The 144,179-nt window shown below is 42.6% G+C and overlaps 2 protein-coding genes across 3 annotated transcripts; both read right to left on the bottom strand.

The window, feature by feature from the left end:
- Positions 1-27,558: 27,558 nt before the first annotated feature.
- Positions 27,559-28,600, bottom strand: LOC147440761 (protein TERMINAL FLOWER 1-like). The gene is made up of 3 exons (XM_086483336.1): positions 28,228-28,600; positions 27,798-27,907; positions 27,559-27,693 (listed from the first exon to the last, which is right to left on the bottom strand). The coding sequence occupies exons 1-3, from the start codon at positions 28,598-28,600 to the stop codon at positions 27,559-27,561; spliced, it is 618 nt and encodes a 205-aa protein (XP_086339462.1).
- Positions 28,601-45,489: 16,889 nt separating this feature from the next.
- LOC147440760 (uncharacterized) lies at positions 45,490-100,444 on the bottom strand. 2 transcript variants are annotated; one of them, XM_086482597.1, is made up of 6 exons: positions 100,063-100,444; positions 99,207-99,302; positions 46,751-46,919; positions 46,584-46,672; positions 46,267-46,418; positions 45,490-46,124 (listed from the first exon to the last, which is right to left on the bottom strand). In XM_086482597.1, the coding sequence occupies exons 1-6, from the start codon at positions 100,388-100,390 to the stop codon at positions 46,014-46,016; spliced, it is 945 nt and encodes a 314-aa protein (XP_086338723.1). In that variant the 5' UTR covers positions 100,391-100,444; the 3' UTR covers positions 45,490-46,013. The 2 variants fall into 2 exon arrangements, with proteins under 2 accessions (XP_086338723.1, XP_086338724.1); XM_086482598.1 differs by having other exon boundaries at positions 46,751-46,853; positions 100,063-100,443.
- Positions 100,445-144,179: the final 43,735 nt, after the last annotated feature.

The raw sequence follows: 144,179 nt of genomic DNA, 5'->3' as shown, positions 1-144,179 counted from the left end.
CCCTTGATATCCTCCTCCACTTTCTCCTTTCCCTTACCTTCAAGATTGATGACACTTACTACCTGGTTGCTGACTAATGGTGGAGGTAAGGGTGTAATGAGAGTTTATGGTGGTTGTGGTGGATGTGGTTGAATGGGTGGTTATAGGATTTGCACGGGTGGTGCTTGTTGTGGTGCCCTCGGTGGTGGTGGTCTCACTCTCAGTGGTGAAATGGTTTTGTCTGGCTCCTCTGTTGAAATTCAGCCTCCTTGGGTGTGGGCCATAATACATGCCATGGCCATCTTCCCCACAATAGTAGTAGTGGTATTCTTGGTTCTACCTTCGTTGTCCTCTCACTTGATTTTGATTGCAGTTGTGTGCATACCCTTGTTTGCACGTATAGATTCTCTAGCTGAGTAGTGATGCGGCTTAATAGGTCTTGCTGTTGTCTTGTAGTTTGCATGGAAAATTTTGCTATATATAAGGTTTCATAAAGAAAAATAAGCAAGCATAGCGTGTTTTTATTGTTACTCTAGCAACTATCTCCTCTCTCTCTCTCTCTCGATCTCGTTCATCCCCTCTTTGCTCTGCATGCTCAAGGAGCCAATATGGACCCTCACCGTCGCCATCCACCATAGCCACTGCACCCAACACTAGTAGCCAAAGCAAGGAGGCGCTGGCAAAGAAGCGTTCTAAAACGCTGCAAGAAAGCCAATATGGACCCTCACCGTCGTTCATCCCCTCTTTGCTCTGCATGCTCAAGGAGCCAATATGGACCCTCACCGTCGCCATCCACCATAGCCACTGCACCCAGCACTAGTATCAGAGCCCAGGCGGGCCAAAGCAAGGAGGCCCTTGCAAAGAAGCGTTCTAAAATGCTGTAGGAAAGCCAGGAGGCGTTGTTGAGTGAGGCGGTTGTCTCCTTGGCAGCATATCAAAATGCCTACAAAACAAAGGCAAAGAAGACCTCTGCGACTTGCATCTCAAAATGTTGTTGTTCCTAGGTAGTGACACCCCACAGTGGTTCTCCAGCTTGCCTCTCAAAACACCCTCAAAACTCCCATAGGCAGTTGCCAACACCTTGGCAGCATCTCAAAAGGCATTGAATAATTGTGGGCAGTTTTTCGAGCATATCAAGATGCTGTCTGTCCAGTTGTAGTAGAGGTGGTCTCTTATTTAATAGCATATCAAAATGCTGTTGTAAATCAATGGGCCATCGAGGATGCATTTCAAAATGCTACTATAAGTTGGCAGTTTGTATTGCAATCCAACTTAGTTTTGGTCAAACTTTTTGGCAGTTTTGCAAGCATATCAAAAGGCTTCTAGCCACAGGGTCGCTTGTTAGTGACACACACGAAGGTAAAAATAAACGATAGTGTCAAGAGCTTGAGATCGACAAAGAAACCAGGTGAAGCGAGAAGATACATGGGTTGCAAATTGCTGGGAGACGCACAATCCTTGTGCATACCATTTTCTTAGAGTACTCGGTACATTAAAAAAAAGTAAAAATTTTGTTTTTCCCTCTCATATACATAGATTTGTTATGTTTTGTCCTTTGTCAACACAATTATGTTTTTCAATCAAAGCCTCTTTAACCTTATCTGTTGTCAGTCATGACACGATACACATTTGTACGGGTTATAGACACTGCCACACCACATAAGTGGTAAGACCTCCCAAAAACATTTGTTCTCAACCCATTTTTGTTGCACTTCTCGTGAGGTTACTGGGTACGTGCCTTAAACCCAAGGTTTGGCAGTCAACCAAAAACTCCATTTATTGGTAGCTAATTTTTTGACCTACACCCTATCTGTTCAAGGGAGATTTACTATCATAGCACTAAATTATGGATACACGGAAAATCCTTGGTTTTGAGAGAACCTAAAACTCATGGTTGACGAGTACACCAAAAAATCAAGGTATCATGAGTGGCATGTCTAGTTTGGGATTGAGGGGGGGATTGTTGGGTTCAAGCCCTTTTTTGTACCCGTGGAAAACGCCTCTTAAAGGCATGCAGACCACTTGCAGTTTGCATGGAAACTTTTGGTATATATAAGGTTTTACAAAGGAGAATGATCAAGCATGGCGTGTTTTTATTATTATTCTATCAACTATCTTCTCTCTCTCTCTCTCTCCATCTCGTTCATTCACTCTCTGCTCTGCATGCTCAAGGAGCCATGGACCCTCACCATCACCATCAACCATAGCCACTGCACCCAACACAACTCATACGTTGCAAGGAATCTCCCCTTTACCTTCTCTTTCAGCGACGACCACAGGCCAGCAATGAAATGGTCCTTCTTTAGGAAATTAGGCACTCCTTCACCTTCCTCCAGTGAGGCAACCCATCGCTCCCACAAATCCACAAACTTGGATCCATAAGTGGCATACTCTAACAGACCTCCCTACATTAACTCTGTCACCAGCTACCAAAAATTTTCCTGAGGTTGTGCCTCCACCAAACCTCTTCACAAATGTAGCACGTAGTAAGTCCCATGCATTCTTGCTAGCTTGGGACAAAGCATTGTACCAAGACTTGGCCTTTACTTTCATCATTAGAGGAAATATTTGTAGTCGTGAGGCGTTGTCATCCTTGTTGAAAACCACACACGATGTCAACGTTATCAAAACATCGATGGTGATGTCTTCTCCCTTCTTGCCACTGAACGTGGGAAAAGAGACACTTGACATGGTAGTAAAGCAATGAGAAAACAATCACAAAATCTTTTGTGATTCATAAAGGTTTATACAAGGCTGGAAAACTAGAGTTGGATCTAAGAAGAGCACAAGGCTAGAATAGATTAAAGATGCTTACACCAAAAGAGTGGTATCAATCAAGAATGGGCAAGATGATGGAATATAGGGATCTAAGGATTTCATCAAGCATCTCCACTTTGAATAGGAAAATAATCTTTTGCTAGTAGAATATCTTTCTATCAATGTACACATTTAGATGCATGTGTTGCAAAGAAGCAAAAAGGAAAGAATTATGGCCTATTGTTATTATCCATGTTGGGTGTAGGGTAAGGCTTCGAAGACTAGAGTTGCATACCTTAAGTGTTAACGAGGTAGCACCTTCACCACATGCCTATACCTCTTGTTGAAGTTCACATAATCGTCCATATTGGGTTCAAAACAGACTAGGTGAGAAGAGTCTACCTCAATCAGATTTCCATTTTTCATGCAGCAACGAAGCTTGAGTGGTCGTACTTCACTTGAACTCTCTAGGCCTAGAGAGAGCATAGGCCCACTTGCTTCCCCCAAATGCTTTAGGATTTGTGGCTTGGAAATTGTGGTTGATGTAGTTGATGACTCTTCTCTGACCGTTGGAGAGAAAACACTTAGTGCTACACAAAGTCTAACTGATGTGAGAGTGTTGATGTGGTTCTCAAAAGAAAAACTCACCAATCTTTCTTCACCTCCTCTGTCAGCACTCATTGACAGAATTCTTTGGTTGACAAAAATGATGACATTCTATAGCCTCCCTCTTCATGCTCTTGATTTGCGATTAGCACGAGAAATGTGAGATAGGGAGCTTACCTCTTGGATATCGATGACGTTACAACCTGGTAGTAGCACTTCGATAAAGGCCTTGAGTGATTCTACAGTCTCCTCTTCTTCAGTCCTCCAATTTGAAAGCTCTTTTAGCCACTCGTCCATGATTGATGGCATGCATTGCTACTCTTTGTTGATTGAAGGTATTTGCAAAGCCCTCCTCCTTGGGGGCACCAAATGAGAGGTGGAAGCACAAAACAGACCCAGTGGCCTCTACACCAAGACTATACACAATAGCCTCACCATGGGAGGTACACAATAGGGGCACCACCTAGCTTGGAATGCGGGTAGGATGCATGGTAGGGGATTGTCACATAACACAAGGAAGATGTGAGAGAAGGAGAGAGAGGGAGAGGAAGAGATCATTATAGCTTCATTAATATAGACTTCATAAACACTATAACACAAGAAAGATGTGAGAGAAGGAGTGAGAGGGAGAGGAGGAGATCATTAGAGCTCCATCAATATAGGATTCATAAACACAATACAAACATTCACGAGGGGAATTTCACATAATCAACATCTCACAAATTCATGTGTGCATGGTAACTCAAACCTCTTGGCCATTAAGAAACCAAAACGAATGACCATGGGCAATACTATGCCATAGTAGAACTATATGTGCATAAATAAGGATGTACATATGAGAGCATGAGTGCTAGAGGCTCATTGTGTGTGTGTGCCAAAGCTTGATTGTGTGTTTGTCGGCTCACAAAAGAGAAGGCCTCCTTTTCTAGGCCAAGAGAGTGATTGGGAAAGAGATTATGAGCAACAGGAGTTATTACAAAGTAACCTCAATTTGAGGCATTCCCCCAATGAGAGAGCTCCATGTGCCCTGCTTATTGACCAATTTCCTCCTAATCACCTTCATCATGGTGAGCTTTGTCTCCATGTCACCTTCTGTAGCTTGAGTCCAAGAGTTTTCTTATAATATTTGAGAGATTCTTGATAAAATAAGAGAAAATAAATCAATAATGGAGAGAAACCTATAAGAAATTAAGTGTGTGGAGTTGGATAATCATGACTTCTTCCTATGTGAAAAGATAGTCCTTATCATTTCAACCATATCTTCCAAACCGTAGCTTTAGAAACAATTAAAAAAATAGGGGCAAAGGTTTGCTCAACCCCTACAAGTTGTTTGATAAAAACTTTTTTCAATTCGGAATGAAAAAATTAGAGAAAAATTCCACAAAAATATATATTCGTCTTTTCCCTTCCAAAAGTCTTCCCGGTGGTCCCCTCTTGACTCCATGTGCAAGCCTTGTGTCCACAAGTGAATTATCCTTGAATTTGATAATATTTTGTTGACTCCAACTCCATAATGCATAAGATTCTCCTCCCTTTCACTATTGACTCTTATTCTTCACCTGTATTGACCGTCACGTAGTGATCGTCACAGCAGAAGTAGAATCAACATCCATCAAAATTTTTGTTTTCATAGGGTTTGTTCCTACCTCTCCTTATTTTTGAGATCCAAATGTGTCAAAACCATAGCTATGTACAAAATAAGTACATATCTTTTTTGCGATTTTAATGCATCAAGTCCCTCCTCCTCCGCGAAGCCTTGAAGCCTTGCCATCAAGTGCATACCAAGAGAGAGGTGGTCCAAAATTTGAAAAGCAGCCCTCAACTTGTACCACTCCTTGTGTACAATGTATTTTATGATGGTGTACTTATGATTCATAGTTTATGGTCATCACTTGTACTAGACATTATGGTTGATGTATTTTCATCATGATGTTTATAAAGTCAATGACTTGTGGTGTTTACGTGTACCAAATTTTATGTATATTGATGTACATGTCTCTTGTCATTAGAGGTGTTGGATATTGAAGGTTCTACATGATTTATTGTATTCACATTCCACATGTACAATGTATTTTGATGATGATGTTCATTGCTTTTTTATAGAGGGCCATGTTACCTTACAGAGGCAAGTAATGCATCCTATTCTTTACCCCTATAGGTTTAATGGCCCTTGCTTACCGTCTTATTGGTCTAAGACTACACAAAGGCCATTTTTTTGTCATAGGATCCTTAGCGAGCTTTATGGGAAAAAAATGGCGATTGTACATCTCCATATCAATAACACAATAATTGAATGACATGAAACTTTATAGGGATAGGTAATGCACCCTACTCCCCCCTACAAAGTTTCATGGCTATCGCTTATTGTCTTGCCGGTCTGGGACTGTGCAAACACCATTTATTTTTCCACACGGCCCTCAGTGAGCCTTGTGGCAAAAAGTGGCAATTGTGTAGCCCCATACTGACTAGATGGTAACCAAAGGCCATGAAACTCTGTAGGGTAGGTAATGCACCCTAATTCCCATCCCTATAAAGTTTCATGGCCATCACTTACCATCTCTCTAGTTTAGCACTATGCAAACACCAATTTTTTTCCATAGGCTCGCTAAGGATCCTATGCCAAAAAAATTGAAGATTGTGCAATCCCTCTCTACCATTACAAAGATTCATGGCCATCACTCATCGTGTTGCCTATGTGGGATTGCACAAACTGCAATTTTTTGCCATAGGGCAATATACAAGCCCTATGGAAAAAAATTGACGATGGTGTAATCTGATACTGATGAGATTTTAATTGAAGGCCATGAAGCTTTGTAAGGGTTGGTTATGCAGCCTACTCCCCATCCATGCAAAGTCTTATGTCCATTTCTTACCGTCTCACCAGTCTAAAATTGTGCAAATGCCATTTTTTTTCATATAGGCCTCAACAAGCCCTATGGAAAACAATTGGCAATTGTTCAATCCCATATCCACGAGATGATAATCGCATGAAACTTTGCACGTGAACTTTGCAATGGTAGGAAATATAACCCACCATCCACCCTTGCAAGGTTTTATGGCCATCACTTACCATCTTGCTAGTCTACGGCTGCGCAAACGCCAATTTCTTGACATAGGACCCTCAAGGAGCCCTATGATTTTTTTTGTGGCAATTGTGTAGCCCCATACTGACGAGATGATAGCCAAAGACCACGGAAGTTTTTAGGGATAGGTAATGCAACCTACTCCCCATACCTACAATATTTCATGGCCATCACTTATTGTCTCGTTGGTTTGGGTCTGCGGAAATGCCAATTTTTTGCCATAGGACACGTTAAAGGGCCTATGCCAAAAAAAATGGAGATTGTGCAGCCCCATAGAAATGAAATGGTAATCAAAGGCCATGTTAATTTGTAGAGGTGGGTAATGCATCCTATCTCCCACCCCTACAAAGATTCCTGGCCATTTCTTACTGTCTCACTAGTGTGGGACTGTGCAAGTGCAAATTTTTTTCCATAAGATCCTCAACAACCCCTATATAAAAAATTGGTAATTTTGCAGTCCCATAACAATGAAATAATAAATGAAGGTCATGAAACTTTTCATGGTCTGGTAATGCAATCTACTCTCCACCCCTGCAAATTTTCATCAATCACTTACAATCTCAACGGTCCAAAAGTCTGCAAATATCATTTCTTGGCCACAGTGTCCTTGACAAGCTCTATGGTAGAAAATTCGCAATTGTGTAGCTCCATACCGAGATGAGATAGTAATTGAAGGCTATGAGGCTTTGCAAGGATAAGTAATAGAACCCACTACCCACTCCTATAAATTTTCATGGCCATCACTTATCGTCTCACCGGTCTGGGCTGCACAAACGTCAATTTTTTGGCATATGGACCTCAACAAGCCCTATGGAAAAAATTGATGATCGTGTAGTCCCATATCTACCCCTCTAAATTTTCATGTCTACGCTTAACGTCTTGCCAGTTTGAGCTATGCAAATTCCAATCTTTTGGCATAGGACCCTCAATGCATCCCTTTGGAAGAAATTAGCGATTGTGCAGCTCCATAGCGACGAGATAGTAATTGAAGGCCATGGAACTTTGCAGGGGAAAATAATGAAACCTAACCACATTTGCAAAGTTTCATGCCTTTTACTTACCATTTTCTTGGTATGGGACTCCTCGCCCTTACAAAGTCTCATGGCCATCGATTACTATCTCATTGGTATGGGGCTATGCAAATGCCAATTTTTAGGCATAGGATCCTCAATGAGCGCTATGACAAGAATTTGTTGATTGTAGAGTCCCGTACCAATAAGACGGCAATTAAATGGTGCATGAAACTTTGCAAGGATAGGTAATACAACCCACTTCCTACCCATGCAAATTTTTATGGCATTGCTTATTGTCTCACCGATCTAGGGCTACAAAAACATCAATTTTTTGGCATAGGGCCCTCACTGAGCCCTATGGAAAAAAATTGGTGATTGTGTTGTCCCATATATTGATGAGACGGTCATCAAAGGCCATGGAACTTTATAGGGGTAGGTAATGCAACCTACATCCTATCCATGCAAGGTTTTATGGACATAGCTTAATATCTCACCAGTTAGAATTGCGTAAACACCAATTTTTTTCCATAAAAGACCATGAAACTTTTCAAGGTGAGGTAATGCATCCCTCTCCCACCAATTCAAAGTTTCATGGCCATATCTTACCGTCTCATTAGACTACGCAAATGCCAATCTTTTTCCATAAGAGATCGAGTGAGCCTAATGACAAAATAATGGTGATTGTCAGTCCCATACCAATGAGACGGTAATTGAAGGCCATAAAACTTTTCAAGGGTGGGTAATGTAGCCCACTCCCCACCCTTACAAAGTTCATTGCCATCACTTACCATCTCACAGCTTTGGGACTAAGCAAACACAAACTATTTCGCATAGGGATGTCAACGAGCCCTAGGGGAAAAAAATGGTGATTGTGCAGCCCCATATCGAGGAGATGATAACTAAGTGCGATGAAACTTTGTAGAAGATGGCAGTGCATTCCACTTCTTACCCTTATAAAGTTTCATGGCCATCACTTATCGTCTCGCTGGTCTAAGATTGCACAAATGTCATTTTTTTGCCATAGGAGGGCACTCATCAGCTAGTCCTATGGCAAAAAATTGACAATTGAGTAGTCCCATACCAATGAGACCGTAACCAAAGGCCATGAAACTTGGCATGGATAGGGAATGAAACCCACTCTCTGTCTTTGCAAAGTTTCATGACCATTGCTTACCATCTCGCCTGTCTACAAGGCTATGCAAACATAGATTTTTAACCATAGGGTCCTCAACAAGCCTTATGGCAAAAAAATGATGATTGTGCAATCCCATACCAATGAGACAACAACCAAAGGCCATGAAGCTTTGCACAAGTGGGTAATGCATACTACTCTGCACCCCTACAAAGTTTCATGGCCATGGATTACCAATCTGTCGGTTTAGAATTGTGCAAATGCCAATTTTATGCCGTAAGACCATTAGGTCTCCCTAATCTCAAAAAAATAAAAATTCTTTCAAAACATATTAAGTGCATAAGTGAAGGGTGAGTTTAGGAAATGAAAAGATAGATGAAGGTGGAAAGTCAATAAACAAATGAAGGTGGAAAGTCAAAAGATAAAGGAAGATGGAAAGTCAAAGACCTTTTGTGTCCATACAAATAGGTGTTTCTTTGCTCTTTCATTTTTTCTTTAGCGATTTCTTCTAAGTTCTCTTTATCGTTTCTCTCTCTCTCTCTCTCTCTCTCTCTCTCTCTCTCTCTCTCTCTCTCACACACACACACACACACACACACAATGTTGTATTCATCTTTCTTATGTAAAATTGTTGCAAATCTATGTACTTCATCATTGTCTATCGTTACGTGCTATAGATTAACGCATCATTTTCCTTGTTTTTGGGTTGAATCTTTGAAATAGGAGCACCTTTTAATTGTTTTGAAGCCATTATAGACCATTAGCGAGCCCTATGGAAAAAAATTGGAGATTGTATAGCCCAATACCAAAGAGATGGTAATCAAAGGCCATGAAACTTGGTAGGGGCAAATAATGCAACCCACTCCCCACCCTGCAAAGTTTCATAATTATCACTTTTGTCTCACTAGTAGTCTAGGACTATGCAAATGCCAATTGTTTTTGCATAGGGCTCTTAGCAAGCCCTATGGAAAAAAATTGGAGATTGTGTACCTTCATATCAACACGATGATAATCAAAGTCCATGAAACTTGAGAGGGGCAAGTAATGCAACTCAGTCCCCACCCATGCAAAGTTTCATGGCCAATGTTTATCATCTCATTGGTCTAGGACTAGGTAATCACTAATGTTTTGGCATAGGACCCTTAGCGATCTCTATGGAAACAAATTGGAAATTATGTAGTTCCATAATGATGAGATGGTAACATAAGGCCATGGAACTTTGTAGGGGTGGGTAATGCACCCTACTCCCCATCCCTACAAAGTTTCATGGCCATTTCTTATCGTCTCATTGGTTTGAAACTGTGCAAATGCCAATCTTTTTCCATAGGGCTTGCTAAGGGCCCTATGGCAAAAAAATTGGCAATTGTGCAGCCCCATTCCGATGAGATGGATGAAACTTTGCAAGGACAGGTAATGCATCGTACTCCCCGCATATGCAAAGTTTCATGGCCATGGCTTATTGTCTCGTCAATCCTAGACCGACGAAATGATAAGCGATGGCCATGAAACTTTACAGGGGTAGGTAACACGACCCACTTCTTGGTCCTACAAAGTTTCATGGCCATCATTAGCTCTTACTGATCTGGGATTGCACAAACACCATTTTTTTTGGCATAGGACTCTTAGCCCTATGGCAAAGAATCAGAAATTTTGTAGCCCCATACCAACAAGATAGTAATCAGAGGCCATGGAAATTTATAGGGGTGGAAAATGTAATCTACTTCCTACCCTAGTTTCATGGACATTGCTTATCGTCGCGCCACTCTGGGATTGCGTAAACATAAAAAATTGGCAATTGTGTAGCCCCATACTGATGAGATGGTAATTGATGGCCATGAAACTTTACAAGGGCAGGTAACATACCCCACTCTCTACCCCTGCAAATTTTCATAGCCTTTGATTAATGTCTTGATAATTTGGGACTGCAAATGCCAATTTTTTTCCATAGGACCTTTAGCGAGCCATGTGGTAAGAAATCGGCAATTGTGTAGCTTAGATCAAACAAAAATTAATAGAAATTAAATAAAAATATATGAATGATAGACTTAGAAATGAACCACAAATGAACGAGAGAAGGTACAACTATGAAAAAACACTATAATATAGAAGATCCATGAACAAGAGTACACAAGAAGGGAAATAACTGAAGGGGAAAATAAAGTGGAATGATAAATAGAACCAATGAGGTTGTCATCACTAGGACTCATCATCACAAATGTCATTTTTGAAATTAGCACCAATTTCATCAACAAGATCTATAGCTCCTACTCTATTGTGCACAACCTCCATGAAGCTCTCACGATCATTTGGACCTAAACACCAACGAGATGCCCTCCCTATTTTTTTACTGACAATCCTTTGTAGCCGTAGATTCATAGCAAGGACTAGGTGGGAGCAGTGTATGGCCACCTTTGGCCATTGTTAAAGGTGGGAACCCAAAAGATCTAACCAATAGCTACCAGCAATCAAAATCAAGAATCAAGAAAAAAGCGGTAACCACGATAGGTGCCAAACAAGTTTCTTCACCACCAAGGAACAAGAGTCTCATGGCTTGGTTCCTCAATGGGACATCATTGAAAGAGGTGGAAAATTTAAAAATCACCAACCCTATATGCACTTTCAAAGAATTAGTTCAAAGAGACATGAAGATGGAGAAAAAAGGGACAAAGAAGTAGAAAAAGATACCAATTTGAGTGACTCCAACAACCTAGAGGATAGTATCAGTTTAGACGATGAACCAGCTAGCAAACGTTCAAGACAAGGGTCTAGGAGGAGGAACTTAAAATACTCAGAAAGAGGGTAGAGGAGATGTTAAGAGTACAAAGCAATATGCCAAAGAAGGGGGAAGCATGGTGTATTCATTGCCAAGAGAACAAGCATACAACCTGCGAGTGCATAAAATGTGACTAATGTGAGCATAGAGGACATGAATGGGAGGAGTGCCCCATTAGGCTCTCGACCTCAATAGTAAGGTTGGATGCACTGGCAACAAGGTAGCAAGCACCAAGGCAATAGGCAAAAACAAGGCCAATACCATACTCAAGACCACCCCCCAAGAAAATCACCTACAAGAGGTGTGGGAAAGAGGGCCACTTTGCTAGAGAATGCGTGAAACCATTGGATCCTTAGCAACCTAACAATCCCATCATAAATTTACTAGCAACACTTGACAGAGGAGCTGGGATATACATCACGTCAACAAAGGCTACGGAGCATTTGATTGGAAGTTAAACCCCATTCAAGCTGAGGGTGGCAGATCAGACAATCTCAAATCCCTTAGGAATGGTAGAGAATGTACTATTAGGATGAGAGGGCTCAACATTGAATCTTGGTTCCTAATACTAGAGGTAGGGGCTCGGGGGGTTCACTATGTGTAAAATACCATATCACGTACGTTCAAGACATGTTTGTAAAACCCCTTATCTGTGAATTTTGTTAACAATATAATGTACCTTTTTCTTTTAAAATCTGTAAGTTTTTTTCAAATTTGAAAAAATAATGCCCTTTTGTATATATATTTCTATAAGTTTCAAGAACTTTAAATGCCCTTCTGTTGAACTCACGTGATAGGTTACATTTTTATTAGGTGACCTCCAGGGGGTAGGGGATTCATACAACATGTTGCTTGAAGGACTTGGCTAAGAGGGCAAGAGAAATATACATGGTTGGAGTATAGATGAGTTGACAATGCAAATGGATAATAAAAAAATCACTATTTCAACGTCTTCTACAAGTGTTCCAGGGAGCTAGAGACCACGAAACCACTACATGGTCAAAATACTATTTTTTTTGACCAAAATGTGCATTTCTCAGCAGTACCCTCTATTCTACCTCTTCTCTCTTCTCTTTCTCCTTCTGCCTCCAAGATTTCCATAGCTGCAACACATGAGGAAGCTTTCCATAGCTGCACCACTTGTCTCCCCCTTTCATCCACACCATCCCTTTGAACTACTTCTTCTCCCCTTGCTCCCCATTAGCCACTTCTCCCCCTTCCGCCAAGCTTTCCATGGATGCATCACAAATGGAAGGTTTCCATAGTTGCACGACCTCTCTCCCCCTTTCATCCACACCATCCATTTGAACTACTTCTTCTCCCCTTTGTTTCCCATTCAACCATTCCTTCTCATTTCATTCCTGAAGCAATAGGCCTCTCTCTCTAACACCACAACCCTTTCTCTTCTGGTGCTACCATGTCAACCCCCTCCACTTCAAGGAAGCCAAAGGATAAGATAGAGGCGGTTTGCTTTCATAACTCTAGGGATTCTGATGGGGAATGCATGCCGCAGGTGTTTTCTAAAGGATCTTGGATCTTCAGTCAACCTGCAGCTATTGGGCCTCATCGAGTTCAAAACCGTGGAAACCTTGACAAACATTGGAAGGGGAGACTCCTTGGTTTCAAGAACCATAGAGTCAATGGCACAGTGGCCATTGTTCAACACGTGTACTCTTGGCGTTCCATGCGCTTGAGAAATGGAAGCTCAAGATATTTCCCAATACATTGTAAGTCGTAAAACATTGTTGCTTGCTGATTGTAAACGCTTGTTATTTGTTTTTCATTTAATAGTTTTTCGTGTTGTCATAGATATATTCCCATCTGACCTTGTTGAGGAACAACCAATCAAGAGTCTCACAGGAACCTTCAACACTCTTCATGCGGACATTGGTGTTATGATGCCTCCCAACTTGCCACCTTCGATTATGCTCTGCAACGCAGAATCTTCTTCTACTCACACATGTATGTAGAGCTGGCCTCAATGGATGGATATGGTAATATCGTTGCTGTTGACAAACCTTCATTACCGAGTCCCGAATGGGCACAACCCGATGCATGGTCACTTTTCTCAGTGAGGAGAAGATGCTTTTCGATATTTGCTCCTCATTAAAAATTTTGAACGCTTCTAGATCAGTAGGGCTCAGTTGGTGCTGCCCCGTGCATGTTTTTGTACACCTGTTCAAGACATTGCCATTCTGTGTCACATCTACTATGTTTTGTAGCAAGAATGTCATGTATGAAGCACTAAAATTGGTATTTGGAGATAATTGGGGAATGGTTGAAGGAGTGCACCAAGGAGATAAATGCAAGTGTAAAGTGGGTGCTACAAGTATGGGGATACAATATTTGAAAGTGTGCACTACTTTGTACTTATGTTTTCACTATGAGCGTTGGATGTGTTAGAGTGGAAAGTGGATTCCCTTACAATCTAGTGTTGCTAGTTTTGTGACATTTGACATGCCCGTTACTTTGTCAAATGGTGTTTCTGAGATTGTGCAAGTCAGTGAACACTAGACACTCACCAACATACGGGAACACATGATTATCTTGGGCTACGAAGAAATCAAAGATTCTTACTTTCGTCTCAATCGTCAAAAGGTCAGTTTAGTTTATATGTTTTCTACATGTGTCAATTATTAGTCTTATTAAAAGGATTTTTGTTGTTTCACATTAGTAGGCGGATGGAGGCAGTCATGGAAGTGCAAGAGGAGTGGAGGGTTGGCGGCGCACTGTCTTTAAATTGATCTAATAGATCAACGTAACCAGCTCTAATTCCACGTTGTAAAGCCTTCTATTTAATGGAAATTCAAAAAAAATTTGTCATTATAGTATCACCTTTGATGATAAAGTTTTTTAGATTTTTTTTGGGTGTTGATGTGCGTATCCATGTGTGTTTGTATGTATACCAAAGAGCTTGGGGATGGTGTCTTTTTCTACAGCGGACCGCGGGGGGAGGGGGTGGTATATAAAGGGGAGGGGGCTTCTTATTTTTTTGTCAACACTTGAGAGAGACAGAAAGAAGACACACACACACACACACAAAGAGAGAGAGAGAGAGAGAGAGAGAGAGAGAGAGAGAGAGAACAGCATCGGAAGATCCACACACCCCCCTTTTGCGGTTTCTTCTTTTCGTAGAGGACACCAAATATGTCGGATGCAGTGATCTTCACGGATTCTTTACCCCCATAATGGATTTACAAAAAACCATGCAACTCCACAATGACACTTTTCACGACATCATAGAGTATATGCATGTACATATACTCAAGTATGCTGTGAACTTTGAAGACAACGCCATGCTGTGGTTGCCATGTGATTTGCTTCGTTACATCCACAAAGGAGACACTTCATTTTCAAAGAGAGTAGCTCGCTTTGAGGTGATTGCAAAAGAGGCGAACCACTTCCGTCAAGTGACAAAGGAAGTTTTAGACTCCTTCAAGAAGCCAAAATTAGGCAATCTTTCTTGTCCAACATTTCCACTCTCTTATTCCTCGTCAATGAGGAGCCCTCGTTGGAGGAGATGGAGATCCCGCATTTGGCAGTGGGTGGGGTGTTGGTGGATCGTAAAGATCCCAAGGCCATGCCTAAAGATGTCCAAGGTGAGCGAAGACTGCAAGTTTCCGAATATCCCCACGGCTTAGAAGAACCAGTTGCAGTGAGAGAGTAGATTGCTGGCACCTCCGAGGTGCTAGACCCTGAGTGCCATTACCTTGCTGCAATTCCCAAAGTGGAGATTAGCCGTCTCAGTAGCATAATTATAGAAGATGAGGAGAATTTATTCTTACATGATCTTGAAAAGTCTTTTGGTGTCTGACTAGATGAGTGTCTTAGCCTCATATGCACCAAGATGGAGTCCCCCCTTGATCCTACACCAGAAGCTATAGATGACAAGCTGCTTCCATTGGGGGACTCTAGCGGCTGACACAATTGCACAAGTGACAGTGGATATTCTTGTTGCAGAGCAGAGTAAAGTCACGGAGGAGAAGTTCGTTGCCACACAAGCCAGGGTTGCTGCCAACCAAACTCCTATCCGCCTCGATCTGCCTGGTTCGCAGAGCCCCCGCAAGGTTGATGAGAGAAAATTCTCTATCAACCTTGAAGCCACACCAACTATGGATGATGAGGCCCTAAGCAACAAGAGGTAATACTAAGCATCTTCTACATTGATAATTCAACCTTTCTTCTTTGCTTTTGGTTAATTACAATTTTGCAGGATGTTTTGTACTTGGACCTTTGGGCTAGCCGGAAGGGGGGAGAGCGCACGGTGTTTGGGCCTCAAGCAGCCCTAGCACACTACATCGGCAAACTACCAATTCAGGATGTGTGCATCATACACAAGGATTTCTCTCCGAACGACCATTTTGTTTTGTGGGTGCTTAAGGCCGCAGTTAAACTCCTATGCTTAGCCACCATCCCTCAAACAACCCATGTAATTATTCTTGTGAAAAAATCACTTGCGATTGCCACTTTTGGCACTGGCTTCCGTGGCAAGGTCATGACACGCATAGCTCTTCGTCAAGCCCTGCGGGTTGATAGTGCCCAAGCTATAGCTGCTTCTGTACTTACATCCATTCTACCCAACACTATAGAACGTCGTAGAGAGGTTGCAAAACGCCTCCTGTCAAAAGATCGTTAAGCCAGATGTTCAAGCTTTTAAATGAAAATTATCTCTCTTCTTCATGATCTTTTGCAAAGTTCAATTTATTGTTTTTTTCATGGTCTATGACAAGGCAAACACTTTGAAAGTTAATTTTGTACATTAAAAAAAACTTGTCCAAAAAATAGCTTTTTTGGTACTAGTTGTGCCCTGCCATTGACATTTCATGCAATTCTTTATGTGTCCACAAGGCAGTGAGATTTAGCCCTACAAGACTTCTGTTTGGCCAATTCTTGCTGTCTTGTGGACATCACCCATTTGACAAGTTTTGCAAGTTTCTAGCAAATACAAAGCCAACATTTTACCTGATGGGCAATTTCAAGCCAAGCAAAAAATTTATGTAGCTTTGGTTGCCAATTGATCAGCCTTTTGTACAGTTGATTAGCATCTCACCTTCAACCATTTAACAAAATAAATGGACATTAAAATTGGACATTAAGTTAACATAGAGAGACAAAAAGAGATGGATTGTATTTGTCACAAAGTAAAAATACATTGAGTTCTCAAGAAAACTTGAATCCAGTACAAGGGTTCCAAAGTAAATTGATTCCAATACAAAAGTTAGTGACAAAAAAAGGTTTTGACATCAGAGGGTATCAGTCCTGCCTTAGGCAACATGCAAGTTGCATGTCATTGGCCATGATTGTTACACGCATGACATGGACAACACCTAAGAATGTATCTTCAAAGAGACTGACCAAATAAGTCTCTACAACCTCCTGAATTGATTCAAGGGCAATTGCAGACATCCGAAGCTCTGTGTTGTAGCTTTGTAGCACTTTCTTACATGTCCGTGCAAAAGGTTCTTTCCTAATAAGCAGGTCTGTTGTCTTCTGGTAATGCCAAATCTCAGCAAACGCTCGACAAAACCGTCGTGTTCTTTGAGGTCGGCATTGTGGGGGCCTCTGAGCTCCTTGTGGATTTTCTCTTTGGGGCTACCTATAGAATTTTGACTTTTGGTGGTGCTTGGGAGCTGGCTGGGGGGCATCTTCATTCGGATCATAATCGCGGGGAGATCACCTAATAAAAATGTAACCTATCATGTGAGTTCGACAAAAGGGTATTTAAAGTTCTTGAAACTTACAGAAATATATATACAAAAGGGCATTATTTTTTCAAATTTGAAAACAACTTACAGATTTCAAAAGAAAAGGGTACATTATATTCTTAACAAAATTCACAAATAAGGGGTTTTAGAAACATGTCTTGAACGCACGTGATATGGTAGTTTTACACATAGTGAACCCCCCGAGATCATAATCCTCATCTTCCCTGCTACGCTCATCAGTGTTGGGTTGATCAGAAGGCATGGCACCCATTCCTTTGGGTAGTGACTTGCCGGACATAGTGAGGCGACCTGGGCAAATGGCATCAGGCCCATTTGGCATGGCAACCTCTTCCCACCCACCCTATGGTTCATTGGGATGTCCTCCCCTTCCCATGGTAGGCGTTCATCGTACGTGTCCGTCTCTGTTCGATCCAGGTCAGCTAGCTCTTCAGGTTGTCGATTTTCACGCATCGTCTTCTTTTTGCAAGCCTCAATGGTCTTTAAATTCTTCTTTGCAGTCTGTTTTGTCCTTGCCATCGTGAAAGTGCATTTGGGGGCCTTCTTAGAGCTTGTGGTGTTCGATGAGGAAAGGAGTCTTATGTGTTTGGGGGGGGGGGGGGGGGGGGGGGGGGGGGGGGGGGTTACCTCTTTTCACATATGGAAAAGAGCCGCTAAAAGCACGAGAAAATAATCTTTTGAATGTTAAAACCACATGAAATTGGAGAACTATTGAAACACACAGAGCGAAACGTACACTATGAGAGATCGTGGTGTTTACCGCGGGCCATTACCGCAAAACAAGAGAGAGGAATTCAAAATGAGGAGAGAGAATCGTTTTGATGCAGAAGCGGCACTTTACCGCACATATTACCGCGCAAATATCCACGATTATTTCTGCAAACATTACCGCTAAGACAGGCTGGACCCCCTTCCCCCTTCCTCTCCCACGGGTTTCCATTTAAATCCAATACAACTCCTACACTCTCCAGAATGCTTGCTCACTTCACTTAATCTCTCTTTCACTCTAAAAATTCTTTACATAAATCATTGAACTCACAACAAAACCATTACAAATACTATTCATAAGCACATAACGAAACATTTGCAAATTAATCATATACTACACCAAGTGAAAGAATGGAGAGTTTTTTTAATTCTCATCTTGTATAAGATCTCTACAAGCACTAGGATCCATATTTAGACCCATAGTATTCAAATCAATAAACAAATTTAGAGATTCTTCCTCCTCTCCATCACCTCCTGTAGAATCATCATCACTTTCTCCCTCTTCCTCCTCCTCAAGATGACTATTTGCAAGGCTTGGCTGACCTTCTTCAACTTCTACTACATCTTCATCTGCATCTTGTGGTGATGGTATGATGGGATCAATTACTGGCTCAATGTCCGTCTCTGCAAAAATAGATCTACCCCACGGCGTGACTGGAATGACATACCAAATTCTTCTTTGAAATATACATGGCACATAAAAGACCTGTACGTCACACACTAAGAATAAGCTGATATACATAACTTAAATGTTTAATTTAAGTTAATTGCACATAGCCTAAATTACCTGCTCGCAACTACTAGGATACACCAAGTTGTCAGTTTTTCCCCCGATGGAATTGGGTGGAATCCACCATAATGAGCCCATTTTCATGTCTTTTGACCTCACCCACAAACCATCGACACTCAAAGAGGATTTTGTGAAAAGATCTGAAATCCACTTTGATTATTCTCTCTATAGTACCACAATATCTGACCTCATCTGTTGTTGTGTCAAAGTTTCCCATCACACCACAATCATTAGTGGTCCGATGCTCATCTATCTTGCGGGTGCGAAAATGTCGGCCTTCGGACCAAATGGAGTTGAAAATGAGACCCTACAATCACAATGCATAAGAGGTTACATTGCATTTCATTAAGTGATTTGCATACATGCATACATAAAATATACACACTCACCTTGCGCAAGCATCCTCGCGCATACTCCCATTCTTTAGGGCTTATTTGTTCTCCTTGTGCTTTGGCATTGGTCATGGCATTATGGATCCACTCTACTTGAATCAAGTCAGGATATTTTGCAAGCTCTTTAGGAAAAGGAGGTGCACGTCTACCTCCATGGGACCTCTTCCATGCATCTCTATCCCTTTCTCTAGCTGCGCGGGCTTCTAAGTACATATTGACCCATTTGGTCATGATAGTGGCATTGAGTAAAGAGTAGTTGTTGACTATGGCATGAAACTCTCTATCCATGACCAAGAGTGAGCCTTTTCCACTGGGAATGGTTGAGTGCTTCCTAGGATCCTCTTCTTCACTCCACAGACGAGGAAATGATGGATCCACTATGATGAGATACTGTGAGACATACACAAATGCCTCTTGCACCACCCAACCTTCTGCCATGCTCGCCTGAAAACATTAAAACCACATATTTTTATTAGTAACTCCATAGCGTTTAAATGCTATCTATATTGTATTTATTTTGCATACCTCCGGTTGTGACCTCAATCTAACAAAATCCTTTAAAGTCTTCAAGAATCTCTCCAAGAAGAACATCCATCTAGAGTGAACCACCCCACAAATGGCAATCTCCTCAACAAGGTGAAGCAATAGGTGTATTTGGCTAACAAGGATTGTACGTGGGAATGCATCCTCAATAGCACACACTGCCTCTACTGCTAGTTGATGGGCTACTGGTATGGCTTCTACTTCTATCTCCTTGGAGCTCACAAATCTACAGGGCAAACGTTATATAGTAGATGAAAAAAAATTCCAAAGTTCATGCATGCACAACATGATATAGTACTTGAAAAAAACCCATTACCTCACAATCTCACCCACTTTGAATATTGCAACCTTCACCTTAGTGTCCCCATAACCACTAATAGTTATGGGAAGTACAAACTACAAGCAATAAAACATCTTAGTGAATGTCAACCTATATATAAGGACACATAGACACCACAAATTGTTCTACTCTTACCTGAAGGATTTTATGCCAATCATGGGATTTCAATCCATACAATTGAGTGGAGCCACCCTTTTTGGTTTTTGTGAAAGCACCTTTGAGTGACCGCATATATCCCGTTGGAGTTCTGATGGATGCAATAACTTGCTTTGTCCGCTCTTGGTCTGCCTTTGACATTATCCACGGTGCTTTTGGGAGAATCATCTTTCCCCGCTCCCCCATGTGGGGCGTGGCTGAAGGGGGGAGACGTCTAATGGCTCTTAAATCTTCCCTAGTACCCAATGAATCCTTCTTGCCAATTATGTGATCCCATATAGCTTGCCCAACATTTTTGAATACATGCATAGGGTCCAATAAGTGCTGAATTTTCAACGAAGCCCAATAGGGGAGCGACAAGAAGATTGAGTACCTCGACATACCCTTTGGCAACCCATTGGGAGGCGGTGAGGTACCATGATGCTCCTCCCAATGCTTCGCCCAATCAGCCATGTTCCAATGGAACGGCTGCACTCCATTGATAGGGGGAGCATATCTACGATGTGAAGGATTTAGGAAGCGATGGTTGTTGGGATAGATCACCTTCCCAAGAAGAGGAGGTCTCTCTGTCACAAGGGAAGGGCCACAAGTGGGACACGCACTATGTCCAAATGTTGCCAATCCTGCCAAGAGGTAAACAAATGTTACACATGAGACGATAAACCTAAAGCAAAGAGTACAATTAACATGTGCATACTTACCAGATAACTCTCCAAATCCTGGGTAATCATGCATGGTCCACATGAGGATGCACTTGATGACGGCATTGCGGTCTCGTGGTGGCCGTGAAATGTCAATGACATCTATGCCTCTCCATAGTTCTTGAAGCTCATCAATAAGAGGCTGCAGATATACATCCATGTTTTTTACCTTGTGCTTTCCTGCAATGAGAAGTGATAGTAAAATTTTTCCCTTTTTTGTTGCCTCCCAAGGCGGAATATTGTAGTTTACAACAACCACCGGCCAAGTGCTCCATGAAGTAGAGCGGTGCCCAAATGGATTCACTCCATCACTAGCTAACCCAATCCTCAAGTGACGAGGCTCATCCCTGAACTCTGGCCATGTGTCCTCTATGTGCTTCCACGCTGGTGAGTCAACTGACACTCTCATAATACCATCTGTGAAGCGGTTTTTTGCATGCCAACTCAAAAGCTCGCTCGTACCCTTCGATCTAAACATGTGTTGGATGCGAGGGATGAGTGGAAAATGCCTCAAAACTTTACGTGGAATTCTATTGCTATGCATTCCTTCTTTGAACCTAGGCTCCCCGCACGATGGACATGTGTCACAATCGGCATGCTCATTACGAAAGAGCACACAATTGTTCACGCAAGCATGAATGCGATCATAATCCATCCCTAATGCAGTCACCACTTCGCGGGCTTTTCGTCTGTTCTCTGGCATGTGATTGCGAGCTGGCAGCATCTTTCCTAGCAACCTATCACAAGAAGAAAGTACATCTCCACAAGCATCCTTCACAATCTGTAAACATACCTCAAAATTGCGTCGACACTAGCATTGCTCCATCCAAACATCGCCTGAAGGTTAAGGACTTTGAGAGAAGCCCTTAAAATGGAGTAAGAGCATCTATCATATAGTGTGGTGTGTGCCGAATCGAGTAGCTCACTCCTCGTTCGCTCAAAAGCTTCTTCGCATGCACACTCTGGTTCATGCTCCTCCTCTCGTGCAAAGAGATCCTCAACCATTCTATACAAATGGTCGTCTTCTGCATCCACGTAAGGAGATGGGATGTGGTCACTCGGATAAGAGGGAGCAGCAGTACTTGGCTGATTTGATGTGCTTCCTACCTCTCTAATGGATTCCTGGCGCATGCGCTCTTCCACCCTCCTTTCCCCTCCTCCACCAACCACACGCCAATGTGGGGTGACGTCAATAGCCGCAACAATTTGCGGATCGTTTGTTTCCATCCGTGCACGCTTGCGAGGATCGTCCCATAGTCCATAATCTTCTACATGGCTCAAGTATATCCGTCGAAGTCGAGCAATGGCGCATTTGCACCGCACGCATGGGCATGGTAATCGCTCAGCCAACCACCGTGATCTATCCGGTTCAGTGGATGGGCCAAAATCATCCCAAGCAACCTACATTAATAAATTACATACACTAATTAAAATCAAATTACCAAAGAATGTTAATAAAATATCAGTAAAAAGTAAAAATTAACCATTTAGGTAAAAATGTCAATTTCAAAGTACTAGAAATACTTTCATTTTATATATATTTTATAAAAAACATAGTACCAATAGATTGTGAGGATCAATAGTAATAATGTCATAACGTGGCCATCTGTTTATTTGGCCCGAATTTGCGCCGCGATAATATACGCGGTAATGTTTGCGGTAAGAGACGCGGTAATAGGAGCGGAATATCAAATTTCAAATTTTTTTATAAATAGGGGCACCCGCGTGCCCCGCGAAGTTCAAAGCCCTAAAATTCGAATTTCATCGTCTTCTCCACAGAAGCCGAGAGCGCGAACCTCACAACCTTGAGCTCTACCTCCATCTCTACTCTTCTACTCTCCACCATCTCTACTCTTCCACTCTCCTACCCTCTCCCAACAAGCGCTTCAATTCCATGTAAGTTTTGTTGTTATGTTTTTTGATTTTTTCACACGCATACACTCATACACACGCATGCACACACATGCATACACACACACTAATTAGTGCATGTGTACGTTATTTACACACACTAATTAGTGTGTGCATTATTCTAATGCACACACTAATTAGTGTAAGTAAAGACACGCCAAAACTTAAATTTGTTAATTATTAGTTACTTGCAAAATCTAAACTTGTTAGATTTTATTACTTGCATAACCTAATATGTGAAATTTGGGATTAGCCATGCACACACTAATTAGTGTGTGTTAACACACACTAATTAGTGTGTTATTAGTGTGTGCATTGGCCAATGTGATTGGTCAATGCACACACTAATTAGTGTGTTATTAGTGTGTGCATTGGCCAATGTGATTGGTCAATTCACACACTAATTAGTGCTCATTAACACACACTAATTTGTGTGTGATTAGTGTGTGCATTGACCAATGTGATTGGTCAATGTACACACTAATTAGTGTGCTATTAGTGTGTACATTGGCCAATGTGATTGGTCAATGCACACACTAATTAGTGTGTTATTAGTGTGTGCATTGGCCAATGGGGTTGGTCAATTCACACACTAATTAGTGTGTGATTAGTGTGTGCATTGACCAATGTGATTGGTCAATGTACACACTAATTAGTGTGCTATTAGTGTGTGCATTGGCCAATGTGATTGGTCAATGCACACACTAATTAGTGTGTGATTAGTGTGTGCATTGGCCAATGTGATTGATCAATGCACACACTAATTAGTGCTCATTAACACACACTAATTTGTGTGTGATCAGTGTGTGCATTGACCAATGTGATTGGTCAATGTACACACTAATTAGTGTGCTATTAGTGTGTGCATTTACCAATGTCATTGGTCAATGCACACACTAATTAGTGTGTTATTAGTGTGTGCATTGGCCAATGGGGTTGGCCAATTCACACGCTAATTAGTGTGTGATTAGTGTGTGCATTGGCCAATGTGATTGGTCAATGCACACACTAATTAATTCTCATTAACACACACTAATTTGTGTGTGATTAGTGTGTGCATTGACCAATGTGATTGGTCAATGTACACACTAATTAGTGTGCTATTAGTGTGTGCATTGGCCAATGTGATTGGTCAATGCACACATTAATTAGTTTTGGATTAGTGTGTGCATTGGTCAATTGGATTGGCCAATACACACATTATTTAGTGTATGTGATTAGTGTGTGCATTGGCCAATGTGATTGGTCAATACACACACTATTTAGTGTGTGCATTGACCAATAGAATTGGCCAATGCACACACTAATTAGTGTGTGATTAGTCCAATTACACAAGCCAATGCACACACTAATTAGTGTATGTTAACACACACTAATTAGTGTGTGCACAATCTAATGCACACACTAATTAGTGTATGTTAAAATACACTAATTAGTGTGTGCACAAGCCAATTACACAATCCAATGCACACACTAATTAGTGTATGTTAACACACACTAATTAGTGTGTGCACAAGCCAATTACACAAGCCAACACTAAAACACACACTAATTATGTTAAATTAAACAACAATCAACACAAAAACAGAAACATACCTCCATGATTAAGTCGTAGGTGACGTATTAGGCCCCAATGACCGTCCAAGTGATCACGCAATCGATCACACTAATCATAAACACAATAATCTCTTATTAGTCAATACACACACTAATATCTTATTAGCACTCGAGGCTTTGCAAGACTCTTTTATAGGTTGTAGACACACATTGGATTCTTTCCACATTGGATACTCTAGAGAATCCAATGTTAAAAAATCCAATGTTTGAAAAAAATCAATGTGTAAATTTTTAATCATATATTCAAATTTTATAGCTTAGTTTAATTTTTGTCGTAATAAATGCAGACCATGTCTTCTTCTTCCACACCATGCTTTTGCAGCATTGAGGATTTCATGGCAGACGGGATGTCATATCCCGACGCTCTCTCTGCCTATCATTCACAGCCGTCGCCTCAGCAGTCATCATCAGGGTTTAGCTGGTTTCGGGACGCTCTAGGTGGGTCCACTGCCGTACCTGTGACCGATCCAGATGTGGAGAGGGCATTGCGTCTTCAGGCTGAGTGGTTAGGTTCACAGCAGACCCTTACACAGCGTTATTCACCGGCGCAGCTAGCAGCTTTTGAATTATCAGAGGTCTCTACTCCGACTGGTGGCACTCCATACCTGCAGAGTTTTCCAGCTACAGCTCCAGGTTCAACTTTTCCTTCACAAGGTCCGACGTCGTTGGGTGCGACGCCACAGGGTCCAACGCCACGGGCGTCCACCTATTCATCACCTATCCCACCTTCTGTCCCAGATTCACGTCGGCGCTCTTCTGGCAGTCAGCGTCAGGGTAGCTCGCGCGCTAGCGCCGGTCGATCTCGACGAGGGAGCGGAGCTAGTTTTTGTTTTTGGGGGGGGGGGGGGGGGAAGTACTACAGATTCTCCTCCACAGTCACCGTTCCCTGCTCCAGCAGAAGATGAGGACCATGACATGCCTTCACCAGATGCTCGCGGGTTATACTACCAGGTTCATAGAGGAGGTATGGTGGATCTCGGGACAGCACAGGGCAGGAGATTCCGCACACACGTCAACCAATTAATCCACTCCACCTATATCAATTGTTTTCTCAAATTTGATCAGCAAGATCCCTACAACCTCACATATATAGAGACAACCATGCACATGCGTTTCCCCAACCCTGAGGGGCAACAATTCTCAAGGCAATGGTTGCAAGAGCATGTCAAAACATTTCTGAAGAACAAAAAATCTAGTGTGAGGAGAGCGGCAAAGAAGACAATGGAGTCTCCAGAGCGTAGCTATCGGCCAGGAAATGTCCATGATGTGGAGTGGGAGACCGCTATGGGCGAGAAAGAGGACGAAAGGGAAACCGGTGCGAGGATGTATACGCGTCAAGTTGAGGCAAGATCCCATCAGACTCCTACGCATTATGGTTCGGAAGGAAAAACGGCTTGGAAAGACAAATATGTAAGTAAAAATATTAGTTTTATTGTAAAAAATCTAATGTTTTTCATTTAATTAATTGGTTGCTATTTTTTGTCAGTATAACATTACCATGAGTCGCCCGACCACAGAAGTGCAGAGATATAGAGAGAACCATACCGAGTATCAAACTTGGTGTTGGTTGTTTGAAAATCAAATGATCTCTCGAGAGGAGTTCGAAAATGCGTGCAGAAGTCTGCAACATGTAAGTTTAATCTTATCTAAATAATCAAATTGTTGATTTTATATCAAATATTAAATAACAAAGTGTTAATTGTTTCTTTTTTATGGTTTTGCAGAGTCAAGGAGTTCCACGTGAAATGCCGCCAACTCCCCCATGAGCATCCTCTATTTTGTATACGCGGGCCTCGTTTGCCCTATCCCACATGACCATACTCTATTTTGTACACACGGGCTTTTTTTGCCCTTTATGTAAATGCAATACCTATCATTTTTTGGCTCAATACCTCCCCCAATTGTAATTCCACTTATGTAAATGAAATTATCAATCTTTTTTTGGCTCAATGTATTGTCCAATTGTGATATTTTATTGTAATTAATAATAATTTTGTAAAATAACTAAAATAAATAAAAAAATAGATGACCTTTTGGATGGTCCTGCAAAGGACAATCCAAACGGTCATCTGTTTTTTTATAATAAATCCCTTCGCGGTAATGCTCGCGATAAGCCTAACGCCGTAATATGTGAGGGTATTGTTGCAGCAAAGCACGCGATAATATTTGCGGAAATATTGCCGCATCCATTAGCGCATCAGTTGCCGCTAGACCATTACCGCCAGCTTTGCCGCAGTATTTGCCGCGTACAGGAATTTTTATATTTCAAGTTTGTTTGTTTTTTTGCGGTAATGTGAGCGATAATACCACGCATATGTTATAGTGGTACACTTCTAAAATTGTGTAAACAATCAAACAATGCAAACACTTGATCCAAAAAAAGATAGCATCCAAGTGTAGTAGATTTTTCATTTTCACGAGATTCTAAATACATCTACTACCTTCTGACCCAAACTTTACCAACCCTAGTCCTTGATGCTAGCAACACTGCATGCCGTACTGGACTTTATGAGGATCTCCAGTGTTCTGAGGAACGAACATGGGCCAGTCTCAACGGGTTTCTTTTCCAAGCGTGATGACCTTGCACGTTCAATTGGCCCTAGCTAGGGCCATACTTTCTCTCATTACAATAGAGGGAAATCTATGGCCCTTGCGCTTATACATTGGCACCCTATAGCCCTAAGTCCACGTTCAATTGGCCCTAGGGCCATACTTTCTCTCATTACAATAGAGGGAAATCTATGGCCCTTGCGCTTATACATTGGCACCCTATAGCCCTAAGTCCATGGGATCTCTCATTAGAATAAAGGGAAACCTATGTCTTGTACTAAATCTAGAAACTATTTGGATTTCAATACAAATCCCTTCACTGTATTGTGGCAGTTCTCATTTGTGACAATTTTTAAGTTCACTTGTGGGTATGTTAGTTTATATTAAACAAGAAAACACACACACACACACACACACACACACACGTACGCACATTAATAAAGACACGTCATATCAATATTTGTATCTTTCCATGGCTCTCTTGCAAAATTCATTTGCTCACAAAAGTTTGCTTGTTGAATGATAATCCGACTTGGAAAAGATATTTTTCATCAGAAATTTGTGCGCTTATGTAGAGAGAAAATCAATTTAAAAGAAAGAAAAATAAAATCCATTGTTTGTTAGTTGGGTTACAATTTTAGATTCATACCAATATAAAGAAATTTTTGACTTTATTGTCATAATTTCTCGTATTGCTCAGTTTGTTTAAATATCATACGTATCTTTATGAGTCAATATCCACTTGGTAGATTGTTCCCGCAATTGGAAATTGAAGGTTATATCTTTTAATAAAGCCACGGGTGTCGAAATTTGAAGAAAATGGAGTAGTAATGTTTTGAATGCTCTCATGTTTGTGATCCTGCTCAATTGAAAATGTTAGTCCTTCAATATTGCAACCAAAAATTCATGATGTATTCTGCCAATGCACCGTAAAATGAAGCTAGAGTGGCAAAACCTGCATACCTGTTCAAAAAGAAGGTTATAGTACCGATGAACACCATAGGGAGAAGGGAAAAATGTCGGAGCTCGTGGCTCCACATACCTAAGAACAATCTCACCAGCTTCTGTTGCATCTGTGAACAAGTTTTTATTTAAAGACTTCTAGATTATGAGCAAAAACAAATTAAATGTCTGTGTACCTTATCCTTCAAGGCTGATTAGATACTAGAGTTTTACAAACCTAATTACAAAGCCATGCGTTCACTACTTAAACTTGCTAACCTGTCAAGATGAATTATCATATGCTATGTATTTGTATCTAGGCAACAAAGCATACATAGCATATGTGTACATGGGAGAGAGAGAGAGAGAGGCTTTTTGCACTAGCTGGCCTATCGAAATCTCTCAGATGTAACAATATATATATATAGAAGAGAGACCAAGAAAGCAGTACCTTGAGAGGGCGAGATGGAGCCGGGAATGTTTGAAATGATCCAATGGATGACGTTCTTGAGGACAGGGGTTGAAGGATTGTAGGCATCGGGGTCGAGGGTGAGCAGCGTGTAGGAGGATCCGGGGTTCAGCGAGGCCCCAGACAGGAAGACGGCGGGCTGCGCGCTGGTTTGGGCGATGGTGAGGAGGAGGCCATTGTTGACGAGCTGGCTGATGGGCGGCTGGCCGGGAAAGAGAAGCTTCAGCGTGATGTTAGGCGTCCCCCCGAAGACGTCCAGCCATGGCGGTATGGTGCTCTCTGTGAGTGCGCTCGACGCACTCGCGCTCGTTGCCCCCTCGACAATTAACACACACACAAGCCATAGCTGTGTCATAATCGTCGACGTCCTAGTCGACCAAAGAGCCGCTCTTCCGCACGCTGAGATGCAAGACGCTGCCATGCTGCATGCTCTCTCTCTCTCTCTCTCTCTCTCTCTGTGTGTGTGTGTGTGTGTGTGTGTGTGTACCATTCCCTAGCTCGGCAGCCTTCCTTATAAAAGCAACCACTGCACATGCCCCATGCACGTCCATTATAAAAGCAAACGCATCCCTCAATTAATCGACACAATTTATCAACACAAGCCACCAAGTGACTGTTGATTTTGGTGACTCACTTTAGAAACGGCTTCTAGCCACCAATTTCCAAATGTCTCAACTATCACATGATAATGTGACGTGCTAAGGGGTTGTTGCTCTTTTATATTATTTGCAAGACTGTTGAAATTGTTGTGAAAGCTTTGGGCTCATGATAATGGACGTTTCATAACTCCCCAATATGCATATCTGCGACGGTCTATTGGCGTGCCAAACCCGCCCTCTTTCCAATTTGGGTGGACCTCCCCAATCTTGTTGCGGGATACCTGTCGTTTGCCTATGTTACCTATTGTTGGCACTATAAAGATCAAGTTGAGATGGATAGAAGGTTTGTTTTGTGCTTGAATTTGGAAGGAGCTAGAAGAAATCCGAGATGACACAACTCCTAAAACAATGATGAAACAATCACCAATGAGTAGAGAGAGAGAGAGAGAGAGAGAGAGATGCAATGAAATGAAATAAAATGTGTATTTACATCTGCTGAAGGCCTAAAGGATCTTTGAGACCAAAAAATTACATCACCGGCATATGAGCTAAATGTCGAATATGGAAAAATACAAAAGACTAAGGTAACTTCTAACAAAATTGCACCATAAAGATACCTCATGTGATTCCACTCAGAACAGCCAAATCATACCATATATGCATCTCTCTTGCTCTAGGACATACTATTATATTATAAACTTTTCCAAAATCCACAAGAAATCATTTAGGATTAGAATAACTCTATCCGCTATCCATGGGTAGTGAAGTATAGCATCCTGTGTGTGTGTGTGTGTGTGTGTGTGTGTGTGTGTGTGTGTGTGTGTGTGTGTGTGTGTGTGTGTGTGTGTGTGTGTGTGTGTGTGTGTGTGTGTGTGAGAGAGAGAGAGAGAGAGAGAGAGAGAGAGATTGATTTTTATCATGGATTCTGATTATATACCCATTAGGATCAGCCTTTCAGCAAATACACTCAATTCCATTCATAACTGCATGGCCACTCTCGAGGCATGCTATTTGGTATGCAAAATGGTAGGATAAAGGTTGTTATTGCCATAACTTTTTGGACTACCTCAAAGCTGTCTTTCTTATGATGCTTATCCCCATGATTGTGATGGTCGCTCCCTTAGGAAAAGGTTTCTAAAAAGTGAACAATTTAAGGAATTGAATGAGGTGATTCTAGCATTGGCACAGACTCTTGAACCCGGGAGTCATCTGACAAGGAAATAGAAACACTCAACGATGCATTTTTTAACCAAAACAACAAAGTTGAACTTCAAGTGGGACATAGTAGATAAGAGACATGGAGTACCAGAGTCCACTCTCCGAAGCATTGTTCCCTCAACTAGGCACCCTTTGTGGTATTTCTTCATTCCAAAAGCTCAAAGTCATAGTTCATAATTGCTAAAGAGCTAGGCCCTCCCTTTGAGTCGACCACGAATCCATAGTCCACTAGGTCAGGCTCTAATGGAACTCTTTAACTCCGTTTATTAGGCACATGTCCAAAATCACCCCAACTGCAACCTCTAAAAATCATAGTTCTTTTTACGACTACAAAAGCATCGAAATCAATCGCTAACAAAATATACTTAAAATTGCTAAAAGTCAACACTTTTCAAAATTGATCAAAACAGACCTCAAAGAGCCATCCTCTCCCTTTTAGTCATTTGTAGAGTTGCATTACCCTAGGCCATGCTCTAGTGGCATCCCTAGCCTCTCTTTTATAGGCATCGGTCCAAAAGCTCCCCACAAGAGACCTCTAAATGTAACACTAATTATTTTTACAATTTCAAAAGCACCCAATTCAACTACTGCAGCAAGACTAATGCTTGAAACCATAAGAAAACCACTCTTTCCCTAACTCGTCAAAAAGACACATATCCACCATGTCAACAACTTTAATATGGACTACCACATTACCTCTATTCTCACCTAACTCAAAATTGCATAGCTTGCATATCCATTCCTTTGGGAATTATCCTGTTGTAGACTTTCTCCAAGTGGTTCAAGATTGTCTTGTGTTGTCCATACTCCAAATTTGGCCAAGCGCCTATCTTCAAAAGCAGTCAATTGACCCCATTAGTTTTAATATTGTGAAAGCTTATCCCCCTTTACCTTAAAATATAGGTTCTCAATGAAGGGAAGTGGAAAAGAAAAGTCAGATATGATGAAACAATCACCATTATGTGCTTCAAGAAACTCTGAGAGAGAGAGAGAGAGAGAGAGAGAGAGAGAGAGAGAGAGAGAGAGAGAGATGCAATGAATTGAAATAAAATGTGTATTTACATCTACTAAAGTAGGCTAAAGGGTCTACGAGATCAAAAAATTACATCACCGGCATCTGATCTAAATATTGAGTATGGAAAAATACAAGAGACTAATGTAGCAAAAGACTAAGCCAAGAAAATCAAACTATAGAAGATACCCCATGGGATTCCACTCAAAACACCCAAAATTATACCATCTATGCATCGCTCTTGCTCTAGGAAATATTATGTATTACTCTTTCTCGAGGCAATATTATTATATTATAATATAAACTTTTTCAAAATCCACAAAGCAGTCATTTAGGATTAGAATAGCTCTATCAGCTATACATGGGTGGTGAAGCATAGCAGTGTGTGTGTGTGTGTGTGTGTGTGTGTGTGTGTGTGTGTGTGAGAGAGAGAGAGAGAGAGAGAGAGAGAGAGAGATAGATTGCTTTTTATCATGGGTTTCGATGGTGTACCCACTCGGGGAGGTCACCTAGTAAAAATGTAACCTATCATATGAGTTCAACAGAAAGATACTTAAAGTTCTTGAAACTTACAAAAATATATATACAAAAGGCCATTATTTTTTCAAATTTGAAAAAAACTTACAGATTTTAAAAGAAAAGGGTATATTATATCCCTAAGAAAATTCACAAATAAGGGGTTTTACAAACATGTCTTGAACGGACGTGATATGGTAGTTTTACACATAGTGAAACCCCCGAGTGTACCCATCAAGATTAGACTTTGAGCAAATACACTCAATTCTATTTATAGTTGCATGGACCCTCTTGAGGCATGCTATTTGGTATGAAAAAATATTGTTGGAAAAAGGTTGTTAACACCATAACTTTTGGACTTTCTCAAAGTTGTCTTTCTGACGACTCTCATTCCCATGATTGTGATGGTCGCTCCCTTTGGGAAAGGTTGCTACAATGTGAACAATTTAAGACATTGGATGAGGTGGTTCTAGAATTGGCACAAACTCTATAATGGGTGAGTCACTTGACAAGGAAATAGAAACACTCAGTGACACATTTTTTAACGAGAACAACAAATTTGAACTTCAAGTAGGACATAGTAGACAAGAGACATGGAAAGTTGGAGTTCTACTCTTAGAAGCATTGTCCTCTCAACTAGGCACCCTTTGTAGTATCTCTTTATTTCAAAATCCAAAAGTCATAGTTTAAAACTTTTGAAGAGCTAGGTCCTCTCTTTGAGTCATCCACAAAGTCGTCTTTCACTAGGTCAAGCTCTAATGGCACCCTTCGCCTCCCTTTTTATAGCACAAGTGCAAAAGCACCTGAAAGTGCAAAAGAACCAAAGTCAAACCTCAAGTCAACCGTTAATAAAATCTATGCTTAAAAACACTAAAGGTCAACACTTTTCAAAATTGATCAAAATGGCTTCCAAAAATCCATGCTTTCCCTACGAGTCATTCATAGAGTTGTAGTCCCTACACGCCATGCTCTAGTGGCATCCCTAGCCTCTCTTTTAAAGGCATTCATCACCCCAAAAGAGACCTCCAAAAGTAACATTATTGATTTTTACAATTTTGAAAGCACTCAATTCAATTGCTAAACCATAAGAAAACCACTCTTTCAGTAACTCACCAAAAAGTTGCCTATCTACCACATCAAAATCTTTCATACGGACTACCACATTAGCATCCTCATAATCCTTTCCTCTATCCTCACTGGCACCATATTAGTGAATTTGGGAATTTCACGATTTCCACTTTCAAAATGAGCTTAAGATTTGATCACATGGACAAATCTTACCCAAATTTTTGAGAGCATGGTTTGGCCGAAGACCTTTTCAAGTACTACCTTTTGGAAATCTTTGGTCTTAAAAAACAGTTTGAGATTGTCCATACGGCCATATCTTCAAAGCAATGGTGATTTCCAAATTGGTTCTAGAGTCTTAAAATCTCTAATATGGTGTTAAATTTAGATAATTACTACAATGAATTTCAAGCAAAAAATAAGTCATTTTGAATTAATTAAAAGCAAAAAATTCTGAAAAAGACTCAAAAAAATTTAGATAAATAGTAGAGCTTAGAAACCCTATAAAGAATCCTAGGATAAAAATATCAGCTTACATATATATATAATTAGGAACTTACTATGTCAAGAAGTTACTAATTTTAGATTGTTTCCAAAAATTAGTCATGAATTCTTATGGTTGAACTAAGGTATAAAGAGTTACAAAAACGATATTAAACCACAAGAATCTTCTATAATGAACTAAATTATCGCAAAGGGTTTAAAAATTAGGTTATGGAAGTACGACATGGAATGGTAAAATCAGGTTTGATAATTTACGTAATGATTAGACGTCTCGTCCTTTTTTATAAGGATAAAAGTCATGGCTCCCAAGAGGACCCGGGTGAACCAGCCAACTAAAGAAGATGATAGTATTACAAAGAGGTCGAGTGCCTCACACGATCCCGAGGTTGGTCCAAGAAATAGGCCTATGGACGAGAGTGTTCGGGTCCCTGAGCTTCAACAAATACCTTACCATTCCCATGTGGGTCTTCGTTGTAAATTAACATTCTTTTTAAGTAATAACACTACATCCGTTAAAGAGTGGATAAAGACGGGAAATGATTAAATTGACCAAAAAACCGAAGGGTATCTTCCAAGAAACAATTGTACAATTTTTGTAAGCTACGAAAAAAATATTTTTGGTTAATCTGGTTGAATTAGGAAAGATATGATTGATCATCCTTAAGCCAACTTGTCTCAAGACACCTCCAACCCCTTGATATATTTTGATGAATAATGATGACTATAAGGTCACACATAAGTCGGTTACCCCCATGAATGATGAGTCTCTACTTTGTCATGTTTTGATGTTTCTACATAAATTAGGATACCATTTTTTATCATGGGAGAGTCGCCCAGTTGTATGGGGACCCCAAACTTTTGGTGATATTTTCACTCCGAATTATGAATAAGAAATGGGTGTCATTTTTCACCCTTAAGTGATCTTGAGACAAGAAGAGTATTGGTCATGGTTATTATGGTCAATGTTTTGGACAGTACCATGTCTTAAGTTTAAAGATGCTTGTTTGCTAAAGAACATTTTTCGATACTGATTTCAATATGAATCATTGTGTCGGAAAGTTAAAATGAACTAATATTTTAAATGTGAAACGGTTGTGGTAGTAATTAAAAAACAAAGAAGCATGTGTGAGTGCGGGGTGGTAAGTGGGGATCGACTAAGGTTGTCGATCATAGACAAGTGGATCTGATTAGTCAGGTAACTATCCATTCTTACACACTAACGTTAGAAAACTTCTTCAGTGGAAGAGTAGTCCACCAGCGGATGTGCCCTCACTCATGTAGAGGGAAAAAAGCATTGGATGAAGATACCTTATCCCATTTGCGGAAGTTGTAGGGTTGAAAAAGTTTTTGGAGCCTTTAGATTTTATTCCGTTTTTTCTTGGGAGACAGGACTATGTCTTTTTCTAGGGCTATAGTCCCAAGCTATTTCCAATGGCAAAGGTCTATTCCCCAAATTCTTCTTACTTGAGAACTTTAGTTTTCATTAGGCCTAGAGACCTGTCAAGGACCCCATCACGACTTGAGAGTCAGGGGGTTGAGGACCTCTCATTCAGTTAGGAAAATGTAAACCTTTAAATTCTTACAATGACTCATGTCAAAGGTAAGAACTAGGTATGAGTAAATATATTTCATAAAGGTAAACCTTTAAATTCTTACAATGACTCATGTCAAAGGTAAGAACTAGATATGAGTAAATATATTTCATAAATAATTTTGTCTCGTTTTAACTCTAAGATTTCTTTTTAATGCTCTTAAGTTTTTAAAGTGTATGCATACAATGAATCATGCTTGGGGAAGATATGTTTTTCTCAAGCACCAAGTAAACTTTGTCAATCTACTATGAAAGATGACTACTAGCTTAGTAATTCACATGCTTGCAGGTTCTTAGTCTCTCAAGCACCAAGTAAACTTTGCCAATCTACTCTAGAAGATGCAAGGGTTAAGTAACCACATGCTTGTGATAGGTGAGTCTTCCAAGCACCAAGTTGAATAAGTGACCATTGTGGAAGGATTTCAATGGGTAAAACAATGATCCTCTACCCAAAGTAAAAGGACTAGCTACGACTTATTTTCTCTGCTCCATAGTCAAAGACGACTATGATTTCAAGAGAGAGATAATGTCATGAAAATTGATGTTTAATTTTCTTTTTTTCTTTTCCATCTTAATTTGGTCACTTAAGTCTCGGAAAAATAAAAGAGAACGAGTGAAATTGGTTAAAGTGCTTATAGACTTAGTTTGTCAAAGGCTTGGGGGACCAAAGGAAAGAAGTCTATAAAAGAACGAGGATAATTGTCATTTAATAATCTCAGGTCATAGGTATAAATCAATAAAGAATAAATCTATCACGAGCAACCTTGATCAAAGATACAGAACAAAGGAGATTAATTAGAGCAATTACAGGAGTCTAAAAATAACATTTAACTTTGTAAATTCTAAGCTATCAAATTAACTCATTAAACTCTAGGTATGAAGTCTACAAAGACTTAGCGTAAAATTAAAACTTACTAGAGTTAGCTTATGTTTAGCAGGTTTTGAGACCAGCTTTGTAGTACCTCCAAAGGACTGTGCTAAGGTTGGGCACAGAAGGCGAATCTTTAAATCCGCAGGTAAGTTTAATATTTACCAATGTTCATTCTAATTTAGCAAGTTCTAAATTAGAAGGCTAACTCTAGCCTGGGTTAGCTTCATAGAGCCTCCAAAAGCCTCTAAAGGATAGCGCAAAAGTCTTGCACATGAGTTAGTTTGTTTACTTAATGAAAGGGAAATCCATCTGCTCCAATCTCTCACCCTGAAAACCACATGTAGACACCATTGATAGAAACCGTCGCCCCTATTTGTACCGCACCATCAAAACTGAACGTCAATTGACGGTGTGAACGGTCAGAAATCTTTGTTGCCTCTTAGATCTTCCTGTGCAGCTATGTGGAGTTGTTGGTACATCGTCGTCACCATCTTGCAAATGCAATGACAGGCAGCATCCAACGTCTTTGGATAAATTGCAAGCACCCATCTGCTCCCATCTCGCACACCCTGAAAACCATCTGCAGACACCATCGATAGCCACCATCTCCCCTCTTCGCACCCTAGGCGCATCAGTTGAACGTCAATTGATGACGTAAATGCCCTCTCCGTTGCAAAAGAGAATAGGGCTAGTTGCACTCACATGCGTTTATAAGGCGTCCTGGCAAGCCTCCCATATCCGCAAGCTCCACCTAGCCATCGCCACGCCGAGTTAGAGCTCTGAAATTTTGCGAAAAACCCACTAGACATCAGATCCAAATTTGGCTTTAGGCGGTGGATCCTTGGCTGCATGTCATGTGTTGCAACGAGAGTAGACGACCTCTGTGATCAGACTGAAGTTGTGAGGGTTTTGGCATCGGCAAGCCGTCCACTTCGACTATTACAATTAAGTAGGAATTGTTTCTCCGGTCCTCAAGCATGGTGATCTTGTGGATGAGGCAGAGCTTTGACGTTTCCCGTGATGGGATTGCACACAAACAACACCCGGCATTCAGTAAACAAAGGAAACTCCATGCTGATGCAATCATCGATGCATTCAACGACATAGGCTTGAGTCAGGTGAGCCACTTGCCAAGGGAGGGGCCATAAGTGCATGCAATTGGCCAATTGTGCAGAGAAAAAAACAGGGTTGTCTGATGTTGCTTGCATTCGACGACATAGGCTTGAGTCAGGTGAGCCACTTGCCAAGGGAGGGGCCATAAGTGCATGCAATTGGCCAATTGTGTAGAGAAAAAAACAGGGTTGTCTGCATAGAGAGCTCTTGGAGTGTGAGCTCAAGAACCTTCCTGATAGGAGCATTGAGTTCCATCATCGGCATTTTGCCCGAAATCGCACCATGCTAGTGAGTGGAAGCCATGGTTTATGATGACTTCAAATACTCCAAATACTCAAATCCATCACCACATTGTAATAACCACACCCTGTTGCGTTGAACCTATGTGTTGAAAAAGCCTAACAGTGAACTGCTTGCAGCCTAGACGGATAGGTAGTGTCATCAAAACTTCACTCACAAAGGACGTGAAATGGGCTTCTTCAAATCAAGGAACCTATTTGCATTGCGTTTTTTGCAAGGGCAATGCCAACAGACTTAAAAGATAGGAGAAATTTAGTGTCTATGCAGAGTGAATTTGCCTTTAAAATTTACCACACAGGCTTTATATTTTGTATTGAACAAGAGGCTAATGAACCATGGAGAGTGTTTCATTTTCTACTGCCACCTCTGAACCAACAAAACCAATCGATCAAGGAGAGCAGACAGAGGCACTGCAGCCCAAAACCTTCAGGACTTACACACCCATTTGCAAGCCTATGTCCTACAGTCCTCTGCTAAGTGTACCCTTGCCATTCTAAAATAGAAAGGGTCTATCACAAGAAGTTTTGGACAAATTCTCACAATAATTTCCACATTGTGACTTACCTCAACATCATGAGCTTCTGTGAGGGAGGCACCGCATACCTAGCTAGGTACGATTGGGGGCAGGGGACCGCCGGCCCGGTGGGGGTGCCAGCAGTCCCCTGCCCCCAATCGTACCTAGCTAGGTATGCGGTGCCTCTCGAACAGAAGCTCATGATGTTATTCATTGTATGAAAAACACTGGAAAAGACTCCATTTTCCTACATGAGAAAATTTCTAAAACTTCTTGTATATGTATCAATCGTATTGGAGCTCTTGTCATTGAACCTACTACCAGCAAGGCATTTTTTGTGAAATACAACTTCCAATACTTTCAGCTCTCTTTTCAAAAGCTCGCATAGGCAGGTAGTTGACGTGGCTACTAGTCATCACAATATAATCAGACGTCGATGACTTAGTGTTGGACATCACCTCCATCGGTGCCCAGTCAATGGCTTGAAACTGCAGTACCAGTTGGTCGTCCAATGTCTTTAACTTCACCAGCTCTCCAACGTCTTTAACTTCACCAGCTGGCCTCTCTCTCTCTCTCTCTCTCTCTCTCTCTCTCTCTCTCTCGTGGTGCGCACATGGCGTCGTTCATCCCTGCGTTCAAACGGCTGAGCTGGACGTCCACCTAATGGCCAAGATTTTCACAAAGTGTACCGGCCTCCCCCCCACGGCCAACTTTTGGGCTCGAGTGCTGATTGGAGGAGCAAGAGTATATTGCAGCTTTTCGTCAGACTGTTGCAGCTTTTCGTGAGCGTGCTGGCCATCCTGTGTGACACCCATGTCTCAGGCCAAGGATTTTTACAGTGGGACGTGGTGGCCATGAGCTGCCAGCAAAGCATGGCCGCCTGTCCCAGTGTGACAGGGGCCTGAGCGTGCTGCAAAAGCTACAGCGCTGTGGCGTGGAGCATCTTGATTGGTTAATTCACCTGCAACGCGATCTAAGCAATAATTGAGTTAAGCGTTCCTTCAACGACTGCCTTGCATGTGCACAAAGCTGCAATCGGCGAGCATCCGTTAGTGAACGATCTGGAAGGCAAATGGTACATGTGCACGCTACATCTCTCTCGGAAGGGACGCATCTCAATGCGTAGCAATATATGATTAGAGAAAACATGTGAGACAAACTGCTTCTACACAAAAACGCTGCCTATAATAATTTAGAGTATTGGGATGTTTAATAAGATGCATACCACCATTTTCTAAGTAGCTATAAAATAGCCAATCAATAAATAGGTTTTCCTTTGGGCTAGTACCTTGGACCTTAAACACCAAGAAGCGTAGAGCGTCAGCGTAGAACTACAACTGGACGAGGGCGAAGGGGGTGTTCGTGGGATGGGAAGAAACTCAAAGAAAAAACACTAAGAAGAGAGTGGGTTATGAAATAGCTGCCTCGAGCTCTTTAACAATGAAGCTGCTAAGAAAATGTAAAATTAGAACTTGATTGGAGGATCCATTCGAGTGCGGTGACCTGAGCCAATTTTTCATTATCAAATTTTAATTGAATGCAAATAAGGTTGGCAAGGCGCTTAATAATAAGTAGCCATAATTCTTCATTTCGTGGACCCTTGACATAGAACATAAATCTTCTCTTTAAGCTTAATCAATATCCTCTATCTTTTGTCTTTGTCTTAACTCCTGTTTTGTGTCTGACAGAGAGGACATGTATTCACAACAGTTGACGTTTTGAATGCACAAGCACGACTCCAGCTCAAGAACACCACAAGGTCCGTTATGTACATCCAATTCCCTATGCCTATGTGTTTGCTTGGCACAACACATAAATGCTACAATACAAGGCACGACTTCCATTTCTTATTATTTTTGGAGAGACCACAATGCCAATTCTCCACCTTACTTTTGTATCGTACTTCTGCATGATGTGCATTGTATACTTCGCATTTTCAATATGTGGCCCTTCATTGCAAGACGAAATGTTTAACTATCTAGATTGTTTTTTTGTAGCTTGACTCAAAGATCGGTGTGTAGCTTGGACAATCAAAAAACACATGTACAGCATTGTAGTCAGTAAAGCAAGTCATTTCTTATTGCAATCCATTGATGCTTTATTCATTTGCTCGTTTTAGAATTTTTCACATTGCTTCCTTCGATTTGGTTTACCTACTATCCATGCTAATCCGAACGGCTTTTGACCTTATCTTAAGACAAATTGTGAATGTAACAAGGGGTACATTGGCAGATCATGTTTGTTATAGCATTCATTGCTACAACATTGTATATCAACGCCCACCAAGCAAGACTAGTTGAAATAGGACGTGCTCATTATCAACATTTGAAGCACGGCAAAGACGATTGAGAGAAAGCGAGCAAGAGCAGCAAATAACCGCAAGCAAGAGAGAAGGTGCCAGAGACACGTTTGCAGAAGAGACGGGGAAGGCACTCTTCTGGCCCTTTGTTTTTTTAGTAGGAGGTGATAGTAGGAGGAGAAAATAAACACACTCAAATGAAGCAGCTCAACGTTGCTGAAACAATATTATTATGATGGGCAATCCAAGCCCCCTGAGTTGGAGAAAGAGGCTAAAGAAAAGGCTATTGAAGCTCCTATTCAAGCAGAGAACTGCCAATTTAAGGGAAGAAGGGAGAGCTCGAGAAAGAAAAGACTGTTGAAGATTCTATTCGGTAGAGAACTGCAAAGAGGAGAAGGGAGAGGAAATGAAAAAAATGGAACATGAGAAAGAAGCAAAGCAGAATAAGTGAACAAAGAGGCGGCCAAGAAAGGAAAGGTAAAGAGATAGCATCAAGAAGACACATATCCTCCCCTTGAAGGCATTCATTGTTGAAAGCCAATATGATCTAGTGGACAAAATATAGTACTTGTGTTGAGGGTGGTCAAGGCAATGGGACTAGCAATGAAGGATGTGGTATGGATGATTCTTTGACTCTTTCAAGGATGACAAGATAGTTTTGAGTATAGTTGATGTTATTTTTTATTTGAATGCTCATTGTGAAACTTCATGGAACGCTTAGATTGTCTTCAATTATCGTCGAATCTTGGAACGGTTTGGCTGAACATTCCATAATTGATTTGAGGCCCGAACATGGCATGGATACACTTGAATGTAACGTTGAAAACTTCAATTTTGGGGGTGATTCGAGGGAGGCCATGATACACCTGAGTTGAGGCTGAAAAGATTGTTTTAATAGATGAGAGTTGTAGGGCTGTTTTGAGGCCGAAAGCAGCAATGGATAGTGATGGTTGAAAATTGGTTAGTAACAAGGGCGTCTTTTGAGTTGATATTGGGGCATGGAGTGGCCATGTAGGCAAGTAAAATGTATTCATGGCCGAGTTGCATGCATGTATTCGTAAAGATTGTTGTGTGCCACCCAAGAGCCTCCTCTCCACTCATGGAAAAGCACCTAGTCAATAAGCTCATTTAATAGCTCAATCTTTGTGTTATAGATCATGTGCATGACATGGAGTTTATGCCCAAAAGGTGGCCTAACTTGGTTAATGTTATTGACTTATGGATGAGTTGTTTGAGTACAATGTATTGTTTAAACTTGGGCAAGGTGATCTATCTGATAATGTTGGTGTATGCAAAAGAGCGGTGATGCATAGGGAGTGAGCTTTTGTTCATATGTGCATCAAGGCTAGAGGTGGTCAATTTATACCACCTCGATGGAGGTTTATGGAGCAGCAATGGTACAATTAATGGATCAACTCGACATACCTTTTTGTACTTGCATGAAGTCATGAAATATGATGGTTGGGCATATGGAAGGGACACGATGAGATGAATGAGCCAAGAAAAAGAATCATATGGCTGATTGCATTGGGTTGTGACTATGGAACCATGGCCACTTATACTATCCATAAGAGAATGACCACATATGGAGTAATGTTTAACAACCAGTTGCAAATTGTAAGATCACATGTTAGCATCCCGTGCATGTAATGCATCTCTATATCTACAAAAGGTATAATTTCTTCTCATTTTTACTTCATACATTGGCTAACTCCAAGTCTCAATCGTGTCGTGAGGTCGTGGATGCTTCAAAGAAACTTCAAGAAGAGTCTGTACAAAGCCTTGCAAACAAGCCAAAACACATTATTAAAGGTACACTTATATCAACTTTTTTTATTTGTTTCTTAGATCCCAAATTGGTTTGAAAAAAATGTTAACTTGCAAAAATATCATCTATGTGGAAGGCATACAAAAGAAATTTACAAAAATACTCCAACTTAAAGATCCCCTAGGAGACACCAAAATCCAATCAAGCAATGTGATTGTCATATAAGTACCTTGCAAGTGCCACCTAAAAATTACCGAATGAAGATTAGGCAAAGAGCACGTCTACAATGGCTAGAGGTCCGACACAAATGCTCCACATGTGTTGCTACAAACCAACATCTATTGCACTATTTTCTAGAAAGCAACATTTAATTCACGAATGTCCATGAACTGAACTGAATTGCATTTTATTCATGAATGTCCCTACATCGAGCTGGCTTGCTTCTATTTCACGAACTATTGATTAATCATGGCACGCTACTTTTTAAACTTGTAAACATCCATAATAACCTCGCAAATAATACAGAAAGATCAAACATAGGAATAAGATTCCAACAAACATGGGTTTTACACTTAACCCATATTACAATAAAAGACAGCTATTGGATTTGGCATGGTCAAGAGAGCTATCAAGAAATATTTTGAGTTGGGAGCTAAGAACTTAGGAAAGCGACTAAAAATTTTAACAATCTTGGTGGGAAAAAGCATGAATAAGTCATAACCTTTTCCACATTTGGAAAATGGCCCTTTTTCTCACATGTCCTAAAATCAGTAACTTATCTTGTAGTTATTTATGTGTGGGCTCCCTTTCTTAAACTTGCAAGCAATAATGAGCCACTCGGGCGAAATTGACCCTCAACAATGGTTCATTTTCTATCCTTTTTGCAAGCAACACGTGGATTCATAGGGAAGAAAATAGAGATATGATGTTGTCAAAATCGACGATGCGGAAGCGTAGAGACCAAGGGGAGTGAGCATGAGAGAACGAGAGAGAGAGAGAGAGAGAGAGAGAGAGAGAGAGAGAGTCTCTTGAACCAATCAACCTTGGCAATGAATAATTGAATGTGTATACAATGGAGGCAAGGAGTTGCTTATATAGCAAGCCCAGTAAATTTCCCTACCCAAGACTACCCAAGACTTTGACAAATAAGTAAAATAAATACCTAGAAGCCAAACTAAATAATGGGATCACATTGGGCAACTCACTTGAGATGCCAAAACTCTAACACCCTCTTTGCAGCTCATAGTGGACATCAATAGTGAGACCAAGCCGATGAAGAAGCTACCATGGACACCCCAATAGAATGCCTCGGACTACTCGATACACCTCGGTGTTGCTCTCAACTTTGTACCTGAAAGTAATGCCATCTTGAGCATCGGTTGCCTTTGTAGAAACTTTGAACTGTAGACCATACTACGTCCAATAATCCCCATTCGTGAACTATGAACACACCACGTCCAAAATATAAAACTCCAAGATAATGTACTCTGGAACACATCCTGTCCATGATCCGACCAACAATGATGAATTGGCGCGCCCATCCATACTGTTTTAGACGTCTGATTGGTTCCCTACCAGATGCATGTGCATTGAATTCCAACCTATAGGTCCAAACACCAATAACTTGAACTCCAACATAAGGGTCCAAATTAATTATAGGGAGCATTGCTTGCCCCTCTCTGCCACTTACAAGCCTCTCTCTGGCTGAAGCTAGTGGTGACATCGATCTTTATGTGACTAGAAGGTGGGAGTCCGTGCCAGTGTAGTCACCGCCACGCCAGCAACCTCCTTGTTGTCCTTCCCTGAGACACTATCACTGCTTTCCTCTTGTTGCTTGCTTTTACCTTTGTCCTTTGTAGAATATCTGTCTTTGCCTTTGGATTTGCAATTCTTGGCCAGATGACCACGCTTTCCACATTTGTGACAACGGTACTGCATCCTCTTTTTGGAATCCGAAGCAGAAAGTGCTTCATCTTGTGCTTACACTGTCTCATAAATCTGAATTTTGCCTCGACTTACCAACACGCCTTCCTCCTCAATGAGAAAAGAGCTGAGATCATCAAATTCCAACTTTTCTTTCATGACTTGTAGCCGAAGTGTCCTAGCCACTGTTTCATACTCTTTAGGCAACTTCGTGAGAACCAAAGTAGCTAACTCGGTACTCGTTTGTGCACTCTTCATAGCCAATAGTTGATCATGAATAACTTTAGTCTTCATAAGAAATGATTGCATGGAACTTCCTCGTGGAAAGTGGATGGCAAATAACTGTCCACAAGAAGGGTGACTGCTTGCATCGTAGAATCCCGATCAAACATTCCTACGAGCTTGAACCGCATTTCCTTGGCAGTCTTCAAGGTCTGAATAGCTAGAGATCGGTCCTTTGTAAGAGATTCCGCAATGGCCCACATTGCCTTCGCATTAGCCGCATCCCAATCGACACACGATTTGAGATATTCAAGGCGGGTGTCCCTGTTTGGGGGATCCCTCTGGGAACGAGGCTCCGAGCCAGTTGACAACATCCGTGAGAACCAGAGTTGCATAATCAAATTCTAATGAGCATAGTTATTTCCGTTCAATTTGTCATTGGCGCTCGAGCAAGGGGGGACCATGATGAAGTTGCAAGATATGGAACTCCGGGAACCTTCTCGCACTCCAAGTGTGGCCACACTAACACCAAGCCGATGAATCTCCAATGCCGAACCCAACCGATCCACAAAGCTTTGCTCACAAGGCGCTCCAATACTCAACCCACTGAGGCAATGCCTAATCTCTCCCTCTTTGCACGTTGAGAGATAAACTCGACTACACACAACCCGCAGCGTTTCAAAACGTTGGGCTCAATGCAAAGGAGACCACCTGTCGCAACACATTTCAAAATGCAGCACAGAAAGAGAGCCACCGTTGTGCCTAGCAACGTTTCATAACACAAACGGACAGGGGGGGGAACTGTTGTTGTCGACGTCTCAAAACACGAAAGGAGAGAACACGCTCAAGCAGGTGAAAATGTTACCAAGCGCTAGCGTTTTAAAACGCTAGTGACTAAGGGAAAAAAAACGACGCCGATTTTGGGCAAAGTTTTAGAACGCTAGAGTAAGGAAGGGCAACGACAAGGGTTGGAGAGGAAAACACTAGCGACGAAGATAGTCTTCTCCTCTCAAGGAGCTGCTCCTCCACGCCAAGGGCTTCACACGCTAAGCTCCACCAAGAAGCTCTGTTACCATGTCAAAGTCGACGATGCGAAAGCGTAGAGACCAAGGGGAGAGAGAGAGAGAGAGAGAGAGAGAGAGAGAGAGAGAGAGAGACTCCTGAACCAATCAACCTTGGCAATGAATAACTAAATGTGTATACAATGGAGGCAAGGGGTTGCTTATATCATAACCTCAGTAAATTGCCCTACCCAAGACTTTGGCAAATAAGTAAAATAAATACCTAAAAGCCAAACGAAATAATGGGATCACATTGGGCAGCTCACTTGAGATGCCAAAACTCTAACAGATGTTCCTCTATTGAAATTAGAGAATCCTTCATTTATTAGACAACACATTTCTCCTATAAGATGTGGAGAAAACATACTTGACTTTCATCTTCTTTGGTACAATGCCTGGGTTTGGCCATGCAAGTAAGAGCCCTAGTAGACGAGCTAAGAAGGGTCTTCACCCTGAGATGCCTCCCTCGTGCAATAGCTAAATATAGTAATGATTGTTGCAAGAACAAAAAGAGAATGAAAGGCAAGAGTAACTAGCAAATTTAACACCCGCAGGATTTAGTGCGACACTCTACACAACGTAAACAAGAAATCACACACCCCACTCCATGTAAAAGCTTCTTAAAATCTTGCCTAATTGCCTACTTCAGCAACTGATAAAGGCCAAGAAGCAACACACACACACTTTTTATCAAAGTTCAACAGGATGAAAAATGCTGGACTTGAGCATTAGCAACAGCAAGGATGTGCTGACAAGCCTGCATGTAATAAATACAAGCGAAAGATGGAGCTATATCTGCATTGGTAAAAGGAGCACCATCCCTTTCCAAGCATTTACTGCTCGTGTTTTGGCGGTGGCCAAGCCTAATACAAAGCAGTCCCCAAACCAGGTTGTAAGTGAACTGGCTGAATTGCACACATCAACCTGTCATCAAGCCCACAACTTCTACAAAGCAATCATAGGTATAATTGCTCCCACAGCCGATGGAGATAAACGGAAGAAACAAGGCGCTACCTATGGAAGACTAGGATCCTGGCGGTGAAGAAAACTGAACAAACCACAGGGGCATAGGATCCTGATAGAAAGTGGATTCCATGAATCTTGCCAACATCCAAACTAAGTGAGGAGTTCGACGTCCACCGTGACCTTGGCCAGGCTAAAGGCCAAAAGCAGCCATAAAAAGCCTTCCTGCTCATGAGTTGTGCATATGCTTGTGCAGTAATGAAATGAGACACTTCTTTGCTAGTTCCAGCTTCTCCTCCCCTCCACTTGGTACATACCACTTGGACACAACTGAGACCACCTACACAAAAAGTAATAATAATTAGTGTGCATTAAGATGCCAGCTCAATGTCTGTTTGTTTCTTATGAAAATGTGCCTGCATGTAGTGTGACCACTTAAAACCAAAAACTTGTGTGCTGCATAATCCTGGTGTTGTTCATACCTGGCCAGTTCCATCAATATCAAACTTGGATTCTCCAGAGAGGCTCAATTCTCGTTGGAAACTTTCTTCACCTTCAAAAATAGAAGGATTCGCAGTCGATTGCAACTTTCCTGGAATCGAAAGGGTCCAGATGGCATATATGCAATCTTTGCCTGGAATACAAAAAGGCACAGTTTTCTCTGTGAAGTTGAAAGAGAAAAAAAGCAATACACTCCACTTTCACAAACTCTGAAAGAAGCCTCTGCCAGCAAAAAAGACCTCTCCCTTCCCTCCCTCCAAGAAAAACAACCCGAACAATTGCAACATGGGTGACTTACCAGGTTGTGTCGCAATCCTCTCAGCATATATATCAAGGAGGTTCAATTGAGCATTTGCGGCTGCCAGAGTTTGTAACCAGGCAAGCAACCTATTAAGACATTGTTTGACCTATGTTTAGACTAAGCAAATTACATTCAATATAATCTATACTATGGCAAGGGCGCACTTGTCCTTTCCTTGAAGACAGACAAGTGAGTCTTGGACCTTGACGTCATGATACACAAGCCTCCATGCCTCCAACAACTTCTCATCCATTCCGAATTTACAGACTGATCCAGGAAGCACATCTCTCAACATGTAAAGTACATCTTCTAATTGTTTGGTACGCTTCAAATCTGTGAAATCAATCTCTCTCTCTCTCTCTCTCTCTCTCTCTCTCTCTCTCTCTCATCAGCTGGAGATTGAGACTGGTAGATTCAGAGGGATACCAGCAGACAACAGGATATGCCGTTTATGCCAGCTAGAGCCACAGACAGAGCTACATTACGTATGTCATTGCACAGTGTACTATGAGATTCGGGGCCGTTTCCACTGCTTATTCAGAGAGGGTTTCGGTCCTTTCTCTAGGGTCATGAGTTATGAGGATCAGAGATGTCTTGGGCTATATCTACTTGAGTTACACAGATATAGAGACACTTTACTGGGGAGAGCTAGAGAGAGACAGTCCCAGAGACGGATTACAGATTTTTTTCTCACTAGATATGGGACAGCCAGAGGAGCAGCCATCACTGCAGAGCTCCGCCCACACTCATTCGACCACTACCGGCACTCTCATCGACCAAGCACTGGAGCTACGGAGATCCAGACGGCCACGATTGAGGAGAGGGTCTACACAGCATCGACGGAGACTACAGCAGAGGATTCAAGCCATACTCTCTCGACATCCAGAGTGCAGATGAGGATGGATTCTAGTAGTAGTACTGTAGTAGTAGTATTTTTGTTCTAGTCTTTTGTACCCACGCATGGTATCAGATTCACAACTTTGTAACAGTTTGGCCTCATAGGTCATTTTGGCCTTTTGAAGACGTTAATATAACATTTCATTTCATTTCATCTCTCTCTCTCTCTCTCTCTCTCTCTCTCTCTCTCTCTCTCTCTCTCTCTCTCGTGAAGAGACATACCTTTTCATATGTACCTATTCGTCTCCTATATAAGGAGCCCTTGTATCACACTTTCAATCAATCAACACAGAGTCTTCTAGTCTTGTTTCCGAGTACAGTTCAAGTTTCTTAAGTCTTAATCATGAGTTTAAGTAATTAATGAAAGATTTTTAATGAAGGATTAGCAACTAGAATCCTTACAGTGGTATCAGAGCAAAAAAAAAATCCACGACCCGAAGGTTGTGAGCCTCCCACCCTTGCCGCTACACTCTACCCTCTCCCGGAGTTGCATGGAAGCAGCAGAAAGATGGAATACACACAGACAAGTATGATGTAATCTGAAACCCTCTATTCTAAATACATATAGATAATGACCTACTGGAACACATCCTATCCATAATCTGACCAACAACAATGAATTGGTTAGCCCATCCATAGTGTTTTAGACGTCTGATTGGTTCCCTGCCAGATGCATGTGCATTGAACTCCGACCTACGGGTCCAAACACCAATAACTTGAACTCCAACACAAGGGCCCAAATTAATTAGGAAGCATTGCTTGCCCCTCTCTGCCACTCACAAGCCTCTCTCTGGGTGAAGCTAGTGGTGACACCTTGTTGGGTTAAAGGCCCAAATGGCCCCCTTTAATGTACATTTTAAAGGTTACTAACCTTTGGCCAAGTTCACATTGAACTTGGCCACTAACTTATTGAATGGTCCTTATACAATAATAAAGGGATAGTGAGTTTTTAAAAAACTCACTCACTTATCCCCTTGAGAAACTTACGTGTCCTCTCTCTTCTGCTAGCGCTTCCTCTCCTGCTTGCCTTCGCCTCCCTTCTCTGCACACACACTGCACTTCCTCGCGTGCTCTTTCACTTGCCCACACCGCTGCGCGCTCATCAACTGGTATCAAAGCCCGATTAGGGTTTGTCCCCAAACCTGCAAACGCTGAATTTCAGCCACAGAAGGTCAACTTTCACGCGAGATTTTGCAATTTCCTCGCCAAAGAACTCGTCCCCGAACACTAGAGAGCTCCCGGCAACCAAAATTGACCTAAAACAGGCTGAAATTAGGTCAAAAACAGGAAATTACAGGTTATGACAGCAAAATACAGGTTTTGCAAATGATGTATTAAGGTGTGGGGATATTTTTGCTAAGTCTCCGCTACCCGAAAACCCTGAAATTGCCAAAAAACAAGCCCTAAAACAGGTTTTAAGCAAATTTCAGATTTACGCAGGTTTTTGCAAGTGTTTTTATGGTGCGATTACATTGGGGAAAGTGCAAATAGATGCAATCCACGCACATTTGACAAATTTTGTCGATGTATGACCATCTGTGGCTCAATTTCATGCAATTTTGATGCTACAAATTGGGGCTTTTGTGCTTGCATGCTTCTAAAGGCTGTGTATTAGCCTTATGTATGTCTTCTGAGGTTAAAAACAACTAAATTCGTTGTTTTCGAGCACAAATTCGCTCGCTGAAATTTCTTGCGCATAAATTTCAAAAATTGAATTTTGTGCCCAAATCGTCCTATTTTGCCCCAAAGTGCTCCTGTGACCATTTGGAGTTGTAGTGCACATCTCTGTGAGGCTATACTCCGATTTTTGCGCATTTTGCCCAAAAATTCAGCGTATTATCCCTCTTATTTCCTGCAGCTATGGCCTCATCTTCTTCGGATGTGAAGAACCTCTTCGAGATTAGGAGGTTCGATGGAATAAGTTTTGATCTTTGGAAAGACAGGATTCAGGGAATCCTATTTCTTAAGGATTGCGAAGGGGCACTTGAACATGTGAAGCCACAGAATATGACAGATGAAGCATGGGTTAGCATGAACAGGAAAGCCGTTACATACATTAAAATGGCCATGACAGATGAGATCGTCATTGATGTGAAAGGTCTCATGATTGCTTTTGATGTGTGGGAGAAGTTAAGGAAATGTATGAAAATACAACGCCTGTCAACCAGGTGCACTTGATGCGAAAACTTGTTGGCACGCAACTAGATGAGTCCAAGAGCGCGGCAGAGCACTTGTCATTGTTCGCAGGTACTTCGTCGCAGTTACAGGATTTTGGCTTGCCCCCTTCTGATGATAAGCTGAAAGCTATATTCTTGCTTATGACCTTACTTGAGTCATGAGAAACTTTGGTGGTTTCGTTGTCCAATAACCCCAATTTGACCTTTGATGGTGTTAGGGGTTCTATCTTGAATGAAGAAATCAGGAGGAAAGCAAGCGGAGAGAGAGGCAGCTCTGCCAACATGGTTAGAGGCAGGACAAAAAAGAATGCTTATGCACAAAGGAGTAAGAGTAAGAGTAAAGAAAGGGGAAATGCAAGCAAAGGCAAGGGTGATGTGACTTGGTATCAATGTGGCAGGAAAGGCCACTTTGTCAGATGATGATGCTTATGACTATGATGCCTCTCTCAATGTTCATTCACAGGACATGCAGATCACCAAGAGTGATCTTATTGATGCTTTGTTGACTGTCAATGATGCATTGTCCCAGACTTGAATTGTTGATTCCGATGCTTCATTTCATGTGACACCTATCAAGGAGTGTTTCTCTACTTTTGATGTAGGCAAGCGTGGCCATGTATACCTTGGAAACAATCATGCTGTTCCATTGAGGGTATTGGCACTGTGCATCTCTCCATAGATAGCACAAATGAGCTTGTCTTGCATGATGTTAGATATGTGCCGGGAATCAAGAAGAGTCTGCTTTCTATTGGCCAGATGGATATGCATGGTTACAGCATCTTGTTTGAGAGAGGATCATGGAAAATGACCAAAGGCTCAAGGTTGATTGTAAAGGGCACAAAGAAAGGGACACTTTACTGCATGCATGGAAAGGCCGTGTTGGGCAAGTTTATTGCATTGGCTGAAATTAACTCTCACATGGAGTTGTGGCACAAGAGGCTTGGCCATATGAGCCAAAAGGACCTTTCTAAGCTTTGTACTTTGAACAAGCTTGATGCTAAAGGCACAAAGCTTGATTTTTGTAATGAATGTCAATATGGCAAGCAAGTAAAGTGTTCTTATTACTTTGGTGTCTCTCGTAAATCTTGTGTGCTTGATCTTGTACATTCTGATGTATGTAGCATGCCTACTAAGTCTATGGGTGGTGCATGTTATTTTGTCTCCTATGTTGATGATCATTCTAGGAAAATTTGGGTTTATTTGCTTAAGTCTAAGGATGAAGCCTTTGCTGAGTTTAAAAGATTTCATGCATTTGTGACCACCCAAACTGGTAGAAAGCTAAAATGCTTGCGTACAGACAATGGGGGGGAGTACACAAGTGCTAAATTTAACAAGTTTTGTGAAAATTTGGGCATTAAGAGGGAGCTTACTGTGCCATACAGCCCCTCTTCTAATGGTGTAGCTGAAAGATTCAATAGGACACTTTGTGAGACGGTGAGATGCATGCTGTCCACAGCTAATCTCTCTCATGGATTTTGGGGAGAAGCTTTGAAAACTGCAGTGCATATATGCAATCGATCCCCTCACATGTCTTTGAAAGGTGAAATCCCTGAAGAGGTTTGGTTTGGCAAGCCTGCTTCATAAGATCACTTATGCATTTTTGGTTGCGAAGCTTTTGTGCATGTTAGACCTGAGTTGAGGAGTAAACTAGATGCGAAGTCCATTAAAGGCCTCTTCATGGGATATGGTGAAGAAGACGAAATGGGTTACAGGATTTGGCTACCTCAGCTCAAAAGGGTGTACGCAGCCGGGATGTTGTTTTTAATGAGGCAAGGCTGCTTCAAAACAATTGTGCCTCAAAGCATGACCATAAAAGGGTGAAATTTCAGCATGACCAACCACCTGTTAGGCCTATTTTTGACCCTCAGGATGCACCACAAATGGCTGAAAATGTAGATGATCCAGTGGTGTTTGAGCCAGATGATATTGGACAGCAAATTGAGGCTCCTGAAGGGCATTTGCAGCCAAGAAAAAATGCTGAAAATGATGTACAGCAGCCCATTGTAGATGATTTTGTCGTGCCACCTGATGTAAACCCATTGCCGGATAATGTGGATCATTGGGTGAGGCGGTCTACTCGTCAAAGACGGCCTATGAGTCGATATGACCCCTCTTTGCATTACATTATGTTGACAGATGAGGGAGAGCCTCTTACGTATAAAGAGGCAAAGACATGTGAGCACAACGACAAGTGGGGGCTTGCTATGCAGGAAGAGATTAAAGCTTTGCATGCTAATCATACTTGGGATTTGGTTGAATTGCCCAAAGGAAGGAAGGCTATTCCTAACAAATGGGTGTATAAAATCAAAACTGTTGATGCAAAACCCAAGTATAAGGCAAGGCTTGTGGCAAAGAGATATGTTCAAACCAAGGGCATAGACTTTCAGGAGGTGTTCTCTTCTGTTGTGAAGATGACCACTTTGCGTGTACTGTTTACCATAGTGGCTGCTCTTGATTTGGAAATGGACCAAATGGATGTACATACCGCTTTCTTGCATGGTGATGTGGAAGAAGAGCTTTACATGAAGCAACCCGAGGGTTTTGTCATCCCTGGCAATGAACATTTGGTATGTATGCTCAATAGAATCTTGTATGGGCTGAAACAATCATGTAGACAGTGGTACAAGAAGTTTGATCGCTTCATGCTTAAACATGGTTACAAAAGAAGCCATGCAAACCATTGTTTGTATACCAAACATGATGAGGATGGCAGCCCTATTATCCTTGTGCTTTATGTAGACGATATGTTGATAGCTGCAAAGAAAAGAAGCACTGTTGATGCTCTTAAAGGGCAGCTGAAATCTGCGTTTTCAATGAAAGACCTTGGGGCAGCTGAACATATACTTGGAGTGCGTATTACACGGCAAAGAGACAAGCGCCTATTGTATTTGTCGCGAGAAAAGTACATTGAAAAGGTGCTGGACAGATTTAACATGGCTGAAGCAAAGCCTCTTGGTGTGCCATTACAGCCATATGTTAAAATCTCCAAGAAGGATTGTCCCAAGTCAAAGGAAGAAGCCAATGACATGCAAAGTGTGCCTTATGTTTCAGCTTGTGGTTCACTTATGTATGCTATGGTTGCTACTAGGCCTGACATAGCCCATGCAGTGGAGGTGTGAGCCGGTTTATGGCTAATCCAGGCAGGTTGCATTGGGATGCAGTGAAGTCCATTATGAGGTACTTGAAAGGGACTAAAAACAAATGCCTCTGCTATAGTAAAGGACCAATGAAGTTGAAGGGATTTTGTGACTCTGACATGGCTGGTGATGTGGATACACGGAAATCCACAAGTGGCTATGTATTTACTCTTGCTGGAGGTGCTGTTTCATGGTGTTCTAGATTGCAAAAGATTGTTGCATTGTCTACATCAGAGGCTGAATATATTTCAGCCACTGAGGCTTCCAAAGAAGCTATTTGGTTAGCACGCCTATGCAGTGAGTTTGGTTTGCCTGCCAAGGCACCTATGCTTGGTTGTGATAGCCACAGTGCCATATGCCTGACAAAGAACGCCATATTTCATGCACGCACAAAGCATATTGATGTGTGGTATCACTTCATACGAGAAGTGCTTGAGGATGGCCTTATTACATTGGTTAAGGTCCATACATCACAAAATCCAGCCGATGCTCTCACTAAGTGCTTACCCAAAGCACAACATCATCTATGCATAGAGATGGTGGGAGTCACGTAGCTTAAAGGCGCCATTTATGCCTTTAAGTGGGAGGTTGTTGGGTTAAAGGCCCAAATGGCCCCCTTTAATGTACATTTTAAAGGTTACTAACCTTTGGCCAAGTTCACATTGAACTTGGCCACTAACTTATTAAATTGGTCCTTATCAATAATAAAGGGATAGTGAGTTTTTAAAAAACTCACTCACTTATCCCCTTGAGAAACTTACGTGCCCTCTCTCTTCTGCTAGCGCTTCCTCTCCTGCCTGCCTTCGCCTCCCTTCTCTGCACACACACTACACTTCCTCGCGTGCTCTTTCACTTGCACACACAGCTGCGCGCTCATCACACCTGTCATGACTAGAAATCTGACGTCGAGGCCACTGTGGCCACCGCCACGAGTGCCATGCCGATCTCCTCTATCAAATCGTTATTACCGTAATCTCTGTCCAGCTTGCCTTTATCCTTGTCTTCCTGTGAGTTCATGCTTTTGCCTTTGGCTTCAAACTCTCGAGCCAAACAAAGCGTCGAATCACAATCATGACTGTGGTCGTACCTCCCGTGTATTGAGGCAGCTAACTAAGTACTGGTATTGCCATCCTTGTCCAACTGACCTTTGCCGCTGTCCTCTAGCGAACTCCTCCATTTTCTTTTGACTTTCACAAACTCGAGCCAAACAATTTGTCAGGTTCCTTGAGAACTATGTCGACGCATAGGCTCTAAATGGATGGTTGACGATCCGTTATCCATAGCTTTTGGTTGTCTTGGTCACTGTCGTCACGGGTGCTCGAGCAAGGGGATGCCATTTTGAAGTTGCAAGATCTGGTACTCGGGTACCTTCTCGCACTCCGAAAAATTGGTCGTACAAACCAAGCCGAAAAAGATCCAAGCCGCTTCAACAACTCCACCGCAAAGGGAACTCCACACGCAATGGGCTCCGCACAATCTGCTATCCCTCTCTGAAACCCGAAACTCTGTTCACCGATAGCCGCTTCGCACGTTTGCCCTGTGGTAGGTCTCAAACAAATCCAAGCTCCACAATAAACTGTGCATAACAAGGGCTAAGAGTTCCACCCAGGCCGATAAAAAATTGCCCAAGCTGCTCCGAAGGCTCGGCACGACCCCTCTTTGGGCTCCAATCTCCTCGCTCCAATCGTCCAAGCCGGTAAATCTCCAAGCAATTTCACTTTCCAAGCCGATCCACTCCATTTTGCACTTCTCCCCAAGAACAGGCCTCCAGAGACCCCTCCTTCCAGGCTGATCCTTAAGGATCTCTAAGACCACTGAGCTCCAAGTTGCCTTTGTAAGCAAAACATGGGCTTCAACTGTCCCTACCAATCCATGGAAACTTTGACCCCGTCACTGTGACAACTCTGGGGGTTGTCGTCGTCAAGTCAAACTATTGCCGGAGTGGGCAATCTTTAATGCCGGCGGAGAGGGGGCATGGTCGAGTTTGTCGTCAAGGGCACAAGGGGGTATGCATTTTAAAACGCAGAGCCTAGAAGGGGGAGGCCAAGGTGGTACAGGATTTTGAAAAAGCTATCGCTGCCAGCGTGTCAAAACGCTTACGGGAGGGGGAGATTCTACAGCGCAAGCAGCGTTTCAAAACGCGAAGGGGTGGGCAACGCTGCAGGGAGGGGTACTGCGTTTCAAAATGCTCTTTGCAAGGGGGTTACGGCGCCGCTATATTGCAGCGTTCTAAAACGTAGGCGGGCAGGGGGAGCTTTGTGGCAGGGGGAGCTTTGTGGATTGCCGGCAAGGGAGGGAGGCGCGTTGGGGGGAGGGGCAGCTTTTTGAAATGCTGCAATGCAAAGGGAGTCGACGACAACAGCTTCTCTTTAAGCCAACGTTTAAGAAACGTTGCAGGGTGCTGCTTCTTCTGCCGCTCCTCTTCTCTGTGCTGCTCCTCCACACCGAGGCCTTCAAGGAGCACACAACTCTGATACCATGTCAAAGTCGACAATGCGAACGTGTAGAGACCAAGGGGAGAGAGAGAGAGAGAGAGAGAGAGAGAGAGAGAGAGAGAGAGTCTCCTGAACCAATCAATCTTGGCAATGAATAAGTGAATGTGTATGCAATGGAGGCAAGGGGTTTCTTATACAGGAAGCCCAGTAAATTGCCCTACCCAAAACTTTGACAAATAAGTAAAATAAATACCTAAAAGCCAAACTAAATAATGGGACCACATTGGGCAGTTCACTTGAGATGCCTAAACTTTAACAGGGAATACACGAGAGAGAGAGAGAGAGAGAGAGAGAGAGAGAGAGAGAGAGAGAGAGAGATTGTTGAAACAACCAACCCTAGCAATGAATTGATGATAATACAATGGGGGCAAGGTGGTGCTTATATACTCACCTTCGCAAATTGCTCTACCCAGACTTTGACAAATAAGTAAAATAAATACCTAAAGCCAAAATAATATTGGGTTCACATTGGGCAATTTACTTGAGATGCTAAAACTAGATGCTCGTTGTCACCATACCATGAAGAGAAGTAGCTTCTGCCAATAGCACTTGTAGACGACACAACAGCACCTTTATCGAACATTAGCTTACAACACTAAGCCATGATGATGTTAGTGTCACAAACTGGTGATGTAGCTTCCTAGTACACACACACACACACACACACATGTCCTGCATTGTTGACGTGGCAGGCGTCGTACGGACGCCTCCGCAGACTGCACCGGAAAACATGGAAGCCGTACGGACATGCTGACTTGGCAGATTGCGTACGGAAAAAAAAAGCAATTGTACGGCAGCTTTTGGGGCTGTTTTTACTCTACGCAATTTGGCGAGAGAGAGAGAGAGAGAGAGAGAGAGAGAGAGAGAGAGAGAGAGAGAGAGAGAGAGAGCTTTAGTTTTGCTTTATTTGCCAAGCAATGGCTTGAGAGAGAAATTGCTTTATTTTTATGAAGCTTTTGGGGCTCTGCTTTTGGCATCCCTTGTAACTCTTCACAAGTGTAGTTGGGCTCCCAATCTGCAGAGCATCTGGACGCAGAGTCTGTGAGTGAGACCCAATCACTCCCTTGTACTTTGTACAACGGATTAATTCAAAAAGAAATACCGAAAGGGGCGCCAATCTTTGGGGCCAATATCTCTAGGCACCGAACTTTGCCAGGCCGGGTCGAATCAATTGTGAATAGTGAACTGTTTTGAAGTGAATTCCTGTTGTGTCGCGGTAGAATCTTGACTTGGAGTGTCCAAGTCTGTTACAGTGGTATCAGAGCACGGCCGATTTCTCTTCTTCCGGGAAATCCGATCCTTTAACACGGCACTTATGGATTCAGACAGAGATCAGTCGACTTCCTCTGCATCCGGAGATGCGCGAAGAGATCACGATGAAGATTCACGCGAGGAGCACGGCCCGCCTCGGCCTACTCAGGCGGAGCTTGAAGAGATGGAGCGTCGACGATTGATCGACAATGCAACAAAGATGATGCTAAATTTTGCGAAGGACCCGAAATTTGCAAAATTTATGACCCAGACCTCCTTCGATGAGGTGCACTCACACTGGTGGCAAACCACAAAACCACCCCTCAAACCGGCACTCAAGAAACCTCCTACTACAAGGATGTTTACAGAGCAAGAATTAGAAGAGGTGGTTGATACACGGATTTCTCAACTTTTTGACGTGCAGAACAAAGCTGAAAAGCACAACAAAAAGCAAAAGAAAGGAACTGACTTCCTGGGTTATTTGGGTCGGCAATCTGCTTTTGCCTTGGCAAGAAAGCAGAAAAAGCATGTCAGATTTGAAGGAGTATCCAGTTCTTCTTCTTCTTCTGCTGACAGTTCTTCTAGCTACTCTGACTCGAGCGAAGAAGATAGAAAAGGGAAAAAGCGAAGCAAAAAGCAAAGCTTTGGAAAGGGCAAGAAAAAGGCAAAGAATTCTAAATCTCGCCTAGTTTCGGACAGTTCTACTGAGGACTCGTCTTCGGATAGTTCGGACTATGTTGCCAAATTGGCTTTATCTGACAGAAAAATAATTCTGAATGAATTATTGGATTTATAAGTGAGAGGGTTTTCTCGCTTGGAACACCAAGGAAAAATAATTCTAAATGAATTATTGGAATTTTAAGTGAGAGGGTTTTTCTCACTGGAGACATCCGAGTACAGAGTATTCCTAGTGCGTCATTTAAAGTAATAACGGGAACACTGAGAACGGGAATATCTGTAAGGCCACCAGGAACGGGTACTTCTGATGCGTCACATCGGATGGGTGACAGGGAGCATCGAAAAAAAGTATCCGACCATCCAGGAACGGACATCTCTGATGCATCATAGGATGGGTGACATAGAGCATCGTGAAGGAGATTGTACCGTAAGTTCGGTAGGAAAGGACTAGGTGATGGGTATTCCTGATGCGTCACAAGGTGGGTGACGGGTGCATCGGAAAGGGAATATCCATAGTCGGGAGGAAATTCCGAACTGTGTTAGAATTGTGCACAAGGAAAAGCAAGCACTTGAATGAAGATGGGTTCAGAGGAAACTTTGAGGAAAAACAGATGCTTTCTGAGAAAGCGGGATTGCTTTTCGGGAAAGCAGATGCTTTCCCGCGAGGAAGTTTATGTTTGCATTGCAATTGTGCGTGTGATTGCATCCAGGGACGCCTGGGAAGTGCTGTGAAAGCATTGTTTTTAACTTATAAGGTTTTATTGAGTTTTTGGGCAGGTTCAGACTATTTTTTAAAATACGCCGGCCGCCCATTTAATAAGTGGGCAGCCATCTCATAAATAAGGCAACAGATCAGCCAGCGTTTTCTCTCTCTCTTTTTCTGGCAGAACGAAGAAAAAAAAAAACCGGCCGCGATCTCTACGCGAGCAGCTATTCGTGCCCGTGGCTAGGAGCTATAAAAGCATCACATGCCCTCACTCAGAGAGGAGGACCAATCTTTGCAAGGAGGAGATGTTGTTGCAGATTTCAGCCGTAAAGAAGACGTTGCCGGTGATGCCCATGGCTGCCCCAAGTGTACCAGATGTCGCCAAGACCCAGTGCGCGAGTTCCCTCGCGAAGAAGTGCCTACGAAGCGTGTTTCCATCGCGACAAGTTGCTGTTTTTCTCTGTTTTCAGCCCATAAACGTCGTAGACGGGGCTGATTTACGAGAAGGAACCCGAGAACACACCTCTTTTGTGTGTAGGATTGGAAGAGAGGATTTTCTATGGAGAGATCTCTTCCGGGGAATTGATTTTCGAGAACGGAGTTACGTTTCGAGCGTCGAGACTTTGAAGGTAACGATTTTCATGTTATGAACTCTGAGTAATTGTTTGCAGGTGTACTTCCTCTTAGTGAGGGAGTAGGAGCAGAGGAAGGTATGAGCCTCTGTAGGAGAAAAGCGCTCTGAGGAACTAGAGCCAGATCAGCCCAAGGGTTTCGTACTCGAGTTTGGGAAGTAGATCCACGGATCGGAGAGAGGTAGTCTCTCAAGTTGTGATCCGGAAGTTGGGATTCCCAAGTAAGGACTTCGTGTCCAGGAAAGTAGAGTTGTTCTGCGGGAAGAGGACTCTGGAAAGAGAGTTGGAAAGTTGCAGGGATGCCATGCCCTGAGTCTAGAAGGTGAGATCCAGAGGCGAGAACCCTGATTCTCGAGGAATTGGAATAAGGAATGGAAGTTCCTTGGAATAGGGTTTTGCCCTAGGAATCGGAAGCTGAGGCTTCCGGGAACCATCAAGTCTTATTCTCCTCAGTAATAAAAATACTATTACGGGGGGGGACCAACCCATCTTCTGGTCCCCAGTACTGTGTCGATCTTCTCACTCTCTATCTCTCTCTCTATTTATTTCTCTCTTTATCCTCTGGCTTCAGTAATAAGTGATAAATCCTATTTATCCGAATGTATTTTATATTGTTATGCGCTCCCGTTTGTGACAGTGGTATCAGAGCATGGTCTCCTCTCTTTCTCTGTAAAGGAGGACGACTCTAGGAAGATACGGGAAGAAGCCATGACAAGCCAAGAGAGAAGTAAGCAGGCGGAACCGTAAGTCCTGCAAGGAAAAGCTCGTAGAGTTGGAATTTTTTTTATTTTTTATTTTTCCTCTCTGCAAGAAGTCGACACAAGGCTTGGGATTCTCTGAGAAGGCGACAAGAGCATGATGCTCAAGAACCTAGAGAATCCAAGGAGCGGAATGCTCGAGATTCTTCAGAATCCAAAAAATATCCATGAACGTCAATCCAGAACTATAGCCATGAAATCCCGTCATTCCGGGAAGGATATGAAGGTCTCTAGACCTAGGAACACTTCCAATCAAGTTTGATACTTTTGACGGAAGGGAAGATGCCCCGAAAGCTACCGCATTGATTCGACAAGTTTGAAGTTGCCTTTGCAAACGGCAATTTCTGAAAAAGCGTCGAAGATGAGGCATGTGATTAAACACCTCAAGGGGATTGCAAGTACTTGGTGGTATACCAAAGCTCTGCAAGGAACTTACAACAAGACTTGGATTCAATTCAAGGCTGAATTTTTTGACAAATTTTTTTCCTCTATGCTTTGAAGAAGGCATCCAAGAAGATTGGGATCGGTTTGCCCAATAGGAACACGAGTGAGTCAAAGAAAGTAGTGGTTCACTCTTGCCAAGGTAGCTCCATTCTTGATCCTCTCTGAGGAAGGAAAGATGAACAAATTTAACGAAGGACTTTTGCCTGAATTTGTAAACCCATCTGCAAGATACTTTGCAGCAGATGGTGGAGTCAGCAATACAAAGCTGAAAGTGTACACCTTAGTGTACATAGAATCCAATCCCCGTGGTGGGACGGGAAACATTGAACACAGAAAGTTTGGAGTAAGGGAATTAAAGCTAACTCCTGAGTTCTTGAATAGAAGACCCTTGAACTTTAAGTGAGAGGGCAGGTTTTTAATCAAAGTTACATCTTTGAGGAAATCATAAAGTGCATTATGCTTGTTTGCTCTTTTGCACGAGGTATGGTTGTGTCTAACCAGGACAATCACTCTCGAGTGTTTATGAGAGTAAGGTTGAGTCAGAACATTGTTTATACGATGAACTGCTTTGCTTAACCATCCGGAAGGTCCATGATTGATTTGGTATCCGGCAGTTCTCCAACAAATTACCTGCTATTGCGGGTAGGAAATTATGAAGGAACCATTCTGAGTTTTCAAGCAAAGAAAAGCTTTCATGAAGCTTGAGTACTCTTTAAGCCCACACCCCCTACCCGGTAAGGGAAGATATGGTAGTGCTTTTTGCACAAGTGAATGAACACTCTCTTTAGGAGGGAAGGAACAAGCGACGACTACGGCCTGTGCTTGAGGAATCCAAGGATTAAAATCCTAGATTATTTGATGAGCGGGTTTTGCTCTAAGATCGAGCCAAGTGATCATCAAGTTGAGCGTCTTCGCTCTAAGGATCTTACGAAGGGAAGGTAATTTCCCAGGTTCATCGAAACTTTAACACAGCTTAAGAATTATGTACACTTTTGAGTACATGGATAACACACGAAGATGCAGACCTATGCCAAGGAACTGGACGAGAGTTTGTTATACTCTCTTGAGCGCCTTTTTGCGCGCAAGGATATTCCGACACGAGAATCTCTATTTGAGATGTGTTTGGTAGAAGGAATTTGAGTTTCTCTACGGAGAAGAGGTTTTCTGATGGTCGTTGATCATTGAGTACGCTATGTGCCTTTACCATTACAGTAGCAACTTTTGGTTGCGGTATATGTTTCTCCATGAGCAGGTCAAGTAGCATTTACACGCTGCTCGAATAAATTCAAACTATTATGTTCGTAAGAATATAGTTCGCCAACCGTTTCAAAATGGTAAGAATTACATATGGAAGAACATCCCTGAGAATCAAAGAGGGTTCGCTCTATTGTGAACGAGGTTTGAACGTACGTTCAGAAAATGCTATGGCTAGAATCCTATCTGCTTGAGATTTTGCAAGGCGTCATTGATGCTCGCAAGGTAAATCATTTTTTATGATATTGTAAGGAAGAGACTCTAATGGGCGTCGAGAAAACACTGCTGGTGGTAATAACTCGTAGGAGGAAAAGATTAGAAGAAAGTGCCGCCGTGCACAAGGAATCTTCGGATTGGAACCGTCCACCTACGTTGAGCGACGGACTGGAACAAGAACCTTCTCTAAGGTGATCGCAAACTTTGTTTGTGAAAGAAAGACATCGAGCTTAATGCTCTATGACTTGGGCATTCCCTATGTGGGAGGACACAAGAGGTTTAATACCCTCTGGACTAACAGCGCAGGATTATGCGCAAGGACAGATACCTAGATTGATTTCTAGGAAGATTATTCTTCTCGAATTTGAGAAGACGGAATCAAGTTAACAGAGTCTCGGATAAGGAAACTTTGGATCAGAACAATTGGCCTACCCAAAGCAAAGTAAGAACTTACTTTGGTAAGATAGCACACTTTGTCTGCCCACAGGAACATTCACATGAACTTAATGCTCTCGACATGCCCTATGTGAGAGGACACAAGAGGTTTAATATCCTCAGGACTAATAGCGCAAGGTTATGCGCAAGGACATAGACCTAGATTGATTTCTAGGAGGTTTATTCTTCTCAAAATTGAGAAGGTGGAATTGAGTTAACAGATTCTCGGATGAGGAAACTTCCAATCTGTTGGAAAGACGCGAATGACGAGTTCTTATATGGCTTGTAACTTTAATGAAGGGTGAGGGATATCCTCGAGGTCCTAGAGGAAAGACATGAACCGGTAAGGTAAGTATTGAATTATTGAATTTTTGTTTAATTAAATTTTTAAGTTCTCTTTTGAGAAAGGACTAGCTCAACTCACCATTGAGAAAGATTTGGAATTTTTCCGATTTCTCCTTGGCAGTTCAGTTGGACCTCTACAGTTGAGGACAACTGTTTATAAGTGAGAGGGATGTTGCCAAATTGGCTTTATCTGACAGAAAAATAATTCTAAATGAATTATTGGATTTATAAGTGAGAGGGTTTTCTCGCTTGGAACACCAAGGAAAAATAATTCTAAATGAATTATTGGAATTTTAAGTGAGAGGGTTTTTCTCACTGGAGACATCCGAGTACAGAGTATTCCTAGTGCGTCATTTAAAGTAATGACGGGAACACTGAGAACGGGAATATCTGTAAGGCCACCAGGAACGGGTACTTCTGATGCGTCACATCGGATGGGTGACAGGGAGCATCGGAAAGAAGTATCCGACCATCTCGGAACGGACATCTCTGATGCGTCATAGGATGAGTGACATAGAGCATCGTGAAGGAGATTGTACCGTAAGTTCGGTAGGAAAGGACTAGGTGATGGGTATTCCTGATGCGTCACAAGGTGGGTGACGGGTGCATCGGAAAGGGAATATCCATAGTCGGGAGGAAATTCCGAACTGTGTTAGAATTGTGCACAAGGAAAAGCAAGCACTTGAATGAAGATGGGTTCAGAGGAAACTTTGAGGAAAAACAGATGCTTTCTGAGAAAGCGGGATTGCTTTTCGGGAAAGCAGATGCTTTCCCGCGAGGAAGTTTATGTTTGCATTGCAATTGTGCGTGTGATTGCATCCAGGGACGCCTAGGAAGTGCTGTGAAAGCATTGTTTTTAACTTATAAGGTTTTATTGAGTTTTTGGGCAGGTTCAGACTATTTTTTAAAATACGCCGGCCGCCCATTTAATAAGTGGGCAGCCATCTCATAAATAAGGCAACAGATCAGCCAGCGTTTTCTCTCTCTCTTTTTATGGCAGAACGAAAAAAAAAAAAACCGGCCGCGATCTCTACGCGAGCAGCTATTCGTGCCCGTGGCTAGGAGCTATAAAAGCATCACATGCCCTCACTCAGAGAGGAGGACCAATCTTTGCAAGGAGGAGATGTTGTTGCAGATTTCAGCCGTAAAGAAGACGTTGCCGGTGATGCCCATGGCTGCCCCAAGTGTACCAGATGTCGCCAAGACCCAGTGCGCGAGTTCCCTCGCGAAGAAGTGCCTACGAAGCGTGTTTCCATCGCGACAAGTTGCTGTTTTTCTCTGTTTTCAGCCCATAAACGTCGTAGACGGGGCTGATTTACGAGATGGAACCCGAGAACACACCTCTTTTGTGTGTAGGATTGGAAGAGAGGATTTTCTATGGAGAGATCTCTTCCGGGGAATTGCTTTTCGAGAACGGAGTTACGTTTCGAGCGTCGAGACTTTGAAGGTAACGATTTTCATGTTATGAACTCTGAGTAATTGTTTGCAGGTGTACTTCCTCTTAGTGAGGGAGTAGGAGCAGAGGAAGGTATGAGCCTCTGCAGGAGAAAAGCGCTCTGAGGAACTAGAGCCAGATCAGCCCAAGGGTTTCGTACCCGAGTTTGGGAAGTAGATCCACGGATCGGAGAGAGGTAGTCTCTCAAGTTGTGATCCGGAAGTTGGGATTCCCAAGTAAGGATTTCGTGTCCGGGAAAGCAGAGTTGTTCTGCAGGAAGAGGACTCTGGAAAGGGAGTTGGAAAAGGGTTGCAGGGATGCCATGCCCTGAGTCTGGAAGGTGAGATCCAGAGGCGAGAACCTTGATTCTCGAGGAATTGGAATAAGGAACGGAAGTTCCTTGGAATAGGGTTTTGCCCTAGGAATCGGAAGCTGAGGCTTCCGGGAACCATCAAGTCTTATTCTAGAACGAACGTGGTAATACGTTCGGTTCAAGTGCTTGTATAGACTTCTCCTCAGTAATAAAGATACTATTACGGGGGGGGATCAACCCATTTTCTGGTCCAGTACTGTGTCGATCTTCTCACTCTCTATCTCTCTCTCTATTTATTTCTCTCTTTATCCTCTGGCTTCAGTAATAAGTGATAAATCCTATTTATCCGAATGTATTTTATATTGTTATGCGCTCCCGTTTGTGACAGACTCCAATGACAGCAAATTCTATGCAAAGAAGAAGAATTTCTATAAAGCCAACCAGTATGACTTTCTGGAGGATAAAAGCAAGAAAGTTCGAGAGTTTAAAGAAGGTGGACACTCAATTAATTTTGACACGGCATCTCGAAGGCTTTGGCCTTCATACAGCAGTTTGACATAGCTTTCTCCCGAGGGTGTTACTCAGAGCACTCCAAGATCCGGAGGGCTACCTCTTACTTCAAGGGAAATGCTCAAACTTGGTGGTCCACGCTTCTATTAAAGAAGACAACGCCAATTAAATGGCTGAAATTTAAAAGGCTTTTTATTTCTTCTCGGCTGACTCGGGAGTACGAAGGCGACATACGAACTCTTGGAACCATCTTCGGATGACCAAGAAGGATACATTGGACGCATATTGCGAGAGATTCTCGAGCTCTTTTCTACCAGCCTCTTCATTTAAGATCTCTTAAGCGGTTTACCTTGGGACTTCCTACAGAGATCCAAGATCACTGCTGAGAGCAAAAGTCAGATTCCATTCAAGAACTGATGAGTCATGCGAAATGGGGTTTTGCCATTCATTCAAGCAGTTTGACCTACCCCACAGATGAAATCATGACGCAAAGGACCGAACAGACTTCGAACAATGAAAGTAGAAAGAAGAAGAGCAACCAATAAAAGAAAGAAAAGGATGCACGACCCAAGCTCACTCTTCAAGAGAGAGCTCTTTACATCAAAGAGGGGAAGTGCTTTGGATGCGGGGAATCTGGGCACATCTCCGCGAAGTGCCCTAAAAACGCACCGAAAGAACAGAACGACAAAGATGAAGACAAGCCTAAGGGTTCGAAAGTAGCTGAGGAACGTGGACAAAAAGGCAAGATGAAAGCAAGACTTGTTCCAGATTGCATGGGTACTGACCCAAGCACGATTGACGAGAGTACAGAACTTTGTCGAGCTTGGGGCAAGTGAAAGACCAAGAAGCCCGGGTCTTCTTTGATGGAGGAGCCAAGGCCGACTTCATTTCACCTGAATTGGCGGCGCAGCTCGAGATCACACCCGATCGGATGGGATCACTAGCAGAGGCAGTTCTAGCAGCACCCGGCAGGGACGTAGCCATTACACCTGTCATTGGAAGAACTTAGGTTGCATTGTCAAGGGTATTTGGAGCACGAGGACTTCTACATAATGCCCTTGGAGGTTGTGATGTCCTCCTGGAAATTCCCTGGTACCACAAGAACAACGCCGCGGTCGACTATCGGACGTGAGAAGCGACTTTGACTACAGAGAAGGGCCGAACTATTGTACTTGATGTGAAACTTAAGGGCGAGGTTGTCCCTATTGTATCGGCTTCGGCTGTTTCCAAATTAATGAAATCCAATCTGTTTGTTTACTCGATCTTTTTGAGAGAGTTGAATGATGAGTATAGGACAAATATGTCTAAACTTGATAAAGAACGCCAAGATTTTCTCCACAGTCATGCTGATTGCTTTTCAGAGGGCCTGCTAGGCGAGTTACCACCCGCTCGTCCTGAGGATCATACCATTTATCTGCTACCAAGAAGCACACCACCGAACTGGCCACCTTACCGTGTGAGCCGGGCCTAGAACGAAGAAATTATGAACCAAGTGAAAGACCTCTTGGAAAAGGGTCTCATCCAGCCTAATACTTCACCGTACTGCTCTCCAGTGTTGTTGGTTTTGAAGAAAGACGGATCTTGGAGAATGTGCATCGATTATAGATCTCTCAACAAAATCACCATCAAGAACAGATTTCCAATTCCTAGGATCGATGATATTCTTGACCGACTATAGGGATCCTCATGCTTTAGCAGGATCGACTTAAAAAACGGATATCATTAGATCCGAATCGCGCTGGGAGATGTCTACAAGACAGCTTTTCGGACGACTTTTGGGTTATTTGAGTTTTTGGTGATGCCTTTTGGCCTAACCAATGCTCCAGCAACATTTAACCGGATGATGGACATGATTTTTCGAGAGTATAGACTATTTGTTGGCACTTTCTTTGACGACATCATTGTTTTCTCCAAGAAAGAGGAAGAACATAGGCAACATCTGCTACGTGTCTTTCAGGCATTACGAGATCACAAGTCGGTGATTAATGCGAAGAAAAGTAAATTTTTCCTACCCGAGATACACTTTTTGGGACACATTGTCTCAACAGCAGGAGTGCAAATGGACCCGGCCAAGATGGAAACTATCCGTGATTGGTCCGAATTGAAGAATGTTCATGAAGTTAGAAGCTTCTTGGGCCTGTGTTCATACTACAGGCGGTTCATTAGAAAGTTTGCAGAGGTTGCTTCCCCTTTGCATAGGTTGACGCAAAAAGGAGTCCCTTTCTCGTGGGGACCCATAGAGGTCACTGCCTTTTGGACATTGAAAGAGAAATTGACTACAGGACCAGTTTTGACTTTGCCGGATTTGCAGAAGTCATTTGAAGTATATTGTGATGCTTGTGGTCATAGTCTGGGTGCAGGAAGGCCATGTCATTGCCTACGAAAGCAGATTGTTTTCAAGGCCGGAATTGACAGCACAGATTTATGAGAAAGAGCTTTTGGCGGTTATCCATGCTCTTACTCAATGGCGACATTACCTACTCGGAGCGGATTTTACTGTCTTCACAGACTATCAGAGTTCACGCTACTTCTTGTCACAGAAGCAGCTATCGGAAAAGCAGATGCGGTGGGCGAACATCTTGTCACAATTTTACTTCCAGATTGTCCATGTGCAAAGAAAGAAGAATTTTGGTGGCAGATGCTTTGTCTCGGAAGCCGTTGGTTCTAGCTATTTCCACGATACATCATAGGACCTTCGAGGATATGGTCGATCAGTATGCCACAGATACAGATGTTGCAGATATTTTCACTCGGATGCGGAATGGGGAGATAGTAGCGGGATATTCCATTTGGGATGGCTACTTGATGAGGAAAACGATGTTGTGCGTTACACAACCGTTGAGGGAAAAGGTTTTTACCGAACGCCACTATCCACCTTTTACTGATGACTACGGCATTGCTACCACCTTGTAAGGTGTAGAGAGATACTTCTTTTGGCCGAGACTCAAGAAGGATGTGGACGATTTTGTACGCAATTGTTTGGTGTTTGACACGCATGAAGCATAGGGATTGTTACAGCCTTTACCCATACCGACCCGCCCCTGGGAAAGTATTGCAATGGATTTCATTTTTTATCTCCCGAGAACACAGAGTGGTCACGATGGTATCTGGATTGTTATTGACAGATTTAGCAAGCAAGCTCATTTTCTTCCAGTGAAGAAAACAGTCAAGCCGGATCACTTAGCGAGACTGTTTGTGGCCCTCGGTGGAATTTTCCTACAATAACATGATCCACTCCTCAATGGGGAAGCCGCCATTTAGGAATATTGAAGGTGCTACGAAGGTTCCACCCTTTCTAAGCACGAAAGATAAAATTTTTGAAGCCAATGAGTACACGCGTGACTTGGACACGGCTTTTGCCAAGGTCCGCGAGGCTTTGCAGAAATCTCAAGAAAGACAGTAAAAGGCAGCAGATCGCCATCGTCACGATTTGAAATTGAAGGAGAACGATTGGGTGCTCTTACGTTTTGAGAAGGCACGCCTGAGAAAGAAAAAGGGAAAGGAGAGGCTTTTTCCAAAGCTCAGTATGCGATACTACGGACCTTTCCATATTTCCGAAAAGATAAATGATGTCTCCTTTAAACTGAAGCTGCCCAATACCTGGAGAATTCACAATGCTTTTCACGTGAGTCTCTTGAAGCCTTTTAAAGGCGATGTGCCCGAAGATGGGGAGCCTGATGGGCAACCCGAAGTGGAAGAAAACGAGATCCTTGTTCCAAAACAGATATTGGCACATAAAGACGGAAAGATTAAGGGTAAAGTAATAAGGCGGTTCTTGGTTAAAGTCAAGAACTATCCTGCATTGGATGCGAAGTGGATGGAGGAGGACCTAGCAGATACTCTGTCACGAGGACGTGGAAGTTATTAACCATGTCACAGAGATGTGGCAACTGCTAACCTTGGTTGTTGGTTTCTTTCCAATGGGGTTTATTTTATTTGTTTTGAGACCCTCTTTTTGAAGTAGCAAACGGTCGGACATTGTATGGCCAATGTGAACGGTAGATTCACCCACAGACGGGAAGTGGTCGGCACTGGAATTCGTATGGTAAGAGGATGTCTAGGCTCAGAGCAAGATCATATAGGTCCCCCCCTCGCACTTAGCAAGTTGGTGGATACTAGGAAGTGAACTCAATTAAGGCGTAAAGTCAAGGTGGGACTACCAACAAAAAGTATCCGACAGTTGGGCCACATTGCACTTTTGGATGCGGCTCCAATGAGGTGGATGGTCAGAAGACCAGTGGGAACCCAACGGAAGCATCTCCTAAAATTTAGGGAACTGCTATTTTGGGCCGTGAAAAGTATTCGCGTCATTACCTCCGGTATGACTAGGGGAACATTGTATAACTCTGCCGCGAAGTCAACTGGGCAACCGGTCAGGATATTTTTAAGCGGCAAACCCGAAACGGGAAAATGCCTGAAAATGCGCCAAGTGTCACATTTTCGTGAACTTTCCTCTTGCAGAAAAATGGGCGCTGATTTTTAAGCTGGGAGAGGCCTCATTTGCAACCTATCACAGGTTAAGAGCTATGGAGTGCTTCCTTTCCCTCTCATGTACAGTGTGGTGCTAGGAGTGATGCCCTGCACATTACACACTACTCTCTCTCTCCCCTACGTGCAGTTATGTGATGCCCCACAAGAGGGCTACTCATTTGACTGATGTACAGTTGTGTGGGTTCATGCTTTTGTGCTGAGGCAAGAGCCTCCTTGAGCAGGAACAGGGGTAGCTAACTGCTGCTCCAAAGCAGGCACTGGTGAGGGTCATAACCTCACCGTACAGGTGCAAAATCAGCGCTGTGTATGCGCTGTAAATTCACTGTTTTTCAGCCATACGGACGTCGGGATCATTGGGAATCGTGCCCCACTGGCAAAGGACAGTTAGGGGACTGTTTGGGGCTGAAAACAGGGCAAAAACCAGTAAATACAGCGTGCTGAATTTACTGTTTTTGGACAGGAATCAGAGGGTATACGACAGTGCAAGCGAGTTCCAGCAGGGGAATTGGTTTCGCGCAAGTTTTGGGGCTGTTATGCTGCCGAAATTTGGCCAAATCAAATGGTATCTAGGTGGATACACGTGAAGGATTCCCAGGACCTTACTTTGTAATTTACCCTCCTAAAGAATAAAGAAATACCGAAAGGGGCGCCAATTTTGGGGCCTACAGGTTGTCGGCGTCTGCTCGGAGCATTCTAGCTTCCGAGCCGTGTGTGTATTCAAGTGTTAACTCCCGTCGCAGGTTCTCTTTGCAAAGTGCTCTGTGTGTGTGTATAAAGTAAAGAATTTCGGGTGAAAGCCAACGCCTACCGCCCTACGGGCCGGTTTCATGGTTCCGTTGCCGGGACATCAATCACTTTTTCCTCAAAGAGTGAGCCTCGATTGTTCAGGGTAAAGACACACAGTGCAAGAACACGGGGATTACACTATGGCCGACAAGGGGAAGGGAATTATGGAAGAGGGTTCCTCTCCAAAGGACAGGCAGGAGATTCCTATGGTTTTTGAGATTGGCAAGAGCTCACGGCCACGTCAGTCTGTACCTCCTGTCAATGTGAATGTCCCTCCAGTAGTACAGGGCTTTATGACAGGGCAACTTGAGGATGATGCGTTTAAGACTCAGTTAGTTGCCGCGGTGAATGTCTTTTCGCAGCTGGTGCTGAATCCGAAGTTTATGGAATTCTTGCAAGCGCCACCAGTGCAACAGCAAAATAGGCAACCTACGCCGCGTACGGAGCTTGTTGAAGCTCAAGCCCAGGTACTTCATGAGGCGCAGGAGGAAAGGGAACACTCGCATGTTGCGGAGTCGGGGGCTCCAAAGCAGGTTCCTCCCGTGCTTGAACAGGTGGCTAGAACGCCTATTCCACAGGTTATGCCAGTTCAGCCCGCCACCTTTCAGAGCCAGCATGCTGTCTTGAATGGACAGGGAGCTGGATACCAGGCTATGCACTCAGTTTTTCCACCACCCACGGTACATCCTGGGTATTTCGGGGGTGGATCAGTGTTCCAAAGTATGGCTGGTTATGCGTCTGGAAGTCAGCCGTACATGCCCGGAACAGTGTTCCGGGGAATGCAAGGCATCATGCCAAACCCCATGTATGGTACTATCGGCATGCAGCAAGGTTTCCACTGCAACCAGGGTCAGTTTGGGGTGCCACAGGGTCATTTTGGCATGGCTGGTTTTTCTGGACAGCAGCCAGATATCGCACCTCTGACGCAAAATGTGAATGGCCAACACGTGCCGATCATGCCTCGTACAGTGCCCATGTTGCAGACCATCCCGTATGACAACTTGGGGGCACTAGAGAAGCCGAAGGCTTACAAAGAAGGTGGTGCAGCAGTAAAGTTCAGTACCTTCAGTGGTTTCGAGGATAAGACAAAGGCACTCACTTTCCTCCAGCAGTTTGATACAGCTTATGCGGGAGGGAATTTTACAGAGGCCTCGAAGGTTAGGAAAGCTGCCACTTTCTTGAAGGACAATGCGCTGACATGGTGGACGACATTGTTAATGCAAGGACAGACACCCGCCACTTGGGTTTACTTCAAGAAAATGTTTGCATCTGCTTGGCTATCAAATGAATTTGAAGCCGATGTCCTGACAGATTGGCACCAGCTTACGGCAGCTTCGTGCAAGAGCTTGCTGGAGTACAATAGGAGGTTTTGTAAAGCGTTACTCTCAGTGACCTCCTACAGATTTGTGCCATTGACAGAGCAGATAGAGAAGTATTGTTGTGGGTTGCCTAAAGGGCTTCGCAATTACTGTACAAAGAATAGAGTGGCTACCCTTACTCAGCTTATGGAAGTTGCGAACACTGGTCTTGCCTTGTTGAAAGGAGAGGACAGTGGATTTCCGAGCAGTGATAAAGGAGGGCAGCAAAAGAAAAATTCAGCGAAGAAGCCCTTTGTGAAAACGGCTCCTGATGCGTCACAGGGGTCAGAACAGGCCACCAAGGACAAGGATTCAGCTGGGACTTCTGGAGCGCAGGCAAAGAAACAAAAAAGGAAGCCTTTTGTGCGCAAGTCGCTCGAGGAAAAGAAGGTCCTAATGGCTGAGAACAAATGCTTTATATGCGAGCAGCCTGGTCATATTTCTATCAATTGCCCACAAAGGAAAAGGCCAGCTGACTCAGAGGATAAAGAAGACCAAAAAGGCAAGAAGCCTTAACCCACGGCAGGTTTAGTGCCAGACATGGTGGGTGACAGGCCCAGCACAGATGCCAGTGAGTTATGCAGGGCATGGGGTAAAGTTAGGGATCAGACGGCACTGATCTTCTTTGATCCAGGTGCCAAAGCCAACTTTATCTCACCAGAGTTAGCTATGAAGCTGGGCATCAGAGCTGAAGAGATGGGGTACACCGCAGAGGCAGGGTTGGCATGTCCTAGCCACTCAGAGTGTGTTACTCCCATCATTGGAAAACTGCGTCTGCATATTCAGTCGTATGTGGACACTGAAGAGTTTTACATCATGCCGCTGGAAGGTTGTGACGCCTTGTTGGGGATCCCGTGGATGTTCCGAGTGCATGGAGTCTTGGATGCCTACAACAAAAAGATCACTGTACAGCATAGGGGCAAAACTCACATCTTGGATGTAAAGCTTAAAGGAGAGTCAGTCCCTATTGTATCTGCTTCTTCTCTCACTTCTGTAATAAAGAATCATCTTTCTGTGTACCTGATTTTTGCACGTGATGTCTCAGATAGTGATCAGTCAAATTTATCTGTGTTAGATAAAGAAAGGTCAGCATTTTTGCAAAAGTTTATTGACTGTTTTTCTGATTCATTACCGTCGCAATTGCCGCCAGAGAGACCTGAGGACCATCGGATAGATTTGGTGCGAGGGTGTAGCCCACCAAATAGACCTCCCTACAGGGTAAGTGCGGCGCAGCAGAAAGAGATTATGGGCCAGGTTGAGGAGTTATTAGAGAAGGGGCTGATTCAGCCTAGTTCTTCACCCTTTTGCTCCCCAGTGCTCCTAGTGCAAAAGAAGGATGGCTCATGGCGCATGTGTATTGATTACCGTACATTGAATAAGAATACCATCAAGAATAGGTTTCCTATTCCTCGCATTGATGATATTCTCGATCGCTTAGAGGGTGCTGCAATTTTCAGCAGGATAGACCTTAAGAGTGGGTACCATCAGATTCGTATAAGGCCAGAGGATGTGCACAAGACTGCGTTTAGAACGACATTTGGTCTTTATGAGTTTCTAGCGATGCCGTTTGGGCTAACAAATGCTCCTGCCACATTCAACAGAATGATGGACCGGATTTTCCGCTCGCATCAACAGTTTGTTGGAACATTCTTCGATGACATGATAGTGTATTCGAAGAATGAAGAGGAGCATAGGCGTCACTTGACCATTGTGTTCGAAGAGCTGCGCAGTCACAGGTTACTTGTCAATCCTAAGAAAAGTGAATTCTTCCTCGAAGAGATCCACTTTCTGGGCCACATAGTCTCAAAGGATGGTGTTAGAATGGATCCCGCAAAGGTCGAAGCTATCAAGACATGGCCAGACTTGAAGACTGTGCACGATGTCAGAAGCTTCTTGGGATTGTGTTCCTACTATAGAAGGTTTATCAGAAATTTTGCAGAGATAGCATCGCCTCTTCACGCATTGCAAAAGAAAGAGGTCACTTTTAGATGGACCCAAAAAGAGATTTCAGCTTTTAGTCTCTTAAAGCAAAAGTTGACTTCAGATCCAGTTATTGTTTTGCCAGACCTCAGGAAGTCATTTGTGGTCCAGTGTGACGCATGTGGCAGTAGCATCGGAGCAGTGCTAATGCAAGATGGACGGGTAGTAGCCTATGAAAGCCGAATTTTGCAAGGGCCAGAGAGGACTATGCAAGTCTATGAGAAAGAGCTCTTGGCTGTGATTCATGCGCTTTCTAGCTGGAAGCACTACCTCTTAGGTGCTGATTTTGTTGTCCAAACAGATCATCAGACCTTGCGATACTTCTTGACACAGTCAAAGTTATCCGAAAAGCATATGCGATGGGCAAACATTCTTTCCATGTTCCACTTCCAGATTATGCATGTGGAAGGCAAGAAGAATGTTGTGGCTGATGCGTTATCAAGAAAGCCACAAATTTCAGCTGTGTCAATTCCTTATCATCATGAGTTAGATGACATGAAGGAATAGTATACTGCTGATGAAGATTTTGCAAGGATCTTTGAACAGTTACAAGAGGGGCAACATCACGAGCACTACCTCCTCCGAGATGGTTTTATGATGATGCATGGCAGACTTTGTGTCACTAGGCCACTGCGACATAAGGTCATGGAAGAGAGTCATGTCCCACCGTATGCAGGGCATCGTGGCATTGATGCGACAGTTAAAGCGGTAGAGACGTTCTTCTATTGGCCTACCTTGAGGAGAGATGTGGATGCCTTTGTGCGAGCATGCATAGTTTGCCAAAAGGTCAAGTTTGACAGGCAAAAGGCACCAGGGTTGTTACAACCACTGCTGATTCCGGATAAGCCATGGGAAAGCATTGCTATGGACTTTATCTTTGATCTTCCAAGGACGCCAACAAGGAGTGATGGTATATGGATCATTATTTGCAGGTTCAGCAAGCAGGCCCATTTTATCCCTGTCAGGAAGAAGATAAAATCTGATCAGATGGCATGCTTGTTCATGTACAATGTGTTTAAGTACCATGGTATGCCACAATCGATTATCAGTGATCGTGATCCTCGCATGACCAGTTTGTTCTGGAGAGGATTGTTTGAGAACATGGGTACTACGCTCAAGTTCTCGTCTTCGTTTCATCCACAAACTGATGGACAGTCAGAAGAGGCCAATTCTACTGTCTTAGATCTGCTGAAATGCTATGTGTCAGATAATAAGGGCAAGTGGGAACAGTATTTGCCTATGCTTGAGTATGCGTACAATAATACGGTGCATTCGTCTACTGGCAAAGCACCTTTTGAAATTGTTGAAGGCGGAAAAAAAGGTTCCTCCCATTTTGCACACAAAGGACAAGATCTTTGAGGCAGATCGATATGTTGAGAACATGGATGAGATGTATAAGAAGATTAAAGTTGCCTTGGAGAAGACTCAGGCAAAACAGAAAAAGGCTGCTGATCGTCACCGTCGTGAATTGCTACTATCACCTGGTGATTGGGTTCTCTTAAGGTTCGAAAAGGCAAGGTTAAAGAAGATGAAGGGCAAGGAACGGCTATTTCCTAAGCTCAGCATGCGTTACTATGGGCCTTTTCAAGTGCTTGACAAGATCAGCGATGTGGCTTACAGGCTGAAATTGCCTGATGCGTGGAAGATTCATAATGCGTTTCACGTGAGTCTTCTAAGACCCTTCGTGGGTGATGTGCCAGAAGATATGCCAATTGAGGATTAGCCAGAAGTTGAGGAACTTGATGAGATCCTGGTACCTGAGCAAGTTTTGGCACATAAGGACAGAAAAGTTAAAGGACAAGTTGCAAGACGTTATTTGGTGAAGTTCAAGAACTATCCGCCTATGGATGCAAAGTGGATGGAAGAGCATGAACTGTCAGAGTCACCAAATGTATTGCAGCTTTACCTTGAAGCCTTTGGGTTACAGCCTACTTATGCCCCAACCCACCGTGTGCAAAGGTGGGGTAATGATAGAGCTAGTACATCAAATGTACATATGAATTCAGTGCCATAGATGGAAATGGCAAAAGTATGAAGGCCTCATTAAGTCATTTGTATCTATGTATGTTACGACCTTTCTTGCGGATACATGCGATGATAAAAGAGTGTTAATAGCACAAGATCATCAGTGGCGTGTATTTATGGTATGCAATCGAGGACGTTTGCGATTTCAAGAGGGGGGTATGTCACGAGGACGTGGAAGTTATTAACCATGTCACAGAGATGTGGCAACTGCTAACCTTGGTTGTTGGTTTCTTTCCAATGGGGTTTATTTTATTTGTTTTGAGACCCTCTTTTTGAAGTAGCAAACGGTCGGACATTGTATGGCCAATGTGAACGGTAGATTCACCCGCAGACGGGAAGTGGTCGGCACTGGAATTCGTATGGTAAGAGGATGTCTAGGCTCAGAGCAAGATCATATAGGTCCCCCCCTCGCACTTAGCAAGTTGGTGGATACTAGGAAGTGAACTCAATTAAGGCGTAAAGTCAAGGTGGGACTACCAACAAAAAGTATCCGACAGTTGGGCCACATTGCACTTTTGGATGCGGCTCCAATGAGGATAGATGGTCAGAAGACCAGTGGGAACCCAACGGAAGCATCTCCTAAAATTTAGGGAACTGCTATTTTGGGCCGTGAAAAGTGTTCGCGTCATTACCTCCGGTATGACTAGGGGAACATTTTATAACTCTGCCGCGAAGTCAACTGGGCAACTGGTCAGGATATTTTTAAGCGGCAAACCCGAAACGGGAAAATGCTTGAAAATGCGCCAAGTGTCACATTTTCGTGAACTTTCCTCTTGCAGAAAAATGGGCGCTGATTTTTAAGCTGGGAGAGGCCTCATTTGCAACCTGTCACAGGTTAAGAGCTATGGAGTGCTTCCTTTCCCTCTCATGTACAGTGTGGTGCTAGGAGTGATGCCCTGCACATTACACACTACTCTCTCTCTCCCCTACGTGCAGTTATGTGATGCCCCACAAGAGGGCTACTCATTTGACTGATGTACAGTTGTGTGGGTTCATGCTTTTGTGCTGAGGCAAGAGCCTCCTTGAGCAGGAACAGGGGTAGCTAACTGCTGCTCCAAAGCAGGCACTGGTGAGGGTCATAACCTCACCGTACAGGTGCAAAATCAGCGCTGTGTATGCGCTGTAAATTCACTGTTTTTCAGCCATACGGACGTCGGGATCATTGGGAATCGTGCCCCACTGGCAAAGGACAGTTAGGGGACTGTTTGGGGCTGAAAACAGGGCAAAAACCAGTAAATACAGCGTGCTGAATTTACTGTTTTTGGACAGGAATCAGAGGGTATACGACAGTGCAAGCGAGTTCCAGCAGGGGAATTGGTTTCGCGCAAGTTTTGGGGCTGTTATGCTGCCGAAATTTGGCCAAATCAAATGGTATCTAGGTGGATACACGTGAAGGATTCCCAGGACCTTACTTTGTAATTTACCCTCCTAAAGAATAAAGAAATACCGAAAGGGGCGCCAATTTTGGGGCCTACAGGTTGTCGGCGTCTGCTCGGAGCATTCTAGCTTCCGAGCCGTGTGTATTCAAGTGTTAACTCCCGTCGCAGGTTCTCTTTGCAAAGTGCTCTGTGTGTGTGTATAAAGTAAAGAATTTCGGGTGAAAGCCAACGCCTACCGCCCTACGGGCCGGTTTCATACTGCTCAGATTGTGAATCTTTACCTTGAAGCATTTGGATTAGCATAGTCTATTCTAAATGGAACCCCGAACTCAGCTTGGACGAAATCTAGTGCAGTGGGTATGCACAAGAGGGGAGTCGCTCCACCACTCCTTTGTCAACAAATTGCCTCGATTTTTGACATTAGTCACTGATGTCTCTTTGAGTTTCATTGATACTGTAGGTTGACAGTATTCTGTTGTATAACTTTATGAACTGGAATTCCCGATAATATGATATTGATTTGTTCTTGACTTGTTTAAGTGCAGGAACTGATAAACGAAATGACTGCAGCATTTTGGTCTGAACGATCTCGATAGACATGTTTGCAATAGGGATTAGTCAATCGGGCATCTATGAGCTCCTGAGTGGATCTAGATGCGATTGCTAAATACGTTGCCGAATAACCATGGTCTGAGATCCGAATGAATTTTGGATGTGATTTGTCATGTCACGTCCCGTGATGTCAAGTGATGTCCTGTGATGTCGTGTGATGTGACTGTCAATTGGTACATGTGCTAGATGTGTGTTCCTAGTGCGTCGGTACTAGCAGTCAGTGTCTGCTAAGACAGTTTATGGCTTTTGTCTGTTTTGCAGGGGTAATTGAGGGCGATTATAATGCTTTCAAGAGTGGGGTATGTCACAAACTGGTGACGTGGCTGCCTAGTACACACACACACACACACGCCATGCATTGCTGATGTGGCAGGCCTCGTACAGACACCTCCGCAGACTGCGTCGGAAATGCGGAAGCCGTACGGACATGCTGACGTCGCAGATTGAGTACGAAAAAAAAGCAGTTGTACGGCAACTTTTGGGGCTGTTTTTACTCTATGCAATTTGGTAAGAGAGAGAGAGAGAGAGAGAGAGAGAGAGAGAGAGAGAGAGAGAGAGAGAGAGAGAGCTTTAGTTTTGCTTTATTTGCGGAGCAATGGCTTGAGAGAGAAATTGCTTTATTTTTATGAAGCTTTTGGGACAGCTTTTGGGGCTCTGCTTTTGGCATCCCTTGTAACTCTTTACAAGTGTAGTTGGGCTCCCACTCTACAGAGCATCTGGACGCAGAGTCTGTGAGTGAGACCCAACCACTCCCTTGTACTTTGTGCAACAGATTAATACAAAAAGAAATACCGAAAGGGGCGCCAGTCTATGGGGCCAATATCTCTAGGCACGGAACTCCGCCAGCCCGTGTAGAATCAATTGTGAACTGTGAACTGTTTTGAAGTGAATTACTGTCCTGTCGCGGTAGAATCTTGACTTGGAGTGTCCAAGTCTCTTACAGATAGAGTTTTGGCATATCAAGTGAACTGCCCAATGTGATCCCATTATTTAGTTTGGCTTTCAGGTATTTGTTTTACTTATTTATCAAAGTCTGGATAGGGCAATTTACTGAGGTTGCTATATAAGCAACCCCTTGCCTCCATTGTATACACATTCAATTATTCATTGCCAAGGTTGATTGGTTCAGGAGATTCTCTCTCTCTCTCTCTCTCTCTCTCTCTCTCTCTCTCTCTCTCTCTCTCTCTCTCTCTCTCTCTCTCTCCGCTTTCGCATCATTGACTTTGACATGGTATCAGAGCCTTGGTGGAGGTGGACCTACTTGGAGAAGAGAGCTTGAGAAGATCGTCTTGTCGCCACCATCAATCTCTCCCCTTGCTGTCCCCAGTATTCTAAAACACTGCCCAACCGGCGTCAGATCCCTCCCTCCTCGCTAGCGTTTCGGACGGCATCCCTTGCCGGCAGTCCAAAAGCTCTCCCCTCTTCCCTGCATTTTGAGACGTTGGGTCAGCAGCCCACCCAACGCCGCCAGCAACACACCCACTGCAGCATTTTGAAACGCTGCCCAGCAGCGCGTGCTAGGCGGTTGTCCACTGCGTTTCAAGGCGCTTCTGGCACCAAGGCAGTGACAGCTACGTCCCCCCCCTACGCGAGCATTTCAATACGCCCCTACAGCTCTCTGTCGACACCCCAAGTTACCCACGGCGTTTTGAAACGACATCAGCCAGCAATGACCCACCCTCGAGTAGTACCTTGCTTCCATGGAGGTTGCTTACTAAGCGTTTTAAAACACCGATAGTGGCCATCCCTTAGAGAGGTTTGGAAATCTAGGAACTTGGTTGTGTCACGCGTCGTGAGATGCCGTGCATTGGAACAACTTGGAGTTTTTTGCGGGTTGGAGCAGCTTGGGAGAAGCAGAACTTGGAGCTCTAGAGAGGGACAGCAAGAGCGGCTAGGGAGCATTTTAAAGCTCAAAAATTATGAGCAAAGCTCGGTGGATCGGCATGGGAGACGAAGAGAACAGGATTGGCTTGGGATCGACTTGGTTCTATTTTCTGCATTGGTTATTTTGCAGCTTAGTTCATGCAGCCACCTTTGGAGTGCGAGAAGGTTTCCCCGACTTCCAGATCTTGCAACTTCATCATGGTCCCCCTTGCTCGAGCGCCGTCGACATAGACCAAAACCAACAAGTGGCTATGCATAGCAGATCCATCATCCAGTTAGCAGCCTATGCATTGACAAAGTTCTCAAGGAAACAGGCAAATTGTTTGGCTCGAGATTGTGAAGCCAAAAGCAAATGTTCGAGTTTGCTAGAGGACAGAGGTAAAGGCAAGCTTGACAAGGATGGCAGCGCCAGTACTCGGTTAGCTTTCTCGGTACCATAGCAACCACGGTACGGGATGGGACGTTTACTCCGTCGTGTACAATACGCGTACTAAACGTATTTTTGAGAATCAACTTTTTTAGATATGATACTTTTATTATGGACAAATAAAGCGGGTTATGCACCTTTTTAATGACTCTTCAATGTTTAATCATAGCATACATAAACAAGCACCATGAAGCTCTAAAGCATACTGCATCAACTAGCAAAAATCATTAGAATAGAATACGTTTTTAGCGAAAAAACGCTAGAATAGAAAACATTATGAGACGTACTGTACGCTTCAATACGGGACGTCCCATATTCTAAATAAAATACGCGTATTACAACTGCTATGCTCAGTACCCACGAGGTCTGACAACTCTTGTTATAAATGTGACACGACGCTTTGTTTGGTTTGGGAATTTGAAGCCAAAGGCAAAAGCACGAATTCATAGACAGACAAAGACAAAGGCAAGCTAGACAGAGATTACGGCAATAAAAATTCGATATAGGAGATCGGCATGGCAAATGTGGCAAAGGCCACAGTGGCCTCAACGTCATATTTCTAGTCGAAGGCACATGCATCTGCCAGTCAAACGGATCTAAAACACTAAGGATGAGTGCACCAATCCATTGTTGTTGGTCGGATCATGGACATGATGTGTTGTCACGTGCACATGGCTCTATGTGCCACATAGACATGCTTCATCGACTTCAAAAGCCAGTTTTCCCCTTCTTCCTAGATAGGGAAGTCTAGAATCCTAGGAGGATTAGTACCGGCAATTTTGTGAGCCTGTTCGCTGGACCTGCATGTCCGAGTTTATTAAATTAGGTTTTCCAGTTTTGGAACCCTCTTGCATAAATGGTTTGTACATGCGTTTTGACAGATGTTATTACACTACGGTGGGCATCTAGCACGATGAGCATGTAGTTTTAGGTTAGAGGAATCCAACGAGCCATTCTCGCGTCCATCAGATTCTCGGGCGGGCAGATGCGCGACACTTTCACCCGAAACTAGTATCCTTAGCTCAATTTTTAATAAATCATTTTTATGATTTATTTGTTGGGCGACCCGGTGGACAGTTGCCCTACCTCAACCTTATAATTACTTAAGGCCTATACCTCACCTATAAAGGGAGCAAGAGAGCTCCCATTCGTGAGTCAAGTTGCAGAGGAGCCTAGCGCTATAGAAGGAGCAAATCAACCTAGCGTTTTCAGCCCTGCAGTTCAACCAGCATTTTAAGGAAGAATCAGCCTACCGTTTTGCAGATTCAGCCCAAGCGCTAGCTTCAGCCTGCAGATCAGCATAGCGTTTTCAGTTTTCAGCCCTTCCGTCGCCGGGTGGTGTGAGATCTGCTAACGCTATCCTTTGCAAATGTGATCCGGTACTTCAGCAGCCCATTGAGCCCTCCCCTCAGCCATTTCCTCGCCGGCATCGAGTGCTCCATTGTTGCCCATTATCGCCATCATCGAGATCTGCGTTTTCAGCCCTGCTTTACGCGATAGATCTGCTGCGTTTTTCACCGCAGATCTGCGTTTTTGCAGCCAGCGTTCAGCCCTTCATTCCTCACATCGGGAGCGCAAACCAGCCCCAGATCTACCCTTGGAAGTTGGTGGCCATCCGCAATCCCACAGAGAAGGATCCAAGGTGCATCAAATCAGCCTCGGAGGTGCCTCTTCCTGAGGAGTTACCGCGGCGATTGTGTCAGTAGAGTCTACATTGAGGTATTGGATTGTGTGCACATTCCATTTACACAATCTAAAGCAAATACCACATTGGTAACGGTGTGGGGGGCCCTTGCGAGGGTTCGTTGGGACCCCATCAGGTGTCGCTCTCTACTTCTCTTCTTTCTCTCTCCCTTTGCACATCTCCATTGCATTCTCTCAGCCCCTCTCTTCAAGGGAAAGTAAAAGGAATCATCATTTAAGCACAAAGGAATCACTAACGCAAGGAAAGAAGTTGAAGGATTTGTGGAAATATAAAACTAGATCTTCACCATTTCAATTCCGTTGCACCTGACATTGGTATCAGAGCTTTGAAGATTTTGCACTTATCCGCTAATCTCTTTTTTTTTTTCTTTCGAGTGTTTGTGTGTTCTAGCGTTTTGCCCAAGGACGCTTCTCTCACTGAGGAACTGCACGACTTGCCATTGTACGTAGGACCGTGCCCCTTGAGCGTAGGAAATACAAACACCGTATGCTGGGGGTTACAGTTGTGGTGCACCTGCGAGAGAGTAATTGACTTAGTTTACGCGCTCGACCACCTCGACATAAAGAATCCTAGAATGGATATTTGCAGCCATAACTTCTTTTGACACGACAGATTGCATCATTGAAGACATGCATTGGACATATGAAGATGTTGATTGAGAATATCAAGATTTGTTAGTAGCCTATGACGACAAAGGAAGGCGCCATCTAGATCAACCTATTGGCTTTGGAATCTTGGTATTTTTTAGAGAACCATCTCTCCCATCTTCTTGGATAATTCCATCATTCGAGAAGAGGCATTGCACTGTCATCGATCTATACACATCTTTGGCAGCACATCAGGTCCACACCATCTGCATCTTCTTAGCAATCGGTAGCCATCAATCCAGAGCCAAAGGGTTCCAATCCGAGGCAACCACCGCAGGAGTTTGCACGCATCGTGTGCCTACATTAGCAGCCACATTCGTTGAAGAGACAAGGACTCATCTAGAGCTTCATCATACGGCAATCTAGTCGAAGCCCCAAGAGGAGCCTCTTATCTTTGTTGCCGGCATCAAGTGCTCCATTGTTGCCCATCATCGCCGTCATCAAGATCTGTGTTTTCAGCCCTGCTTTGCCCAACAGATCTGCTCCGTTTTTCGTCACAGATCTGCTTTTTTTCAACTAGCATTTAGCCCTTCATTCCTCTCACATCGGGAGCGCAAATCAGCCCCAGATCTACCCTTCGTGGCCATCCGCAATCCCACATCGAGAAGGATCCAAGGTGCATCAAATCAGCCCTGGAGGTGCCTCTTTCTAAGGAGTTACCGTGGCGATTGTCTTCATTCGAGTTAGTAGAGTCTGCATTGAGGTATCGTATGTGTACATTCCATTTACGCAATCTAAAGCAAATACCACATAGGTATCGGTGTGAAGGGCCCTTGAGAGGGTTGGTTGGGACCCCATCCAGTGTCGCTCTCTGTCACAAACTAGTGACGTGGCAGGAGGTCCCCGGACACACCATGCGGCAAAAAATGCCACGTGGAAGCAGTCCCCGGAAAACGTGCCGGAAAACGCACCGCCAGGCTGACATGGCAGTACGTACGTACCTCCGCAATTTCCGCTAACATGCTGACGTGGTAGTGTACGAATTTCCGGAAATTACGCAGCTGCTTTTGGGCTGGCTGAACTAGCACTGGCAAGCTTTTGGGACAGTTTGCTTTAATTTTGAAAGCTTTTGAGTTAACTTTTGGGGCTCTGCTTTTGGGGCATCGCTTGTAAGAATAAATAAGCCTCAGGGGCTTACTTCTCTGGGCATCTGGACGCAAAGACCGAGAGTGAGCACCCGCGGGCTCTTGTACTTTGCACATAGATTAATATAAAAAGAAATACCGAAAGGGGCGCCAGTCTTTGGGGCCAATACCTCTTGGCACGGAACTACGCCGGGCCGTGTCGTCTTTTGTGAACTATTTTAAAGTGAATCTCTGCGATGTCGCGGTAGAATCTTGACTTGGGTGTCCATGTTTGTTACAGTGGTCTCAGAGTGCAGCCGCGGTCGATTTCTCTGCTACCGGGAAATCCGATCCTTTTCTCGCGACACTTTTGGATTCCAAAAAGAATCAATCGACTTCTTCTGCATCTGTTGATGCGGGAGGAGATCACGAAGAAGATTCAACTGAATTAACAGAGGGAGAGTACGAGCACCTCGGCCTACTCAGTACGAACTTCAAGAGATGGAACGTCGACAGCACGTTAATGAGTGCACGAGTCAGATGATTAAATTTGCAAAGGACCCTCACTTTGCAAAATTTTTGTCTCAGCAATCTATCGCAGAAGTGCACACTCAGTGGCAAAAAGCCACCGAACCACCCATCAACCGGCAATCAAGACCTCCTTCTCCGAGGATGTTTAAAGAACAAGAACTACAAGAGGTGGTTCAGACTCAGATTAGTCAGCTTTTGGACGCGAACAATCAATCCAAAAAGCAAGTGAAAAAGCGCACGCAAGAAGGGGATTGACTACCCTGGTTATTTGGGCCGTCAATCTTCTTTTGCATCTGGAAGAGAAAGCAGAAGAAGCATGTACATTTAAAGGATTACCCAGCAGTTCTTCTGTTTCTTCTTCTTCTTCTCTTGATAGTTCTTCTAGCTCTTCTGACTTGAGCGAGGAGGACAGAAAAAGCAAAAAGCAAAGCTTTGGGAAGGGCAAGAAAAAGGCAAAGAAACCAGATTTCGCCTAGTTTCTGACAGTTCTACAGAGGATCATCCTCTGACAGTTCAGACTCCGATGACCATATGTTTTATGCAAAGAAGAAGCATTTTTACAGAGCCAACCAATATGACTTCCTCGAAGACAAAAGCAAGAAAGCAAAAGAATTCAAAGAAGGGGACAGTCGATTAAATTTGAATCCTTTTCTTGGTTCCGAGATGCTCCAAGAGCTTTGGCCTTCATTCGGTAATTTGACATAGCCTTCTCTATGGGCACTACTCAGAGCACTCCAAGATTAGGAGGGCTGCATCTTTTCTTAAAGGCAATGCTCGAACATGGTGGTCCACTCTTCTTCTGAGGAAGGAAGCTCCAGTCAAGTTGTTGAAATTCAAAAGGCTCTTTATTTCTTCTTAGCTGACTTTGGAGTAAGAACGAGGTATACGAACCGCTTGGAACCATGTTTGGATGACCAAGGGAGATTCTTTGGACACTTATTGCGATAGATTTTGGGACTCTTTTCTACCGACCTCTTCATTTAAGAAGGTCTCTTTTAAGGAACAGATTGAGCGGTTTTGCTGCGGACTCCCTACAGAGATCCAAGACTACTGCCTAGAACAAAAGTCAAATTCTTTTCAAGAATTGATTGGTCATGCGAAACGGGGTTTCTCGATACATTTGTGAAATTTGACTTACCCCACTGATGAGATCTTGGCTCAGAGAACTCGACAGATCTCCAATAATGAAAGTAGAAAGAGAGAGAGTTCCCAAGAAAAGAAGGAAAAGGATACTCAACCCCGGCTCATTCTTCCAATTACATTAGAGAGGGGAAGTGTTTTGGCTGCCGGGAACATGGGCACATCTCCGCAAAGTGCTCCAAAAAGGCACAGCAAGAACAGACTGAAGACAAGCCAGAGAGTTTGAGAGCAGCAGAGGAACGTGGCAGAAAAGGCAAGATGAAAGCAGGACTGGTACCAGATTGTATGGGTGCTGACCCAAGCCTGATTGATGAAAATATAGAACTTTGCCGAGCTTCGGGCAAAGTGAAAGACCAAGAAGCCCTGATTTTCTTCGATGGAGGAGCCAAGGACAACTTTATTTCACCTGAATTGGCGGCGCGGCTCGAGATTAAAGCCGACAGGATGGGACCGCCAGCTAGCGGCACCCGGACGGGACATAGCCATTACAACTGTCATTGGCAAACTTCGGTTGCATTGTCAGGGGTATTTAGGGCATTGCCCTTGAAAGGTTGTGACGTCCTCCTAGGAGTCCCTTGGTACCATAAGAACAACACCAGACAAGACATAGCCATTACAACTGTCATTGGCAAACTTCGGTTGCATTGTCATGGATATTTAGGGCATTGCCCTTGGAAGGTTGTGACGTCCTCCTAGGAGTCCCTTGGTACCATAAGAACAACGCCGTGGTCGATTATCGGGCAAAGAAAGCAACTTTGACGAACGAAAAGGGCCGAAAAATTGTACTTGATGTAAAACTGAAGGGCAAGTCCGTCCCTATTGTATCGGCTTCAACCATTTCCAAATTTATGAAATCCGATCTCTTTGTTTACTTGATCTACTTGAAAGAGTTAAATGATGAACACAGAACGAGCATGTCTGAACTTAATAAAGAACGCCAAGATTTTCTCCACTCTCATGCCGATTGCTTCTCTGAGGGCCTGTCAGGCTAGTTGGCCCCATCTGGACCAGAGGATCACACCATTCATCTGATTCCTAGAAGCACACCACCGAACCAGCCACCTTACAGTGTTAGCCGAGCCCAGAATAAAGAGATCATGAACCAAGTGAAAGACCTTCTCGAAAAGGGTCTTATCCAGCCAAGTACTTCACCCTATTGCTCTCCGGCGTTGTTGGTATTAAAGAAAGACGAATCTTGGAGAATGTGCATTGTTACAGAGCTCTCAATAAAATCACCATCAAGAACAGATTTCTGATTCCAAGGATCGATGATATTCTTGACCGACTTCAGGGATCCTCTTGTTTCAGCAGGATTGATTTGAAAAGCGGATATCATCAAATCCGAATCGCGCCGGGAGATGTCTACAAGATAACCTTTCCGTAACAAACTGATAAGTGTCAAAGCACTGTAGAATGGAGCCAACTTGCAGATGCCGGTCAAGGGGCCTAAATAGAAGAAGCAGAAGCAACAGAAGAAGAAAGCAGCAGATTTCTGCCGGCCTGTTGACGTGGCAGATTGTACGGATTTTCGAAAATTCCGCTGATTGCTGACGTGGCAGAATTGTACAGACTTCCGCTTTTTACGCTGGCAATGCTGACGTGACAGGACTGTACGGATTTCCATGATTTACGTTGGTAGCTTTTCGGCTTTGCTTTTGGACCAGATGAGCTTCGTGCTCAGACTCCAGACTTATTAGGCACTCCCACCCTTACTTCATCGCCCATCGGGCGCGCTCGTGTCTTCACCGCTCATGTCTTACATGGCATAAGCCAAAAAGATCACTTGCAAAGAAGGATCCAAGATTTATTTCGAGCTGTTGTTTTTCTTAGAGGCAGTGCCATGCAGATGTTGATAGCTACCAAACAGCATACTCCAAGTACTTGGCAAGCTTTCAAGAAAGTGGTTTCTGACATCTTCCTTCGGAGTGCAACTTCTGGCAGAGGGGTATCTTGAAATGCTTGCCATGGAAACCCTAGCAAATTATAACTTGAAATTTCTCGACATCTCCCAGTAGATGTCTCTTCACGAGCAGATGACCTTGGAGGTTTAGTGTGATTGCTATCTTGGGACTACCATCGCCGCCAAAGAAACATTGTTTGTCCAAGAGCTAATGGACCATGCTGTGCTCGGCTACAACCTTATGGAATGAACCTAACCCTAATTTTTTGGTGCAAGTTTCAGGATGGAAAGTCAGTCGACTTTTTGAGCTCGACTAATGTCGAGATTGCTTTTTAAGTTTGACTTCTGTTTGAGAACTTGTTTAGTGATCTTGTTTGAAATGGATGGTATCTATTTTGAACCTGTTTTGGTGCCGATTTGAAATGACTCTGGTTTTAATACTGGTTTCATTGATTGAGGATTTTACTCCCGGATGGAGAAGCGAAAAATATTGTTTTGGTAATGTTTGAACCTTGGAACGACGCAGGCCGATGCCTGGGGAGCGTTCCGTTGTATGTTAAAAACCTACGAATGACGTGGGCCAATGCCTGGGGAGTGCTTGATTGTATGCTTGTAAAATAATTGTTGTTGCGACTACCGGCCCGGACTTGGATGGTTGTGCGGGAGGAGTATTAAGAAGTCTGAGCAATGGTTACTCTCAGCACCTCCAAACGACGCAGGCTACGGTATGGGGGGGCGTTTGGTTGTAAAAGGCCTCTATATCTCCCGGCCCGGACCTTTTTAGGTTATGCGGGAGGAGTGATGAGGGAGTCGTTGTATATCTCCCGGCCCAGACCTTGTTAGGTTATGCGGGAGGAGTGTCCATCGACGACTCTATGTTTCTATGTCTTGTAACATGCATATGTGAGCATTTGTGTTGCATTGTGATGTGCCAACCACTGAATATTCCTAATTGGTTGAGATTGCCTGGGTATGTAATTTTAGTGCATCAAGACAACCGTGGAAGATCAGTACGGTCTGGGTGTGATGGCTAATTTTACTACACGGAATATCAAGAGTTCCGATCTGGACGAAAGGCGAAGCTAACTCCTTGATCAAAAGAGCCGAAAGGAGAAGCTAACTCCTTAACAAAAAGAGCAAACTGAATGTCCCTCGGAATGACCCTCGGAAATTTTTTACTTGAGTTGTTTTGCAAATATACTGTAATCGCGGACGATTACTCTCTTTCAAGACGGCCTTTTTGTAGCAAACTGACGAAGTGTCAAAGCCCTGTAGAATGGAGCCAACTTGCAGATGCCGACCGAGGGGCCTAAACCCTAGAAGAAGCAGAAGCAACAAAAGAAGAAAGCAGCAGATTTCCGCCGGCCTGCTGATGTGGCAGATTGTACAGATTTCCCAAAATTCCGCTCACTGCTGACGTGGCAGAACTGTACGGATTTCCGCTTTTTACGTTGGCAGTGCTGACGTGGCAGGACCGTACGGATTTCCATGATTTACGCTGGCAGCTTTTTGGCTTCGCTTTTGGACCATATGCTTTTGAGTTTGAAGGCTTTTTACTGTAAACTGCTTTGGGGCCTAGGGCCTTTAAATATGAGTCCATGGGCTCATTCTCTGGCATGCTTCCTAGAGAAGGTGCAGAGTCTGGAGTACCGGCTTGTACTGTGTTGCTGCAATATAAAGAAATACCTAAAGGGGTGCCAAGGTTTGGGGCCAATACTCTCTAGGGTGGAATTCCGCCACTCCGTGTCGCGTTTCATCTCTCTCTCTCAGTTCAATTGTTATTGAAGTGCTAAAAGTCTATTCAGTCTGTTCTTTTCTATTGGCACGTGGTGCCCGTCTTGTGACACTTTCGGAGAGCTTCCGTTTGTATGGCCTTACCAATGCTCCAACGACTTTCAACCGAATGATGGATAGGATTTTCCGAAAGCATAGATCATTTGTCGGCACCTTCTTTGATGACATTATAGTCTTCTCCAAGGATAAAGCAGAACATAGACACCATTTGCTACAGGTCTTTCAGGCATTGCAAGATCACAAGTTAGTTATCAATACCAAAAAGAGTGAATTTTTCTTGCCGGAGATGCACTTTTTGGGACACATCGTCTCAGCAGCAGGAGTACAGATGGACCCGGCCAAGATTGAGACTATACCTGATTGGCCCGATTTGAAGAATGGAGCAAACTATGTTCTTACTACCAGCGGTTCATTCCAAAGTTTGTAGAGGTCGCTTCCCCTTTGCACATTCTGACACAGAAAGGAGTCCCTTTCTCATGGGGACCCACAGAGGTGAGTGCCTTTCAGACACTGAAAGAGAAATTGACTACTGAACCAGTATTGACTTTGCCGGATTTGCAAAAGTCATTTGAAGTATATTGTGATGCTTGTGGTTGTAGTCTGGGAGTGGTCTTAATGCAAGAACGCCATGTCATTGCCTACGAAAGCCGATTGTTTTCAAGGCCGGAATTGACAACAAAAATTTATGAGAAAGAGCTTTTGGCAATGATTTATGCTCTTACTAGGGACATTACCTACTTGGAGCCAACTTCACAATCTTCACTGATCATCAGACTTTACGCTACTTCTTGTCACAGAAGCAGCTTTCGGAAATACAGATGCGGTGGGCTAACATCTTGTCACAGTTTCACTTCCAGATTGTCCATGTTCAAATACAGAAGAACTTGGTGGCAGATGCTTTGTCTGGAAGCAGCCAGTCTTGGCTATTTCCGCCATTCATCATAGAAGCTTCGAGGACATGGTTGATCACTACGCCACATATCCGGATTTTTCTGATGCATTCACTCGAATACAAAATGGGGAGGTAGTAGCGGGATATTCCATACGGGATGGCTACTTGATGAAGAAAACGATGTTGTACGTTACACAGCCGTTGAGGGAAAAGGTTTTGATTGAGTGCCATTGTCCACTTTTTCCAGGTCACCGCGGCATCGACACCACCTTGAAAGGTGGGGAGCGTTACTTCTTTTGGTCGAGACTCAAGAAAGATGTGGACGACTTTGTACGCAGTTGTTTAGTATGCCAGAAGGTCAAATTTGACACGCATAAGGCACAGGGATTCTTACGGCCTTCCCCCTTTCCCACCCGCCCCTGGGAAAGCATTGCAATGGATTTCATTTTTAATCCCCCGAAGACACAGAGTGGGCATGATGGCATTTGTACTGTCATCAACAGATTTAGCAAGCAAGCTCACTTCATTCCAGTGAAGAAAACAGTCAAGCCGGATCATTTAGCGAGACTGTTCATTGCACAGATTTTCAGACTACATGGCATGCCTGAGACAATAGTCTCCGACAGAGATCCCCGATTCACGAGTTTGTTTTGGTGGGCTATTTGGGAGAACATTGGCACAAGGTTGCAGTTCTCGTCATCTTTTCACCCGCAAACAGATGGGCAATCTGAGATTGCAAATTTAGTTGTACTGGATTTATTGAAGTCTTACATTTCTGATTAGAAGACTCAATGAGAATTTTTTTTGCCATTGGTGGAATTTGCCTACAATAACACGATCCACTCTTCGACGGAGAAGGTGCCATTTAAGATCATTGAAGGTGCTCCGAGGGTTCCATCCTTCCTTAGCACAAAAAATAAAATTTTTGAAGCCGACCACTACACAAGGGACTTAGTCGCTGCATTTGCCAAGGTCCGGGAGGCTTTAGCGAAATCTCAAGAACGACACAAGAAGGCAGTAGATCGACACTGTCGCGATTTGAAATTAAAGGAAGACGATTGGGTGCTCTTACGTTTTGAGAAGGCACGCCTAAGAAAGAAAAAGGGAAAGGAGCGGCTTTTTCCAAAGCTTAGCATGAGGTATTATGGCCTTTCCAGATAAAAGAAAAGATAAATGATGTCTCCTTTAGACTAAAGCTGCCCGATACTTGGAAGATTCATGATGCATTTCATGTGAGTCTATCGAAGCCTTTTAAAGGCGATGTGCCCGATGAGACAGGGAGCCAGATGAGCAACCCGAAGTGGAGAAAAGCGAGAAGATACTCGTTCCAGAACAAATATTGGCACACAAAGACAAAGATAAAAGGTCAAGTGATTAGGCGGTTCTTGGTTAAGTTCAAGAACTATCCTGCATTGGATGCGAAGTGGATGGAGGACCTAGCAGATACTCCTTAGATTTTGGAACTTTACCTTGAAGCATTCGTTTTAGCATAGTCTACACCGATAGAACCCCGACTTCAACGAGGGTGAAACTAGTGCAGTGGATTTACACAAGAGGGGAGTCACTCCTCTCCTTTGTCAACGGATTACCTTGATTTTGAATAGAGTCACTGATGTCCCATTTGGGTTTCAGGGATACTAAAAGGCTGAGTAGTATTTTGTTGTATGACTTTATAACTGGAATTCCCGAAAATGAAAATGATTGATTTGTACTTGACTTGTTTGAGTGCAGGAACTTAAAGACGAAATGACTGCAACATTTCAGTCTCATAAATCTCTATAGACATGATTGCAATAAGGATTAGTTAATCGGGCATCCATGAGGTCTGGAATGGATCTAGATGGGATTACTAAATACGGTGCCGATTGGTCATGGTCTGAGATTTGGAATGAATTTGTATGTGATTTGTCATGTTATGTCAAGTGATGTTCTGTGATGTCCGGTGATGTGACTGTCGTCTTGTACAAATGCTAGATGTGTCATGTCTAGTACGTCGGTAATAACAGTTAGTGTCTACTAGGACAAGTTATGGCCTCTGTCTGTTTTGCAGGCGTAATCAAGGGCGATTACAATTCTTTCAAGAGGGGGGTATGTCACAAACTGGTGACGTGGTAGGCCCCAGCACACATACACCATGCGACAAGAAATGCCACGTGACAGCAAGCCCCGGAAAACGCGCCGGAAAATGCGTCAAACGACAGGCTGACGTGGCAGTACATATGGACCTCCGCAATTTCCACTGACATGCTGACGTAGTAGTGTATGGATTTTCGAAAATTACAGTGCTGCGTTTGGGCTGGCTGAATTAGGGCCGGTACGCTTTGGGGACAGTTTGCTTTAATTTTGAAATCTTTTGAGTTAACGTTTGGGGCTCTGCTTTTGGGCCTTCCCTTGTAAGAATAAATAAGCCTCAGGGGCTCAATTCTCTGGGCATCTGGACGCAGAGATTGAGAGTGAGCACCTGCGGGCTCTTGTACTTTGCGCACAGATTAATATAAATAGAAATACCGAAAGGGGCACCAGTCTTTGGGGCCAATACCTCTTGGCACGGAACTAGGACAGTGTCGTCTTTCGTGAACTGTTTTAAATTGAATCTCTGCAGTGTCGCGGTAGAATCTTGACTTGGGGTGTCCAAGTTTGTTACACTCTCTTCTCCTCCCTCTTTCTCTCCCCCTCTGCACATCTCCATTGCATTCTCTCAGCCCCTCTCTTCAACGGAAAGTAAAAGGAACCATCATTAAAGCACAAAGGAATCACTAACGCAAGGAACGAAGTTGAAGAATTTGTGGAAGTGTAAAACTAGATATTCACCTTTTCAATTCCGTTGCACCTGACATGTGTTCCACAGTTCATTATCTAGGAGTATTATATTTCGGGCATGATGTGTTCACAGCTCATGAATGGGGATTCTTGGACCTAGTGTGGTCTACAATTCAAAGTTTCTAAAAAGGCGCAAGATGGCATTCTCAGGTACAAAGTTGAGGATAGCAAATCCGAGGTATATCCCGCATTACCAATGTTGCTGGGGTGTCCATGGTAGCTTCTTCATCGACTTGGTCTCACTCTTGATGTCCACTATGAGCTGCAGAGAGGGTGCTAAAGTTTTGGCATCTGAAGTGAACTGCCCAATGTGATCCCATTATTTAGTTTAGCTTTCAAGTATTTATTTTACTTATTTGACAAAGTCTAGGTAGGGCAATTTACCGAGGTTGCTATATAAGCAACCCCTTGTCTCCATTGTATACACATTCAATTATTCATTGCCAAGGTTGATTAGTTCAAAAGACTCTCTCTCTCTCTCTCTCTCTCTCTCTCTCTCTCTCTCTCTCTCTCTCTCTCTCTCTCTCCCTTTTGTCTCTACGCTTCCGAATGTCGACTTGATAGATGAAGCAGACGGTGGTTTTAAAATCCGCCCACATAAAAAATTGGGGAGGATTGTGCAAACTCCTCGTGTGAGGAAACTTGCACGTCTTTCATTTTTTCCAAAACATAAGAATGGAACAACATAAAACAAGAATGACCTCATTAAGAAAATCCAGCAGCTCTTAGCTTAGATCATCTTTAACCATTTGCACATGTTCTGTGTAAGGTACAATATAAAAACGAACATTAATCATACCACTCCCATTGGGAAACAATCACATTATCATGCAGTTGACTTAGATTGCCCTTAACCGTTTGCACATGTTCTTTCCAAGGTGTAACGGGATGGCACAATGTGCCAACGAAAAAGAACACACTGAACAAACTTTCGACACTTCAAAACAATAGAGTTGGACGAGAGAGCACGACACAAGAAATGCGAAATGGCAGAGATCCACCCCCAAGAGAGCACTGACCCCAAACCTTGGCACCCCTTTCGGTATTTCTTTATATTGCTTCAACACATTACAATTGTTGAGGGTCTTGCTCTGCTTCTGCTCTTGCGAGAATGCTAGAGAAGAGACCCCCATGTTGTATTTAAAGGCCCATGGCCATTCAATAGCAGTACATGAAAAGTCACAAGTCAATGTGAAACGCGGGCATCCGTACACATCATCAGGTTTTTACGCAAGTTTTGAGTGTGTGTGGGTGTTGGCTTTGCTTTTTGAACTTGGGCCCCATCAGACGGAGTCCCATAAGTTGGTGGGAGTTAGGAATTTAATCCCAACCCCTTCTTTAATACTTGGGCCACTTGGCGAGGAACTCTAAGCAGGTAAGAACTTCTCCTTTTGCTCCTGCTTCTAGGTTAGGCCCCTCGGCCGGGATCTGCAGGTTGGCTAGGGTTAGGCTCACGGAGCCCTAACCCAATCGGTCTTTAGTGGCTTGACACATCAGCAGTTTGTGACACAAGATACAATACAAAATGGACGTTGATTGTACCCCTCCCATTAGGGAACAATTACATTATCACAAGGACACCCAAAACAGACATAGGGTACATAATTGTTTTACACATAGTTACCCAGAACGGGAAATCGGAACGAGGAACGGGGAACAGCAACATGCATGAAATGCCATTCCCTGTTTCAGATACTCACGTTTGAAACACGGAACGGGAAATTGATTTGGAAAAAATGGCCATTCCCTGTAACTATGGTTTTACAAGCTTACGCAACAGTCACATTCCTCAAGAGTAGGAAGGGATCGTCACATAACGAACTTGTCGTAGCTCTCTCTCTCTCTCTCTCTCTCTCTCTCTCTCTCTCTCTCTCTCTCTCTCTCTCTCTCTCTCTCTCTCACACAAACTGGTGACATGGAATGCCCGGACACACTCACATTGGCTGACAGCAAGGTACAGGTCCGCGAGCGCCGACAGGCTGACGTGGCAGGATGTACGAACTTCCGGATTTTGCGTCGCGTCGTTTCACGCTGACAGTGCTGACATGGCCTGTCGTATGGATTTGCTGCTTTTGCACTGGCTAAAATCGTACGCTGCCTGATTTTGAAGCTTTTGGCTCAATTGCTTTATATTTACAAGCTTTTAAAGTTGACAGCTTTTGGGGCTCTGCTTTTGGGCATCCCTTGTAACCAATAAATAAGTGGGCAGGGCCTCACTTCTCAGAGTATCTGGACGCAGAGTCTCAGAGTGAGCACCTATCCACTCTATTGTACTTTGAACACAGATTAATTTAAAAAGAAATACCCAAAGGAGCGCCAGTCATTGGGGCCAATATCTCTAGGCACAGAACTACGCCGGGGGACCGTGTCTACTCAAGTGTGAATTGTGAACTGTTTTGAAGTGAATCTCTGTTGTGTCGCGGTAGAATCTTGACTTGGAGTGTCCAAGTTTGTTACAGTGGTATTTGAGCGCGGCCGATTTCTCTTCTACCGGGAAATCCGATCCTTTTCTCGCAACACTTATGGATTCCGATAGAGAACAGTTGACTTCTTCTGCATCTGGGAATGCGAGAGGAGAGCACGAAGAAGATTCGCATGAAGAGTATGGCCCACCTCGGCCTACTCAGGCAGAGATTGAAGAGATGGAACGTCGACAATTGGTTGACGTCGCAACAAAGATGCTGATCAACATTGCGAAGGATCCGAAATTTGAAAATTTTTTGACTCAGACATCCTTCGAAGAAGTGCACACCTAGTGGCAAAAGGCCACAGAGCCACCCATCAAACTGGCACTCAAGAAACCTCCTGCTCCGAGGATGTTTACATAACAAAAATTAGAAGAGGTGGTTGATGCATGGATTAGTCAGCTTTTGGACGTGAATAACAAAGCTAAAAAGCATGACAAAAACCAGAAGAAAGGAACCGACTTCCCAAGTTACTTGGGTCATCCATCTACTTTTGCATCGGCAAGAAAGAAGAAGAAGCGTGTACAATTTGAAGGACTATCCAGTTCTTCTTCTTCTTCTTCTCCTTCTCCTTCTGACAGTTCTTCTAGCTCTTCTGACGCGAGCGAAGAAGACAGAAAAGGGAAAAAGCGAAGCAAAAAGCAAAGCTTTGGAAAGGGCAAGAAAAAGGCAAAGAAGCCTAAGTTCCGCCCAGTTTCTGACAGTTCTGCAGAGGACTCGTCCTCAGATAGTTCGGACTCCGACGATCACAGATTTTACGCAAAAAAGAAGCATTTCTATAAAAGCCAACCAGCATGACTTCCTCGAAGATAAAAGCAAGAAAGTTAGAAAGTTTAAAGAAGGTGGACAGTCAATTAAGTTTGACACTTTTTCTGGATTCCGAGATGCTTCAAGGGCTTTGGCCTTCATACAGCACTTTGACATAGCTTTCTCAGGAGGGCATTACTCAGAGCACTCCAAGATTCGGAGGGCTACCTCTTTCTTCAAGGGAAATGCTCGAACATGGTGGTCCACCCTTCTACTGAACAAGGAAGCTCCGGTTAAATGGTTGAAATTCAAAAGGCTTTTTATTTCTTCTTGGCTGACTCGGGAGTACGAACGAGATACACGAACTGCTTGGAATCATCTTCGGATGACCAAGGGGATTCTCTGGACGCGTATTGCAAGAGATTTGGAGCTCTTTTCTACCAGCTTCTTCATTTAAGAAGATCTCGTTTAAAGAACAGATTGAGCGGTTTTGCTGCGGACTTCCTACAGCGATCCGAGATCGCTGCTTAGAACAAAAGTCAAATTCTATTCAAGAATTGATGGGTCGTGCGAAACGGGATTTTGCCATACATTCAGGCAATCTGACTGACCCCACTGATGAGATCTTGACTCAGAGAACACAACAAACTTCTAATAATAAAAGTAGAAAGAAAAAGAGTCCCCAAGAAAAAAAAGATAAGGATTCACGACCCCCACTCACTCTTCGAGAGAGGGCCAATTACATCAAAGAGAGAAAGTGTTTTGGATGCGGGGAACACATGGGCACATCTCCGCAAAGTGCCCCAAAAAGGCACAGCAAGAATAGATTGAAGACAAGCCAGAGAGTTTTAGAGCAACAGAGGAATGTGGCAGAAAAGGCAAATGAAAGCAAAACTGGTACCACATTGCGTGGGGCCCGAACCGAATCAGATGAACGAAAAGTATAAAACTTTGCCGCCCTTGGGGCAAAGTGAAAGATCAAGAAGCCCTCATTTTTCTTTGATGGAGGAGCCAAGGCCAACTTCTTGAATTGGCAGCTCGATTTGGAATTACGCCCGACAAGCTGAGGCCACAGGCGGAGGCGGACGGGATGTTGCCATTACACCAATCCTTGGCAAACTTCGTTTGCAATGTCAGAGGTGTTTAGGGCACGAGGACTTCTACGTAATACCCTTGGGAGGTTGTGACGTCCTCCTCAAAATCCCTTGGTACCACAAGAACAATGCCGTGGTCGACTATCGGGCTGAGAAAGCAATTTTGACAAATGAAGGACCAAGAGATTGTACTTGATGAAATTCAGTTTCTTTACTCGATTATCTCGAGAGAACTGAATGATGATTGAAGGTCGAATATGTTTTGACCTCGAAAAAGAACACCACGAGTTTGTTTTGGAAGGCTATTTGGGAGAACATTGGCACTCGGTTGCAGTTCTCATCATCTTTCCACCCGCAGACAGATGAGCAATCTGAGATTGCAAATTCAGTCGTACTGAATTTGTTGAAGTCTTCTTCTTTGGATCAGAAGACTACATGGGGAAAGTTTTTGCCCTTGGTGGAATTTTGCCTACAATAACACGATCCACTCTTCGACAGGGAAGGCGCCATTTGAGATTATTGAAGGTGCTCCGAAGGTCTCACCCTTCTTAAGCACGAAAAATAAGATTTTTGAAGCCGACAAGTTCACGAGGGACTTGAACTTGGTCCAGGAGGCTTTAGAGAAATCTCAAGATAAACATAAGAAGGCAACAAATCGACATGGTCGCGATTTGAAATTAAAGAACGAATGGGTGCTCTTACGTTTTGAGGAGGCACACCTAAGAAAATGAAAAGGAAAGGAGCAGCTTTTTCCAAAGCTTCGCATGAGATACTATGGACCTTTCCAGATAAAAGAAAAGATAAATGATGTATCCTTTAGACTGAAGCTGCCCGATACTTGGAGAATTCACAATGCTTTTCATGTGAGTCTCTTGAAGTCTTTTAACGGTGATGTGCCCGATGATGGGAAGCCCGATGAGCAACCCGGAGTGGAGGAGAACGAGGAGATACTCGTTCCAGAATCGATACTGGCACATAAAGATAGAAAGATAAAAGGTAAAGTGATGAGGCAGTCCTTGGTTACATTCAAGAACTATCCTGCATTGGATGCGAAGTGGATGGAGGAGGAGGACCTAGCAAATACTCCTCAGATTGTGAAACTTTACCTTGAAGCATTTGGTTTAGCATAGTCTACTCGATAGAACCCCGATTTCAGCATGGGCGAATCTAGTGCAGTGGGTATGCACAAGAGGGGAGTCACTCCGCTCCTTTGTCGACAGATTGCCCCGATATTTTGATTTGATATAGAGTCACTGATGTCCCTTTGGGTTTCAGGGATACTGCTGAGCTGACAGTATTCTGTTGTATGACTTTATGAACTGGAATTCCCGATAATGAAAATGATACTGATTGATTTGTACTTGACTTCTTTGAGTGCAAGAACTAATAGACGAAATGACTGCAGCATTTCGATCTCATAAATCTCTATAGACATGATTGCAATATGGATTAATTAATCTGGCATCTGTGAGGTCCCGATTGGATCTAGATGCGATTGCTAAATACTTTGCCCATTAATCATGGTCTGATATTTGGAATAATATTTTGAATGTGATTTGTCATGTGATGTGACTATCGATTGGTACATGTGCTAGATGTGTTGTTCCTAGTGCGTCGGTACTAACAGTCAGTGTCTGCTAAGACAGTTTATGGCCTCTGTCTGTTTGGCAGGCGTAGTCGAGGGCGATTACAATGCTTTCAAGAGGGGGGTATGTCACAAACTAGTGATGTGGCATGCCCGAACACACTCACATTGGCTGACAGTAGGGTACGGGCCCGCAAAGAGCATCGACAGGCTGATGTGGCAGGATGTACGGACTTCCGGATTTTGCGCCACGTTTCACGCTGACAGTGTTGACGTGGCTTGCCGTACAGATTTGCTGCTTTTGCGCTGGCTGAAATCCTACACTGGCTGATTTTGAAGCTTTTGGCTCAGTTGCTTTATTTTTACAAGCTTTTAAAGTTGACAGCTTTTGGGGCTCTGCTTTTGGGGCATCCCTTGTAACCAATAAATAAGTGGGTAGGGCCTCACTTCTTAGAGCATCTGCACGCAGAGACCGAGAGTGAGCACCTACCCACTCTCTTGTACTTTGAACACAAATAAATACAAAAAGAAGTACCGAAAGGGGTGCCAGTCTTTGGGGCCAATATCTCTAGGCACGGAGATACGCCGGGCCGTGTCGACTCAAGTGTGAATTGTGAATTGTTTTGAAGCGAATCTCTGTTGTGTCGCAGTAAAATCTTGACTTGGAGTGTCCAAGTTTGTTACACTCACTCTCACTCTCTCTCTCTCTCTCTCTCTCTCTCTCTCTCTCTCTCTCTCTCTCTCTCTCTCTCTCTCTCTCTCTCTCTCTCTCTCTCTCTCTCTCTGTGTCTCAATGCAATTCACTGCAGCAAACGAAGCACTCTAGTTATTTTGGTGAGACTACCATCTATGTCTCAGGTCACATGACATACTTTTCACTCATAGTTGATTATAGTATTGTTTCTGTAGGTTTTGTGGATTGGATGGAGTCTCGTTTGTCATCCATTGCGTAATATAAAGTTTTTGGAGATTGTTGTTGTTGTATGTATATTTGAAAGGTTTGAAGCTTTGTATTTGTTGTTCACTTCTAACTGTTAAGTATTGGTCCTTGGATGTCTCAAGTGATCGCCAATATCTCTCAATCGTACGAAAGCCTCAGATTTATAGTTTATGGAAATCTTGGTTAGTAATTTTAACATTTGTGGAGTGATACTTATGAACTTATCATAAACCTTCTAGAGTATTGTAGATTTTAAGCTTTTTTAAAATAACATCTGAGTTTTACTATCTAATAAGTCAATCCATTCAACCCTACGTAAAGGATGTACCAAACACTATGTACCTTATCACCTTGTCCCTAACTATTAATTAAAAGTTAGAATCCTCTTGCGCTGTATTTCATCCGATTACTCACTGGAAGGACATAACGTTTCATTATTGGTAGCAGATTGTTTTGTTCCCCTCTTGTTTCTCTTCATCTACAGAAGTTGCTACTTACATCTGTATCATTGACGTTCAATAGTAAAGGACTCATAGGATAAATGATGTGCATAGCAATCACCTTCTTTACTCTTCAAAATTACTTACTTCAAAAACTGTCAAAATTAGGAGAATCCTTACAAACATAAAATGACAATTAGAGACAACAAATGCAAAAGAGGATAAACTAACCAGCTGAATTTTCAGCAGGTGCTGGAATGTACTCTGAAGGATCCTCTTTGTCTATGACAGACGAACTCGCGTCATTGAATAGAGAGGTAGAAAACCCTAAAATAGGTAACAGGCCTGTCAATTCTTTCATTCATGACATCATTCACCATAGGATAGCAAAAGCAAAACAAGAACAGCTCCCTCAGCAACAAAAGCCAAAAGGATTGTTATTCTTTGCTGTCTTATATAAGTGGCAGGAACATTAGTAATGCCTGCGTGTCTCTTGCGCACTATTCTTGCTACCTTATACATGTGGCTCAACATAGGAGAGGAAGTTTTGCTGAGTGATGCCCATGTGTCACTTGCATGTTAAAATGATTTACTCATCTTGAGCTATGCAGACTAGTTAGCATGAGACAGAAGGCATTCCGAGCATCATTATGTGTGTGTGTGTGTGTGGTCAAAAGCCACAGTTAGGCATCCCCATAGCTAATACGAAGTGAACCATGCTCGAACGGCTCCTCCGGTGAGTAGAAACTACTCAAATGTGGCGACTCCAGTGAGTAGAAACTCTACGAAGGGCAGCACCACCACAGAGAGCAAACATGTGTAAGAGGTTCCAAGGAGACCTGGCAACCTTCTTGTTTATGAAACTAAATGCCTTTACCATTACGCTAACTCACTTTGGACGACGAGACGTCATTAGATTGCTCATAATTCATCATAAGGCAGCTCACTAAGAGAAGATAGTAGCAGAAACAAGACATCAGCCTGTATTGTTCATTCCTAATGCATTAATCATGTACGCTAGTGTCAGATTGAAAGACGTGTCAAAGAACAATGTCTTACAGCTAAAACTAAGAGACTGTTGACTTACCCAACAAGCTTTCTGATGACTCTGAATAGGCTCCATATTCGCCCTTAAGAAATGCAGAGAGAGAGAACCACGTGTCGTCGGAGCCCAACGACTTCTTTGTGTTAGTTCGATGAAGTGCACCCTCGTCCATGGTGCCCATGCCTGACCAATGTCGCGTATTAATGACGAAATCAATCTCTCTCTCTCTCTCTCTCTTACAAAGAGAAGCCCAGTAGGAGCGGCGCCGGATTGGGGTGACGACGAAGGAGCAGGAGATCGTAGGGGATGGGGAGCTGCCGAGCATCCATGGGTGAAAGGCTTCAGTTGCCACCTTGCGTGAGAGACCCATACAGTCTTGCTCAGTTGGCCTTGCCCCAAATAAATTTGCCGATAATGATATGTAAATGATGTGTTGATGCGGTTTAGTATTGATATGTTGGCAGTTAGAGAAACCTTGTTCACACAGTGGATTGTATTGATATGTTGTTGCCAACCTTGTTTACACATAGTGGATTGTAGTGTACTGACATGATCATTGAGTAGGTGAATCATATCATAGGAGTATGCAAGGCAAACAACATTGTTTTGTCAGGATATGAGAAAACCATATGAGTAGTTAAACTTTTTGTCATGCAATAAGGAAATGACATTAATTGCAGACGATTTATAGTGCACGTCATACAAGAGTGTCATACAGAAGTATGGTGGAGAGTTGGCATTGTCTCTCCAAAAATTATAAGAAATGGAAGTCCAAGCAAACACATGGACATGGACATGGACATTTGGATGTAAATGATGAAACTTTATAACTTCTTGACACAAAGTTTTATCCATCGGTTTGTAGACACTTCTGTTGCGATTTTCTCCCGTTCTTATGGACTACTCTAACCAACTCGTTTTTCAGCTTTGTAACTTGGCAGACTTTGTCTTTGCTCCTTTATTGATAACTTTGATCGCCGCCGCTGGCCAAATCTAGTTGCCTTAACAAATGCATCATGCCAACATGTCATACGTAGAGAGTCCTACGCCACGAAGTTCTTAAGCGAGATGTCACTCTCCTATTTTTTGCATGGGATCTTCCCAAGCATGATTCATGTCCTTTGGAATCGAATCAAGCATGTACATATGTTGCTACTCTTGCAACTCTCACCTCTTTGGCTAAAACAGATTATATCATTGCAGCTCGGAAGTGAACCATCTAGATTTCATATGACTTTTAGAGATGACACATCAATGGGGTACTCAAAAGAAGGCCGGTTCATCCTCATTGAGCTTAGTCTCAAGGTCCTCTTTAGCACCTGTATTTTGAAACAGGATTCTGAATCCATTAATATCATAATTAGGGTAATCCATCATATCCAAGATCCCTAACGTTATTAGTTGCTTAGCTCCCCATCTCCCCAATAAACTCTTTCTTAGTGTTGCCTAGAAGAGCCATTTTCATCTCCTTTGTGATAATAATCTTAGAAATCGTCTGGAGATATGTTGAAGTCTTATTCATACCAAAGGGATTAGATTCCACATCCAAAGAGTTTTTTTAATCGGTCTTGCCATGTCTTTTGGCCCACATCCCTCACAAAAAGACTAATTGTATTCCCAATTATGGAAACAAACTTACCCCATAGCTTTTATCTCTCTTCGCAACATCTTTTACCTCAACAATCATACATGGGGCAATTTGCAACATATGCACAATCCCTTCCTTAATTTCACTCATGAAAGCCTTCAAGTTGCACAAAGCAACCATAAATCATGACAACTGAAATCCTACCTCGATAAACATTGAATAGCTCAAGTGCATGTGGTTGATGTCGCTTTAAAGAGCTAGGGTGTCAATCATCTTGATCCCTCCTATTTCGGTCTTTCCATTCATCATCTTGCTCCGGTCTTTGTGTTCATCATCGTTGTTATTACCAACATATCCATTGTATTTATCTCTGCGATCATCATGCTCTTTGTGAGTCATTTGATAACCTCCACTATGGTTGCAATCATTGTGTCAATCATGTCTATGTCAATCTCCATCATCGTCTCTTTTGCCACCTATGCCCTTTGTGTTGACTATTGCACTCACTTTTGCTTTCATGTTTACCATCACTATTGTTTTTGTGGTGTTCATCTTCTTTCAACTTAGCCTCGTGTTCAAGCCTCTCATGAAGTTGAGCATGCATTCCCTAAGAGTCTTTATCGGCATAGCGTGCAATAGAACCTACATGTTTTTCTTATCATGAGCCAACCACCGTCTTGCCTCCTTTGCATCATCCACAACCTTGCTCCCTGCACCACCTTGCTGATTGTGCAGCGTGTGTCAAGTGGGGATGATTAAATTATTGTAACAAGTGTTAAAGCATGCGAATTTGCAGCGTGTATCGAGCCATGGAGAAAAAATCGGAGCAGGCTCTGGATTAAACTAGGATGCTCAAAAATCTGGAGCAGTGTCTGAATTAAATCAAGTGAATCAAAGCAATCTTTGTCGGTGAGTTGCAAAGAAAAATTGGAGCAACACGGAGAAAAACTCGATCAGCATTCAAACTTTGGATTAAAGCAGTAAACCAGCCTATGTTGAGCTATGTTGATTGAACTAGTCTTGCTTGGTTGGCCTTGTCGTGACAATTTCATTTCTCAAGATATAGTAAAATACTATTGGAGAATATTTTTTAGCAAATAATACATCAAGATGAACATAAAAGTTTTTTTCGAAACATAATTTTTAACATGAAAATCAAATTGTAATCATTACATTACAATCGAATACTCTCTTATGTATGCATCAACATAAAGCACTCATCTTATTTGTATTGGTTTCATTTGAATAATCACGCACTTCAAAAATCTTTCCTTTGATGAACTAAGGGCAAAAGTTGAAAAATGTTAAACTTTCCATATCATGAAATTTTTAAATTATCAAAAAATGAGATAGTGCACGGTCTACGTGAGTGCCGTACAAAAATATGGTGGAGAGTCAACAATGTGTCTCTCCGAAATTTATAAGAAATGGAAATTGTGCCTTGCCCCGTAGTCCATTTCCCACTACAAAGGTTGGGTGTATGCATGATAACGTGTACCCAATTTCAGTAGTTTCTTCCTACAGACCTACCAAAAAACAATATGGTTTTTTGACACTACTATGTATATCTGGCTTTGTTGCACATACTTTGAAGAGGAAATATTTGGTGGCCACACAAAACACATAGTGTTAAACACTATGGAAAGTTTGATCTTCAATTTTCCAAACGAAAATGGCAATTTTAGTGTGCAAGGACTACTTTGGTTCAACCTGTCACAACATTGTGCCCTTGATGAACAAATACCTATATCTTTATATGAACCTTTAACACCTATTTAGAAAAATAGGGAAAAATTCATACATTTGGGACGATTCTTTGTGTCTCATGGACTTGAGGTAAGGTTGTATTGTACTAGGTTGTTGCACATATGAAAACTGAGATACAATGTTTAGTGGATTCTTATGAGTCTGCAAGATCCAATATGGTCCGTTTTCAACAACCATACTATACACTAGAGTGTTTTTGCACATGTTAGTTTACAAATACACACGCGCGTGCGCACGTGCACACACACGCACACAAACATGCTCATGCACCCAAAATTTTCTTCCCACACATGCTTCATTTGATAAAACAATTAAAATGTAAGTTGCAAGAAAAACTTGGGTGACTAAAGTGAAAAAAAACACCATTCATATTGAATAAGATTTCTTGAAGATTACAAAGGTGGGATTCCATTATCAATGTTGATAATGACCATAGCTGTGGGTGGACTAATTGGAACCATTGCTAGAAGATTACAAAGTTGAAAGGCGGATGCTAAGCGATCATTCCTCTTCATTTGCATTGACATTTGATGGTGCCTCATGTTCATCAAGTTTCAACTGACTCTCTTTGGCCTTGAGGATTATTGCCTTTGGAATCCTGATTTTTTCAGGAATTCATCCACCCTTGGGCTTCCATGCCCAAATGATGCAGCTAGTGTCTTCCCAACGTTGAGGATCATTGATGTTCTCTCTCCAATACTTGTTCCAACAATCCTTGTAAACCTCCACATCACTTGCATTCTTCTTCTTTGAAATTGGTGCCCAGTATTGTATCTTCACTTGAAGATAGGTTGCCAAGTTATTGTTCTGATCAATATCTATTGCTGCCACTCCTAACCAAATTGGGTAATTTTCATCACAAGGTTGCACAAGTACAAAGTCTCCCTTTGCCACATCAAGAGTTGGGTTGAACTCCTCAGCAGGTTTGTTGTGCAATGGACCACAATAGTGGCCCTCGATTATGCCAAGTGCTTCATCTAGACCATCTTCCAATGGAACTTCAAGAGGATGATCTTGTTCACGCATACTCCTTGGCCAAAAGTCATCAAATAAAGTGTTTTCACTTTGTCCAGGGTTTTGCATAGCTTGCATGAGATTCTCCCAGTACATAAGAACTGGGTTGATCCACCTAGCATACTCACTTTCATCTCCTTTCTCTTGCAAGTGATCTTTCCACCAACTAACATACTTCTTTATTCCTTCCATAACTTTCTCACTATCTTTAACATACTCAAAGGGTGATAATACTTTTGGAACACCTTCAGGAAGCTTGGCTCCTCCTTGGTCATTTCTCTTCCATAACTCTATACCATTTTTGGGTAACGGATCCACATTTTTAGGGTGTACTTTGTACTTTGTACTTCCATAACTCTATACCATTTTCGGGTAACCAATCCACATTTTTAGGGTGTACTTTGTACTGCATCAAAGGTATTCCATCACTCATATAGAACCTAAATTGCAATGGCTTTGAATGACCCACTAAGCTATCTGCTCCATCATGTAAGAACCCCTTTACAAATCCTTTAAAGTCTGCCACCTTTTGTAGGAGAAAAGGTGTTGGATGCATGCTAACACACTCACTGAAGATCTTCATCAAATGTGGAAATGTAAAAATGGCTTGTTTTCTAAGCTTCTCAAAAAAGCGACTGAACAATGCATCAATGTCTTCATGAGTGTGACCAACCATAAGAAATCCAAGTTGCACAGTGTCATACACTCCTCGTGCAACCAACAATGGTAGGTATGCAAACACATATCGATTCTTATTTTCTGAACCACAATTGTCAAGTTGCAACAGCAATGTTCTTGGCAACCTCTTGAACCCATATACATTGCCATCCTCCTGTACATGTGCATTAGTAGCAAAGATTGATTGCATCCTTGGACAATCATTTCCCTGTCTAGTAGCAAAATTCTCAGTGTCCACATTCACATTTGTGATTAGATCAATCTCTGCTTCTTCATTCTGAGCACTCTGTTCCTTGTAGTACTGGTTTTTCTCCTTAAGCACTTTCATATGGTGATAGAGAGAATCTGTAGACAAAACACAATAAAAAATATTTGTTCGTGGTTCTACACTTGCGTTTTCTAAGCTCAAGTCACCAAACGTATGTTTATCTCTTCTTTCTAAGTTTCTTAGACATTTTGAGAGAGATGCAATTGTGAAGCTGGGATCACTCGGCCATAATCCCAATGCAAAGTGACCATAAGCTGTTTGTCCATGTCCATGAGTGAGCATTCCTGTCAAGGATACTGAAAGCCTCTCAACTCCATTGAGAGATTTTGGAACTGGTTTAATTTGTGGTATAGCAATCTTACTCTGGTCCATTTTGTCATGTATAATGCACAAGAACTTGGTTGGATTCATTTCTGAAGAGCTCCTCCAAGCATAATACAGATTTCTACAGCTCATTTTTTGCAACATGTGTGCTCTCCTCTGTGCCATGTATCTAGCACACTCCACCTGATTTTTGGTAGACTCCAGCTTGACCTTTATGGATGTGCAAATGTCACATTTAGAGAATGTGCTTGATTTTGATAAAGTGACTGTCTTGAAGACTGTGTTCCACAACCTTGAGAATGTTGGCTGTGACAACGTTTTGTATTCCATTGTGACAAGTGTGTCGTTTACTTCCCTCAAAATGTCCACTTGTTTGTACATCGTTGGTAGAACACGTTGAGTTTCCCGAGTTCCATGCATGGTTGTCCTTGACTTATGTGGCATTTGATCTGCATTATTATCTATGAAGCCTTGTATGAGTGCTTTTGCCATCTCAACATGTGTCAAGCTCTTCCTTATTATTCCAGTGTTTCCATGATTGCCATTGCATGCTCCATCCAATAATTTTTTACGCAGCCTGTAAAATGTTGACTTTCCTATTCCATGCATTACATACCATGCTTTACTACATACCTTCTTTCCATCAAAAGTAAACTCAAAGCATTCCTCTTCTTGATCTTTTCTATGAGCCATGCTCATACAATCCAATACAAATGTGCATCGGCTAGTGTAGCTTTGTCCCCAAAAGTCTGCCCTCGCTTGCATGATTTTGGATCTGTTTCCAATCTGGCAGCATCGCATCTCACAACAATCAATTGTTGCAACTTTGTGAATGTTTGAAACATCACATTGTTTTTTGAAAGCATCAGCATTACCTTTTTTTTTTCTAGGCCTAACTCTATGTACATAACTCCTTTTCTTACCTGTCCCATGTCTTATATCATAGTCACCGGCAATGGCATCCTGCTCTCTATCATTTTGAGTATGAAGAAGAAGACCTAGTTTTGTACTGGTGGTATCTTCTTCAAAACTAGTTTCAGTGTTGTTATCTATGCCATCATCCTCATAGTCATCACTGGAAGCATATAAGTTGTCAAGGGAATCTCCCGTTTCTTCCATGAGGAAATCTTGAATACCCTCAATGGCAGAAGAAGATCCAGTGTCTTTGATCAAGGGCTCACCATTCTCAAATGTGAGCTGCCTAATAGGCCAGCTTACCAAATTCAAACTTGAAATATCACTTTGATGTGGATGCATCGACCCATAGGGACTATGTTACATTGCAGAGGCACCCATGGAATTTGATAGGAGGATGGAGCCTTTATGCACATCCAAGTGCTAGAAATATATAGCTCACAAGAGTTACAAGATGGATCTCGAGTTATATTGAATCAACCCATTGGGGTGTTGGGGTATAAAGCCCAATGTGGTCGCCAAGGTAAGTGGGCGGGCTGCCAGGTATGTACACATATTCTTTTGTAAAAACCTAATAAGAACTCACTATGCTCTACACATTACAGTAGAGCGAGTTCACCATATCGTCTTGCTCTTCTTCTCGCACTCTCTCTCGCGTCGCACTTCCGCTCGTACTCCTTCAACTGGTATCAGAGCTCAGATCGAGGCTCGGGGCAGCACTGCAGGAGGCTAGAGTCACCAACTCAGATTGGAGTGAAATTCGACAGGCGAAGACACGGCCCCAAATCTCGTGGGTGAACCCAAAGCGCTCGGTGTTGTCAGAATTTCATTCTGAGGTCATCTCGGCCATCGTTCGGCTTCGACAAAGGTCTGCGCAGGCCATTTTCGACTACGTGGTCTCGACGGGTGCAGATCCGACTTTGCAAATTTGGGGTTTTCGGCCTACGACTGCAGGTCCTGAGGATATCGACACTCCCAGAGTGTTGATTTGTGGCTGTCTACACATCGAAGGACGGCTCACAGTTCTTGGAGGCGTGTCACATACGACACGGGCGCATCTACACACAGACTGTAGGCGACATCCACTAGTTCATCAGGTAGCTTGTGTTTGCTGCTTGATATTCCAGATTTCATCCTGACATTGCAGGTACTTCCACATGGGATGTATTGTCAGAGATGATGTATGTTTGTTGAGGGTTTGCTGGTTGTGAGTCACGCAGCAAACAACCGCCGCAGCGGTTACAGCATATAGTGGGAAATTTGTGGATGTATGACTTTGTGGGAAGTCTATGTACTGTCAGATTTACTGCAGCCTTTGTTGAGGGTCGAGTGAGGTTTTATTGAGCTGGGGGATTCTCGAATATTGAGATCCTTTCGGTGATACAGGTCTTGGAGCGATCCCTCGAGCACCCTTAGATAGGCAGCTAGGATGTATTGACTGTGAGTTAGATAGTTGGGATTGCATCTTTGCTTTACTGCCATTGAGGCATTGTCACAGTCTATGCTTACAGGACAGTGACAGGACAGTGAGAGACAGTACAGGTGCAGGACAGGTTTACCCACAGCTTACAGTGTCAGAGAGACAGTGTTTTTTGAGCTGTTTTTTGGTCTATTTTTAGTACACCAGAGCCATTTTACAAAGGAGACTCTGCCAAAATTTCTGCAGAATCTGAAGCTTTCTTGGTTCATTTGACAGGTTGATATTGGTTCAGAGGTCAGTTTACAGGGGAAACTCTGCCGAATTTTTCCCAGGAAAGTAAACTACTGTGAAGCGTAGCTATGGCTCGATCACAGGACACTGCTCTTTACAATATCAAGAAGCTGGATGGAACCAATTTCCCATTGTGGAAGAAGCAGATTTGGCACGTGTTGGTACAAAAGAAGCAGATAAAACCTATAAAGCTCAAGGGGATAAAACCAGAAGATATGGACGAAGATGAATGGATGAATTGGCACTTTCTACCATTATGCTGACTTTGGCAGAAAGCGTTTACTTCAATGTAGCAGACAAGATGTCGGCTTATCAAGCATGGTTAAAGCTGAGTGATCTTTATGAGAAGCAGAGTGTAGCTTCACAGGTATACTGGCTTAAGAAGCTTGTTGACTTGAAGATGAAAGAAGGGACACCTATGTCCAATCATCTGAATGAATTCAACACAATCTATAGTCAGTTGTCAGCTCAAGGTGTCAAGTTTGATGAACCTGTTAGAGCTATGTTCCTGTTGATCACATTGCCGGAAAGTTGGGACACTTTTCGCACAGCTTTGAGTAATTATGCACCTCCAGATGGTTTGAACATAGCAGGTGTAGAAGGAAGTCTGCTTACTGAAGAAACCAATAGAAAGACAATGGATAAAGGCAAAGGAACAACCTTAGTTGTCAGGGGAAGGACCAAAGAAAAGTACAAAGGTGGAAAGAGGAATCAGTCTCGTAGCAAGTCTCGCAGTGCTAAAGGCAAGAGTGACATAGAATGCTACCATTGTGGCAAGAAGGGTCACATGAAAAGAGACTGCAGAGAATGGAAAGCAGAAAAAGGAAAAGAGAAAGCTGAAGACCATGGTGAGAAGAACAAGTCCTCAGTGAAGATTCAAGAAATAAATGTGACAAACACTGTTGCAGAGGATGACAGTCTAGTGTCAGGAGACATCTACTTCTTGAAGAATACAATGGACTCAGCTCTTCTTACAGCATCTGATGGAAATGCACTGAGTGACTGGATTATAGACTCAGGGGCATCACTTCATGTGTCTCCAAACAAGGAGTGGTTTACCTCTTATGTGACCACTAAAGATCATGTTCGGCTAGGCAATGGGCAGACATGTGAGATCTTAGGTGTTGGAGATGTTCAATTGAAGTTTTAAAATGGCTCTTCTTTCACGCTGAAGAATGTGAGACATGTTCCCGCAATTACAAAGAGCTTGATTAGCACAGGTTTACTTGATGATGCTGGCTACGTCACCACTTTTGGAGAGAACATGTGGAAGATATCCAAGGGTTCTATGATAGTAGCACATGGAGTAAAGTCTGGAGGACTTTACATGATTTATGTACCAAATGTCTCTAAAAATGTAATCAATGTAACCGAGCAGCCGAATGTTTCTTTGTGGCATAGCCGGTTAGGACATATGTCCAAGAAGGGAATGGAAATCTTGTCTCGTTCTGGTTATTTGCTTGGCTTTTCATTTAATGATTTTGAATTTTGTGAACATTGTCTGTATGGTAAGCAAACACAGCAGCCACATAAGCATAGAAGCAGTAGAAGAGATACACAATTGGCACTTGTTCATAGTGATTTGTGTGGACCTATGCCTAACCTATCTCTAGGGGGAGCTTCTTATGACATTTATAGATGATTACTCGAGGAAAGTATGGGTTTACTTTCTCAAGCACAAGGATGAAGCGTTTAGTGTTTTCAAAACGTTTGTGACACTTGTGGAGAATCAGAGTGGCAAGAAGCTTAAATGATTACGCACTGACAATGGTGGAGAGTATGTTTCAAAGGCCTTTCAGGACTTTTGTGAGTCAAAAGGTATAAAACGTGAACTTACTGCTCCCTACAATCCTCCTCAAAATGGTGTTGCTGAGAGGATGAATAGGACCATACAAGAGAAGGTCAGAAGTATGTTGTCTAATGCACAGCTGCCAAATGGGTTTTGGGCTAAATCTGTATCAACAGCTGTTCATCTTGTAAATAGATCTCCTAGCAAGGTTTTGCAGAAGGATTCAGTGCCAGAGATGGTATGGTCAGGCAAAATGCCCTCATACAAGAATCTCAGAGTCTTTGGTTGTGAGGCATATACTCACGTTCCAAAGGAATTTAGGAACAAACTTGAGCCAAAGAGTAGAAAGTGCATCTTTCTAGGCTATGGTAATTCTGGTGAGATGGGGTACAGACTTTGGGATCCCGAATCCAGAAAGGTTGTCCGTAGCAATGATGTTCACTTTAATGAATCCAAATATCATTCTAAACCAGAGAGGGTTGAGGAGATTAGAAGAGTTGTCTTCCAAGAAGATGGACCTGCACGTGCAAGACAAAATGTTAGGGCTCAAGAGGAGCAAGGATAGGATAGAGTGGAACCACAGGTTGTGGCTGAGCCTGAGCCACCTATTGTGCGTAGATCTGGACGTGTCACGCGACCTCCTGATAGGTTTGTTCCATCTATGAACTATGTCATGTTGACTGATTGCAATGAGCCTTCATGTTACAAGGAAGCAGTGCAAATGAAGGACTCCAGGAATTGGCAATTGGCCATGCAGTCGGAGATGACAGCTCTGCATAAAAACCAGACATGGAAGCTAGTTAAATTACCACGGGGCAAAAAGGCTCTACCCTGTAAATGGGTTTACAGGTATAAGATCACCACTCATGATAGTCAGCCAAAGTACAAAGCAAGGCTTTTTGCCAAGGGCTTTAAGCAAGAACAAGGCATTGACTTTGATGAAGTCTTCTCTCCGGTGGTCAAGATGACTACATTGAGATGCTTTCTTGCATTGGTTGCCAGATTAGATTTGGTGTTGCACCAAATGGATGTCAAGACAGCGTTCTTGCATGGTGATTTAGATGTGGAAATTTACATGCAGCAGCCAGAAGGGTTTGTTGAGAAAGGCAAGGAAGATTGGGTATGCCAGTTGTTAAAGAGTCTTTATGGCTTAAAACAATCACCGAGGGCATGGTACCATAAATTCCACAAGTTTATGCTTTCTCAAGGCTACAAACGTAGTGAGTTCGATCACTGTCTATATACAAAGAAGGCTAAGGATGGCAGTTGGCTGATCCTTATTTTGTATGTGGATGACATGTTGATTGTTGGCAAGCACTTGGAAGAAATTTCAGCTTTGAAGTCAAAGATGGAAAAATCGTTTGACATGAAAGACATGGGTGGGGCAAGTCATATACTTGGTATGCGCATTGAGAGAGACAGATCAAAGAAGTTGATTTGGTTATCTCAAACAGAGTATATTGACAAGGTTTTGCAACGTTTCAATATGGAGAAGGGAAAGGCATTGAGTGTTCCATTGCCACCATATGTGAAACTTAGAAAACAAGATTGTCCTTTGTCTGAGGAAGAATAGGCTGAAATGGATAAGATTCCATATGTGTCTGCAGTGGGTAGTTTGATGTATGCAATGATTGCTACTCGCCCAGACATTGCATTTGCAGTGGGAGTAGTAAGTCGATACATGTCAAACCCAGGCAAGAAACATTGGGAGGTAGTGAAAGGAATATTGAGATACCTGAAAGCTACAAAGAGTATGCGTATATGCTATGGGAGTCAGGAGCTAAGTGTAAAGGGTTTTACAGACTCAGATTATGCAGGTCACTTAGACAACCGAAGGTCTACGTCAGGGTATGTCTTTACATTGGCTGGTGGAGCAGTATCATGGCGTTCTAGATTACAAGATTGTGTTACTCAGTCTACTACAGAGGTTGAATATGTTGCAGCATCAGAGGCATGCAAAGAATCAATTTGGCTTAATCGACTAGTAACACATTTGGGAATCAAAGAAGAGATGCCTGTGTTATATTGTGATAGTCAAAGTGCTATACAATTGGCTCGCAATCCAGTTTATCACTCAAAGACAAAGCATGTGGATGTGAAGTATCATTTCATCAGGGAAATGCTCGAGGATAAGCAACTTCAGCTTGTCAAAGTTCACACCACAGAAAATCCTGCTGATCTACTTACAAAAGGACTTAGAGCTTTGTGCATTTTCGCAAGCAGTTAGGTGTAGGGTAGTACATCACTTCTCTACATCTCTTGTATATTAGCTTGTATAGTAGCTTCTCTCACACTTAAAGTACCACATTGGACTTTAAGTGGGAGGTTGTTGGGGTATAAAGCCCAATGTGATCGCCAAGGTAAGTGGGCGGGCCGCCAGGTATGTACACATATTCTTTTGTAAAAACCTAATAAGAACCTACTATGCTCTACACATTACAGTAGAGCGAGTTCACCATATCGTCGTGCTCTTCTTCTCGCACTCTCTCTCGCGTCGCACTTCCGCTCGTACTCCTTCATGGGGATGGTAGGAGGCTCGAGCTCAAGTTTGAGCCTAAATGTATATCTAAGTGATAGAAATCTAAAGCTGAAAATAGGTCCAAGATGGTGCCTAAGTTACAATGCCGGAGCATAGATGGAGCCTAAATGTAGGTCTAAGTGCTAGAAATCTTTAGCTTAAAATAGTTGCAAGATGGATCTCAAGCTATATTGAGTCAACCCGCGCATGACACTAGGAGGCTCAAGCTCAAGTTTGATCCTAGATGTACATCTAAGTGCTATAAATACCTAGATAAAAAGAGTTTCACAAAGCCAAAGTTTCATAGAGGCAAGCATGGAATTTTGCAGGTCAAGTTTGAGCCTAAATGTACATCCAAGTGTTAGAAATCTATACTTGTCACACGGGTTGCAAGATGTAGCCCAAGTTACATGGAGGCACCCATGGAATTTGGTAGAAGGCTCAAACTCAAGTTTGAGCATAGATGCACATTCAAGTGTCAGAAATCTACGAGCAACAACAGGTGTGAGAAAAAACCCAAGCTATGTTAAAGTAGCCTTGAATTTGGAAGGAGACTCAAATTGAAGTTTGAGCTATATTATACATTTAAAGAGTTGTAAAGTGGAGCCAAGGTAATGATGAGCTTTACATCAAACCTAAGTTTCCTTGAATGACCTATCAAAAGAGTCGGAGCTTCCAAGAAGGACCGGCTTCAAAGTAGTTGCATGAGTGGCTCAAAATTAAGTTCGAGCCTAGTTAGTCATATAGTTTTCTTTTAGGATAGGACATTAGTTCCAGTATAGGTGGCCTTGGAGATTATGCTATGAAAATTGAGCCTTGATGGACATTCAAAATATAATGAGGTTTTTTCCTCAGTTGTTTATGTGTAAATCAATTCTTGGTGATTATAGTCCTGGTGTTTTACGTGTTGTAGCAGGACAATTTTACATGAAAAAAGGTGCAATGAAATCGGTTAAGGAAGAGGATTGGTGGAGGCAGGTCCCTCACTCATTGGTCCTAAGAGGTTTTAGCCAAGGGAAGTCAAAACTATGTCCAACTTGTGAGTATTATTTTCCCAAAACTCTCAAAAAACTAGTTCTAGACACCCCTAGCTTTGTCGAATTTTTTGACCCATTAAATGTCATTTTTTAAAAAATTGTTCATAAAACATGTTGTGTAACAACAGGTTTTTTGAACAGGGTTTGTTCAGAAAAGCGTAGAGCCGCTCTCAAGCTACAGGCTCATAAAAAAGGTTTTGCAATCGGACTCCGTATGTGAAAGTTATGCTGATTTTCGTGAAAAGTTTTTTTTCCACTTCTTTTAACCATCATGAAAACCATTAGTTTTGATCCACGCATGTGAGTTTGCTAATTTAACCTTGTTAGGGTTGGTGGGAAAAGCTATTAAAGACTTTTTAATTCTTTTAAAACCTTATATATTATAATAGGTTTGGATTTTTCTACAGACTGTGACAAATTCGACGACGGCGCGATAGGTGATATTCTTTACTCCTGCATCTCCTCGTCGTCTGCGAATCTGCTCGCGGCCCCACAAGGATCTTTTTCACAACTCTATATTAATTCTCTATCTCTCTCCCTCTCTCTCTCTCTCTCTCTCTCTCTCTCTCTCTCTCTCTCTCTCTTCTACATTAAAACAAGGTTTCGGTTTTGTGCAGACTGTGAAAAAACTGACGACGACGTGAGAGGTATGGCTCTTTACTTTCCCATCTCCCTCTCCTTTATGAATCTATTTGCAGTCCCAAAACGCTCTACATTAACTCTGTGTATGTATATATATTTCTCTTTTTGATTACAGGTGAAGATCTGATTGTAGTTTAGATTTGAAATTTGAATTTCAAATTCAAAAGGTTTATCCAGGTGTACTTCTTTGTCTCTCTCTCATGTGTGTGTGTGTGTGTTATCTTCTTCTAATCTTTCTGTGTAATTACCCTCATCTCCTCTTAATCACTCCCTAACCTCTCTGTGTAATCTCCCTTGCCTCCTCTTAATCACTCCCTCCCTTCCTCTTAATCTCTCCTAAACCTGCATCTCAAAAATTTAGTCTTCAATATCATTCTATTAGTTTCTAATCTCTATTTAATCTACTTCTAATGACTACATATACTCATTATTGTTTGCTACCGTCTCCTTGATACACCTTTTAAACTCTATCATTAAGTTAATCAAACCACAACTACATCTAAAATCACGCTCTATAAATTGAAAGTAAGTGGCTATTCTTTAATTAGAGTACTTAATCAATAAGTACTTTAATTAACTTTTTTAAAAACTGTAATTAAGTAATTAATCTACTTATAGAAAAAGATAGATAACAACACTTACTTGGTTGGGTACTGAGTGTGACATTTCCACTTGACGTAGATTCTTTTCTTTTGATATTTAGCTCGTTTTTGGTGCCTTGTTTCCTTGTTGAGAAACTAGAACAATGAGCTGATGTAGCTTAAACCTCACCTTCTAATGCTCTCAAAGCACTAGCATATTCCACTCTAGTGTGACCTCATGAGCTTATTGTGGATATTTTAGCATGATAGCGTTGCCTCATGCAAGTGCTTGAGACTTAACCAGGGCCAGAGCATAATAGCTCTAGGGAAAGCGGCTCAAATTTAAGTTTGAACCTCGCCTACATATGCTATTGTAGCAAGTCTGGCTTAATGGCATCCTTGTCGCTACTTAGGGAAAGAGGCTCGAGCTCAAGTTTGAACCTTGCCTACATATGCTAATATAGCAAGTCTGCCTTGAACTTAAGTTTGAGCCTCAACTGTATATGTTACTTTAGCACTAGGGTGTACGGTTAGCCTCATGACATCTGTGTGGCTACCAATGCCAGTAGGCTCAAACTTAAGTTTGATCCTCACTTGCATATAGTAGAGTAGCACCATCATGTAGGGCTTGTTGCTACCAAGGGCATAGAAGAACATCTTTAGGCTCGATCTTAAGTTCGAGCCTCAAGTGCATATTCTTTAGAACTAGGATGCAAGGCTTGCCTCCTAACATCCTTGTAGCTACCAATGGAAAGAGCCTTGCTTGCTGTGTAGCCCTAATATGCAAGGGCACAATCTCTTGACATCCTTGTGGCTATCAAGGACATGGAAAAATATCTTTAGACTCAAGCTAAAGTTTGAGTATTTCATACTGTAGCGCTAGGGGGAAAGGTTAGCCTTGTGAAATCCTTATAGCTACTAAGGTCATAGAATAGCATCCTTGTGGCAAACAATGGGATTAAGCTTGCACTTAAGTGTAGACCTTGCCTACAAATGTCAGTATAGCACTACGATGCATGTATAGCTTCATGACATCCATGTGGATACCAAAGGAAAAGAAAAACACTTTGAGGCTCGAGCTTAAGTTCGAGCCTAGCTATTGTAGCACTAGGGAGTATGTCAAGACTCATCCTTTAGAGATACTAATTCCAAGAGGCTCGAACTTAAGTTTGATCCTCACTTGCATAGGCTAGTGTAGCACTAGAATGCAAGCCTAATGCCATCCTTGTGGCTACCATGGGTATAGAATAGCACCTTAAGTTCAAGCCTCATTTTCATATGCTAGTGTAGCACTAGGATGCAAGGCTTTCCTCATGACATCCTTGTGTCTACTAAGGGCAAGAGGCTCGAACTTAAGTTTGAGCCTTGCCTACATATGCTAGTATAGCATTAGCATGAAAGTCTAGCTTCATGACATCCTTGGGATGCCAAGGGAGCAGAACAACACCTTTAGGTTCAAACTTAAGTTTAAGACTCAATTGCATATGATATTGTAGCACCAGTGTGTAAGGCTAGCCGAGGGATATCCTTGTGGCTACTTAGGGAAAGAGGCTCGAACTTAAGTTTGAACCTCGCCAACATATGCTAGTATAGCAAGTCTAACCTAATGACATCCTTGTGGATACTTAAGGAAAGCGACTCAAATTTAAGTTTGAACCTTGCCTACATATTCTATTGTAGGCTATCTTAATGGCATCCTTATGGCTACTTAGGGAAAGAGGCTCAAACTTAAGTTTGAACCGTGCCTACTTATGCTAGTATAGTAAGTCTAAGTTAATGACATCTACTTAGGGAAAGCGGCTCAAATTTAAGTTTGAACCTTGCCTACATATGCTATTGTAACAAGTCTGGCTTAATGACATCCCTGTGGCTACTTAGGGAAAGAGGCTCGAGCTTAAGTTAGAACCTTGCCTACATATGCTAATATAGCAAGTCTGCCTTGAACTTAAGTTTGAGCATCAACTGTATATGTTACTTTAGCACTAGGGTGTAAGGTTAGCCTCATGACATTTGTGTGGCTACCAATGCCAGTAGGCTCAAACTTAAGTTCGATCCTCACTTGCATATACTAGAGTAGCACCAGCATGTAGGGCTTGTTGCTACCAAGGGCATAGAAGAACACCTTTAGGCTCGATCTTAAGTTCGAGCCTCAAGTGCATATGCTTTAGCACTAGGATGCAATGCTTGCCTCATGACATCCTTGTGGCTAGCCTTATTTGCATATGCTATTGTAACACTAGGGTGTAAGGCTAGCCGAGGGACATCCTTGTGGCTACCAAAGGCAAGAGGCTCAAGCTTAAGTTCGAGCCTCACCTAAATATGTTATTATAGCACTATCATGAAAATCTAGATTCACTAAGTCCTTTTAGGATTCATGCAAGAATTCTAGCCTCATGGCATCCTTTTGGTTACCAATGACAAGAGGCTTAAACTTAAGTTTGATCCCCACTTGCATATTTGAGTGTAGCACTAGCATGGAAGGCTAGCTTGATGACATATTTGTGGCTATCAAGGGCATAGAATAGCACTTTTAGGCTCGATCTTAAGTTCGAGCCTCAAGTGCATCAGGGAATAAAAAATCACTTTTAGGCTCAAACTTAAGTTTGAGCTTCCTCTCCATATGCTAATGTAGCACTAGGGTGCATGCCTAGCCTCATGACATCCTTCTAGCTAGAAAAATCATAGAGCTTCACTTTTAGGATCAAATTTAATGTAGCACTAACTTGCAAGACTACTCTCATGACATCCTTGTGGCTAGCAAGGGTACAAAACAACATCTTTTGGCTCAAACTTAAGTTCGAGCCTCGCCTACACATGCTAGTGTTTTTTTTATAATTATACTATTTAACTTAAACATATGCTCCTTGTTTAGGTTATAACATTGTTCTTTTTGGTTGTTTCAGGAATGGAGGCTTCCAATGTACCAAGTATACCAGAGCAGGGTGCACAAGTCTTCACACTCGATGTTCTTGGAATGTCCACTCACGCCAAAACTACTGCTCCAAGAATAAAGGTTGACAAGACCTTTGAGTTAACAAAAGAAGAAGGAGTGAAGTGGTTTGTGGATACCTACGATATAGATGCAAACTACAAAGGTGACATCCATCTATATTTTTCACAAGGTGATATGAAATATGGAGACATGGGGATTGTTGTGGGTGTCAAAGATGATGTGGATGCAACAGCAATGCCATGCTTTGCATGTAATGTGCTACCTATTGGAGAGACCACAAAGGCAAACAAGTTTTGCTTATCCTTGGGCACTTTTCATGTAGCAGACATGAATGGTAGCAAACTAGGAAAAGAAAATTCTATTGTAAAATTAGGATTGAAGATCTCAAGCTTCACTAGTTAAGAAGACTCGGGTGTGGACTGTGTGGAAGACCTAGTGAAGGCAGTGAAACATGCAAAGCGAGTCTTGAGTTTACCAAAGAAGATTGTACCTGCAAAGAAACCAATAGGGGCACTACCTAAGAAAGTTGTGGAGAAGGCAGAAAGTCCCCGAGGGATTTACCATGGAAAACTTATCGCACCACGTAAGTGCAGGAGAGGGGGGGTTTTTTACAAGTTACACAAGCGTATAAGTTAGGGGAAGGCCCCCAATATTTATCTCCCAAGCTTAAAAATAAGAGAGGGGGGTATCATATTTAGGGGGGGGGGGGGGGGGGGGGGGGGAGCCTAACCCGGGTTGATTACTTGTAACGATTGGTCACCGATCTACACTAGAACTCGGATGAATTTAGGGGAAGTTTTTTAATCAAGTCACACATCAAATTTTGCATCAAGTTGGTCAAAGTAGATAAGAGCTGATTTGGAGCAGGTCAAGGTTTGATTTACACCAGCTTTAAATGGGTCAAAATTGGACGAGCAGCCATAGTGCAGGTTGATCGAGCACATAGTTTGAAAGTCAAACTAAGACACATTGAGGGTACATCTAGTTATCAATAGAAGTGATTCCTTAGTACGTTGCAGGTCATTATGCTACACACTCTTCGACTAGTTTTACTCAGCTAGATCATGTGAAACCTGAATTTTATATGTAAGTTAGGGGTATGATAGTTTTTCTCGTTGATTGTCGTGTAAGCGTAGAAAGGGGGTTCATATTCCCTAATATGAGTCGTATATAGGGGTTTTATCAAAGTTGTTCGCTTGCAGGTGGAGTCTTGTTTTGTATATAGAGTGAATCCCCCGGGGGAAAGCCATAGTTAGGAGTGCACTTGCAGCATCAAGAGGTGCCCGTGCAAGTGCTTCAACACATGTAGAGAAGATCACTGCCACCATTAATTTAGAGGAGCAAGAAGGTTCACAAGGGCAAGATGCACAAGGACTCATAAGAAAAAGAAAGGCAAAGGATGATTCTACTCTTGAGGAAGATAGACAAAAACTAGCAAAGAGGAAGATGAAAAAGAGTGCAGAAGAAAAAGAGGTTTCTGAAGAGGAGTTGATGGACATGGAAACTCCATCCAAAGATAACAGGGCACTGACCTCTTTAGAAATCAAGAAGGGATTCTATCCTTTTGGGATCAATGAAGTCTTTAGCATTGACGTGACAAGGTGTTTTCCTGCTCCATCAAACTATGTGTACAGAAGATTAAATCTAGATTGGGTCAGGATTGACTTTAGACTTCATTCAAGAACCAAAGCAAGAGGAGATACTAGCAATTTTGATGCCTTGTGATCCTTCCAAAAAACAACCTCTTGACAAACTTGCCAAAGAGGATGTTCGCAATGTTGATTACTGGATCATCTCTGGACAACACTCCATTAGTGCTGCAAAACTTTTGCAGGGTGCAAACGTTGCAAAGGTTACCCCTCAATTGCATCAACAATTCAAATATAGACGATTCTCAATTGCCCACCAAAGATCTCTCGTGAAATCTCTAAAGATGCGAATCTATCTGTTGCAATGTCAATGCAAAAGGAGCCATTTCTTGACCAACTTATGCAAGCGCGAGCACAATGGCATGCAAATGGTTATCCTTCTAAGCCACCACCTAGTGTCAACCAAACCAAGAAGGACTTTGAGGCTTGGAAGGTACTTGTTTGATTCTTTGAAAACATGGATGTGAGTCTTTTTAATCAATATCTATTTGTAAACTAGAGTCTATCATAGGCTCAAGCAAGACCTCCATGTGCTCATTTAGAACTTAAATTGAGGTTTTAACTTAAGATTTAGTGTCACTTGCATATGAGGCTATAACACAAACAAGCGAGGCTCGAACTTAAGTTTGAGCCCCACTTACATATACCCATGTATTTTGGACTTTGCATAGATGTATGTGAGCATATAAAGAAACAATTCAATCTAGCTAGGCTTGAACTTATTAAGTATGTGTCTCAATCCCACAAGTTAGAGCCTTGTCAATATTGATGTTGGAATTTTCAATTTTGTAGACCTTTGTTGAGACAACAGAGCACACACTTCAAAAGGGATTTGTCAAGAACGACTTGCATTTGCTTCTATGTGATGAGAAGATATGGAAGAATTGGGTCAAGATCATGAGACAATATGCTCGAGGCTTGCTACCAAATACAAAGGGAGAAAATTGAAATTTAGTTTGTAGGCTCGAACTTAAGTTTGAACCTTGCCTCCACATGTTAGTGTAGCACTACTATGTGAGGCCGAGCTCATGAGCACTACCATGTTAGGCCAATCTCAAGAGCATTGTAGTAATATAACCTTCCAAATAGCAATACTTACGGATCATGAAGTAAAAAGGATCATACCTTGAAAAATTCATAGTTAAGAGGTTTTTTGAACAGGCCCTAGATGTGCACAATATAATAATTTTATACACAGTGAATGCATCGAGACTAGACATGGCTTGAGATTTAAGCCTTACATTTTAAACATAAGATTAAGGTTAAGACTTAAGCCTTAGGCATGAACTTAAGTTTGAGCCTCACCTCCAAATGTGAAATAGGTAGCATGTTAGGTGAGCATAACGTGATCATGTGTATGAGTTTCAACAACAAAAGTCCTTGTCATAGAATCCCACCTCAATACTTCCAAGTGAAGCTCACAATTTCATATCCTATTGTAACGATTACATATGTTAAGAAAGAGTCATAATCTATAACAAGAAACTGAAATTTATTTTGTAGGATCGAACTTAAGTTCGAGCCTTGCCTTTGTATGTTAGTGTAGCACTACCATATGAGTCCAGTCTCATGAGCATTGTAGCAAAAAAATGTTACAAATAACAAAATACTTATAAATTATGAAGAAAATTGGATGATACCTTGAAAAATTCATAGATAAGGGGTTTTATAAATAGGTCTTCAGTGCACATAGTATAAAAGGTTTTCACATAGTGAATGATGAAGACTAAAAAGGGATTAGGACTTACATTTTAAACTTCAAACATAAGCATAAATTTTGAGACTTAAGTTTTAGGCTTGAAACAAAAGCCTAAACTTTGAGACTTAAGCCTTAGGCTGGATCTTAAGATTAAGCCTCACTTTCAAATGTGCTTTAGGTATCATTCTAGGTTAGCATTTTTGTGTTAATGTGCTAAATGGAGCCTTTCTAACATAAAACGTCTGGGTTAGATGATGGAAAGGAAATGGATTCTATGGTTATTGAAAATCCACTAGACTATTTTCTAAATAGGTAAAAAATTGGCTTTTTTCATCTTTCAGATGAAGACAACAAAATAGAAGACGGAGATAACATATCTCAAGTAGCACAAGTGCTACCCACCATTGTTGGAGAGACCCAGTTTCATAAAGGTGATCTTGTAGAGCACAAAAGTGATCTTGTAGAACAAACCTCCCAAAAAACTTCAAATGACATGACTAAAGAGAGTGAGAACATGCTACCTACAATTGGAGAGACCCAAATTCATGAAAGTGACATTAGGAATAGTGAAGAGGAGATGGTGGTGGTAGAGCATCAAAGTGATTTTGTTGTGCAAAATTCTCCAAAACCTTCACACAACACTAACAACATGCCTCAAAGAGATGAGGATGCAGAGGGTAGTGAGAATAAGGGTGAAGCCAATGAAGAGCTCCAAGCGACTCTTGCAACCAAGGACACACAAGAAAAAACTGACAAAGGGAAAGGAAAAGCGACACCAAATACAAACAAAGTCCAAAGCATTCAAGAAAGGGAGCAAGGGATTGAAGTTGGTGAGAAAAACAAAGGTACTTATTTGTCCAATGTGATTAGTATAGATATGGCCCTTTTTGGAAGATAATACAAAATTCTATTATGTTGTCTTCGCAGGTGAAATTGACATTCAAAATCAAGGATCTAGTGTGCCACAAGTAGACATCAGCGTTGAGGAGCTATGTCCTGATGCACGAAAACGTAGGCCACTTGGAAGCTTATATTCTTTTGAGAGAGATGGAGATAAACTAGTCTTTCAATCTTCCCACATCAATAGAGAAATGCAATCACTTTTAGGAGACATCATTATAGATGAGTATGGGAGTATGAGATGTAAATAAACGTGTGCAATTTACAATTATGTGATGCAAATATATGGTCCCTTGTTTTGAGATTTATAAGTGCAAAAACCTTGTACGTATTGGAGCAATACATGAGAAAACGCAAAGTTTAATGATATATTTATAGTCATTGAGCCTCTTGACATAGTATCATTTCCTCGGATGAGTTGTACAATACTTGGATCCATGTAAATATGTGAATTGGATTTTATTTTTTATCTTGGTGTTTCTAAACACCACACTATTTTGAGGTCCCTTCAATTCTAAAATTTGTTTTTGATTCTTGTAGAATCTTTTTATGAGTGTTGATATAGCCAATTATTTAACGTCAATGTCTCAAATCTGAGCTACTGATTCAAAGAACTTTTTCTACATGAATAATGTTGTATAATGCAAATTGAGTTAGTGCCATGCTTCTCTCATTCTTTTGATGTCATTGTAGTTGATGCATATAAGTATGTATATAAATACACATATCCCTATAGATATGTGTTAAGGGGTATATGAAACATAGAGTGTAACCGTGAATAGATGATAGCTCAAACTACACAAAAATACTAAATTTTTAATAGCGTTATAAGAAATGGGACTTGAATAATTCCCAAAATTCCTAAATAGGTCTTCTTTGCTTAACTTTCCCATTTGCACATCAATTATTCACTTAACAAGCAATTTGACTTGATTTTTTTTTTTTTGTGGGTCTCTACATAATTATTATTTATTTTTCCTTGTTACAATTATTGTCTACAAAAGCCGTAATTTTTTACATCACATATCTAATGATGTATAGATTATTTTGCAAGATCCAACAGTCATATGATAGAATTGACCATGCAAAAAAGTGAAATCTTTAACGATTCATTTTTTAAAGATCTAGCTCAAAAAATAACAAAGATTGCTTAGAGGACCTTGAGAGAGTTTTTCAAAAAAATCTAAGGAATAATGTACATTGCCACTCATTTTGATTTTCATGTATCTCTTACCATCTCCTTACCATAAGGTCCTAGTAGAAAAAAAAAAGAGTCAATTTGGACTGGGGTAAGGCGCTTTTCCATTGTTTAATTTTCTACACTTGCACCATTCACTGAAGGTGTGCCTCCTTAGGTTTGTTAAAGTGCTAAGCTTAGAAATGTTGACAATTGTCCATATACCATGGTTTGGCTACACATCACCAAAACTCCATGTCATCACCCCATCTCACCTTCCACATCACCATAGTCAAAAGTTTGACCTCAGTACTTGGCTTGCCACGTCACCTAATCACCACGTCATCCACCACTCTCAAGTGCCACCTTGCATGTAAGCCCTAGGGTAAGACCAGGCAGCAGGCCAAGAGCCAGGACGGACATGCAGTATAGGGGTCCCTGTTATTAGCAATGCACGACCTATATAGGCCACGACTGGGTGAAAAGTGGCATGCTCTAGTCCCCTCAATCTCACATTGGTATTAGAGCTCAGGGGAGGGGGAGTTATGGAGGAAGGGGGAAAGCCTTGCAGCCTTGCATGGTGCATGAATGCCCTCTCTCTCTCTCTCTCTCTCTCTCTCTCTCTCTCTCTCTCTCTCTCTCCCCCCCCCCCCCCCCCCCCCCCCCCCCCGCGCGTAACTGACGCCTCATGCCATAGCTCAAGGAGATTAATTTCACATGAAGCCGCCCTAGGGGAGAGGACCTTTGGTTTAAAACCCACTTAAGGGAACATGCACACACAGGCATGCCCCCATCTCCTCTCCTCTAAGAAGCCGTTGAGTTAGAATCCGAAGAAAGTGGAGGTCGAAGCACAAACTATGGCACAATTTTCCCAATCTTAGAAAACTCAAAAAATTGTAGGAGTACAAGCAGCCCCATTCAGCAAGCCGACGGCCGACAAAAACACATGTCAAATCCATGCAAGGCATGGTGGTAGTGGAGAATCATGGGTCTCCACGAACGTTGATTTTCAACCTCAAATCTTTGCATACGTCCTTCTACGTATGCCATGGGGCTTGCATGGGAATGGACGGTATGCATAGTTTTTTAATGGCTAGGCTAGGACAAGGGGCCATGTGAGGGTTGTGAAGGTCGTGCAAGCTGATGGAGAAATCTATGCAAGGCATTTCAGAAAAAAATCAAATAACACCATGCTCATTATGTATAGGCAAGGTCTGCGGTATGTAGGGCAAAGATATTCGGCATGGCCGATTAGTTGTGTTTCATTTACAAAGCTACAACAAGTAGAGGACATTTGACCAAAGGTATGTATTGAAGAAAGTTGCAAAATGCCAAAGCATTCGTGGTTTCCTTATGGTCTCAATAGCATGCAAGGCATGCTCAAATTTGAACCAAGCCAATACGGCATGGCAAGTCAATGTGAGTACTTTAGAAGGTATGCAGTAGCTTTCGTTTTGTTTGACACAATATTCAAGCACATGCAAAGAATCTTGATCCAAAGCGGTCACGAATCAAAGGCAACAATTTGTAAGTTATCTAGTTGTAGTAAAGCAAATACAAGCAAGGCTTATGATTTATAAGATATAAGTATTCGGCGAGGCTGATCAATACTGACAATTCAAGACATCAATAGGAATCTTTCTCTCTACTGTGGAGTTTTTTATTTTTTAGGGCATGGCCCCTAGGCAAGTTATTTGTCCTTGATGAAGTCATGCATGGTCATGATCATCCCATTCTCCACAAGTCGGATCCAACAACTTTTCAAGGGTAATTGACAATTACTACGGTTATGCTTTGTTTATAAAATCCAGATAGTTATTGCTTGTTGGAGAACAGCAAGCACAATTTTCTTTAAACTTTGTCGCAACTTTGAGTCTGAAAACAAGGTAACATATGGGCGTATCGGCAATGAAGGGTCATAAGATTGGAGCACAGCTCCGTACAACTAGGGTACATAGACCATGCTTTGCTTATGGAGTACGACTCCGTATGAGGCTATCGATGAGCAAGGCTTGTGTAGACAACTGTTGTCTTACTGCTTCCAAAAAAATTGAATCTTGTGCCTCCAACATGGTGTAGACGACCAAGCCATTGAATGCTATGGAAAAGCAAGGCGTTTTAGGATTGAGGCTACAAGGATGCAAGGCCATTAAGGCACACTCATGTCACAGGGTGCTATGACTTTCGCTACCAAGGACAATGATTACAAAAATTGGTAAGTATGTCACTTCTAAGTTTCAATTGAGCTTATTCACTTTTGCAAGGTTTTCTACAATGCCAACTTGACAAGCAAATGTTGCTTTGATCAAGTAAAGATTGACAGTAAGATGAAACTTGATAGCTAAGCTTTTTGAGCTATTTATTTCAAGATTGGGCAATTTCTAAGGATTCTCAATAAGATGTATACTTCGGCAAGGCTGATTTTCTTTACGAAATTTTGACAAGGTCAACTCTTTTTTGCTTTGACATATCTGTGTCACCAGGAGAACCTGCTAGCTATGAGCACTCAGGCTATGTTCTGTCTCATCTTTTTGATGAACTTGTGTGAAACAAGGCTTCACTTCAGATCACCTTACATAGAAGTTTCCAAAGTTTGGAACAATGCTATTAGCATACGAACTTTGGGAAATTTGGCACCATGTCTATCTAATTTTCTCTTGGAGGTCGGTATGACCCAAGCCACGATGGCATGTAGGGTACATCCGATCGCTTTAACTTTTTTAGCATATAAGGTTACGAGACAACTTCAAAAGCATACGAACTTTGGGAAATTTGGCACCATGTCTATCTAATTTTCTCTTGGAGGTCGGTATGACCCAAGCCACGATGGCATGTAGGGTACATCCGATCGCTTTAACTTTTTTAGCATATAAGGTTACGAGACAACTTCAAAAGAAGACAACCGCTCTCAGAGAGGCAAAAAAGTGCTTTGCCAGCCTACATGCAAAGCAAGGCTTCTATTTTGTACCAAGGTACTATCAATTGACTTTATGTCAAGAATAATGCCACACATATTGGGCATTAAGTGGATATAAGATCACAGTTTGGCAACGACACACTATGATGTATCCAAGTAGTGTAATTGTGCAAGGCACATATAGAAGTAGCTCACAAGGTTGAAACTATTAGGGCTTATCAATCTATTTTTCTCATATGCATGCATGGCATACGGATAAGATGGTAGTATCTCCACTCCATCATTGTTTACGATTCCACAATAACATCGAATAGTCTGTCCAAGAAGAATTGAGGCTCGTAGATGGGCTTCCAATTGTTGTGTACATGTATACGTCTATGAGAACTTTACGTCATTGGCTCTATGCACAAGGTACAACCAATCCTAATGATGGATTTTATGGATAGCAAGTAGGCATGGCCTAGCTATCAAGCAACTAATTCATGGCACCAAATGGATAGATTAAAAGACTCTCCCACAGGTAATATCTTGTGTGAGCACCTCAAAAAATCTAGTGTGACTATTTCTTTGGGGGTATTTGACATATTTTTCCTTTGTTCATGGAGGGAGAACATTTTATCTACAACTTAGTTGTGAGTAAGATTCCAACTGAAGAAGATCTGTTGCTTAGCTACCAACTGAAGAAGATCTGTTGCTTAGTTGCACCACCAATTAGGCCTCTAGGAGTGGCATTTTCAGGGGTATGGCCCCGCTAATATACAATCAATCCATAGGCGTTTGAGAGTCATGATTTGAGCTCATCACAATTGTACTTTCAAGGAAAGAAGTTCGCAATCTCCCAAGGGGTTTGCAAAGTGCACGTGAGTACGGGTAAGTGACGTTATATGTTCAACCTTGAGGTATGCATATGATTTGGTCTTATTCCCTTTTTGAATATGCTTTGCTTGATTTTTTCAAATCGAATGAATAAGCTTGAATGCTTTCATCCATTTCGCTTGTCAGAGACATGACAAGGTCATGTAAGAGCAAAGAATATTGGGCCGCAGTGTCCCAAATACATTTTAGCATTATGTAATTATGGACTCATATGCAGGGTTTTCTTAGGCACATGTTGCCACATGGGATACAACATGGTCAAGGAACTCAAGGAGTTCGGTTTAGCCAGCGTGGAGTAACAGTAATGAGGGTCCCTCTCACTCATGTCGTTGAGTGTTTATAGTTACCTCCAAACACAAGTACATCTTGTACTAGAAGGATGTCCTTTTTTCAAACATTGAGATATATTTCACACATGGAGAATATGAGTCTTTGGGACTGATATTGACGCCCGCTATTTGAATTATGTCTCACGATAGTCCCTAGGTGTTGTGGTTAAATCCATTTTCTAGACCATTTTGAACACATGATATCGGAACAATTTCAGTGGCTAGAAATTGTAGGATACTTAGAATGACTTGTTAAGGTTACAAGTACTGCTAAACAACATTAACAAATGGTTGTTTATGCATATAACAAGGCTATGTGTTGTTAATAAAAATGTTTCATTGTATGTACCTAAAAGTGACTCATATTTCACATTCTAGTATGGTTCAAACGTTTTAGCGAGGCTTGCAAATGATTGCATTAGAAAGTATTTAATTTCTTTTCAGAACTATTTGTACTCCTCTTTCATGAGTGCTATGAGCATCATATTTGCCATAAAGTATTGGCAAGTATGGTCATGGATATGCAGGCTCAAATTTGTTTTTGCTAAATGCATGCACATTCAGTGTTATGGGCCCTAATGTTTAGCAAAGGCTTATTTGGAGCAGCATGTACATTCATGACATAGATCTAACAATCACCAATATAGGTCATGGCTTGGTTTGGGTTCTTGTGGATCTTTCCAGTTAACCAAGATGGTTATTTAAAACATTGTTGATTCCTCATCCATGTTGTAAGGCACTGTGATCCCTGTTTACCAATCATTTTGGGAAACTATCTCTAAATGGTGGGGAAACACATCTCAATGTTGTCGTTTATCCAAAGAGGACAAGCAAATTATAAGAGTAGTCTTGTGCTAAAGGATATGTGAAGCGCGCACGTTAGCACCAAGCAATCCAATTAGAAAGCAAGTATTGATCTAGTTGGAGTTTGCTAACCATAAGGTAAAGCATATTTGCGACTAGGTTTAGTCTCTTCATGTTGAAGCTGGGTTCTCAACCTTGAATACTAGTTATGGTGGGTTTGCTTATTGATGCGATAAGATAACAAGTCAAGGAATTATACTTTCCTGATGAGTTATCATCCAATTACTTTCATGGAAAGTGAAAAGAAGTACTCTTTTGGGTATATCTTAGTTGTGATAACTCGTTTAGCATACTCAAGTGAGTCTACATGCTATGTTGTATATGCCGGCTACACAAGACAGTTGCAAAGGGACAACATTGTGAAAAATCAAAATGGTATTCTTGATTTCATGAAACTCCTATTGAGATGTGTTCCAATCAAACAAGCAGATGGATCCATGAAGGATGCCACATTGGAAAACATTAGTGTTCTTATGAAGATACAACCAATTTTGTTTCCGAGGATGAAAACACTTCTCCAAGGGGGGAGTAACGTCAGGCCTAGGGTAAGATCGTGTAGGTCAAGGCCTAGGAAGGACAAGCAGTATAGGGGGTCCCTATTGTTAGCAAGGTTAGGCCTATATACGGCATGGTTGGATGGGAAGGTGGTATGCTCCAATCTCCTCAGTCTCACAGCATACCACCTCATCAGGGATTTCACTGATGTGATCATGATAGTGTGATCACATAAATAATGCAAGTAATTACACATAAAAAGGACATGATCATATTAATTGTTAACGTGATCTTGATGGTGAACTACAAAAACCAATAGATCTGGTAAGCTCGCCAGGTTGTTGCATTTTCTCTATGGGCCCACCGAGCTTCATAGTTTTCCTTGCAGGTCCGTTAGGAAAATGGAAAAGCCTGATGGGCCTAACTGTATAAAGTAGACCTCTTCTAACTTTGGTATTTTGACTAGGCAAATCCCTGGGGAGTGTATCTAAGCGTTGGGTACAATTACTCCTTGTGAATTGACCTAAGGGTACGGACTCACAGGTCCTTTTTTTGGGTCGAACGCGATTCTTAATACGGTAACCACTTCTAAAGATATTTAGATCCTTCATAAAAAACAAAGGTACAAAGCCAATTGAAACTTTGTAGAGTTTTTCTCATTGTGATGAAGCCATTGGTCCATAAAAGGGCCAAAGTTGGTTTAAAAAGATGAGCATATTTAAATAACTAATTGATAGTCAAGGGTCAAATGCCCTGTGCTAGTGTACTGGGTATATATATTCTTGAATTCTTGCATTTTACACTATCATAGATTTGAACTGATATACATTGTCACTGCACAATATGAGAGCTATAATCCTTAGTTGGGTGAAAATAGCTTTTATATATTGAATTGGATGGATAAGTGGGCTACAATCCTTAATTGGATACAAGTAGTCCTCAATTGTGTAATTGTATTGAAGATTTCATTGCCTTGTTTTATGCATTGGTTTATATAGGGAGTGCATTATGTATTATGAAATATTGTTAGTGCATGAGATGGCCAATCATAAATATTATTGCTTCCGTGTGTGTTTTGCAGATGATTATCATTGTTTCAATGTTGAAATTGATTATTCTTTGTAGCATGTGAAAATAGATGTGTCTTGCATGACAGTGCATTGCAATGTGTATGTTTGCTCACAACATATGTGGTTGATGTGTGAATCGACTAGAGTGCATTGCAAATCTCATACTATGTAGATTTGATTGCTTTCTTAGTGATTGTTTTTCTAATATATATTGAAAAGAAGAAAAATGATTTTAAAATTGAACATCTAGTTCTTATGTCTTCAGTATTAAATTGAAAAAAACGGAGCAAAATGTCGGTACAAGTGGTACAAAGAAGACAAAAAATAAAAAAGCACCTGGCAAAAGAGTGGGATTATGCTCAAAACATATGTGGTCGATACATGGAGTGGCAATGTAAATTTTGCTTCACCAAAAATCAAGAGATGCACCACGTATTACGGACCATTTTTTGGATAGCCTTACAAAGAGTTGTAAGAAATATGATCATCCTCAGGTGCATGCAATTGCAAAACTTTTGAGAGAAGAGATCGCCAAAAAGGGTGGCAAGAAACAACGGGTACATAGATTTGTTATGGATGCATGTCAAGAGCAGACATAGTCAAATATCAGCTCTCCTAATACTATGGTAACACCAACTAACCTTGCAGAACAACCCGTGTAGGGAGAGGAAATGCCAAGCAGTGTTCCTTTTAAGTGCCACAATGAAGGTGAACTTAGGAAAATATGTCAAAAATCATTGCATCAGAGCTTTCAAATGCAGTTGTTAGAAAAAGCACAAAGTGCACTCGCCAAATAATTTTTTTTCACTAGAGTGCTCTAGTCATGGTAGACATCAATCATTGGAAACATACATGGAAGAAAATCAGTGAGTTCAGACCATGATTTTTAGCCCCTTCGTATCACACGGTACAAAATGATCTCTTGGACAAATGTTACATCAAAGTCAAAGAGTGTGCTTCCAAAATAATACTTGGGAATATATCGCTTTCAAAATGCACAATTTTGAGTGATGGTTGGTCTAATGTTTAAAGAAGACCAAGGGGACACACGTTCATAAAGGCAGTTGACAATTCTGGTGCAACTAAAAGTGACAAATACATTGCTAAGGTCTTGATTAATGTAATTAAAGAAGTTGGTACTAAACATGTCATTCAAGTAGCCATGGACAATGCAAAGAACGTGCTAACAACCATTTGTTGTTGATCATCTGGCACTATTTTTGTACCACATGCTTGCTCTTCATTAGTCACAGTATCTTAAAATATAGTGGAAAAATATATAAATATTAAATATCTTTGACAAACGTTTGTTCTCTCGATTCAACACTCTCAAAAATACCACAGTTGACTAAAGACAGTTTAGTCAATTATTCTGCAATTGATGCGAAAAACAAAATCACAATTGATCCAATTGTACCACAAGACAATTGACTAAAGACAACTCATCCAAATATACTTCAAGTGAGGTGAACCACCCAGAACATAGACTTCAATGCAAATAAAATACTCAGACAACAAGTCAATATCAAAGTACAAAATGTTCAAGCTGGGTAAAAAGACGGCACAAGTCCAATAAGCAGTCACTGGATAGGATTAGGGTCTGTCTTTGAATGCTCTCTAAAGAATAAAAAAATATCTGATTCCTTTCTTTTAGCTTCACACCCTCTTAACTTTATCCAATAGTCCACTTTTATCTAAATAGTCCTCATGGGATCTTGATCAGGGTGGTAAAATACTTCTTTTGAGTATGCATCTGCACACTATGGATCATATATTTTTGGAGCAATCCACAACTGCTTTACAAGCTGTCGTTCCCCTATTTCTTTTCCTCCAAAATTGCAAAGTCCAATTGAGCTGTAGGATGCAAAAAAATGTTTGATATGCGCTTGGCTAGCGTTCTGAGCATCATGCCCCAATCCATAATGCCAACGCGGGGTTTATTTGTGCAAGTGAAATCTAGCATTATGTTGTAGGGATGTAAGTCATTGTGCACTATACTAGTTGAGTGAGCATCCGCAACACCATCAATAAGAGCTTGTAAGATTGTTGCCATCTGCTTAATCACTGCTTTGAGATGTGTAGTCTGATCTATCGTTGGTAAGTACCGATTTACTGGTAGAAAATTCCTACAACCATATTGTAGCATGTGCATGCAGCATCTGAACGCTTCATATTGTAGCATGTGTATGCAACATCTGAACGCTCCTTGGGCAAATGGCAATCATCACATCATGTCTCCCAAGGTATCCCCATTGTGGTATGGGAAGATTGTGATCCAGGAAGTAGGAGCCTATGTGGTAAATCCAATGCATCTTACAATGGAGGGGTGAAGTGCTTGCACTCCTTGTTCTATCTGGAAGCTATCAAACTTTGCCTCATTCCCTCCCTTGTAGCATTTTCCTACATATCTAATGTGTTCTGGATGGAAAGAAATGCTTTTAATGGTGTATAATGTGCATACACCAAAAGAGCATTCTTCATTCCTTGCACCTTCCTCCGAGGCTTCATGAAGAATGCGGACTAGATGTGCGCACTTGGCAATCAATGCTATGTGTATGATTGTGCTGATGCCACTAACATTTGATCGACCACCTACGGCAACTTTCCCATCTTGGATCATCTTCAATCGCTTGGGTAAGGAGGCTTGGTCTTGAACTCTCACCCAATTCATCTTTAACGTCTGCTCCTCCCATTGTTTATCTCACAACTCTATTTTTGCCATATCGCAAGTGGGAGGACACGGATGCGTCTGAAAATTGGCCTAGTCTGGGTAGGTCTAATGCCGATGGAAGAATGGAGGAAGGAAAAATGGATCCATGAAGGGATCAAGATAAGGGAGGCGAATGTGATTTAATTAAGAAACTCTTCTAATTGTTTTGTAAACAGAACCTTGGAAAGGCTAGGAACCTAAATAGGCTATTCCACAATTGTCCTCATCAGCCAGACGTTAACACTCAATTGGAATGTCTTCTTGAAAGCATTATATGGACAAGAGTGTCTTACTCCACTCAAATGGATAGACCCTCTCTATTGAATGAAAAGATCAAAATGGAGATTTTGGAGCCTTCTTGTGCTCCATACTCAAATATGTGGTTCATAGTTTCAAAGAAGAATGGTATTGTACGCTTCATCCAAGATATGCAACCAGTGAACAAGGTGAAGATTAGAAATGTAGGTACATGTCTAATTGTAAATGAGTTTGCAGAGGAATTTTCAGGGAGGGATATCTACTCAATGGGTATAATCAATTTCAGCTTGCAATTGAAAACAGAGACTTGAAAGCCATGAGGAAACCTTTAGGTTTGGTAAGAATGTGTTTCTTGCCATAGGGATCATCCAACTCGGTTGCACATATGGGATGAATAAGGTTTTACATGAATTTATTCCTCAGATTGCAATGCCTTTAATTGATAGTTTGCCTATCAAAGGATGTGAAGAAGTGAGAAAGATGAAGCTTTGGGTCTCGGGGGGTGCCGCAGATTTGTGGCAATCACATAAATGATTGTGATAAAATCTTGTCTAAGTTGGAGGAAGTGAATCTTACTTTTTCAGGGAAAAGTTCTATGTTTGGTGATAATGAGATGCTAATTGTGGGGAACATGTGTGGGCCATATGGTAGGAAACCTTGTCCAAAAAAGATAGATGCCATTCAAAGAATGAAAGAGACATGCACTAGCATCATTGAGGCTAGAAGGTTTCCGGGAGCATGTATCTTTTACGTTATTTAAATTGCACATTCTGCACCTGTAGTTGATTCTCTTTATCAATTTCTTAGAAAGAGTCAAAAGTTTAAACGGACAGATCCACATGTAAAAGCCATGAAAAAGGTAAAGGAGTTGCTCCAATTAGCACCAACTTTGAGAAAGGTAGACTATGAGTGTAAACTCGGGGGGTTCACTATGTGTAAAACTACCATATCACGTGAGTTCAAGACACAAAGATGGTTATAGTTGATAGTTGCAAGATAAAAGTACCATTCTAGTTGGTGCCCATCCATGTCTAGCTAAAGCAGTGTGGATTTTATCATTGCAAGTTTGCATCATATCCTTGGTTATGTAGCTCCTCATAGTCCATAGAGTGTGGTTGTTATAGAAGTGCTTGTCAATTCCATGTCTTGGTTTTTAGCTAGTAGAAGGGTAAGTCCCCTATAGTACTAGAGCTACAATGTATATCTAATTCTTGCTTCTAATATAATAAGCGATATTAGGCACTTTTCATAGACAACACATATAGAGACACTTGAACCAAAATAGACATAAAAACTTTGTGTTATGTATTTTTCACTGAGAAACTTCAAGAGAGATAATCATTGGGTCTATAAACGACAAAGCAGAGAACCACTACATGAAGTCAAGGAGAAATGCATACAAAGATAAACATGAATTTGAATTAGCTTTATGAAAGCTTTATATTATAAGGAGTGCTATTATAAATAGCCTCATATGCTTTTGGTGACATCAGGAATCATTCTACCAAATAGAGATTTTCTTTTGGAAACTTAATAGCTCCTACAAGGTGGGATTGTAAGATAGCTTCAGGCGTACTACACAATAGCTTGAACTCATATGGATTTCATTTTGCTGTTTGTACCAAATTCCCTTGACCATAAGTGAAATAGTATGGAAAACATTTCCCCATGCATCTCTTATCAAGACCTTAGACCTTTGCTTCTCAGCAATAAATTTCAAAACTAAGAAGTTTACAAGATCCTCATTGTCATGAGGATCTATGACAACAAAATTGTCACCGACGTGAAGTGCATCACTTAAAGCATCGTGGTGCCCTTCATATGCAAACTCTTCAAAGTTGTCATCAAGTTGGACATATTTTGAAGGTTCAACATCATCTGACCACACCCAATGCTCCTTCACTAGTATGCGAATCTCCTTTAACCACCCATGATGGAGCATGAAGCAATGCTGAGCAAAATGGGTATCATGTGTTTTACCATAAAAAATATAGAAGCGATAATATTTGTGGAGATTACTTGCAATTTGAATGTACCTGATGTGGATAAATAATGTAGCATGGCTAGAAAACCAATGAATTGATTCTATCTCATTTTGTTTTTTGAATGTGTTAAGTTTTTTAGAAAAGACTACAATTGATCATTTTGTAAAACCCCTTATCTGTGAATTTTGTTAAGAATATAATGTACCCTTTTCATTTAAAATCTGTAAGTTTTTTTCAAACTTGAAAAAATAATGGCCTTTTGTATATATATTGCTGTAAGTTTCAAGAGCTTTAAATACCCTTCTGTTGAACTCACGTGATAGGTTACATTTTTATTAGGTGACCTACCCGAGAGTGTAAAAGGCCAGTGATTGTGATAGTAGACACCAATCCTACAATAATTGGATGGGAAATAGGGCAAGATGATGAACAAGGACACATGTATGTGGTGAAATTTGGAGCAAAGGTAATAAGTGATCACCGAAGAAACTATCCACATATAAAAAAAGATTAATGGGGTATGGTTACAACCTTGAAAAATGGGAAAGAGTCCCTAATTGGTGCATATGTGGTTGTAGAAATAGATTGTCTACCACTTCTTGGGATGATTACTGTAATGGGAATGGCCTATGAACTTAGAGAATAGCGGAATTAAGAGAATTAGAGTGAGCAATTTTGAGAGCATAGAGGGTGAACTTAATTGGTAGTAGCAACTCTATCATAACACTTAATTAACTAGGCATGAACAATACTTTTACAAGAGAGAGAGTGTAGAGAATATGACAACAGTTGAGGACCGGATTTATGTGGAGCCGGTCCCCCCTCCAAAAGGCATTTGTATTATAGATTCTCTCATTAAGAGAGACTTGGTACAATACAATCTTTGTGTTCCTTGAGACCTCCTTGGCAATATGAAGATGGAAGGTTCACACACCAAGATTTTGCATAATTTCAACAATCAATCTTAGCTTGGAAACAATCAAGAACTTGTGAACATCATTAATCTTTGTGTTCCCTAAATCATTTGAGTGCATGAAGATGTATAATTTTATGCATCAACTTGTGCTTAAAGCAATAATTAATCTACCTTGCAATACAATTAATCTACTTGCATTAAGTAATTAATCTACTTGCAATAAACCATTAGTCTTCATTTGGGCTAGGGAGCTGACATGTGTCCCTCATTCCCTTTGTGTAAAGGGAGCTTGTGTGTGTGTGTGTGTGACTTTCTCTCTCATCCCCTACAAGGAAGGCTCGCCCCCTCCTAAGTAGGGATTTGTAAAGACTTTTTTGACACACACAAAGCATCCAATTCCCCCATGGTTGACCTTTGGACACAACCTTTGAATTTTGGAACCTTAGCATTTTGGAAGTCTTAATGGGCTGAACCTTAGGGTCTTTTTAGCCCATTGTTGCACATGGCTCTTTTGCAGATGGCCCCCCCCTTTGGATCCCTACTGTGGCCGGTCTGCTAGCTTAACCAATATTCTAGCTTTTTCTCCCCTGGCACTTCCCCATATTAAATGATCAGTTTAACATGAGAAAATCATTTAGGAGAATTAGATATTGATTATTATGTCAGGTTCCCACCAAGGGAGGGGAGGGAGAGAGAGTGAGAGGGGTTGGGAGGAGGTAGGGTAGAGAGAGGATATGATGGGGGTTAGAGGGGAGAGAGAAGATAGGGTGAGGGAGATTGAGGGAGGGTGAGGTGATAGTTTCCCTAAGGCCCGCCATGGTTACTTCCAAGAGAGAGGGGGGGGAGAGCTAGGTGTAGATAAGGGGGAGGGGGGGGGGGTACGGCCCGAGGAGGTGGGGGTACGGCCCGCCGGGGTTGGAGAGAGAGAGAGAGAGAGAGAGAGAGAGAGAGAGAGAGAGAATATTTGGGAGAGAGAGGGAGGATACTATATATGGTGGCCCGCCGCGGGCTGAAGTGTGGCAGAGATACCAACGGTGCCTACCAGCCGGATGATGCAGCAGGTGTGTAGGAGAGAGAGAATATGGGCGGGACCGGGTAGTGAGAGAGAGAGATCGCCTTGTGGTGATATTGGATGGAATCTGGCGGCCCTCCACTGGTCGCTAACCTTGGGGGGGGTATGGTGAATGGTAAAGACCCTTCTTTGCTTGTTTTTTTTTGTTCTTTGGTAACAACCCTTCCATTCCTTAGGGTGTGGTTCTCACGGGCATTGTTTCGACAGCCGGCCATCATTAGCTGTCCCATCTGACTAGAGGCATTCATGCTTCTAGCCCTTCCTCTGCATCTTCAGCTGTGGAGTTAGAGGTTCTCCCTCTTCTGGAATATCTAGCATAAATTCTGGATGAAACGTAAGAAAATACCTTTTCAGTCTCCATCCATTGACCCTAATCTTGTGAATTCTCCCATCTGCTTCCAACAGCTTATAGCTGCCATTGTCATAGCGTTTCTTCATGATGAATGGCCCTTCCCATCTAGGTTGAAATTTCTTGTCCTTCCTGGTATCAAATCTGCTGTCGTATCTCAGCACTAACATACCTTTTTCCAGTCCCTTTTCTTTAAGCCCTTGATTGAAAGTGAACCGGCGTCGTTCTACCTGCACTGCATAGTGATTGATTGCTTCTTCCCTATCTAGATGGAGTCTCTCTAGATCCAGGATGTGGTTTCGAAGATTTACAATTGGACGATGTATCTGGCTAGCCAAAACTCGTAAGTTGGCTATCTGTACCTCAATGGGTAGAATCGCCTCCTTCCCATAAACTAGATGGAAAGGGGTGAAACCTAGTGATGTTAGGAACGTTCTTCTGTAGGCCCAAAGAGCTGCCATGAGATGTTTATCCCAGTCCCCTGTGTGATTGTTCACCTGCTTTGTGATGATTTTGCAAATCATTCCGTTTACCTTCTCTACTAGACCATTGCATTGTGGATAGTATGGTGTGGAATGTCGGCGTGTGATGCCTAACATCTTCATCAGTTCTCCCACCAAATCACCTATGAATCCTGGTCCTCTATCCGATATTATCTAAAGAGGAGTGCCAAAACGGCAACAAATATGCTAAAAAATGAACTTTGCCACCTCTTGGGTTGTAATGCGGGTGGTGGCTGTTGCTTCTGACCATTGAGTCATGTAATCTACACCCACTATGATGTATACTTTACCTGATTGGGCCCTTGGTAAAAAACCGATTGCATCTATTCCCCATTTCTCAAATAAACCATATGAGATGATAGGAGTTTGTGGCTCGTAGGTTAATGTGCGATCATTGGCCACTTGACAAGCCTTACATATTTTACACCAATGGTGTACATCCCTGTTCAAGCTAGGCCAAGAGTATCCTCCTTGTAGAATCTTCCTACTGGTGATATCTAGAGCAAAATGACCACCGCAGACGCCATCATGGCAACCCCACCTGAGAATTTGATCCTTGCCCTTACAATACAAGTGGTCATTTACAAGGCGGTACCTAGTAGCCTTCCTTACCAGCCACTATTTCTGGCCTTTGGCGTATCCTTCCGGACATTCTCCTATATCTAAAAAACTGATGACATCAGGCATAACATCACTACCTTGAAAGAGGGGTAGCTTCAGTTTGATTGCTCCTACAAGGACGTCTTGCATTCTTTCTTTGGCTAGAGCATCTGCCTCCTGATTTTCTACTATGGGGACATGAAATAGTTTCACTGCTTCAAACTTCTTTAAAAGGTCCTTAACTTGGCGTAGTTGACCAAGTAAAACCTGATTCTTACAATCCCATGTGCCATTTATCTGCCTTATCAAAAGCAAAGCATCACCAAACACATTTAGGCACTGAATTCCTTGTGAAATACATTGTTCCAACCCAAGAATTAGGGCTGCATATTTTGCTTCATTGTTGGAGTGGGAGTGTAATAACCGCCCGATGGAGAACACTCTTTCTTGTTGTTCATTGAAAATGAGTATGCCTGCAGATTGATCCATTGTTCTCTTGTATGCTCCATCAAAGAAAAGAGAGTGAGGGCTCGTCCCACTTAGGAGGTGAAATAGTGGGAAGCTTAGCTAGGATTTGCTTTACCTCAGTAAACTGTTGCTCATTCTCTTCACTCCATGAGAAGACATCCCTCTGGGTGAGTTGTTGTAGGGGAAGGACCACTTGAGATAGCAAGTGAATGAACCTGCTTAAGTATCTTACCTTCTGAAGGAAAGAAACCAGCTGCTTAGCGGTGGTGGGTGACGACAAAGATACCAGGGCTTGAACCTTGCTAGGGTCAGCCTCGATCCCTTTTGCTAAAATTACATGACTAAGGAGAGTGACTTTGCTTTCACCAATATGACACTTATCCACGTTGAGCTCGCCACCCAAGGTTTGCAGCCTGGTTAAGTCATCATAGACTTTGCTTAAATGAAGGGCTCGTGAACTATAGATGCAAAAATCATCAATGAAAACCCGTATTGATGTTCCAAAGTAGGGTTGGAAGACAAAGGTCACATAGCCCTGAAATGTGGCCGGGGCGTTAGTGAGGCCAAACGGCATCACTATGTAGGCAAAACATCCCCAAGGTGTGATGAAGGTTGTCTTCTTCTGATCTTCCTCCACAATGCTAATCTGGAAGTATCCTGAGTAGCCATCGCACACTGTGTATCGTTCGTGACCTGCCACTTCATTGAGAATTTCATCCTGGAATGGGAGGGGAAAGTGATCCCTCTTCGTGGATGCATTGAGAGGTTTATAATCCACACAGACTCTTCACTTACCATTTTTTTTTGGTGTGACTACTACTGGGGAGACCCATTCTGAGTCTTCGACAGGGTAGATGAAACCTGCTTGTAGCAAACTTTTCACTTCTTTAAGCAGTGCCTCTTGTTGGATCACTCCAAGTCTCCTGAGCTTTTGTACTACGGGTTTACTGCCTTCCTTGAGTTTTATGTGGTGTTGCACTACTGTGATTTCTGTGATCTTATCATAGCCATCAATGAACAAAGTAGTGAAGTTACCTAGCATGGAGACATACTCCTTCCTTTCTTCATTGGTTAACTCATTTGAGAGCATTTTCTGTAACTTACCTGCATCCTCCAAGGACTGCATACCTGATGATTCCTCTTGGTTTATCGGGGGTGTTTTAGATTGTGTCAATCTATTTGGTTCTTTAAGAATGACCCCCATCACGTTGATGCTACTGTCACTTCCGTCGGTGGTGGTTGTCTCTTCTCCTGAGGTAGACGAATAGTCGCTGGTGGACTCATCTTATGAAGCCTCCAAGATCATGTTGCGCTGCTTTCCAGTCCTCATGTCGTAGAATATGGACTTTCCTTTAGCGTCCTTCATCTGAATCATCCCGGTGCTCCAGTCTTGTTTAGCTTCCATAGCCATAAGCCAAGGCCTCCCAAAAATGATGGGGTAGCCCTCCCCTTTGTGTCGCATGACGAAGATGTCTACCTCCACTTCTGTATTGAATGCTTTTACTTTGACCGCAGTTACAATGCCCACGCATTTCACTCTTACATTGTTTTCCATCTTGGCTCGGCAGGGTGCCGGCCTACTTACCTCTAGACCTAAATGGTGCATCATCTTTTCACTCATGACGCATATTTGTGCGCCACCATTTATGTAGACATTTGAGATTCGTTGCCCCTTGATGTGAGCATCCATGGCAGGAAACCTTCCCTTCACCTTCTCTTTAAGCGGCGACCATAAATCAGCAATGAAATGGCCCTTCTTTAGGAAATTAGGCGCTCCTTCGCCTTCCTCCAGTGAGGCAACCCATCTCTCATAAGTCCACAAATTTGGACTCATAGGTGGCATACTCTAACATACCTCCTAGCTTTAATTCTGTCAGTAGCTGCTATAGCTTCTCCAAGGTTGTGCCTCCACCAAACCTCTTTACAAAAGCATCCCTTAATACATCCCATGCATTCTTGGTAGCCTGGGGCAATACATTATACCAGGATTTGGCCTCTACTTTCATCAGTAGAGGAAACATTCTAAGTCATGAAGCGTCCTCATCTTTGTTGGAGACGACACAAGCAATGTCGAAATCATCCAAAAAGTCGGTGGTGAGATCCTCTCCCTTCTTTTCACTGAACGTGGGCAAAAGAAACACTTGCCATGGTAGTGACTCAGGAAATTACAAACCCTTTTTTTTTTTTTTAACATTAACAACAGTAGCGGCTCATAGCGGCTTTTTACAGGGGTGGGTGGATAGGTTAAAACATGATAAAGATAGAAACATTAAAGGAATGATGGTAATCCAATATGGGGAGAGTGATAGGGTTCGGGGAATTGAGGATTTCTCCTAGTACGGCCGCACCGAATAGGTATATGATCTTCTGTTGGTAGAAGACTTTCCTATCTACATAGATATTCACATGCATATGCTGCAAGAATGTGAACGAGAATGCCGTCGGCCCGTTTTCCATCATGCACAGAGGGTGTAATACTTACTTATACTCTTACCGTGCCAGTGTTGATGAGTCGACACATCCACAAGAGGTCGTTGCCTTTCATGGGCTCTACCTTTCCTTCGTTGCTCAGTATGTACGGGGTGATGGCGACGCGTCTGAACACTCCCAGCCTCTTGGCTAGTAGCAATTGCAGATAATTTCCATAGTCGGCGTGTTGCATGAATTCTACTCCATTCAGTTGCAACTTGTCCCCAACCCACTGGGTTTCACCCGTGGTAGAAAGCTTCTTCAGGATAAGTTGTACAGGAGAAGGAGGAAGATCCTCCACTCGCTTTCCAAAACAGCGAGACCAGTAACCGAACCACTCTTCCCTAGGACATGGAAATCTTCTTGCCACTTCTTCTTTAGGATTGTGGAAGTGGATTGGTAGCACTCGCATGCATCGTGAAAATCGGTAGGCGACCTTCCGCCGCTTAGCTTCAAAATTCCTCTTTGGCAAGCTGGGTACAACCCGGCTTTCTGAGCTTGAAGCACTTGCTTGGCCAGATGCTTCTACCTTCGGGGTCATGTGTTTCCAGACTGGCTTATCTTCTCCTTACATTTGGTTCGAGCAGCTCTTTCAGGCCACTTTGGAGTTATAACTTTGACTGCAGTTTCTTTAGGGAAAAGAGGCCTCACTGTTTTCTTCCTTCTTTGATGTGAATGACTTCTTCGCGATGAATGTCGATGTAGACGATTTCAGCCCTTTCGCTGCCTTCGTTGCTGGCACTCATTGACAGTGTGTCTTGGTTGACAACAATGATGGCACTTCATCGACCTCCCACCTGATGCTCTCAATTTATGGTTAGAACGAGCAACACGAGATGGAGAATTTACCTCTTGAATACTGACGACACTGCAGCCTGGCAGTAGTACTTCAATAAGGGCGGCTAATGCCTCCTTCGTCTCCTCTTTTTCCGTCCTCCAGTTAGAAAATTCCTTCAGCCATTCGTCCATGATTGATAGTGGGCACCATTTTCAGCATTGTAAACCGAAGGGTCTTAGAAAGCCCTCCTTAGTGGGGGCACCAAATGACGGGAGCAAAGCGAACCCCGAGCCCCGACGGCCTCTAAAACGCCGGGGACCGAATGGCGCGCCTTGAGCCTGCCACGATAAAGCGAACAGGGGGTACCACCTAGCTTTGAGCGGCTAGGACGCAAACCGCAATGATATGCACACCACAAACTTACACACTGAGAGAGAGAGAGAGAGAGAGAGAGAGAGAGAGAGAGAGAGAGAGAGAGAGAGAGAGAGAGAGAGAGAGAGAGAGAGAGAGATTTGCAATGATGAAAACCCTCGGGGGTGTGAGGGAGAATTATTTCTGCAGTATTTACAAATGGCACGACGTGGTGGTAGAGAGGTAGGGAGAAAAGATGGTGCAACCTACTTGATGCGCTCTCTAAGACGACTCAATGATTGTGAAGCTTGCTATCAAGAGCGTGTATACGTGTGTGCATCGACCATTGGAGTCGAGAGGTGGACGTGGCTCCCTTCGCATGGTGCAATTCCCAAGGCAAGCCCAACACACAAGCCCCCTCCCTGTGATGGTGATAGTGTCAACTCTTCCCACTACACTCTACCAAGCGCTGACTTCTCATGAACTCCCCCCCCCCCCCCCGATAGTGACCTCTCAGTGCCAATTTATAGGTGTTGGCTGCTTGGATTATGGTAATCCCGGTGTGATTAGGGTAAGCTTAATCGGGGAACAAAGCAAGTGGTGGGCCCGGTGTGGTTGACCCTTGCTTTGTTTTGGGAAGTTATTAAAAGATGAGAATCTCTAGGTGGGCCTTTGTGACCATCACCTAGAGAGAGGAAATTTACAAAGTGGGATTTTTAAACAACAGCTTGGTGAAAACTGAAGAAATAATGAAAATAACCTATAAATTACTGAAATTGGCGTTGTGCTTGCGTGTTGCTCGCAAATGGTGTGTTGCCGGTGCGTCGGTGTAGAGCGTACTTCTTTTCGGGGTCGACTGGGGCATGCCTTCGGCGCATTTCTTCTTTTTGTTGTTGGCGGCGCGTGCTTTGAGTCCTCCTTCTTTTTTGTTGTCGTCGTAGTCGTGGAATCCTTTGTTTTTTTTGTATTTGTAGTGCGTATATGCGTGTGTGTGGACGTATGTGTATGTGGGCGGATGTGTATGTATATATGTATATGTGTGCGTGCATGCGTGAGTGTGTGTGTGTATTTGTATGTGTGCGCAAGCGTGCGGTGGGAACAGGTTTGTATGCAATATATATATATTTATATTTATATTTATATTTTTTTTCTGATTTTTGGCAGTGCAAACGATGCAGAAAATGGGGGGGGGGGGGGTGAGGATGGTGAAGAAAAGGGTGTGTGTGTATTGAGTGTGTGTGTGTGTGTATAAGCATGTGGGTGTGTGTGTATTGAGTGTGTGTGTGTGTGTGTATGTGTGTGTGTGTGTGTGTGTGTGTGTATATAAGCGTGCGGTTGCGGCAATGTAGCGGGTGCGCGAGCTTGCGTTGCTGTGGAGCCGGATAGGGCGCGGACGAGACAGAGCGAGAGAGGGAGTGAGAGTGGGGGAGGGGGGGGGGGGGGGAGATGGTGAGGGAGGAGATGAGGGAATAGGGTTGGGGTGCGGTGTATGGCAGAACCGTGCGCGGCAGGAGGGAAGGAGCGCAAGGCCCGGGGGCGGGGGTAGTGGACATCGGGCGCGACAAGGAGGGGAGAGGGGGGGGTGTTTTAGTCAACGAGAGGAGGAGAGAGAGAGAGTAGATAGGGGTGGTTCCCACCAAGGGAGGGGAGGGAGAGAGAGTGAGAGGGGTTTGGAGGAGATAGGGTAGAGAGAGGATATGATGGGGGTTACAGGGGAGAGAGAAGAGAGGGTGAGGGAGATTGAGGGAGGGTGAGGTGATAGTTGCCCTAAGGCCCGCCGTGATTACTTCCAAGAGAGAGGGGGGGGAGAGCTAGGTGTAGATAAAGGGGGGGGGGGTGTTTTTAGGCTAATGGTCTGCCAAGAGGAGGGGGGGGGGGGGGGAGGGATCATTGAGGACTAGAGGAGGTGGGGGTACGGCCCATCGGGCTTGGAGTGTGG

The sequence above is a fragment of the Adiantum capillus-veneris genome, chromosome 15, assembly GCF_014529385.1.
Source record: "Adiantum capillus-veneris isolate H3 chromosome 15, ASM1452938v2, whole genome shotgun sequence".
Lineage (NCBI taxonomy): Eukaryota > Viridiplantae > Streptophyta > Polypodiopsida > Polypodiales > Pteridaceae > Adiantum > Adiantum capillus-veneris.
Note: the sequence above shows the minus strand (reverse complement) of the source record. Positions and strands in the feature narration are given on the sequence as shown.

What these genes read in the sequence shown, in the direction of transcription:
- LOC147440761 (XM_086483336.1), bottom strand. Translation starts at nt 28,600, where the DNA reads ATGACACAGCTATGGCTTGTGTGTGTGTTAATTGTCGAGGGGGCAACG. An exon ending in CTCCATCTCGCCCTCTCAAG is followed by an intron (nt 27,908 to 28,227) that starts GTACTGCTTTCT and finishes ACTTGTTCACAG; the next exon opens with ATGCAACAGAAGCTGGTGAG. An exon ending in ATAACCTTCTTTTTGAACAG is followed by an intron (nt 27,694 to 27,797) that starts GTATGCAGGTTT and finishes TCAATTGAGCAG; the next exon opens with GATCACAAACATGAGAGCAT.
- LOC147440760 (XM_086482597.1), bottom strand. Translation starts at nt 100,390, where the DNA reads ATGGGTCTCTCACGCAAGGTGGCAACTGAAGCCTTTCACCCATGGATG. An exon ending in ACCTGCTGAAAATTCAGCTG is followed by an intron (nt 46,920 to 99,206) that starts GTTAGTTTATCC and finishes TTGATTTCACAG; the next exon opens with ATTTGAAGCGTACCAAACAA. An exon ending in GAGGATTGCGACACAACCTG is followed by an intron (nt 46,419 to 46,583) that starts GTAAGTCACCCA and finishes TTTGTATTCCAG; the next exon opens with GCAAAGATTGCATATATGCC.